Here is a 144,179-nt window from a genome sequence, read left to right on the forward strand (position 1 = left end):
TCCTTTCCTCTCTCCCTCTCTCTTGCTTATGAGCCTGAAAGAATCTTTTAAACCAACAAATAAAAAAGAATATTTATTTTGGAAGAGCCGGGAAGGGGGGGAGGACAAGGCAATTATTTGGGAGGGAAGGGGCAGTGTGGGGTTATGGGAAAGGGGGAGGGGGAGGAGGGAACTTATCAAAAACAAGGCACATTTGCAAGATGCCTTTTTCCACCTTCAGGAGTTTGCAAGCTGTTTTTCCTGGATGAATGAGTGTGTGTTGTGTGTGGGGGGTGTGTGTGTGTGGGGCACGTGTGTTGATACAGCTGTGTGAGTGCAAGCATGTTTTCTGGGGAGGGGAGCTGGGGAGTGGGGGGGTTTTGTAATATCTTTTGTAGAAAGAAAGAGAACACAGATGACATTGAACTGGCAGTGTCTCGGGGGGAATAGCAGGGGTTTGTTTGCTCATTGCAGCTTGGCGAGGTTGGAGGTCGGAGCCCCGGCTTTGACTCCCAGAGACGGAGCTGGGGAGGCAGAGTGTGCAAATATCCAACTGCTGAGGGAAGAGAGGGACCTGGGCATCAGCAATGGGACAGTGCTGCTGTTCACTGCTGGCACCTGATCTCTAGGAGACTAAGCTGATTCGGTCCTGAAAGGAGGGGTTGTTCCTAGTCATTCCCACCCTGCATCTTTCTTACAGGGTTTGGAGAGAAAAGCAGTTGCAGGACTCTAAAAATCCTTCCCCCTCTCTTTTCCTGTTCCTTATGCCAGACAATGGACTCCACACTCCAGCCCACTAAGTGACCATAGCCTAAGTCAAGGTGCAGGACAGGCTGGATGTCATTTAACTTTGTTATGCTTCAGGATGAAAAAAACATGGAAATTATTATTATCCCCTTTCCTAAGAAGCTCAGAAGCAAATGGTTGGGGTGGGAACCTCTGATCTGTACTGCTTCTATCAGGCCTTGCTTTGTGTCTGTTAATACATGCAGAATGTAGAGAAGAGCCAGCCCCCCCGTGCCCTGTCTTGCAGATGATGTGGCTAAGGGTGCAGTAGAGTTCTGTGGAGCATCATCCTGCTGGAAGGGGATGGTCTTCAAAGGCTGGGCAGGGTGAAGGTTGCAATGAAAATGCTGAGCTTGTCAGTGCTAGTGGAAGCCCCTAAGTCTCTAGCAGCTTCCCTCCACAGGCAATCATTAGGAAGGCCCAGAAGGGTAATTTGGCCTTTGAAGAGCAAGGTCAGCTTTTTCCAAAGGAGCCAGTGACTTTCAGGAAAACCACTGAATTACTGGCCACTTTGGCGATGACTGATGATTGATAATCTCCCTTATAATATTAATAAAAGCCATGAAAATAATGTATTCACAAGTGCAAAACTTTAACCCTAGGGTCATTCTGCCATTCCTGGAGTAATGATGGGAACCTTGTTCCTACCTGATAGTTTTTTCCTGAGAGACCCACAGACACTCACCCTGCCCTCTATCCAACCATCCCTTTATTTTCCTGCTAGAGTTCTCCTCCCTTTTCCTTGATTCCCATTGCTTGGGAGAGCAGAGTGATCCTCTGAGACCAGGGAAACTCCTGTTTTTCAGATGACAGATGAATCTAATGCACATCTTTGATTCACTAATTTATGTCTGTACAGCGCTACGAAAATGTGAATCGCTGTAGGCCTGACCTGGTGACACTGAAGTCACGGCAAGTTTTGCCATGGCTTGGATGAAGCAGGATCAGGCCTCACCAGAGTTATAAGTATTATTATTTTTATATCAGTAATGTGTCTTATGCAGAATCCGGAGCATAGAAGTGGAGCATCCATCCTTCCCAATCCCCCCGTCTCTGTCTCCCTCTCCCGTGTTCATGTGTGCACACGTTTGGTCCAGGCCTCCCTGGACTCACCAAGGTTTGAGCACAATTGTTAAATCAGACTTAGATCCTCCACTGCCCTGCAGAACAGTCTCTCACTGCTCTCCACGTTCAGGAGCAATGCTGTTAAAAATGGGGTTTCCCACTCTTACTGCAGTTTGAATATGGAGTCTGTCTAGGAATGAGAGTCTGGGTAGAGACTGGAGCTGGATAACAGGGCTGAGGCTGGATGGGCAGTCCCATCTACCCAAAACAGGGGAATTTAAAGCTTGGCCAATGGAGAAAGTCACGCTTTCTCCATGGGATTCTATTCAGAATTATCTTTTAAATGTTTTAGTGGAAGTCATAAAGTCGTGTTTTATGACATCAGTAGTATAATGTCAGTGGATATATGCATGTTCCCAGATGGAGACTGCCTATCAGTAGGTTCAGTTTTTAAGGGGAGTCTAACCAGATGATTGATGATTAAATGAAATATCTAAACACCTACCCTTTATATATGTGATTACAATGTAAAGGGTGGTCAGAACGATAAAAGTAGGGAAAAAAGAGGCAGTTATAAGAAGCCTATTAAGATTGGAGGGAAAACAAATGGCTGTGTGGTAAGAAATTAGCAAGCTGAGGGAGATGACTCAGGAACTCCAGTAATTTGATGGCTGTAGTAAAATCCTGACAAATGTGTGACAGGAGTTAGGCACCTGAGAGCTCTCTCAGCTGGTCCCAAAGGCTGGCAGGGGCAGCAGCACACAGATGTTGCAGAACCCACTGATGCTCTTTGCTCCTCGGGTGCTGAGCCCCACACGGAGTGGGGTCCTGACCGACCCCATCCAGCCCTGCAGGTACAGCCCAGGGCCTCCAGGAACTGGGGATCAGGCACAGGGGGGCTGTGTTTAATATTTGAGGCTTCAATCAGAGATTGAGCCCAGAATTTCACCGTGACAATCCAAAAGCTTTCCAGGGAAAAAGCACTGCTCAGCCTATTCCTTCACCTGCTGGGACTGGGAGCCAGGCTCCTTTGCTGTTGCCTCGGCTCTCTGTTGGCTGGGTTCTCTTTCTTACCAGGAGTCATCCTAGTTTCTCTCTTTGAATGTTTCTAACTTGGTATTACCAGGTCAGTTTTACTTCATGGAGTCAGCGTGTCCGGACATCTGGACTGTTTGGTCCGACACAATAATCTTTGCCAAAGAGTGTGCAGTCAGGACTTTTCACAGTTCAGGAACTGCCTTATAACTTCTGAGGATGGGGCAGAATGCTGGAGAACAACTGAATGTCCTGTGAGTCAGATGAGTAATAGAAGATGTGTTCTCGTGCTGGGGTGAGGGAGGAATGCTGCAGGCCTTTAGAAATGCCCTCCTCCCAAACGGAGGTGGCACCTCCCTGTCCCCCCTCCACGGCTCTCTGCGTCCACCCCTAAGGAAGGCAACAAGCCCGTGCCTTGTTTTGAGGTCCAGCAATCCAGAAAGGAGATAGTGAAGAAAAACAGGCATTTTAATCATACTCAAGGCTCAGAGGTTTCAAGCCATCACAAGCATGAGTGCTATGGGAAGGGTGGAGGGGATTTCCATGCTGCATCTTGCATGCCCACTGTTGTCCTCCTTTCCTTCAGCAAGGGAGAGCAGTGGGGAAAGGGGGAGGAAGGGGTGTGAGTGCTGTTCCAAAGTGGAGCTGCTCCTGACTTCTGCTGCAGTGGTGCAGAAGGCGATGCTCAGAGCTCGGTTTGTTGGCAGATTGGAGCAGGATTGCTCCTTGCTGGGTCATGGTTTTTTAGCAGAGACTAGCACTTGAACATGAGGGATGCTCCAGGCTGCCTGAGGGAGCTGAGCTGGGGGAGGATGTTGTGCACCAGGTGAAAGAGGAGAAGGAAGAGCAGAAACAGAAATGAAATCTCTCTCAGGATCTACATGGCCAACGCAACTCTACTGCTTCATTTTCTGATACTGTATCGTGCTGTCACTCAGGGACCTTTAGTAACTAGGACCTTGGGACTGTAATTCTATCTGTCCCCCTCCTATCCCCCCTTCACCTTGAGTATTAAGAAATGAAAAGACAACGAGAGAATGTGCAACAAAAAAAGGGAAATAAGAGCCCTGCTAGCAAACCCCTGCTATTCCATGGGTGAAAGTAAAGCTTTGGTTACTAAGGCAAAAGGAAAATGTATACCTTTATATTCATGTCTTCAAGCATAAACCAGCCAGTAGTGTATATAGGATAAGTTCACAGTGCATGAAACAAACAGGACTGTAGGTTTTAACTGGCATCCAACTTTCTTGCATGCACATCTGACACCACGCCAGCAGCTTATGTCTTGCAAATAAGTAGGGAACCTGCCAAGGCTTGGCACTTCCACTGTCCAATGGACAGCACATCCACTTCCCAGAAACAGAGCCAGGAAGGGAACTGATCTGGCCAGTCTGTTTGACCAGATCTGCTCTAGAGGCTCTGGCAGGAGGAGATAAGGGGTGGGGAAGTGAGTTGGTTTTGTTTTCTTTGTTGTGGGGAGGAGGAAGGGGTTTAAATCTCTGAGCTGTTTTCAGACAGAAGAGAAACCTCTGGAGCTGCAGACCAAAGGACAGTGGCTTTAGGGAAGGTAGTTTACTGAAATCCTGGTGAAGAGGATGGGACGAGGAGAAGGTGGTTGCTGGGACAGAGCTGTAGCTTCAGAAGCAGAGCAAACAGGAGAGAGGTGGTGAAAATATACGTGCAATAGGTCTGAAGGGACTAGAGCACTGAAGAGCTCTAGAGAGGGGCATCAGTGAGGCAGGCAGGCTGGGTGCAGCTGCAGGCAGTGCTCCAGGATGCCCAGCCATGGCAGCAGTGCCCGGCGGGCACACCGCGGTCCCTGGAGATGGGGGGGTCAGGAGTGGGGCAAACAGGGGCAGACTCACGGTGCGTGGCCATCAGCACGAGCTCAGGCCCTGGAGGCAGGGACAATCAGTGGCAGCTGGGCAGAGTTGCAGGAGCTGGGCTGGGATGTGCAGGGGAGTGACCGCTGTGCCGGGCTGGGGCACCGGCCGAGCTCTACCCCGGTGTCAGATCAGAGACGAGGAGGCAAGAAATGTCCTGCTGGTTACCAAATGCTTTCTTGGAGATGAGAATGGGCTTACCAAGCAGGGTGGGGTGTCTTTACAGTAGACATGGAGTTTGGGTTGGGGGTGTGAGTTGGGTGAGAGATGTGAAACCGATGTGTTGGAAGCAGGACCTAACGCAGATGCTGGGAGGGAGGGAGGGGGTGGGAGGGTGGGAGGGAGGGGAGCAGAGACTGGGGAGGAGAACATGTATATAGTGTTGGGTTTTATTTTCCATTTTGTTTTGTTCTCTTTTTTTTTCCTTTCTTTTTTTTTAAGAAAAAAAGATGTTTGATTTCTAATGTCTTGATGTAAACCAAATAAAAATGGTTCTGTACATTCAGAAGTAAAGAACAGCTGAAAGGTGACAAGTGTAATAAAGAAGCACTGTCCTTCAGGCTACTATAACCATTTCCCCAGACTTTTCCCACAGGGATTAGAGGGCAAACCCACTGGGATGGTGACCTTAGGGCTGGCTCCCTGATCCACCTCCAAGCGCAGTAAAGAAGAGGTGGGCAGTAGAGGTGGAAGTGATGGTATGTAAGTAACTTTTCAGTGTTTGATCCCACCATCCCTGAGGCCAACAGGAGGAGGCTGTGCATTAGATTCGAATCTCTTGCACACATAGCCTCTTCCCAGAGAGCCAACCTGCATTATGCCTGATTGTATTTTGAGAGGTAGGGAAGGAGGGGAGGGTGATATCAGATATCACTTGGACAAAAGAGGTAATGCAGAGGGAGTAAAGGCAGTACGAGCCTGAACTGCCTTTAGGAAGCTTTTGTTACTGCTGCTGCTTTCCTCCCTGTGTCTTAGTCTAGGGTGAGAACGTGTTAGGAAATGCCCAGCTGCTCAGAAGAGGTACAAAGTGAGTCCTCCATGTGAAAGGAGTTGTCTTGAGATCCTTTGCAGTTCAAGAGAACCTTGCCTGTGGGTTCATGACCCTGTGAAGGATGAGTCTGGAACAGAGTGCAAACAGGGATCTCGTGTTAAGCTCAGTTATCTGTTGGAGTGGTCCTTGTCCTTGCAGAGACAAATTCTTCAGCAGAAGTACAGAAGGTCAGAAGTACAAATGAGTGGTCTCAAGTGTAGGGCACTGAGTTTGAACTGAGGGTCACTTGGTTTCCATGCAGCTTCCAGTTGGCAGAAGTGGGGGATGGGGAATGCCACAGATGATGATGATGGTAGCGGGTCTGAGGCAAATGGGTAACCCTCTGTGTCGCAACCCTGGGCTGGGAGGAGTGTCAGGGGTGACAAGCAAGACGAGAAATTGCCTGTCTTACGTTTAGTGCTTTGGAAAAGCAGAGGACAGCCTTGCCTCCATGGGGCAGAAATGAGGTTTCTGTCCACAGTTCAGCCAGTAAGAGTCATATTGTTTGTGTTATTGCAGCAAGAGTAAAGGGAAAAAAGCAAAACCAAACAACACTCTATGTGGAGGGCAGACCAAAGGGAAGTCTCAGTCCTCTTGGGAAAGGCCATTCTTCAGCAGAAAGGCTTCCTTCCACTGTAGCTGCCACTCCAGCTGGAGTGCCCCAGTGTGGTGCAGCCCTGGCTCAGCCTTTTCTGCTGACAGACAGGCCACAGGAACTGCCCTTGCTCCAAGAATCTGATACTGTCATCATAAACCCTTGGAGACAATGGACCCAAAGCATCCCAAACCTCCAGTCCTCAGCTCCAGGCCATGGGCTGCCTGCTCCCATCTAAGATAGACAGAACTCCCCAGTGTCACAGGCAGAAAGCACCTACTGAGTAACACTGAACGTGTATGGCAAAGGGAGGAGAGGTGACAGACCCATTTGTGATCCAGGGATGCACATTTTATCATTTGCACAGGCTGAGCTTGGCATTTATACTGGCAGGCTTTCCCCCCAAAAAGGATGAGGTAGCATAGTGGTGAGTAACATTATTTTTTTGAGGAGGGTGATAATTTCTCTTCCAGTATGTGCTTTAAACAGTGGATCAGCATTGGTTTGCCTGCTGTAAAGGCTAATGCCTGCAGTTCTCAGTGCTGTGCCAGCACCAGGGTTAATTGTTGTACTTGGTTAGATGCTGAGTCCAGAACCTTGCTGGGCAAGTGGTGGACAGTGTCCAGGCAGAAGGGCCAAAGATCTTTTCCCTGACTTTCCCAGACCTCTGGACATGTCTTGACCACAGTGTGCTTCACTGGATGTGCCATCATGTGGCTTATGCTGCCCAGCTGCACAGATAGTCCTGTTGCTGCTGAGCCTGGTGGGGAAGGTTTGGGGACCAAAAGGCCAGGCCAGCGAGGAAGGAAACTGTGATTCTCTTTGTTGTGATGCTGATGCCTCTTGAGGACCCAGACAAAGGGCAATGACTGGGTTTTCAGCATCAGCAACAGGTTAGCAGAGGCTTTTCTCTCTGTGACTGATCTCACTCTTACCTGCAGAGAAAGGAGCTGGCACTGCCCCTTTGCTGACAGATGCTCTGCCCCACACTGGGACAAACCTGCTTGACCCACTCGGTCCTTGAGGGAATCCTCTTTGATTCCAGCTGTAGGGGATGGGCATTTGGTTGGAGATCATCATCTCCTGGCTGTGCCCAGGGCCCTGGAGCACCAAGCCTTGCTGAGGCAATGGTGGCTCCCAACAGGACCAGAGGGTCTCAGCAGTGAGTGCAGCAGGGGGGGCAGGGAACTCCTCCCTGCAAGGGTGGCTGTTGCACAATATCATGACATGTCAGGTGGGAGGCACACCTTGTGAGAGAGCTGGTGCTGGCATAGCTGGTGATGCTTAACCTCTTTTCTCCAGTGTCCCACAGGACCTGAAGTTCTGGGCACCACTGTGTTGCCCTCCTCGGGCACATCTGGGGACCCACAATGGGTGTTTTGAACCCAGACATGTCTTTTGCTAGTGCAGCTTCCAGGCTTTTCTTAGAGATCTTGTTGCCCTCGTGCCCCGTGAGTTTTGAGGCACTGAGAAGGGAGCTGTGTTCCAGAGGCTCTCCCAGGCACAGACTGGGCAGAAATCCCTGAGTTTCAGCCCCTGCCAAGGCTAGCAAGGTTAGCAAGGGAGTTGGCAACGTCCCCTCTCCTGTTTCAGTTGCACTGAAGCAAGAAGGGGATGGGCAAAGCAGAGATTAAGCCCACGGTGTGTCCCAGTCCAGCAGAGCCCAATCCTTGCTCGAGCCTGAGCACAGGAGCAGCCCTGACGACCGTGCATCTCCTTAAAATCTTGCCTGGATCTGACAGCTTCACTGGGCTGGGGCCAATGTGCTTGGCAGGCCAAAAGGGAAGATTCTGAGTGAACAAACCCCTAGAAAGAATCGGCATTTGTCACAGAGAAGGGTTTCTAGCATCTGGAAAGATGAGTAGCTAGGTGCTAGGGAAGAAAATGGAAAAACTGAGGCTATAGGAGTTACCCAGAAATATCCCATCCACTGGCACCTGCACGTGGCCCTGGTGGCAGGACTGCTGTCTGGTCTGTGGTGTGGGTTGTTTTTTCCTTTTTTCCCATTGCCTGGCATGTCATAATATTGTGTCTTTGTGTGAAACCACATCCCCTTTCAGAAGAGGAAACCTGTTTCTGAAGGGCAAATGCCCTTCCATGGTGTGCTCACCACAGGGATGTTATGCCAAGAGATCTGAGAGTGAGGCTGGGGCATCCTTCCCAGGAAAATCTATTCCATTTATGCCAATGCATCATCCTCTCAAGCTGCACCCATCCATCTTCCTCTCAAAGATGAAGAAGCCGCAGCGTCTTCTCTAACTGGGGACAATTTATGTGGCCTGAAATTCAAACAGCTGAACAACAGTGACAACAGGACAGGAAGATCAATGTCAGTGTCGATGTATTCTGTCGAAGGGACTGCTGTGAACCATCTTCACATGCTCTGAGTGGCTGCGTTGCATCCTGTACAGTGTTGTAAAAAAAAAAAACACCAAAAAAAAAAAAAGGAAAAAAAAATCAAACAAGAAAAAAACCCAAACCAGAACAAACCACCCATTTTTATGATCTTTAATTTTGCATTTTCTGCATGAAATAAGACCTTGATCCTTGTCTTTTTTCACAAAAGCAGATTCTGCTTTAACTAATGTAAAAAGGAAAAAAAAAAAAAGGAAAGAAAAATAATGTTTCTAGCAAAGTGATTTAGATGTAGAAATTTTTGTAAAAAAAAAAAAAGATAAAATTATAAAAAAAAAAAGGGGGGTGGGGGGGAACCAACAAAGAAATAAAATAAAATGACCTAAAGAGCCATCTTTGTCTACTCTAGAGGTGGGAAGGTGTGAGTGGTGGGTGGCACTTGCTGCTGTCAGAGCTGTGCTGTGTCTGTCGGAGCCCTCGGAGCCCACCCCACACTGCAGGAGGCTCCGGGAAGGACCTGCTCACCAGTGACTGCCAGGTGCTTTCAAAAACTGTCCCCTTCACCTTCCTGGAGGGAGAGTGGGCAGGAAGGGTGGGAAGGGGCAAGGAGAGTTGCCTTGGGTTTCTTTTGGGGTTTTGTTTGGGGTATTTTTGTTCCTGCAGTGACAGTTTTTGAAAGGTGATGGTCGAACAAAAGAAAAATAACAACAAACTTGAACATAGTTTACAATTTTGTACAAACATTATAAATACTAACAGCAAATGTTTTTAAAAATGGTCCATACCAGTGCCAAAATAATGTAATGTGTACATTAATTTATTCTCTCTTCTTTTTTTTTTTTTCTTTTTTTTTTTGAAAAAAGGTGTTAAAACACACACAAAAAAATTATTTCTTTTTTTAACAAATGCTGTATGTGGACATAAATGTACTTGAACACTGTTGATTATCAATTCATTAGGAATCTTTCTTGGGCTTTTGGGTTTGTGCTTTTTTTTTTTTTTTTTCTTTCCTATACCCAGAACAAAAGTAACACTTATAAAATACAGCCTTTAAAGGTGAAACAAGCAAGTCCTTCTCTACTGGTCTGAATGTTCAACACCCCCTGCCTTGGGCACCTCTCACTAGGCCAGGTTGCTTTATTACACAGGACCATACTGGGAAACAAGTGATGCACTCAGAGCAGGGTATTGGGCTGTTTAATGATCACAGGCTTTCCCCCACAATCCACCTCTCCAAGTGAGGGGGATGCTGAAGCAGCTGCCAAAATCGGGCGCTGTGTCAACAGTGTAAATGTTCCCTGGTCCGTGTGCCCTCGCCAGCCCCTGGGAAATGCAGGATCAGCCAGAGGACTCAACCTGGAATCCCACCCGTGGACTTCTTCCCCCAGACAGAGCTGTGCACTCACAGCCTGCAGAGAGCCCACATTCCCTTCCAGCAGGCAGCATTGTCACTCCACTTCCCACACCAAAAGGCTGTGTGGGAAGACAGGGCTTTTCCATGCCTGCAGGGTCCGTTTGGCCAGGCTGCTGCAAACACAGTGAAGTTAAAATTCTGGGGGTCAAACAACCCAGCAACAGATTTTGCTGACAAGGATCGTGTCAGGGTCTGCACCAGCTTTGGCTAAGTCTTGTTTAAGTTTTGACATCGTACTAAACACAGTGCAGGAGCCTGGCCTTGCAATAATGAAGGCACAAATTATGATAACAAGGTCTGTAGCTCAGAAAATAGTCTCCAGAGGAGTTCCCAGTTAAAAATATGACTTACATAACCCATTATGGACAGTGGTTTTGTATGATCATCTCAGTTTTAGGACCAAAAATTCACCTCTGTAGCCTGTTTTATATATCACTCTCATCTGTGTTGTGTATTTACAGGGCAGGTCCTCGATCAAGATTTAGAAGAGCTCCCTAAAGCTCATTATGCTGTGTTAAGGAAGGGTGTGATTCCAGCCTCTAGCCTATACTATATGGAAAAAAGATCCACCTGTACTTTCACTCGTGTGACACCAGAAGAGTTCATCTTCAGCACTCACAGCACTCTCTGAGGAGATGCTGTCAGGTAAACTTGCAACACCAATTAGAGAGTGTAAGTCAGTGAAATAAGAAGCAGTAGCAGCAGATCAGGCAGCCACGAGACTGTGTCCCTCCCTCCCCATGTCTGAAATTTCTGCTGCACAAGCCCTGGGGGAAGAGCTCTGTCCATGCACCGCATTTTGGTGGCGTGATGCAGAGTCCTCTGGTTGGAAATGGCCCACCCGCCACGTCCCCGATCCCGTGGGGAGCATCCGTCCTCACCCACCCACCCACATCCTCACGCTGGATATGCCTTCACTCCGTGGGTTTGTTGGTGCATGATGAGTTCATTTTCAGCTGGATTGGAGTCCCTGTTGCCATGGGGAGCCTGGCCCTCCCCGGGGTGCTGTGTGGATCGCAGCAGGAGCTGCTGCCGCCGTCCTTCAAACCCCGACTTTAACGGCGGGTGCTGCAGGTGCAGGTGGAGCTTCTTTTTTAGGGGAGGGTGGAAAGTCAGCACAGTGCTGAGCACCACCAGCAGTGCAGCTGGACTTCAGGCTGTGTCCTGAGCAGCATCTCAGCTCTGCACATGGACACCCCTCACCTGCCCTGCACCTGCTGGCAGGACTGTTCTGCTGAGCACTGGATGAACCAAGAAGGATACAAAAGTAATATTTCATCTTTTTATTCACAGTTGCTGCTCCTTTTCCCAAGGCAAGTTTTGTTGGTTTTTTTTTTCTTTTTTTATTCTAAATTTTGAGCAAAATCTCTTCTGCCATTTTGAAGTCAGATGGGTGAAAATGAGCCAACTTTAAATCAGAGTTGCCAACTGGTTTCATTTAATTTGGTGAATTAATCATGAGCCTAGCTCTGAGTCCTTCTTCAAAAAAAAAAAACAACAACATGTTCTTAGATTCATGGGAATATATCCAGGGCTGTGTTTGCATTTAGAAATGAAAAGTAAGTTTCTGTCATGGAGGCAAGCTCTCATAAATGTGACTGCTGGAGTCTGTTAGCAGAGGATAAATTAAAGGAGTCTGTCATTTAATGTTATTAATCAGGTAATAGGTTTCAAGTCAAAACCAAGACATTGGAGAAATAGAAATGCAAATAAGTCCTGATTATTGAATATTTGTGTCTAACAGCATTTCTGTTCCCAGGCCAGAATCTCCTGAGGCCCCTTTCCCTGTACCATACATATATGTGCCCAGCCCCCAAGCCCCCACAGGAGAATATAACTTTCTCCTCTTGGATTCTCTCAAAACAGTGTTTCTGATCAGCTCTGCTGGACAAAGAAAAAGGTATAGTTAATGCAGTATAAGCAAGGGTAGGACAGAAGTACATGACTGCTCATTTTTACAGTTTTTTGGACAACGTTGCCCAGAGAAGCTGTGGCTGCCCCCTCCCTGGAGGTGTCCAAAGTCAGGTTGGACAGGGCTTGGAACAATCTGGGAAAGTGAAAGGTGTCCTTATCCATGGCAGTGGGGTTGGATCTTTAAGGTCCCTTCCAACACAACCCATTCTGTGATTCTATGATAAAACAGAAGAGGATGTTCAATCATCACCTCACCAATTTAGGTATGTGCATGCACTTGGTCCTACTTGCCACTGTGCAGAGTTCATAGGCAAAGTCTTGCTGAGGGGCTGGAATAGTGAAAAGCATCTTTTTCACAGAACTCAGAGGTGAGTGGACAGTATTTTACAGAGGATCCTTTCCCTGAAAGTGTCTTCAAATCAGCACTTTGTCATCATTCTTTATGGCTGGGAGGGGATTGATGTGTGGATGGGCAAAAGGAAGATGAAACTGCTCACCACTGAGGGAGTCTTTTGCAATTCCCCCTCAAACACATGCCTAGTGCCTTTTGTTAAAGAAGGTCATTCACAGGAAATTCCCTTCCATATGCAGCTCTCCAGAGCTAGCTGGATGTTCCTGCATGGCTTATAAATCACAGAGGCAGCTGTTACCATCAGCATTTTCCTGCTCCCTTGAAGTACGAACAGCCACAGCAGCTGCTGAGTCTGAAGGTAATTTCACAAATTAACCTGAGAGTATCCCACAGTCCCAGGACAGCAACCCCACCTGCTCCATGCATCTTCCTGGAGCTTGCAGCCTCAGCACTTCTGTAAGCTTTCCAGGAGGACAGGAAAGTCTTAGGAGAGGGAAACCTCAGCTGGTTGAGTGTTTCAGCCAGGAGGCAAGTAGGGACGAGAGGATGCACTGTACAAAGGCAGAGCAGAAATAAAATACAGAGCAGAAATAAAAATGGGAGAGGGGGAAGGCTCCTAAGAGTATGAATGAAACACAGAGGGTCATTCACAGTTGTCAGTTATGCTTAGAAAAGAAAGAAATAAGGAGTAAGACTGGAGCTGCAAGAACTTGGTAGCAGTGACAGCTAAGCAGGTCACACAGCCCATAACACTTGACAGGTTGAATCTCTTTGTTTTGTTTAATGTGCTGTTATTTTTTTCAATACCCCAGTGGACTCACACACACCCCCCCAAGTTTGCCCATGGAGATTTTTCCTTGCTCTTTTTTGATTGTCTGGGGTGTAGAAGCTTTGTTGTGAACCCAGCCCCATTTCTCCCCATTTCAGCTGTGGGGGCAGAGCCACGAGATTGTTACTGTGGACGAGTCCCACCTGGGACCCGCTCTTGGGTCTGTGCTCAGCTCTGTCCTGGTTTGCTGCTGGGATTGGCATTGGATTTGTCTCCTCACCTCACATTTTTCTCACAGTTCCTGGGCTGCCAGTTAATCTCACTGCCAGCCCTCTGTGCTTGGGTGCTGTGGGACTGTGACTGCCCATGTCCCAGCCTGTGGAGCAGCTCTGTTCCTCCTGCTTCCCGTCATCCCACAAGATCTGCTGGTGTTTGGGAGAGGACTTGTGGAACAGCTCCTCGCTTCGAAAAGGTAAAATCTGAGACAGACAACAGAGATCTGGTGAAAGCCCTGCCCTCCATGGCTGGGATGCAAGACACCCTGAGCTCTTGGAGAAGGAGTGGGGGGGCAAATTCTCCAAGGGATTTCCTCAGGTGTGCTAAATGTGCTCCATGGTATCCAGTGCTCCAGAGTTCAGGTTTGCACAGAGTGGTTCTTAATACTGAAATTGTTGAACTCTGTTGTCTTGTTGCTTATGAAGTGGTAGAAAATGGGTCTCTGAGAATTGCCATGTGTGGCTCCTGCAGGCACTGCACCTGGGGGGTCAGGGCCAGAAGGGCAGGCAAATGCATTTGCTAATGCAGATGAATGAATGGTGAGCTCCAGTTATTGATTTGGGTTTCTGTCCCTAGAAATCCGCTACCACTATATGGGGTTTGTATTTCCCCTGAAGGCAAACTAATTAAATGATTTATTGCTGTAAATGCATAGCAAGAGGGAAGGAAGGGGGCTGAGGGAGACTGGATAAACCGAGTCTTCTATCTTTGAAAGGTGCCTGATTTCCTTGCCCCAGCCTGGTTCAATGGCGAGTTCTGTCCTCCTGCCTAATCAGAGGCTGAGGGATCAATATGGCCAAGTGTCTGGGTTGCTCCTCAGCCCCTTTGGGCAGAGGAGGGAGTTGAGTCCACATCCTGACTGGAACTGCTGAGTCTATGTGGGGATTTTTCCTCCTGCCCCAGTTCTGTGAGACTACTTAGTTTCTTCATTTCTTTTCTCCCTATGAGGCTAAAAAAAGAATTAAGCCTTCTGTATGAAATATCTGATTCAGTGTAAAGCCATACACTCTGCATCTCCCACCCTTCTGTGAGAATTGCTTCTTCACTTTGACTAACAAAAAATAGTGTGTTTGCGTGAGCACAGCCCTACTTGCAGGAGGAAATGAGAGTTCAGCGTTGCCCACAGTTTTGGGCTTTGATATCCTGTATTAAGCATTGTATTAAACAAAAAGAGTTGGAGCTACCCCTTCTACAGAAAGGGGGATATGTTTGAAGTGCCTGGTTGACTGTGCAAGACCCGAGTGCAGCTGGGAACCTGCAGAGTGTAGAGTGTCAGGGCTGAGGTGTCACTGTGCATCCCTTCTCCTGCTGGGGAGTAAGGACCAGGAACTGCTTCTCCCTTGCTCCTTGGCATGAGCTGAGCTGCAGCAGCCCCAGCTGCAGGACTCCAGAGGGATGTGTGCTGGAGGAGGGCAGAGCCCTCACATCTACTCGTGCTTTTGCTTCCAGGAATTGTTTTTAGGTAAAGAACACTTTTATTAAGAGAACTAATTTACAAAGCAACAATTAGAAAAAACCAAAAACAAAACCAGTCCCTGTGTGAACTCTTACAACAGCAGAAGCACCTCATTGCTCCTGAGCTCTAAAGACCAACTTGACATTTCATTGAAGCTCCTGTGTGGGAGCAGCAGGAACAATGGGGACCAGAGAGGTCACACAAACCTTCACTCCTCTGGTCCTTCAGCAACCAGCTCCTCCTGAGCAGGTTCATGATCAACCCACAGCAATGTTCTGTCGTTAAGCAGTGGGGTCCCAGGCATTGTGCCCCTCAGATTCCACTTCAGGAGGAGTTTCCTATGTAGTGTAACATTAGATTTACACCTCCTGTCTGCTTCTCTGCTGCCTGATTTAATAAATGTGTTACAGGGCTCTGTGCTAGTCTCACACAGTTTCCTTAGCTCTTTTTCTTCCCAGTGTCTGTCCCAGCTTTCTCAGTCAGGATGTTCCAAAAGAATTGCCAGCCTCCCAATTAAAGGTCCACACCTTGATCCTGCTCTTATCCTTAATGTCCCCTGACATCTTGTTGCCCAGGGGAGTTGTGGATGCCACATCCCTGGAAGTGTTCAAGGCTGGGCTGGATGAGACTCTGAGCAACCTGGTCTAGTGCAAGATGTCCCTGCCCATGGTAGGGGGGTTGGAGCTAAAGGAGATTTAAGGTCCCTTTCCAACCCAAGCCATTCCATGATCCTGTGATTCTGCCTTCAGGACCTGATGCAGGGACATTAATGGAAAGAGCCTGACCCACCATGTGCAGCCCTAGCCTTGGGTTCCTCTTCACACAACTCTTTCTGCACTGCTGTGATGTATGTGCAGTTCCCTGCTGCATGTCCTTCCATGCACAGTGTGGCTGTGGTGACGTTAATTCAACTGGTGACAAACGCCATCATTTCTGGTCTCCATCCTGATTTTACCTTGGGTGTCTGTTCCTGGAGGGAGAGCACATCAGGCTCCAATAGAGAGAAATAGAGAGTCCCTGTGTTTCAAGGGGTAGCAGGTGGCACTGTGTCGTGTAGGAGGTGGGGAGAGTGCACTGACCATCTCAGAAGATCCAACACTGAAGCTCCTTTTGGGGAAGGCTGTGGGGAAGCTGCTTCTGGAGAGCCTTGTCTCTTGGTGTAGATAGCCACACACATCTTGATGTGGAGCTCAGTGCCCAGGGTATCTGGATCTGTGGCGTGGTTTGGGTCTGTTGTGCTGGGAGCTGAGGCTGCACCACACATCTTGCTCTCCACAGAGGCTGGAGAGCTCTTCTTGGGTCCGTGTACCTCCTTTCTGATTTAATTTGGTCCTCATTAATTTTCACAGTAAGAGGATGAGAGGCAGAATTGCAACAGAAGACGTTCTGCTAGATAAGAGGAAAAAATGTCCACAGTGAAAGCAGTTAGCCATCAAATCACAGGCCTGGGTAGGCTGTGGGATCTCTCTGCTTGCAATGCTCATTATCTGACTGAACAGACCTGAACTTGTTAAGTTGATTTCAAAGGTGGTCCTGCTTTGGTTGAAGGTTAGACCAGGCACTTGCAGAGCTCCCTCCCACCTGAGTTATTGGGGGATGTTGGGAACTCTGTGCTGGCTTCTTCTCAGCTGCTCCTCACCCCGCACCTCCAGCCTTCAGGATGGGCACCACAATACCCAGGGACATGGTCCAGGCCAGGGGAAAGAGCTCAGGTGTGCAGACACGGCTCTGGAATAGGATTCAGCAGAAGCAAACTGATTTGAGTGGAGGAGAGTAAAAATAAACCACTGCCTTTATCACTGGGCTGTGTCCAGGGGCCGAGGAATTAAACCACAAACACACACAGGCGTTGGGATGGGGAGTTATTTAATCAACTGGAATTAGCTGTGGGGTTTGTCACTTCAGCTTTTTGTGTTTGGAGTGATTACAATTAAAATGCAAAGTTCTGACTGCTTAAGTGCTCTGTGCTAATTGGGAGATCAGTGGGCTGTCTTTTCCCTTTCTCCTCTAATTTCTTTTATGGCTTTGTTTTCAGTGCAGAAGGTGTGGCAAGCCCAGGGATTTGAAGTGAGGGAGAGAGGTGGGAAACTCCAAATCAAAACAGTGTGGGCAATTCCTCCAAAGCTGGGATGAGTGGGAAGCAGGGGTCTTTCCTGCATAGGGAACAAGCCTTTGCAAAGGGATATGATAATCCTGCTTTCCTCTCCCATGGTTACTTTTTAAGCTCTGGTGCAACAGCTCTGAGATTTCAATTGAATGGTCAAGAGTTTGCACGTTTTTGCAGCTAATATGTAGTGAAAGAAGTGTTGCCTTAGAGCAGCCCTTTTCTTCACCAGCAGGTGCTTTTCTAGAGTAAGGTCTGGTCTTTGGAGAGGGTAGATGAAGAGCTATCACAGCAGTCTTTTCATATACCCCCATACAGGCAACAATCAGCCCATGGTTTGCATTCCTGAGGTAGATGTGGGCAGCAATTAGCACAGCCATGCAGCTGCCCCAAATCTGCAAGATGCTTCACCCCAGTGAACAGTGAAAGGGAGCAAAATAAGGTCTCTGACATGCCCAGAGTGGAGATTTCTCCATGCACGAGTTGTGTCTGGGGGAGAGTCTTGCTGATGGTGTGACTGCAGTCGGTGATGGGGCCACTCCACAAGTCCAGCCAGTGAACTCCTGCTCCTGGTGGCAGCTCTGCTTTGGGCCCTGCTCCAGCATCCAGCAGGGAGCAGCTCTGTGGTGGGGCCAGGATTCAGGGGCACTGAGGCACCAGCATCACAAAAAGAATAGCATCGACTGCCATTATGGCCAAATGCTGCTATTCTCACCCAAAATTTCCTTTGTCAGCTCTGCTTCACAGAAAGCTGTGGTCAGCAGTGATGGGGAGCTGAGCAGAATCACTGCTGTCTGCTGAATTCATCTTTTAAGCAGCTGACTGCTCCTTCTGCTTGTTCCTATCCCAGCCTGTTGACAAGGTGACATGTTACCCCTCCCTTTCTGATGGAGAGCTGAGGCCCAGAGGACACCTGCAATCCAGCAAGGTGATGCCAGCACAGCAGGGAGCAGAGCCAGCAAAAGCCTCGATAGTCGTGTCAGGGGGGTTTGCAGAGCACAGCGAGGACCAGCAGAGAGAGAGCCGGGGGTGCAGCAAGTCATGTGAGGGCAAGTGGTCCTAGACAGCCCCTCCTCAGAGAAGGGTTACAGCAATCCTCTGCAGACCCCAGGACAGGCTCTGGAGGAGGGCAGACATTCCCCATCTCCTTACCTGGAAGCAGCTGCAGGACTGAACAAATTAAATAAAAGCCCAGGCTCCCCATCCTGACTCCCCCTTTGCTGGACACACTGCTGGTGCTGCAGGACCGGGGTGGGTGGATGGCAGGGAAGGGTCTGAAAGGGTTGAGAGGAGGTGAATCCCTCCTCAGACACGCAGAGATGAGAGAGAGAAGGGGTGCACTGCCTCCACCACGGCCAGGGCCAGCGGGAGCCCTCTGTCCCTAATGAACCCTCCTCGTGCCCAGCCAAGCACATCAGCAGAGCAGCCCCATCCCCAGGGAAGGGGAGGAGGGGTCCCAGGGGCTCTGCCACGGAGCACCCCGTGATGCAGCTCCTGCTCTCGCTCCAGTGGTCTCCAGAGATGGGCAGCTATGTGTGAAATGTGTTCATCTTTTTGGTTTGGTTTTTTTTTTTTTTCCATTAATTCAGCAAGATTTGCCACGAGAAAAGGGGGGAAGGAGAAAGGAAAACATCTTCTGATCCTACTGGAGGGCGTGGGGAAGTGGAGTTGAGGAGGGAGAGGAGAGAAGGGGTCAGTTGAGGGAGCCTGTAGCTGTTAGAGCAGAGGTACTGTGAATGCACTGGCTGTTGTCTGCGATGGTTTGTCCTCCTCCATGCATGCTTCTTCCCAGCTGGGTCCCTGCCTGTCAGCACAGCCCTGTCCTGCTCACAAGCTGGGGACAGTGGGAACAGTTGCCTCTGAGTCACATCATCACACTCCTGTTACTTCCCTTGCTTGGGGATGGTGGGAAACAAGTGCTTTCATGCCCAGGATGCAAGCTGGTGGGCACTGGTGACAGTATTCCTTTGCCATTTAGCAGCTGTCACCCCGGGGTCTGAAGTGCCCAAGGAAGGGGCTGTGCCACTCCAGGAGGAGGGCAGGCCCAGCACCAAGCCTCTTCCCCTTGGTGGCCAAAACCCAGCTGCAGAGAGTGGCTCTGGCACGTGCACCCTGAGGACTGGTAGCTGGCTTCAGATCTGGAAACCTTGTCCAGCCCCTGTGGGCCCTGAGCCCCTGGGGAGCAGCGTGACACTGGATCCAGCCCAGCTGCTCCCTCACTGCCCCTGCTTCAGGCTTGGGGGAGGCAGGAGGTTTCTGTTCCTAAATAAGCTTCCCAAAGAGCTGGGAATTTGGCTTGAAACAAGAGCCAGGGTTTGAGACCAAGTCCTTGGAGCAGGATTCCCTCACTGAGGTGCCCACGAGCCGCCTCCTGAGCTTTCTGCTGCACTGAAGGTGCGACCCAAGCTGCAGGGTGGGCTGGTGGCCCCCAGATCCTCCTGGGAACAGCTGCCCAGTCCAACAGGCATGAAGCAGCTGCAAGCAGCATCCACACTTCCACTGGGGAGGGTGTCTTAGTTGGAGGTTCCCAGGACCGGCTCCCTTTGGGGGTGCAGCCGTGTTTGGGGTGTTGCTGCCAAACAGCCAGGCAGAGCAAGTGGGAAGAACTGGAGCAAGGAACCACATGTGGGGGAGAGATTACTGTACACACAGCTCTCACTTCCCTCCAGTCTCCAAAGCAGCAGGGAAATATTTAATGGAAATATGCTGGACTAGCAGCAAAGGAATTTTTTTTAACATCTCAATTCGAAGTGCTGTAAAATGAGGTGCTGCTGAGGCAAACTCTAAACTAAAAGACATGAGGGTTTTCAACCTATCTTCCTGAAGGAAAACTCAGAGGCAGAAAGAAGCAAACCATCCTTGCCTGGAAACTCTGTATTTTTCTTTTTAGCCCCTTCAAACACCTAAATGGAAGCACAGAGGGATATGTCAGCAGCATTACCAAGTCACCTGCTTGAGAGGTGCCTTGGGTGGCAAAGGGACTTTCCAGAAGCCACAGGGAGAGTAGGGAACCAGCCCAGTGCTAGGATCACCCTGGGCTCTGTGGGAACTCAGTGTGTGTGCTGTGGGAGGGCAGGAAGGCAGAGCTGGGGTGAGAAGGAGACGCTGGGGTCACTCTTGTGGTCTAGACCAGTGTAACAACTGCGATGTTCTCCTGGATGCAGCCAAGCTCTGGAGCACCCAGTACCTAAATGTGCTTGTAAGGGAAACAGAATATGTCAGCTCCTGAAGACCAATCTGATAAGATGCCAGCTTGCACAAATGCAGAGGGAATTCCATTCAGAGATAACACCTTTTGCAAAGTGGAAGGGACCATTAATGGCTATTTTTCTAAGTGAGCAGAGGAGAAGAGAGAGGGAGCCACTTGCCCCAAAGTGAATATGAAACTGGAACTCCAGTTCCTTCTGACCAGAGCAGGCCAATGGGACTTCCCTTTGTGTGGGCTGGCTCCTTACCTCAAAAGTAATTGGGGCAGCAGGATGGGGTTGGCCTCTTGTATCTCACTGCTGTCCAGTGAAACACGCAGCTTGAACCACCAGCACTCACTTGTGTTTGGAAGGAATTTGGGAGCATCCCTGGGAGCCAAGTGGTGCCTCTCTTGTGAGGCCTTGGACTCTGCTATTCCTGGCACTGAGATGTTTCTGGAGCCAGGAGGGAGAATGGCCACTCCAAGAAAAAGTCAGTTTTCTTCTCCTCCTGACAAACGGATTTGAACTGAACCAGAATTTTGAGCAAAGCTGGTAATAGCTGTGCTATTTTAATCCCTCTGTGTCTCCCTTGCCTCAGCATCAGCAGCGACGTCAAAGGCTGCTCAGGCAGGAAAGACCCTGGGTAGGTCTCTGGGAGCTGGAGCTCGGCAGAGGCACGGGAGGATTGGAATGCACAGCCCTGTCTCTGCTAATTGGCTCTGCTGCCCGGGATGGAGCACCGAGGCCTCCCCAGCCGAGCATGAACAACGCTGGGGAAGCTTCCTCCTGCAAACCTCAAACCCACAGAGGCTCGATAAATAAATAAGGTTCCGTGCTCTGCTCCCAGATGCCACTGCAGAAATCCAGAATAAGTTCAGGGGATGAATTCCAAATAGACCAGTGTCGGGGAGAGCCGGATTTAGCCTGAATGGCAGAGGAGGGAAATGAGATGCTTTTGCTCACTGCACTGAAGCGTAAACATTATTTCCCTGGTGAAGTTTTCTAGTGATCCTCTGAAATATAACAAAAGGAAGCTGTGGCTCCTCAGCAGCGCTCCTTTTTTTAGCTGCCCTTTGCTGTTTGTCCCAGCAGCAACATGAGGGGCATGGCCTGGGGGCTGGGAAAGCCAGGGGTGTCCCAGGTGGGCTGTCTGATGTCAGGGCTGCCTGTCACAGCCAGCTGAAAGCCCTACCACGACCCTGGCCTCAGCCCCTTCTGCCTAAATCTGAACTCCACCTCTGGAGGAAAAATCTCTCCTTTGCCATGAATTAGGGCAGTGCAATCCTTGATCTTTGCAATAAACAAGATCACGGGAAAATTGTACCAAAGAGAGAGATAATGTGGTTTTACTTCTTCTGGCTTCTTTTGCTTGTAACTTGTCTCCTTCCAGTTCCAAGCTGATTTTTGGGAACTCAGTTATCTTTTTCCCACAAAGGCACAGAGGTAATGTGGTTTTACTTCTTAGGACTTCTTTTTCTTGTAACTTGTCTCTCTTCTCCTTCTCCCAAAAACCAACCCTTCCAAGTTGGTTTTTGGGAACTCAGTTATCTTTTCCCACGTCCACCCCAAAATTGTGTAAAAAAACCAAACCAAACATACCAGAAAAAGCCAACTAAATAAAATTAAATGAAAGCCTTCAAAAGCAAACCAAACAAAAACCCAATGCAAAAGAGTTTCTTTGTGACCAAATTGGTGTCAGCATCTGTGGAAATGAAATATTTAGCCGAGGATTCGGTGCTTATCCTTCTGGTGTCAGCTCTAATCCAAGCTGCCGCTCAAGAAAATGAACAAACAAACAAAAAAAAGAGTGTAGCCTTTTCCCTCACGCTGCTGGTTTCAGAGATGTAAATTCAGTGCTCAGAATTCATCGTCATGAGCTGCTCTGCACACACCAGATTGTCCGGGGGAACTCGTGATGTCCCACCATGGCTCCTGCCGCTCATCTGCGCCGTCGCTTCCCTTCCCTCCCTCTCCTTCCCAAATGCCAGTGCTGACACAAACCCCAGGGGAACTCCAGCAGCTCCAGGCCCCGTGGGGCACTGAGGTTTTTGGCTGAGTTGTGTTGTTATTTGCTCTCACTGCTGAGAGGAGGGGGGCTTGGACCTCTCCAGACCCCTGCCAGGCTCCGGGCCACGCTGCCCTGACACAAACTTGATAATCCATCTCGTAAGGACTCTTTAAACTGACCTTTAAACAACCCCTCACGAAATTCTGTTTGGGGATTTGGTTTGGTTTTATTTTTGGAGGCAGTAACAACAAAAACTCAAATAGTATTTTTAGCTTTGGACACCCCAGGAGCCTCAGCAAATCCAAAAATACTCCTGAAAAAAGCTAGACAGCAGGGGGTCTGCTTTACCCATAAATGCCACAAAAATAATAACCCCAGGAGTAACCCTTTTTTTTTTTTTTTAATGCTAAAAGTGAATACATTTTTGCAGGCAAAATAGAAGTTGATGTAATAGGTTTGACCTTTCTTGCCTGGTCTTGCCCAGTGCAGGTGTTTTTTTTGTTAACATACTGATAATCTGGGACCTTCCCCCAGCAGAATTCAACCTTGGTGTGTCTCAGACATGATGTATCCTCTGCCACCAGGCTGTGAGCCAAGCTGGGGGTGCAGAAGAGCCCACCAGCTCCAGGGTTTGTCCAGTTTGGGCAAACCCTCTGTCTCGCTGCTGTTATCCCTGCTGAGGGTGCCTGGCCAGTCCTGCTGGGTTCTGGTGGGGAATCTCCTTCAATCAGCCCTCTGGTTTTCATGCCTCAGGTACTGGTGGTGGGGACCATCTATTCTGACCTCAGCACGGGGCTGCCAGCATCACTAGACCTGGTCAGTGTAGCTTTGTCTTGTGAGAAACTGATGGAACTGCAGTGGTGATGGGAAGCCAAGGGAACAGAATTATAAAATCCTGGAATTGTTAGGGCTGGAAAAAATCACCAAGCCCAGCTGTCAACCCAGAACCACCACTAAACCGTGTCCCCAAGTGCCACATCCACACATTTTTGGTGTACATGTCACCAAGGATGGTGACTCTACCACTGCCCTGGGCATGCTTTAAAACCCTTTCAGCTACAAAATTTTCCCCGACATTCAGTCTAAACCTGCCCTGGCACAACTGAGTCCTGTCATTTATAACCTGGGAGAAGAGACTGACACCCACCTCCCTACAACCTCCTTTCAGGGAGCTGCAGAGACCAGTAATGTGCTTTTCTTGCAGCTGAGGGTCTTGCACTGATTATTTACATTCTGGGGATAGATATTTTGGGGTGTGATATTTCTCTTATTCTCCAGAGTATGGTTGGACTCTTTACCTTGAGGCTGGTCTGGAGAGTGTCTTCACCTCGTTCAAATAGGCCAGTTGTCCTCGCTTGGGAAAATTCATGGGCTCCCTGGAGGGCTGCCAGCTCTCCCCTTGTCCCTCTGTGTCGGTGCTGATGCTGGGAGTCAGCGTGCTGTGTTTGCTCTTAATGACCACAGCAATGTTCCCATCACAGATAGGCCTGCACGTGTTTAAAGCAGCAAAATTAATTTCCCCTGACCCCTCTCCCCAGCCAGAAATGAAAAGTACAGCAAGATTGGAGGGAAGGTGGCACAGCTGGGTGTCCTCCCTGCTCGACTTCAGTGTGGGCAGGGCAGGGGCACGGGGGAAGGTGTACAAGAAGGGGACTGAGAGGCTGCATGACAGTGAGGAAAGGCACCAGAGCAATGGCCATGCAGCATCTCCATAAATCCACAGCAAAAATCTTCCAGTCCCCCCAGCTTGCTGGAGGCACCAGCTAAGGCTGGGCACTGCTCTGCACAGCAGGAAAGGCCTTTTGTCCCCAAACAGGGCTGTGGCACAGCTCAGGGTGCCTGCCCTGCTCCTGCTGTCCCCACCAGGAGCGGGATATCCCAGAGTCATGGGATGGTTTGGGTTGGAAGGGACCTTAAAGACCATCTCTTCCAACCCCCTGCCCTGGCAGGGACACCTTCCCCTAGCCCAGGTAACTGTTGTCACCAAGCTGGGGCTGGACCAGGGGCACTCAGTGGCCCAGCCCAGCAGTGGGGAGGTGCAGGCACAAGCCTCTGGAGCAAGGCACTCTCTCTCTGCTTTACATCTGTGCATTTGGATTTGTTTTGTGGATTATTGGTGCTGCCTTAATGCTTCATGGATCTTCAGGTGGGCAATAAGGCAGAAGTAGACCAGTTCCTTGTAGCAAATGTGCTCTCTGGTCTTCCATCAGCTTTTTCCTCTGCTATTATAAACCAAATTTAGGCTTTCCTGGATTTGAGTGCTTTGCTTTTAACCCACTCACGGCTTTCTTTTTATGTTTGATTCCTACCAGTGGGTAAAACCCACAGAGCAAATGATGGCTGCCCTCCTTCACCTTTCATTACAAGGCTGAAATTTAGCCTTAGTTTACCAAATGCTTTTGAACTAACTCAGGATAACTAAATAACTAACTTTAGGCCACAGGCCTCCAACTTTTTCATTTCCTCTGAGAGCCTAGGTTATAAGGTCCTTTGGGTTTATAAACCATGCCTTACATGCCTTACCTTACATAATCCTTGCAGAAAGCCAGAAAGGGGTTGTGAGTGTCTTGATAAATTGGTTTAAAGCAATCAGAGAGCACTTCTGTAAAACCAAAAGTAGATGTGGGACAGAGAAGGTCTTAATAAATAAACCATTTTCAAAAAATAATTTTAAAAGCCCTATATAAACATGTTCTAGACAAAAAGAACATGTTTTTTCCATAAATTTATGTCAACCCACAGCTTAAAATACACAGCATTTAAACAATCAACAGTGAAATGAAACACCCAAATCAGAAGGACAATGTTTCAGCAGCTCTTTGGTCCATTTTAAAACTCATTTTTTCATTTGAATTGCCATTTCCATTTCGAAATTTTCATCCTCATTTAGGCTGAAGAAATGCATATGAAACATTGAAACCACACCTGAACTGGAGAAAAAAAAAAAAAAAAAAAGAAACCACCAACATTTCCCTCTGCTTACAAATGGCTCATTTCCCAGGCTGTCAGCCACCCACCCAGCTCTTTGCAAAGTCCCTTTGGGCACGAGGAGTCTGCCAGGAGCTCATTTCTGCAGTCCCAGCCCTGCAAAACTCTGCTGCTGTTCCCACCGAGGCTCCATCTCTCAGTGGGATGCCCCAAGAAGTATCTGCCTGTTGGCACTGTCAGCTGCTGGAGGGCAGGAAGGCTGTGCAGAGGGATCTGGACAGGCTGGATCCATGGGCTGAGCCCAGTTGGATGAGGTTCATCCAGGCCAAGTGTCGGGTCCTGCCCCTGGGTCACAACAACCCCCTGCAGCTCCAGGCTGGGGCAGAGGGGCTGGAAAGTGCCCCTGGGGAAAGGAGCTGGGGGTGCTGGGGAACAGCCCCTGAACAGGAGCCAGTGTGTGCCCAGGGGGGCAAGGAGGCCAAGGGCACCTGGGCTGTGCCAGCAACAGAGTGGCAGCAGGACAGGGCAGTGACTGTCCCCTGTGCTGGGCACTGGTGGGGCCCCTCGAATCCTGGGTTCAGTTTTGGGCCCCTCACGACAAGAAAGACATTGAGGGGCTGGAGCAAGTCCAGAGAAGGGCAACAGAGCCTTGAGGAAAGCAAACCATGTTCTCACCACCCCCCCTGCTTTACTTAGAGAGCAGAAGGTGAACCCTCATTATAATGAGCACTGCTCAAAGTGGAAAACAGGCCAGCATAAGCTCTATCCCTGTATTTCTGCTTCCTGTAAACAGCTGACAGCCTGGGCTGTGGAAGATCATGGGCCAGATGAAGCAGCTGAGTGGGTCACTGCTCCCTACAGGGAGAGCAAACCATCTCCAGGTAGCTGCACCAGTTACCTGAACTGGCAGCTGCTTCAAGTGGACAGTGCCAGTGTGGGTGCTCACAGTCTGAGTTAAGAAGTGTTTATTTTGGAGGCGTGGGAGTTAATTGTGATGTTTTCCTCATTAGCTCAGACTAATTCGAAAAAGGAAATTAGGGCATCCTCGTGGCATTTGCCTGTGTCTAATGAAACGCACTTAAAAGCCTGGGTTTAGAGCAATTGTTGATTTTCTTTTTGGAGTTGGTTTAATTATGCTGGTTTAGGAAACAAGGTCTTTACATGTTGGATGTTCCTGTGAAAAAGTTACTCTTTGTCTAGTTATCTCACTAGACTACAAACACTTCACTGAGAATATAGAAGAAAGAACTGGAAAAGACCAAGAGCAGTAATTTAGACCCAAATCCCTCCAGAATTTATGAACGTATTTTTATCATTTATATTGTTAATCTGAATGCACTTGTCCTGTTGGGTGAGGGTGGGCAGGCCCTGGCACAGGGTGCCCAGAGAAGCTGTGGCTGCCCCATCCCTGGAAGTGTCCAAGACCAGGCTGGACGGGGCTTGGAGCAACCTGGGCTGGTGGAAGGTGTCCCTGCCCATGAAAGGATGTTGGAACAAGATGAGCTTTAAGGTCCCTTCCAACCCAAACCATTCTGTGATTCTCTGATTCCATGAAGTCAGCCCAAAACAGCACAGGGGAAAGGCACCCAAGCTGCATTGGGACACTTCAGGGTGATACTCACCTGAGCTTGCCAGGGAGTCCTCAGCTTGGGTGCAGCCCCCAGAGGACACAGGGGCAGGTCCCATGGGTGGTTGTCTCTCCTGGGATTTTGGGGCTCTGGTTTCAGCCCCGCCCAAAGCTCAGAATCAGACAGGCATCCATGAACGTATTGAGTAGCAGGCATGTGAAGACAGCAAGTTAATTCAATTGTATTACAGCTCAGGCAGATTTAGATCTCTACAAAGTCTGGCACTCATTCCTATTTTTCACCTAAAGTGTTCTCTTCAATCTTAAAAATGGCTTTGATGTGCGCTGAGTTCCGGAGAGGCTGTGATCAATTTGTTAGAATGAGTTTATTAAAGAAGAGAATCCTCGGAAGAAGAAATTGGGAACATGGCACCTGTAATTATCTCCATCAATTGAGATGGATTCTGAAAACCTGAGCTTCCTCTCCCCGGCTCTGCTGCAGCTCTGGTATTTCATGGACACGCCGTGTCTCTGAACTGTGCTGGTCGATCTGCTTTTCTCCCCTGAGCCCTGGGAGATTCCTTCCTCTCCCCTCCCCACAGGGCCATGAAGGATCAAAACAAATATGCCAAATTGCTTAAAAATTTTCCTTTTTGCAGTAGACCCGACCTGTGTGCAAGTTTAGGTCAAATTCCACCAAGAGTTTCAGCCAAAAGCCTGCAGGATGTGTTGAAACGTTTTTGTTGAAACACTTTTGTTTTGACATCAAGCTGAAATGTTTTGAAATGGACAATTCTAAAATTTTGAAATGGATGCAAATTTTGTTTATCCTAACATTAAAAACCAGACTAGACAACAAATGACATTTTTCTCTTCCTGTTGAAGAAACCACTTAGGCCTGACTTTGTTTTGACAAAATGGTTGACCCAAATTTCCTCTGATTTCTTTGGGTTCAGCCACTCACATGAAAAATAGTCTGTTCAACCAGCTGTAATTCACACATCTCTTCCACTTTCTTGTCTTCTGCCCTGGCTTTCCTCCTGCATGGTCTGTTTGCCTCCTTCCCCCATCCAGTTTGGTGCCAGCCCTCACCAAACCCCCTCTGTCTGTGAGGCACCCCCTTCTCTCAAGGCTGTTTCCCTTAATTGTTTGGCATAATTCCCTTATTATTCAGCACCACAAATGTATGTACACATAATAGGAATGAATAATGGATGCTAATAATGCATAATTAATTCATGATAAGTGTCTGTTACAAAGTCAGCATCAGAAGTGGGATCACCACAGGGAAATTCCCCATCCCCCTCTCAGGCTCCCAGTAAGGAGAGAGGAAAGGCCTGGGCTCAGTGCCTCCCACACTGGGGATGGGGGGTCTGAGGGAGGAGGAGAGACTGTCGTTGGGCACTCAGAGCAGAGGGAAGGATGAAAACTGCGGTGCCAGGAGCTGGCAGTGCAGTTCCTCCCACACAGACCTGTGTGAAGCTGGGATGGGGATCAGTTCCTCCCCTACCTGCTCCTCATCCTTCCCAGCCTAGGGCAGGACATAAGATCAACACCAGCTGTTGTCCAAACTCCTGCTGCTGTCAGGGAAGACCTGGGCAGAGCCTCCTCCCTCCTGCTTAATCGCATTTGTTCCCCTTGTCACCATCAGGGAGATTGGCACTTGCTCCTGACAGCTTTGATCTTCCCAACTGTGCTGTGGGAAGCCTGGCAGGGCCAGGGTTGCCTGCTGAGGACCATTAAAGCCACTTGTTAATGTACCTCATGTCCACTGCTGCAGCCAGGCTTGCAAGGATCAGGGACCAATAACAGCTTGGAATGTCCTCACAACAGACCAGTGGTGCCAGTGCTGAGCACCCATACAAAGGCTTGGCTGACTTGTTCAGTAGCTTCTCTGCTGTTCACCTTCCCCTGACCCTGCTTCCCACATGTCCCTGTTTCCAGTTTGGCTGATGCCAAAACTTACAAGCCACTGCAATGCTGCTGTTCTCCATTGCTGTTCCTTCTGCTCCTCCTTCGTGTTTGGCTCTGCACCACTCTCCACTTGTCATCACTGACAGTGGAGCAGCTGCTCTCAGCCAAAGCCTTACTTAAGGGGAAAAAAGTTTAAACTGCTCCCAGAGAGACTCTTCTGAAGTTTGGCTGAAAGAAAGTTTCTTCAACCAAGTCTTCAAACACTGCAGTAACCAGGGAGGCCTTGCATGATGCAGAGGGAGAGGCAGAAAGTGCAAGAAAACCCCTGCAAGAGGGATCTGACCCTGAGTTATGCTGAGGACCTTGTCTGTGTGGGACCATCCTTGCCAGTAGGGATGGGAATGGTGAGGGACAGAGCTGGGCTGTGAAGATGCTGGACCCAGGGACAAACACCCCTCCTGTGGAACTGCAAATGCATCTCCTCCTGACCCAACTGAGCATCCAACTGAGCACTTGCATCTTGCAGAGCATGGCTGTTCTCCCTTCCCTCTGCCATGAGACAATGAGCAAGATCTGACTCTTCCTTCCCCAGGTATTCTGGGACACTTATCCTCTCTCCAGACCCCAGGGCTACACTGCCTGGCAGAGCAAGAGCCATTTATCCCCTATCCCTGTGTCTCCTTGCCATGGTGATGTGGAACAGCACCAGCACACAAAAGGTCAGCTTTCCCTTCCAAGCAATTCAAGGCATTTATGCTGTATCAAAAGCAGAAGAAGCTCATGATTCTGCACCACATAAAAACATGGTAAAGCTGCAAAAAATGTGTTTGACAAATCCATCAAGTTACATCAACAGAGAGCCTGGTGTTTCTGGATTTCTCCATGCATGCTATTGAAAGCAGTAGGAGTTTGCCAGAGGCTCTCACCAGAGCTGAGCTGCACCTTGGAAATGCAGTTTTCCACCAGCTAATCTTGTGCTCACAGCCAAACACATGAGCTGTGGGGTCTTATCCCCCCCATCTTTTTGAGGTCAGTACAAGGGCTGTGCAAGGGGCAGTAGAAAGTGTGGTTTGTATTCCCCACCTGCCAGGTGACTTCTTTCTCTAATTTCTAGATTTGCCTGCTGCAAACTGCCAACACATCCTGGTTTTCAGCCTTTGCTGTTTATCCAGTGACAGTCTGAGCATGGAGATAAGTTTTTCTCTTTTCATCCTCCCTTTCCCATCTTGTCTACCCGTGAAATCCATCAGGAGAGGAGAGCCAAGGAAAGGACAACCAATCTGAGTGCCAGCAGTACCCTCACCAGCCAGGGTGCAACCTCACCCCATCAAACAAGCTCTGGGGAGCCTGTGGTCACCACCAGGCAAGGGAAGACATTGCCCATGCACCAGTTCAGTCAGGAGCAGCTGAAGACAAAGCTGGAAACTGTCACAGCTAAACTATAGCTCTTAGACTGAGGGTGACATGGAAGGGGGTCCCAGATGATGCTGATTTAAGCAACTAAAGACTATTAATGAACACAGAGGCCTAAAAAAACCCTCTTTCATTTCCCTTTCTGGTGTAATATGTGTAATCTTTTCTGTATCAGACTGTCTGATCATGACATGCACCAGTCATTCTCCCAAGGGAGATGAATGCTACAAAAAAAGGCACTGCACCCAGGGAAAAGCGAGGATGCTGACAGTGCTCGAGGTGGGGAAACCACACAGGCATTTGGGTGAAGCAAATCCCACCCCTACCCTCAAAACACTCCAGGAACCACTCAGTAAGGGGAAAGCTTGGTGAAAAGTCTGTGAAGGAGGGAAACTGAGGTGTCTGTGTCACCCCTCAAGCAGGAGATGTCCCTTTATGCCAGGGAGAAAGAGACTGGAGCCATCCCTGGTTCCCTGGGTACCACCGTGTCATCATTCCCTTTGCACAAAGGTTACGCCCCCCTCAGCCCTGCAGCTTTGGCAGCACTTTCCTCTGCCAGGGAAGTGAAAGGGTGTACAAAGGCTGGCACCCAGGAGCAGACAGCTCCTCAAAATCTGCCTGGGGAGAGAGAGCCTGCCTGCCTGCAGACAGAGCTGGGCTGCTGCAGCACACGCAGCTTGGCCTGAGACAGAACCTCAGAGTTTATCTTTCCAGCTCCAAGGATAAAGTCAGGAGCTGTTTTCAAGCAAATATTTAGGAAAAGGGTGGCCTATTATGTGGAGCTGGGGGAAAAGGAGGTGTGAAGGCCTGACTGGGCATAAAATTAAGCCTCAATGTGTGCTGATTCTCCTCCCTGCCAGATGTCCAGATCTCTCCTTGGACAAAACTGGTTGTGCAGTCAGTCCTGAACTGGCCTGACTGGAAATCCTCCCCTAGATTTTCCCCTGGAGTCCTTGTCATCCAGGGTAGGTGGGAACAAAACCTGGCCTATAATGCTCACTCAGAGAAACCTGTGGCTATCTGGCCATGGATCATAGCAGGGCATATTTGTATGGGAAGTGTGTGAAAGAGGGTTAGGATCAGAACCTCTTGGTGCTCTTGGCAGGAAAACACATTACTTTTCCTTAAGTAGAGCACTACCTGTGCAGTAGGACCTTTGGTTTGTGTTACCTGCAGAGCACAGAATCATGAAGGTTATAAAAGCCTTTTAAGATCATCTAGTCCAACCATCAACCCAGTACCACCATGTTCCTCAAGTGCCACGTCCACATGTCCCTTGAACACTTCCAGGGAAGGTGACCCCACCTGGCAACCCGTTCCAAATGCTTTACAACCCTTTCTGTGAGGAAATTTTTCCTAATATCCAGTCTAATCCTCCCCTGGCACAACTTGAGGCTATTTCCTCTTGCCCTGAATGCTTTGTAGAGGAGCTCCAAGCTAAATAGGACGTATACTTCTCCCTGACTTCCTGAAATCTTAAATTTGGAGGGGGAATGAGGTGGTATTTGATTGCTCATGGAGTGCCTCATCTCAGAAGAAGTGGTGTTCACATAACAGCAGAGCTGCCCATCACCAGCCCTGCCTGCCACAGCTGTATTGAGTGAGAGCTAAAATGGGCAAAGCCCTCCAGGAGAGGGCTGGGCTGGTGGAGGAGTTTGGAGGGGAGTTTTTGAGGTATGTTTTTTGGAAAGCTTTGAGGTGTGCTGTGCTCTGTTATTGGCCAGGGGCTGGGTGGAGCAGGAGGGTTCAGTGTGAAGACAAAGGCCTGGAGATGTGAATCTGCTGCTAATGATTTGCCTGAGACATTGGGGAGGGGGGTTAATTTTCCCCTCCAGCGCTCAGGATGAGTTGCTGAAGGGGCACAGGGTGGTACAGACTGGTCTGTCAGCAGGGCAGGTGGCAGATGGCTTGCTGCATGCCTGGGAACAGGCTCTGACCCAGCTGGTTCTGAGCTCTGCAGGGTAAGGTCGGGCTCAGAGCTGTGTCCTGTGTGTGCCTGCACCCTCCTCGAGGTGCAGCCTTATGGACCCACAGGGCCTCTTTTTCCAGAGGGAAACTGGATTTCCAGGGTTGTGTGGGGGCAGAGGTGGGAGAGCTGCCTGGCTTTTGTTGTGTTCAATGAGTAGCAGCTCTGCCCAGGCCTGACCTGAGAGTGCCTATGAAACTTGTGGTCTTTTCCCTCCAAGAGTGATCTCTGCTGGTGGCAGTTTGATTGTCTGATGGTCTGTTGACAGTTAATGATTGTCAGAGTTTAAAAAAAAAAAAAAAGAAAAAAAGAAAAAAAAAGTTATTTACCAATTTTCTTTCCTGTGGAGCCGAAAATAATAGCAAAATCAATCTAAACTACCTAACACTGAGAAAACAAATAGATTATCCAGATGACCAAATTAAGCTGCTCACAGAACTCGTGGTGGTTCTGTTCAGTTGCAGCTGTGGGACTCCAAAATAATTACTGCTATCAGCCAAACGTGTGATGGGCTGGCAATTTGTGTGTGGGGGGGTCTGGTTCTTCAGTGGGGGCTGAGAGAAGGGAAGCACAGACAAGCCATGCAGCTGGAAAACATGAAGGGAACTGCTGGCATCATGTAGGTTTAATAGCACTTGGTGTTGGGCTTTTTTAGTGCTCAAAAGAAGTACACAGATAATAGCAGTGAGGTGAGAGCTTCTTTCCAATGGGAAATGCAGAAAGCAAATTCTGTGTGTGTGAATAAAGTTGTCTGGTGACAATGTGGAGAGTCTGTTTTCCCTGGCTGTGAGGGGCAGTGGGGAACCTACAGAAGTACTAGAACAAAAGCATCATCTTTTCAGAAGGAAAGCAAAGGAAAGGTGAGAAAAGGAATCAGGGTTGTTGCAGGGGGGTGTTTTGGTTTTTTTGGGGGTTTTTTTGCTGTCTGTATCACTTGTGAGGCCACTTTTTAGCCATGATGCAGTCAGGGTGCTGACACCATGCTTTTGAATTTTGCTGCCTCTAATGAGGTATTCCTGTTTTATGGTGTTAAAGACCAAGCTGAGGTGCAACAGGAGGTAAGAGGCCTGCAGCAGGGTGGGCAGTGGATTAGGAGAGAGGATTCTAATCACAGAAAAACGTCCCTCTTTCTTTGGAGAGTGACATATCTGGACTAGCTGCAGTATTGGACTGTCATCTGGGAAGGAAGGCTCCCAGAAAGGAGAAGCAAATGTGAAGAGAAGAGAGGAGAGAGGCAGTGCAAGGGCTCTTCTGAGCAGAGAGCTGCAGGCAGGCAAAGAAACAAGGGTGCAGTCCCAAGGGGATACATTTGTGCCTGTGCTGAGCTTGGGGAGATGTGTTTTATAGATGTCAACAGAAAAAAAGCTTTGGAGCACAGGCTGTACCTTCCTACCCAACATGCAGCAGCAATCAGCATTTTGACTTGGATTTGCTCAGGCTTGGGTTTTTTGTTTGGTTTTCTTTGTTTGTTTGATTTTTTGTTTGTTTGATTTTTTGTTTGTTTGATTTTTTGTTTGTTTGATTTTTTGTTTGTTTGATTTTTGTTTGTTTGATTTTTTGTTTGTTTGATTTTTTGTTTGTTTGATTTTTTGTTTGTTTGATTTTTTTGTTTGTTTGATTTTTTGTTTGTTTTGTTTTTTGGTTTTTTGTGTGGTTTTTTTTGCTTTATCCTGCACAAATACTGGGATGACTTCTCGGTGAGGTTGGACCCCCCCTGGTTTGTGTGCTCAGTGCAGGCTGAGGGCCAGGTCCCCATTCCCATCCAGTGCTGGTCACCCATCCCTGGTGTGCAGCAGCAGCCAAGGGTTTTGTGAGCAGCTGGAGGCCCCTGCCAGCCTTTCCCAGCCACTGGGGTCCTTCAAGCTGGCAAAGCAGCTGGGATTGAAGGTGGGAATAGCTGCTAGCCCCATTCCACACCTGGGATCACTGGAGGGCACTGACAACAAATCTTCTTTTGGTAAGAGTAGGATTTAGTAACATCAGTGATTTCTAAAGATGCAGCTTGAGGAGCTGATGCAAATTTGCTGCTTAACTTCAGCTGAGAAAAGGACAGAAGAAGTTTAAACACTCCCCTTGGAAAACAGCAGATCTGAACACCTGGACGCTTCAGAGTGAAGTGGCTTTTTATATTTTTAATTTTTTTTTTTTTCAAGTGGTTAAGAAACTCAAAGAAAAATTGAGTTATCAGATAGGAATGCTACCTTGAGTGAGTGCTGCTACTGTGAACTGCTTGTCCTGATAATGGAAAGCTGTCCAGCCTTTTCCCTTTGTGATGAATGCAGGTGGCTCCTGCTTTAATTTTTATAGCCTTCCCAGTGGAAAGGAAACTGCTTTTGGAAATCATCTGCCCCGTAACAACCAGGCTCCTGCAGTTTGAGACTGGTTTTAACGTTATTCCATGTAATTAATTGGAGCAAGAGGGGCTTCAGCAACCAGTGATGTTCCCTGAAATGTGGAGTACATTTAAAACAGGATTAGCCAACAAGCTGATTTAGGGGATGGAGTTAGACAATGAAATCCTCCCAAATCTGGCTTTGCATATGGAAGAAGAGCTCGAGGAAGCAGGGGCTGAGGGCAGAGCTGCTGCCTGGCTGGCAGCACCGTCTCTCCCTTGGCATCCCAGGCTGACCTGGAGGAAGAGCGTGGGGGAGGACAGGGAGGCACCAGCCTGGCCACCTGAGGGGTGGCTTTTGCCATGAGCAACCAGAGAGGAGGACTCAGTGAGGCCCAAGGGATGAGTGAGCAGATGCAGGAGGGGCTGGGGTGCAGGGGGAAACGTTCCTGGAGGAGGACTTTGAACAGCCATTGTATGTGCAGCATTTGAATGAGGAGTATCCCATCTCTCTGGATGTGCTGTGGCATTCCCCAGGCAGGGAAAATCAAGTTTCCTAGTCCCCAAGACGTCAGACCCCACATCCCTGAGAGCTTGTCACCTCCCCAACGTGACACAGAGATGAAACAGGGCCCTTCCTGGAAAGGAGGCTTTCAGACAGGTGAGGGGGGAAAGTGGTGGCTGCTCAGCCTGGAGAAGAGAAGGTTGTGAAGAGACCTCATGGCAGCCTGCCAGTATCTGAAAGGCCTACAGGGAAGGCAGGGAAGGACCCTTCCTGGAGAACTGTAGGGACAGGATGAGGGGAACAACTTCAAACTGAAGGAGAGGAGTTTAGATGAGATATTGGGAAGAAATCCTTCCCTGTGAGGGTGGGCAGGCCCTGGCACAGGTTGGCCAGAGAAGCTGTGGCTGCCCCATCCCTGGGAGTGTCCAAGGCCAGGTTGGACAGGGCTTGGAGCAACCTGGGCTGGTGGAACGTGTCCCTGCCCATGGCAGGGGGTGGAACAAGATGATACTTAAGGTCCCTTCCAACCCAAGCCATTCCATGATTAACGAAAAAAGTGTGTTTATCCACATGGCAAGATTATAATTCCAGGAGGCTAAAGGGAGGCAGTGCTTGGAATTTGAAATGAGATTTAAAGGAATAATTAAGGGTTCTGCCGCTGAACAATGCCAATGAACTGGCTGGGAATAAATCAGATTTCACTGGAAGGAAGTGACCTGGAAATGTATTATTGCCTGTCCCTCAGCCAAACTTCATCACCATGGGGCGTCATTGAATGGAGAGTGAGGTCACCCTGGTTGGAGCTGAGAAGGGCTCAGCTGGGGAGGGAAACCTTCCAGGCACAGGCTTGGGAGCCTCTAAGGTGGCTTTTGTTCCAGGCCGTGGAAATCTCAGCTCTGAGTAGACCAGCCCTCATTGGTACAATTTTGCCTCTTGAAAATGCACACAAAATCTTTTATTAAAAACCCTGCAGATGAGCTAACAGCTGGGAGAAGCTGGAATATGATTAATGTCTCGTGAATTAGCCCTGGAGGTACTTTATGGAAATAAGATTTACAACACTATTACACGCAGTCCTGAATGTGCTTTACATTTTTAAATGAGGGGAATGAATGTTTCTCTCTGCTCTGCTCCCTTCCCCCTTGGGCCCTTGCAGAGGTACAGAAGGAGGATCCCAGCTGATTTGGGATGGGAGGGTTTGGTGCTGGAGGAGATATTGGGCTGTGCAGTTAATTGAATGATCTTACTGGCCCCAGCACTTTGTCAAGCAAGGCATCAAAATGTGTCCTGACACGTAGGACACGATTACAAGTCATTAACAGAGAAATTAAGAGATGCCAGGATGGAAAGAAGGGATCTATCAGGCTGTTTTGTCCATCCTCCCTGCCAAGGCAGGATTGCTCCTGACAGCGCATGGTCCGGTGCTCCCGACACCTCCCGAGCACTGCGGTGCCTCCAGCAGCCCCACTCATCCCAGTGTTTCAAATGTCCTGCTGAAGATCTTCCTTCCAGACCGCTCAAGCCTTGCTAGAGGGAGATGATAATCCCTGTGGAAGTGGCAGGAGGTGGAGCCCCTGCCTGGGTACGTGAGGAGGATGCTCTGTGGGGACCTTCTTCAAGAGGAAAGTGTCCCCTCAGGGAGCCCTCTGTGGCTGGGACCGTGGTACCCTGGCTTTGGCTCACCACAAGAAATCCAATGGATGACCCTATTTTGGAACAGCAAAACTCTCCCATTATGCAAGTCAGAGAGGCCTTTTCCAACCCTAATGGTTCCAAGTTCACCAAGTCCAACCATCAACCCAGCACCACCACCACGTTCACCACTAAACCGTGTCCTCAGAGCCACAGGCACAGGATTTTTAGAGCACTTCCAGGGGTGGTGGCTCCATCACTTCTCTGGGCAGCCTGTGCCAATGCTTGACAACCCTTTTTATGAAAAATATTTTCCAAATATGTAAAATAAATATCTGAAGAGAAGCTGAGCTCCCGAAGCTGTGTGACTGCCTTGTGCAAGGCAGGCCAAGGGTGCTCTCTCCTAGAGAACACAGGAAAGGTTAGAAATGGGCAGCTGAAGCTCTCAGCCTGGTGGTTCTGCTAAAGAGAGGCCAAAAGATATGTGAAGGAAGGAGAAAAAAAATCCCAGGAATGGAGCATGGGGCATGGCTGAAGAGCAGTGAACTCCACTCTGCCATCACCAGAACTGACCACAGGAGATGAGACCCAACCAGTGCAGGTGACACAGGGTGATAAACCTGGTGCAGAGGGAAGGTGAGATCTCTGGGGGAAGGTGATGAAGCAGGTGCATCCACCTGGTTGCCTCTACTAAAGCACTGGTTTTATTGGTGACTGGAAAGGATAGCTCTGAACTGGCTTTGAGCTCATACTACTTTTCAGGCTGGTTTTTTCGCTCCTAAATCCAGCGATTTTCCATGATTTCCTGGTGTTTTTAAAAGCTCTGTTCAGGTGAGGACTGTTAAGGTTAGCAATGAGCCTTTCTGCTGGAACCCTGGCTCTGTCTCAGGCTGTCTCAGGTGATCTTGGACCCCAAAATAATGCAAAGCCAGGAAAAAACCTGGTTTTTCTCTCTGAACTGCATGTCAGGAAGGCCATCTCTGTCGGGAGCAGTGTGTGAAGCACGGATATCTTTACACACAAGGTGGATGCCTGAGGGAATGTGGAGCAAAGACTTGCCTAAAGCTGCTGTGTGGCTCGTGGCCAGGGCCCTGGAGGGGACTGTGCCACGGGTTGGCTCTGTCCTGTGCCCACACCAGCTGGCCCTGCTGGCAGGTACCACCGTGCAGTGGGCTAGAAAAAGCACAGCTGAAGAGCCCAGCATCTGCAGGGTGTGCTGGTTTGGAGGGAAGGTCACTCTGCTGGGCTTTCAGGGGGCAAGTGGCTTTATTCTGAGCTCAAGGCATAGACAGGGGGGCTGTGATGGTGCTGGGAAACCCCTGCAGCTGCAGTTGGCAGAGATGCTAAAGCCAAGTCGGTATTATTTTAGTTTTTATTACCATCTAGTGGCAGGCCTTGGGAACTGAAGCCTTAAATCAACATTAGCACTACCCCAGAAGACTGCATGATGTAATCTCACAGCCCCTTGCTCTCCCTTTAATCTTCTGCCCTCACCAATTTTGTCTTTCAGTTGGAATTATATTTCCACTAATTTGAGGCTTCCCACATCTCCATGTGAAAAATATACTTGTTTTACAGCCCACATCTCCCTCAGTGTATCACTCTCCTGAAAAGTGTAGCTTTAAGGCAGAAAAAAAAAATTTCCTAGAAGATGAATAACCTATAAATTAATTGGAAACTAATTTTGGGCAGATTGACTCGAGAGAGAGCTGATCAGGCCTCTGAATATGCTGAGCCATGCTCAGCACTGGAGGGCTGCTGAGACAAACCAGGAAGGCTTGGAAGGGTTTTGCCATGTCTGGACTGGTGTTTTGGGATCCCCTGGCAGGGAGGTGGGACCCTGGCAGTGACGAGCAGGAGTTTCAGAGGACACAGGAATGTTCCTCCTCTGACTTACTGAAGGCTCTGTAGTGGTTTAAGTGGAAAGCACTGGATCTACAATTAGGAAAACTAATATTAAAGTGTAAACTGTACTGAGCTTTGGGTTTTTTTAATTTGATTGCCAGTCTAGGAATGTATCTAAGAATTTCTAAGGTCAAAGTCTTCTCTGTCTATTTTTTTTTTTAAGATAAACTAAACCCCAAAAGAAACCCTTCTGGCTTGAAATAGTTCTGTCCTCAAATACCATATGCCTTTGGACATATCACCTGCAGGCTTGCTATGCTGTCACCAACATGAAGTTCATAAATCTTTAATCTGAAATTGAAATCTTCCAAGAATCCCTATCTGAAACAACATGAAAGTCACCAGGCAAGAGACCTGCACTTCTACCACCCAAATAAATAATGCTGGAGCTGCATTTTTATGAACTCTGCATGATCTTCTGTGGCTCACTGCAGTGCTCCTGAAGAAATTATTCTAGGCAGAGGGGCTGTGTTCTTGCTGCTTGTCCCACAGGGATGGAAAGGAGTGGTTGTGACTGTATTTTCAAAATAATTATAAACCCGTTCTTTAATGATTTGGCATCAAAGATAAGATTATTTTCCAATGACTGTATAGATATCATTTGGTTTATATGCAAGAGGGCCTTCTGGGCCCCCAGTATCATACAGCTGATAATGTCACAGCTGGCCCAGCTGTCCACCAAAAAAAAAATGCTGATTGGTGCAATGTAGTTTGATTTATCTGTTAGATTATTTTGTTGGTGGTTAATTGCTTCATAGCAGCTAGAAACAAGTAACTGTGCAATAGGTGGCTTTCTTAAAAGAAAAAAATATCCTGTGTTAGATACCAACCCCACCTGAAGTTTGGGAAAAGTAAGGAGGTGAATGAAGGGTGGCTGAGACTGGAATGGGAGTTGGGGGTGTGACAGAGTCCTTGCACATCTGAGAGGCATTTAGTAAAGGAAATGGAGGAAGACTTCTGTCCTGCATAATTTGGGATCTGTGAGCCTTTATGTTCAGTCTTCCTGCTTTACAAAATTCACCATTTCGTGGTTTCTTTCTAAATATTTAAGCACAGCTGCCATTTCTGAAATGGGGAAATAGAAGGAAGTGAATGGAGACGAAAAATACTGTTGGTTTGGAAGGGAGAAGTTTTTTCCTGTTTTGCTCCTCCCCTTAAGTTTGTGTCTTTCTGTTCCCCAGGATCTGACACTGCAAAGGAAGGTTTTATCAACTGCCAGAGCAGTGGGTGATCCCTGGATGTGCTCACAAACACCTCAAGAAGTGGATGCACGTGAGTTGTGTCACTGTACATTCCTGCCTTGTGGTAAATAACTAGGAAGAAAGAACAGCAAATGCTTCTGGCTTAAATGTCCTTCTCCACTGACCTGCTAGCTAGATTCTTGTTGCTGTTTGGGCTCTGTGATGTTTCTGATTCACTGGCTGAGGCAGAGATGTTCTTTGACTGAAGAGATGCTCTGGAAGTGGAGTACAAGTCCCCCTGTCTGTCCCTGCTTCTCAACCTTTGACTTTTTTAGGTCAAACAAAACCTTTTATCTACTTGGTGCCTTAAGTCCTTCATGATGATAGGTATAAAATATGTTTGAAGAGCTTTCCTGCATTACAATAAGGTATTGTGTATTTTCATCACATTTTCGTGCCTCTCATCCTGCCAGAAGGTTAAGGCAATAAATACCCTGTAGGAGATTCCAGCTCTCTCCTAATGATCTTTAACTTCTTGAAACGATTTTGTGAACCTTAGCCTACATTAACTCTATTTATGGCTCAGCAACCATGAGCAAGTTATAGCTGATAGATGAGGCAAAAGCTAAAAAGGGAAGTTTTCTGACATCACACCGGATTTATAAAAAGTCCTGTGCATTTATTCTGGGAACTCAGCTGCCAGGTTGGTTGGCACTATGTGGGGTGTCACTGAGGCTCCAGGAGCAGTCGTAACAGTGTGTGGAGGGTTCAGACAGGCAGGGTTCAGTTCTGCCTCTGATGTCACATTTCCTGCACGAAAACACACCTGAAAAGTGGGAGGAAGAAAAGTTCAACCCAAAAGTCTGTGTTGAGGGAGGTCATTCCCAGCTGGCTTTGCAGTTTGCCACTGGCAGATCCGCCACAGCTTGAAGCAGCTTCTCCATCACAGAATTATTAAAGTCAGAAGAGACCTCTAAGATCACCAAGTTCAAGTGTCCAACCAGAATAGCCACCACGAAACCACCTTCTCAAGTGCCACATCCACATGTTTTATGAACACTGCCAGGAGTGGTGACTTCACCACTCTCCTGGGCAACCTGTTCCAATGCCTGACAAGCCTTTCCAGGAGGAAATTTTTCCTGATCTCCACCTCTGATCTACGTTCTGGCCTCGCAGGTCAGCCTGGCTCTGCTGCCCAGCAGCGCTGGTTGATGGTGGTGAGGCACAAAGAAGTGTAAGGAAACTGTGGACACCTCTTTTTGAATTCCTCTGGCAGCAGGACTGGACAGGGGGGTCACTTGGCTGGGGTGGTGCTGGAGGTGTGGGTTTAGCACAGAGGGAGCGAAGAAAAAAAGGCAAAATTGGCTTTTAAAAATGACACACGAAAAACAGTAACCAAAAGGTGCTTTCAACAGCTGACAGGCTGCAAACAAGATGAGGAGAAAAACACCTCCCTGCTGCCCAGTGCTGTGCAGAAATGAAGGACACGAGTGTTTCAGGGCTTGCAGAAGCTTCAGATCCTCACAGCTTGCTGGTTACACTAATGTTTTGCCTTGCCTGACCTACCTCCTCGGGGCAGCAATAAAAATAACCAGCTTTAGTCCACTACTTGGCTGCTAATTGTCCACTTGTAGATCTTAGTCCCAGCTGGGCCTTGCTTCTGCCCAAAGGCAGTTGTGCTCAGTAAAGTGGCTGTTCCCATTTGCAGGCAGCCTCACAATAGGAGCAGGTGGCTGCCATTTTTCCATGCAAGAAAGCTCTTTGGAGAAAAGGAAAAGGGGCAAATGAGGAGAGGGGAGGGGAGGAAAAAAATCCAAACAAAAACAAACAACACCAAGCATCTAAGAGAGGAAAGCCTCTGCACTGCTCTCTGCTTAAAATGGAGAGAGACCAAAAGTGTGCAGAAATTAAAAGAGAAGCAATATTTGAGGACAGAGGGAGAAGTGAAATGCTGCTTCTATCATTTCTCTGCTCACCACTGCATCCAGGCTGCCCTCCCTGTTTTCCATTTCCATCAGTATGCAGCATCTAAGTATTTCCCAGTGAAGATGCACCCGCTCCACAGCTAATTTTAGCCTCCTGATTATGACTTCCTTCAGTGAGTTACCTTGTCTTGACAGCTTACAAGGAGTATGTATTTTCCCTGGGGTGCTGCAGACCAGAGGTGGAAACCTGCAGCGAAGCACAAAGAGAGAAAATGGCAAGAAATCACTTCTGGGCTGCAGCTTCAGAGCTCTCCTTCCCCGAGCAGGTGAAAAAGGAAACTTCTGAAGTGCCTGTCGCACCCTCTCACTGCTAACAGGCGTCACCTGGACTGGGGACAGCACAGAGCTTGTCTCTGGAAAGAAACAATAGAGGAAAAGTGCCACAGAATCTGCTTGTTCAACAGCACTGCTTAGCAGAAGCCAGATTTTTTTGTATCAAAGGAAATTCTGCTATTTTTGAATCGTTTATTCATGCAGAAAGGTTGACAATGAAGCCTTTGAAATTTCTTGCCTTGTGACAACTTGGGAGGGAACCTATCAGTCTATCAAAAGACTTTATATTATTGTGCTGAATCCCAGCACCTCTTCTGTTACACTCTCCAGCATCTACTCCAGCCCCTCATCTCTGTGCCCACAGCGTGTGTACACATGAGCAGGAGAGAGAGAGTGCTTGGCCACTGACTCTTGACCTGTTTTCCACTCCAAGCACCTGGAGCCACCAGATCAAACTGGCAGGAGCAGTTTGGAGGCAAGCAAAAGGCCCTGGTCCTTCACTCAGCCAGCAGCTGAGCTGCAGATCTGCCTGCAAAGGGATATCACAGATGGCAAAGGTTTGCCTGGGATCAGGGGGAAGGTGGTCAGCCAATGAAAGACATCCCTGCCAGGGCTGCTAAAGACAGAGGAATTGCATCTGCCTCAGAAGCCCAGGAGCTGAAGTGGTTTTAAGGTACTAGAGAGAATTAGTAACTCACAGTCTTGCTTTTACCTTCCTTCCATTTGCTTTCATCTTCTGTTAGAAGTGATGTAAGAACTGATAGACAGGGCCTCTCCAACTTGGAATTTTATGCTCTCTTACATTTTTTATTCTATGCAAGCTTTTTTAACTCTTAAGAAGTGTTTCTATTTGGAAAGTAAAAGGCAAATTCTTACAAAATGCTTAAATGATATGTCAGAGTATTAGTAAATGGTTTTCATTCATCTTCTGGAATAAAATGTCAGGTTTGCATGTTGACATTGTTCCATATTTTCACAAGATCTTTTGCCCTCAGGCATACATCATTTTTGAATACAATCAGTCTTAGGTTGGGAATTTTCCAGAACAGTGTTTAACAACATTGAAAAAGGTGTAAAAAAACCCTTGGATGCAGATAAGGTATGAATGAGTTGTAAGAGCAAGTTGTTCTGCTGTGCAGGTCATCTCATTCCAAAATAACTCCAAAAAGTGCACTTCCCAGCAGTTTCTGGGCTGGGAGGCTCAGTGCTCAGGCTGTCATAGTAGGGACTTTTCCTTTTAGTTATGAATATCTTGTGACTCTGGTTGCCTGAGGCTGTAGTGGCTTCCCCCATCTTCTAAGGGCTGAAACTGTGGCTGATGCTTGGCTGTTCCTGCTGTGGATTTCCCAGCTGGACAGTGTGGTTCAGCCTGGTCATCATCTCTGGGCAGGTGTGCTCAGCACCACTGCCTGTGGTGCTCCCAGAGAGCTCCTGTTCCTGAGCAAGAAGGGACACTGAGGGCTCCAGTTTACAAACTTGGATGTGTACTGAGCAGATGAGGGTCTCTGTGCAAACTTTGCAGTGATTCCTCCTCCACAGAGAGCTGTGCTTTACAAGGAGTCCAAAAATTCATGCAGAAGTCAGGAACTGGCTGGAGAACACATGAAGGAGTGGGAAAAGAGATTGAAAACCTCTGGGATTTGGTTGCTCTCTACATCACAGTAGATTATGCCATAATTATTCCTGCAGATTCATCTGTAGATATCCAAGCAGGAAGTTTCTTCTTTACTCTTTTAATTCAGATGAGGAAAGGGTGGATTTTCTCTTTGCTTGGATTCAGTGGCAGTTGCAGAGAGGAGCCAGTGCCAGACCTTTGCTCCAGGTCATGCCTTGATAAACAGCCTCCTCACTTCTAGGGAGCCATCAGCAACCTCCTGCCTGGGCTGGGCTGAGCTATGAAATTCTTCAGGAGGACAATTTCACTGTGCTGGCACCCAGGGCAGGAGCACAGGGCAATGACAGACCCTTCAGACCTTCCCTCCTCGGGACATCCAGAGCAGCTTGATGTGGAACAGATTGAGGCAGCACAGCCAGCAGTCACTTTATTTGAGAGCTGGAGCGTTCCTGGAACAGCCTTTCTGCTGGAAACAACACTAGGTATCATCTCTGCCCCTCTGGCCATACCCAATGGCTGGTTGTTTGCACAGAAAGAAATGTTTCCTTGATTCATTAGTTTTTTCTCAGGTTTTTTTTTTGTTTTTTCCCAGCTCAGATCTGCTGAAGGCAGTGACAAGTTTCCATCCTTCAAAAAAACTCAGTCTGAAGTGAAAACAATGAGACTCAGGGATCAGTAATTGTATTAATATTTGCCTGGCAGATTAGCTCTGAAGAGCTGATAATTCACAGGCTCTTTGTTCACCCTGGTTTAGTGCCCATGGATTCTCTCTCTCTGAAAGTGTCTTGCTGCAGCATTTCTGTCTTTTGAGGTCAGTGTGATGAGCTGCGTGGGTGTCTTTAGACATGAATCACATGCAAAAGGCTGATTCTCTTTTTCTTTTCTTCTTTTTTTTTTTTCCCTGACATACTAGGCAAGTCTGGGGAAAAAAAAATAAAAAAGGGAAAAAGAACCTTCCAAATTCCTAGACTTCTTTTTCAACTGAAAAACAACATGAAGGTTTATAGTCATGGTTTATCCTCATTCACTTCTTTCTCTCACCCACTGTGGGTCTGTGCATCACGAGGGTGCCGTGGTTTGGGCAGACATGCCCCACGTGGCAGGTTAAGGTCAAGTGCCTGTAGCATGTTCTACCTCAACAGGTCCTTTAGCCAAGGATGAAATCCATCCTGCAGCACCTTCCTGAAAGCAGCTGAGTTTAGGAACAGTCAAACAACCTGAAGTCAGACCCCTGACAGGTTGCCATTTCTGCCAACTTCTGTTCCATTTTTCAAAGTGCATGGTCTAATCCAGAGTAATAAAGCATCCCATGCATGCTCTATGACCGTGCTTTATTAGGAGTGAAAAAACCAATCTTAACTGGAGACAATTTGATATGAACCAACCTATCCTTGACTTGAACCTGCTTGAGCCCTTAACTGAGATCAGGGCTAACACTCTGGGAGTGAACTGCTGGGCAAAGCTAAAGAGGGAATGAGGAGCCACTTCCCAGCCAAGAACAATCTCTCTGGGGCAGATAAACCCTCTGGCTCTTCTGGAAAACCACGTCCATGTTCATCAGATGAGCTCCTAGACTGGTGCTTCAAGGCAAAAGGAACAGCTGCTGGGAACCAGGGTGAGTTCCTACAAAAACAAAACAACAAAACATGCAAATAGAACTGCAAAGTCCTCAGATATCTGCACTTCTCTGTTTCAGCTTCCTGTGCTGCTGAGCAGCTCTACAGAGGAGAGAAGACAAGAAAAATCTCTGCAAGAAGAAAAGATCAGCAGCAAAGAACACATGGAACTGGTTTGTCGAGGTTTTCAGACCTGCCTGACTTGTGCTTTGGCCCTGAGCTTTGGTTCTTCACTTCCATCTGCAGCCTCAGGTAGGAAGGGAATTGCTGGCAATGCCCTGAGGAATATCTCTGCTTTTTTTGGTGCTCTCAACTCCCATGGCTGGGTGACTTACCAACGCTGCTGAAGCTTAGTAATGCTTGTGTTTGGAACACAGATCCCCACTAGGCTGCCCAGAAGGAGTTTGAGTCTCTGGAAGGGGTTTGGTTTATTTTTTTTTTTTTGGTCCAGGATACTTTTTGAAAGCCTCAAACCACTCTGCTGAGTAACTGTGAAGAAAGCAGAGGGGATGCACACACTCCCCTTACATATTTGACTTTGCAGATGCCCATCTGCTCTTTGGCTCTGGGGACAGGGCATGTTCAGTAGCACCAAGGCAGCATTTGGGGACGGGCAGGTTTGCTTGGCTATTTTTACCACCCTCCTTAAGGATGTGCTGTTGGATCTGAAGGCCAGTGTCTCTTCCCCATTGATGAGCTGTCAGTCTCAGGGCTTGGGGCACTGCTTGGATAAACCTCCCCTGTCATGTTAGCTGCTCTTAGAGCTGACAACCTGGGGGTGCTTTCAAAATTGATGTCATGAAATGTAATGCATCGACACAGGGCATCAAATGTGCTGCTGCAGGGCAGGGGCATCTCCTGGCCCTCGTGGAGGGAGGTGTTCAGAAGCAAAGCAGTCACTGGTGTTGGCAGAGCTCGAGTGGGAGGTGAGGAACTTTCAGCTATGTGTGTCTACTTGGTTCCCCATTAGAGACAGAGGGTGTTTAGGGGACACAGGGTCGTGCAGCAGAGAGGAAAGGTGGAATTGGAGACTCACAGGACACAAATGGCATCTTGGATGATGGTCCTGGTGGCTGTACCTTCTGCCTTCCCAAATGGAAGTGGGCTCAGCCCCCCAGAAGCAGAGGATACAGCCACTGATGGCACTTTTCACAGAGCAGGGCAAGGGCTCTACCTGCCTTCCACTGAGCAGCTGAATTACAACGTGCTTTGTGATGTGTGGGCTGCTGGGGAGCTCAGAGTGAATCCTTAGCTCTGCTCTGTGTCCTTCAGCAAGTCACAGGAGGGGATTATTGTGTCTTATTTTGAGTAGCTGAATTACTGTGTGCTGTTGACTCCACAAGGATGCTGATGGTGGACAACAGCACTGGCTTTCTGGCCTCAGGGACCTGAACTTCTGCACAGATACTCAAAGGTTCTCAGTTTAAATCAAAACAGTACAGCATTTGGGATTTTGTAGTGGGTACAATGACTATTGTGGGAATGGAAAACAAGGTACTCGAAAAAGAGCTATCATCAGGTATCAAATTCTCATTTGAAATGCATGAATCTTCAGGCAAATAACTTTTTTATTAAAGGAACACTGTCAAGCATCATTCTGGTGCTATATTTAGCTTTTAAATTAAGTGTGCTCCGAGATCTTCATTTGCTGAGTGATCTGAGCCCTTTGTCTGCAGCACAGTGGCAGTAAGAGCTCTACCAAGACCTCCACCATGTGTGGACTGATGTCTGTGAGATGCTGGGGAGGGGCTCTGGAGCTGCAGTGCCCTTGGAGTGAAATGTTCAGCTGCTTTGAAGCGAATTCATGGTCTGCAGCCTCTCTGTCCTTCACATTCCCAAGTGGAGAAGTTATGAAGCAGTTTTTAGTGCTGGTATGTGTAAATACTGAAATGTTTGGGCTTAGAAACTTACCTATGGTTCTTTGTGGGGCTTAGAGCACTCTGTCTTCCTTCCTGCTTCAGGAAAGGGGGGCTGTCAGGAAAATGGACCTACTCAGTCTACTGGGGGAGAAAAACATCCTAGAGGTGAGATGATTACAAAGTGTGTGGAGGACATGCATCTTGTTTATCTGTTGCAGTTGTAGCTGTCAGGCAGGGGAATGAGGAGCTTTTTCAGGCAGTTCTACAGTGATTGCTGTGCACTCAGAGCAGGTCTGTGCTGTGCAGACCTGAGTGGATGTAGAGGGGTGACACTGAGGTGAAAGCCTCTTGGCACAAGGGGACACGTAGCCAGATGTGGATGGATCACTGCACAGCTGTGCTGCTCCATGCCCTGCTCAGCCTTGTCAGCAGGACAGCTTTTCCAGAGTGGGGTTAAAAAAAAAGAGACACCTGTTTCTGAAACTGGAGGGGATAAAGTTGTGAATTGTCTGTGTGCTGTAGGTCTGGGGTATAACCCAGGCTCACAGCTGCTCTCCACTAGCCAGGAGGTGTTGTGTCACCTTGTTCAGGCTGCAGCAAAGCAGGGCATGAGGTTTTCCAGCCAAAGGAACGAACAGGACCAACTCCCAGCCCGCAGAGGGGACACCAGCCCAGCATCCCCCCGGCAGCCACACGATGGCAGAAGAACCAAAGATCACAGCAAAGCACTTTGAAAATCGCTGCAAGTGGGGAAGGCACCTGCCTCTGGCACCTGCCTCTGGCTCTGCTGCTCTTACCTCTGACGAGGGCTGACCCAGACTCCACCAGGCACCAGCACTCCTGCAGAGCAGCTGGAGCAGGCAGGGAGTCTCCAGACTCAGACTAAAATGGGCTACAGAGCCCATGGGCAGGTGTGGAAGGGATGCCACAGGTGAGGTTGTGCAGAGCCATAAAGGCCTGTTAGGGGCCTCTGGGCTCTGACAGTCACTGATTAAATTGGTCTGCAAGACCACATGCTGCAGAAAGGGCTCTGACTCACAGGCAGATCATTTTTAAACACGTAATTTTTTTTGCCGTTTACCATTTAAAAAAGGACATTAATACCCTCAATTGGTGCAAATTAAGATTTTTCTACTGACTAATAGTGGTGATTAGCTGCTCTCTACCTGCTGAAATGATCCAATAAAGGCTAAGGTTACAAAATATCAGAACTGCATTTTGGTATTCTTTTTAGATCATGCAGTTTTGAATGATGTCAGTATTACAGACATCTGAGACTGTGCTTCCTGCCCCCCCAAAAAATAAAATAAAATATTAAATAAAACTTTCTTCAAGTTTGAAAAATCAAAACCGAAGAGGACTCTTGTGTAATTAATTCCAGTTCCTAGGCAGTCTGTGGCAATCCCATGGGTGCTGCTCCTCTTGTAGCACCACGGACACCATCGACAGCTGAGGAAGGGCTTTATCTGACCTGCAGGCTCGAGAGGAGCAGCTGAAAAAAAATCTGGAAAGGGGGGGGGTAAATTAAAATGTTACAGGTAGCTCCTGCCTGCTCCTGGAGCATCCAAATCAGTGTGATGCTCAACAGGGCTTGTTCAGTGTGGTACCTGCTCCCAAAGCCATCACTCAGGGTGGTACCTGCTCCCAAAGCCATCACTCAGTGTGGTACCTGCTCCCAAACACCCAGCCCGGTGCAGGAGCTGCTCCCCACACTCCCAGCTCCCCTGGTCCCCTCTGCAGGCGTCGCTGCCTCCCTGCAGGTCGGAGCTGCTCCCTGGGTGTCCCTGGAACCAGGCTCTGGGCAGAGCCCTGCACCGCTGAGCTGTTCCCGCGGGAGCCACAAAGCCCATCCAGCTCGCAGCTGGGAGGAAGAAAGGCAGGATTAGCCCTGGGCACTGGACACCTTCGAGCCTCTTGCCGAGCCAAGTGGGAAGGGTAACTTGAGGCGTTTTGTGCTCTGAAAAGCCTGGGGGCTTTGGCAAGTGCAGCCGCTCGCTCAGCTGTGCAGCCTCCTGTAAACTGAAATGCCCTCTTAATGCTGCTGAAAGGAGAAAATAATGATTGCACTGGAGAATAAATGAAAACCGAGGCTAAACATGAGATCATTGTGCTGACATTAGCAGTTATCACCCTCAACACTGCTGCGGGCACTCGGCCTCAGGAAAAGGTGATCCCTCAAAGCAGAAACCTTTAGCTGACTTTGTCAGGTGTAATTAATTGCCTTGGATGAACCCCATCACAGACAGCAAACAACAACAACAACAACAAAAAGGAGGAGAAATTTGGGTTCCTTTGGTGAGGGAGAGGCAACTCATATGTAAAACTTGTCAAGGGAGATCACGTGCAGTTTTGTACAAGTACATCCAGCTGATTTTGTAGCACTTCCTCAACTGTCACAGAAGTTTGGGTGCTGAGGGCTCTGATGGGCAGCATTAGGATCATCCAGTCTGACCTCCTGCATACACAGTTCACAGAATTCTTCCCAGAAGTTGTACAAAATATATCCTGGAGATGAATTCCAAATAACAATGCTCTATAAACTCACCCAAGCAAGACCTTTCAATGTACAATCCTGTAATTATTAAGACATTGCACCTTCACTGGGGATAGCAAATTTCTGCTTCTAGCTGGTCTATGTGTATTTATAAACTCCTTTCCAGATCTTCTGTTTTATAAGTAACTCAATAGTCATACTACCTCTCTACTGGTTTTTTTAGTAACCTAAAAAAAAAGGCAGCTTCTCAAATTTAACCTACCTGGACCAGAAAATGGAACTGAAGCTGCAAAGTCTCTACATTTGAAAATATTGAAGATGGCAACACTGGGCCAAATTCACCACTGAGACAAGCATCATGATTCTTGTGAAGAAGATGTGCTTCCATCAAACCCAAGGCTGGCCCTTATCCACTCTTCAGGATTTAAACTGCTGTGCAGACCAATAGGGCAGTGCTCAGTAATGTGTCCTTTTCAAACATGCACTTCTCATTAAGTAACTTTTTTTTAGACAAAGAACTTTTCACGGGAGGATGAGAGGATCTGCCTGATGAAATATTGACTCTCCCAACTCATTTTAGATTCTCAAGCATCATTCACCAGCTCTGAATTGACTAATGGCCATCACAGCAAATGGATTTCCACCTTAATCTTTAGTTCTTGTCTGAATGATATTAATACACATTGTTTATCACTAATGAGCTCTAGAATATGATGTTAACAGAAGCAATTAAGGCCCAGAATAACTATCTGCAACACTGTGCTGGGGCTGAATGCATGGGTAATGAATCACTTCCCTAGCTCAGCTCCAGTTTCCTCACTGCAAATCGTATGTCAGATCATAGTGAGCTCATCTTGGTGTCCATGCTGTGTTCCAATACACTGAATAATGCACTCATCTGGTCTTTACAGAGTCTTGAAGGAGAACTGAGTAAACCAGAAGCATCAGACAACAGGATCATTTCCCTCATACTGTAAGAAATTGCTGAGACAAGTCAGAACCAGTGTGAATTTACTTTTGTCAAGTATTTTGGCAGGAGGCTCAAAATCTGCCTGAAGATGCTCTGCCAGTTTAACCTGAGAAACCCTGAACAGCCCTGAACCCATTTCTGGTCATATGCTCAGCTTCTGGCTTCTCTGCAGCAGAGCTGGCATCCTACATCTGTGAGATTTTCCTTAAACAAGACCAAAACAAACAGTTTGGACACCTCTTTAGGCTCACCTACCTACCTGTCTTGGACTGTGCTGTGCTGCTGTTTCTCTGGCTCTGGCTGGTGTGTTTAAAACACCCATGTGAAATGAAAGTTGAATCTACCTCTTCAGGCAGCAAAGTGGAACACACTGAACTGCTGCAGGTGAACCAGAGGATTTTTACCTGTCTTCACCTACAGATGTTATCACCACACCTACAAGCAGGCCTTGCACTGTGCTGTCACTTTGCTTACTTGTTTTAAATATATATATTTTTATATTTATATATATATATGGGAATTGAAACAAGTTTATTTCATGCAAATTTTGACATCACTAAAGGCAAGGTTATTAAGGAACTTCTGGGGTTTACAAGGCTTCTTGGTTTACTCATTTGAAGGCTATGTAATTCCACTGAAAGAGACTGGAATGGAAGACCTGTGCTCTGAGTGTTGGGAGAAAAACAAGAGTAGCAGGCAGTTACTCACCACTTGTCACAGCACGTGCATGGATGAGCTTCCTCTGCTCCATATCCAACCTCCTTGTGCAGCTTCCTGGCATGCAAGGCTCCATGGCTGCCCTCTGGATCCTTCAAAGCAGACTCAACACTGCAGGGAGAAACAGGACATGACACCTTCACAGTTCAGGTACAGAAAGCGGCAGAAGGTGAACCAGTGTCACTTTTATCACTGTGCATTAAGCAGGTGTTCTTTATCACCTCCATTACCACTACCACTCATTTCTTTTGAGGCAGAAATGTCCTCCTGTACAGTCACAAAGACACATCCCCATCTCCTCTGTAAATAGGAAAGAAGAGGAAAACTTTCATTTTTGCATAGAGGCCAACTGAGACATCAAGTAACAAAGGTTCATTCGAGGTCTACAAAAAACCTGGGACGTTGTTACAGGCCAGACCTTCCCTGGCTGATGCCCAGGATCAAGTGGGCAGTCAGTTCCTCTCAGGACCACCAGCAGCACAGCCCTGCAGGACAGTCCTTCAGTGCCTGGGCACCCACCTGCCCCTGTGCCAGACAGACCCAGGTCATTCCCAAAGGAGACACCCCCAGGGCTCATTTGCCCATTAAGATGTTGGGAAGAGAGTTTAAGCTCCTTTCCAGATCCCTGGGCAGGAGCAGCTGCTGCCTCTGTGTTTGCTGACACCTTAGAAATGCTGCCATCCATCTGCAAACACCCACTTTCTCAAGATGCCAGGAACCGAGCACCGAAAACCCCTCGCCAGCCCTTGCCCCGGCCGGCCAACCCTTGCCAAGGGGGATGGGAGGCTCCACTCTGAAGCAGAGACACCCCCAAAAAGAGTCAAACCCCGCGTGGCCGTGGATTCCCCTCGGTCCCCCGGGGCACCCAGCCCATCTGCCCCTTTGTGCGGGCGGTCCCGGGGTGGCCGTGGGTGCCGTGGGAGGCACCTGCGGCTCTCACAATGGGCTGTGGGTGCTCGGGGGAGAGACAGATTGATGTATTGTGTGTGGGGGAGGAGGGCTGTCACTGGAATCCATGTGAACCCGGGCTCTCGGGGCAGGGCAGATTGACAGCTTTTGTAGGTCGCAGCTCCCTTTCAAAGCTCTGCTTTATAGACAGTAGGTTAGGGGGCCCGGGCTTTCACTCCCATAATTCGAACAGGGCAATCAGCAGCATTGAGAATTTCTTCTCCCTCTCTCTCTCTCTCTCTCTGCCTCCCCCCTTTTTTTTTTTTTTTCTTTCCACCCCCTTGTTATGCATTAAATGATTTCAGTGGAGGAATGTGCAGCATTAATTAGAATTGGTTAGCAGATACCGAGGGGAAAAGTTTCTTCGCAACAAACTAAAGGAGGTGTCAGTGCCACAAAGACGGTTTTGTTTTCGCTCTCCCCCAGCATTATCAGTGCAATATGTAAGGTAGCGATTCTTTTCATTTAAATTAAGTGGAAAGCTACTAAATCTTGTTTTATTCTCAAAAAAAAAAAAAAAAAAAAAAAAAAAAAAGGAAAAGGTCCTTAACACTTATCTTTTAACTTCTTTTATTTTGCAAGGTTAGTGTTTACTTTTGCTTTCAGTCCTGCCCATTAACCGGCCTGCAAAGATGTGTATCCAGTTTGGTGTATCATTTAGCTCTTACAATTATCAGCCAGCACAACTCATATATAAGGATTGTCTGCTGATTAAAGCAACAACTTTACCATTTAAAATAAAAGGCGCTGTTCTAGAAGGACACATTGAAATTCAGAAGTGTGGCTGCCTGTTCTCTGCAGGGATTTCCTCGTTTCTTTCAACTTCCTAAATAGAAGTTAAGCTAAAAGATGGCCTTGAGCATATAAAGTAAGAGCTTAGAAGAAACGCTCATTAATTTATTTATATATGCTTTCTATGTCATTCCTTAAAAACTTTTCCCATTGACAATGTGCAAACAAATATTAGCCCTGATGCTGTTCAAATATTTTCTTCCATCAAATGGACTCAACTAGTTCACAAAAAAATTATTTAAAAAATAGAAGTTTTAAAAAAAAAAAAAAAAGCTGAAATTATTGCCACCATTTAACAACAGACACAATCCTAAGTGCTGCACTAAGGGTAATATCACATTCCTTGTTTTCTGTTAAGGGTTTAAAAATTACCAAATTATCACCACCATAAAGCCTCATCTCCTAAGACATGTAAAGCCAACTGCTGTCTGTAAAAGTGAATTACTGCTCTGCAGATTCCCTTGCCACAAATTGCCCCGAAATGTAAAGACATTTACACTTTGCCCACAAGTCAGCAAATGCTGCTTGGGTTCTTTTAACCAGGAAAAGTACAATTCCTGCTTGTTCCCCTTGAGGGAGTGCTGGGAAGTGCAGCCACAGGCAGAGTGGCCTGAGCAGGACAGGGCAGGTATTCCTTTTCCTACAGGGCAGGTACCAGATGACATTTCATCTGACACACACACACAATCTGACCTATGCATTATAAAGTCAAAACCACAGCTTGAAAAGTAAGCTTTGCTATTCAGTATCTAGATCTTAACAAGCTTGATTGTATCTTCATCTTACTGGTAAATCAGGAGTTGCTGGTGGGAGACATGATGTTAGGGGTTTTTTTTTAACAGTTTTTAACGTGGCATTGCCACAGCAACTTGAAGAGCTGCGTAAGGATGAGCTAAACAGAGCCTGTGCAGAGGAAGAGAGGAGCATAGGATCTACCATGCACAGGATGCAGGGTGTTTTAAGTAGAAATTCAGCAATATAAAAAGCCAGCTAAAGTGTGTCACCTTCTGGCTGGAGACTCTTCCCCACTGTGGAAGGAAGGAAGAAGCCTCCAAAACTCCTGACATTGTCTTACAAGGAAAAATCTCTAGGATATGAAGAGTTATTTTCCACAGTGCAAAGGGCACCTGCCTAGAACTGCCAGGTCAGCTCCAGCAGCTGGGGGTTTCAGCTCTGGGGGCTCTGTCGGCAATAACTGGTTAATTAATCAGGATTAATGCAGAGGAGCCCAGGCAGACAAGCTGTTTGCTGCCTCAGCCACTGAGCAGCACTGCTCCGGGGAGCTGAGGTCACTGCAAGGATGGGCTTTGAAGGAATGCCCAGCCCGGGGTCAGCTGAGGCAGCCCAAAGCCTTCCCGGACTGCTCAGCAGGAGCAGCTCCCTCCAGAGGGGCAGCACCACTGAGTGGGTCTCTCTCACCAAGTTTTCCTGTGTCTCCTTCACCCTGGCCCAAGGGCCATCTCCTCTTTTCCCCCTCTTTTTTTCCCCCCCTGACCGCAGCACCTCTCTCACTCAGAGTTATGCATCCCTCATGCATGTAAATGAGAGGGGTCCAATTACACGCGAGGGAGAAAGGGTTTAATGAATCGTGAAAAAGCAAGGGTTGCTTAGAAAAAAGCTCAGTCCCAGCGCCCCCTCATTCCCCCACTTGGAAACGTGGGCTTCTCATTTTTGAGAGGGATGAGAGAATGCAGGAGAGTGAAGGAGAGAAACCCACAGCTGAATGAATGCCACGGTTGTTTGTGTTTGCTGCAGCCTGCACCTGAAACCCGTGATGCACACTTGTGCAGGAAAATAGTTAAGCTCAGAGGTTATGTCTCTCCACACAGCATGAACAAAATCAACACATGATTGCAGATAACTCTCTGTTCAAGTTCTCCCACGTGGAGACGTTCCTCTTCTTGCCCTCCTTTCCTCTGTGTGTGTGTAAGCTCTTACAAGTGTTTAAAGCACAAAGAACAGGCAGAAGCTGGTTGTTATTTGTGAGGTCCCATAAAACACAGCCACAGGTTACACAGTCCAAGCTGTGTCACCAACCTCCACACCTGGCTGGCCCTGGAAGTGGTTGGTTATCACTGGCTGTCCCTGGTGAATGTGAATAGGATGAGCACTTCAAGGCAAACCACTCTAAAGCAATATTCTTAACACCAAGTATGATTTCATATGATTACATTTAAAACAGACATTACAGCAATTCGGTTTGTAAATAACCTTAAATATTCCTTCACATGTCTTTTCCTTCTGCTGTTTTTTCTTTCTTTTTTTTTTTTTTCCCTTCACTATGATTAATTATTAGTCACTAACTGTTGCTAAAATGACTTCAACATCTAAAATCACAGCAAGAAAATCTCCCAGTGCCCTCACTGGGAATAACACAGCACTGTGGTGCCAAGCTGTGAACAGAAACAGACATAAACACTTGAGTCTGAAGATGTTTTCCATACCAATGAGGGCATCACAAGTACTGAGCAATTACATCTCCAGCCGAAAACGCAGCAGAGTTATTGTCTGCTCAGAATCTTTAAAATCTGGCCTCAACCTTTCCTTCTTTATTTGGGCATAGAAATACCTGTGACATTGCACGTGGAAGTGGTTTGTTAGTAAGTAGGATGCAGCTAGGAAGAAGAATGGCTTCCACAACAGCAGCACTGGGACAACTCCCTGTGAGCCCAAATTTACCCAGGAGTGTCAGCAGCTTCTGGAGTTACACCAAGCCTGCCCCAATTTTTTGCTAACTTCACCTAGAACTCTGCAAGCAAAATGCATGACTTCCAGCAGTTATCAATCAATGAATATTTCTCATTAGAAGTACGTGGGAATAAAAAGAAAGACTAGTGCCTTGGTGTTGCACATCCTTAGTCCTGGATTATTGGCCAGACACACAGATGAGGGGTAGAAATCCCTGATCTGACCGAAAGCAAATGAAGATTTAGAGGAAGTCAGATGGAAAAACCAAATTGCTACTTCTGGAGATAACAAAGCATATTTTTCCAGTTCATTTCCAATTAATTTCATCCAAAGATGGTACAGAAAGTATCTTAAAGAGCACACATGTTGTAGACAAAATTTTCATATAAATCACTTGCCCTTTACCTTTGTCTGGCCCACAGAATGACTCAGCCAGATAAATTAAACCTTGCTCAGAAACTAACCTTTAGAGAAGCACAGATGGAAAAAATACCATCTGAGTTAGAAAACAGTATCATATATAAGTGTGTTAAGGGAAAGACATTCTGGAGCTGGTAATTGTGATGTATTTCATCAGTGAGGTTGGACAAACAAAACATTTGCAGCTACAAATTTCACCAACAGGCAGTTAACATGTTAATAGCATGTTTTGGTGAAGGACCAAACACCACCTGGGCTTGAAGGATATTTTTTTTACATTTGTTTTCCAATTAGCATTTTGTTTGAGGTTATTTCAGGGCAATGCCTTCTTAGTGCATTTTGGGGCTATCTTCTTTTTCTTGTAATTCAGTGCAGAAGAATAGTTCTTTAATACAGCATAAAAGTCAAAGAGAAATACCAGTACAAAATCTGAACTTGCTCATGAGATATCTTTTTTCATGTTCTTACCTAACCAAAAATAGTTAAAAAACCAAAACCACGTAAATTCTCCTTTCCCACATCCATGGGAGACACCAATACCAGAAGGACCATTTTCTGCATCAAATCACACACCTGAAACTTTTCTTTCCCACCAGTTTCTTCCATGTGACTGTTTCTCTGGTGCTTTTACCACTTTACTTTTCCTCCCCAGCCCATGCATGGCAGATATTTGGGGTGGTGGCACTTCTCATGGGTCATCAATTCAACCTCCACCTCCTGGAGAATGGGGTGGTACTTTTCTAAGGTCTCTCCTCAGCAGTGGGGTGGGAGGAGATCCAGAGGGTTTTCTTCCTGCTGAAGAGCACACAAACATTTTCCTGCTGCTCCCAGACTCTCCAATCCAGCCCTTTTTTCCCTATTTATGAGCTACCTCAGTGAACACACACTCCTTGCCTCGTTCTTCAAACCTCCTGCTCGTTTCTACACAACTGCCAGCAAGGAGAGCAAGGTGAACCACAGGGGGTGGCACAGGGCACACACACCAACAAGGGAAATAGCAAAGATCTGCCTGTTCTGGTCCACCAGCTCTGGCACATCTGCTTTTAAGGTTTAACTGCATTTGAGTTATGTTTTCATGAATCAGTTCTGATTTTCACAAGCCAGGGTTTGGCTGTTTGCACAAAAAGCCTTTGCTTTTCTTTCAACAGAAAACACACTAAAATACACTTTCAGGTTGTTGTAGTCTTTTTTTTTTTTTAATGGGTAAAGATTAGGTAATTAAGGAAATCATGCACCATGCCATGTGGAGGCCTCCTAACAAATACAACCTTGGTGGCCATGACCCTGGCCAGAGGAGGAAGGCTGTGATGTCACCTCATCCCCAAGTCCCAGTTTCACGGGTAGTATCTCTGAAAGGAATTGTCTAAAGGAGATTGTTCCTTATGAAAAGTTCACATGATGGAGTCTGAAGGGCTTGTTTCACTTGGAGCCCAGCGGGACAGAGCTGTTTGGAAAGAAGCATTCAGTGTGTTCTGTTTTGCTGAAAGCTGTCACAGTGAACAAGTACTTAGCAAACAGCATGAACAAGGATATGAACTAGAAAACTAGCAGGGCCCTGACAACATTGTAATAGTGGGCCTGTCTGCTCAGAGCCTGCACGCTGATGCATGGGGGCACGAGGAGGAAAACAGAAGATTTCTGTGGCTTGAATTCTTTTAAAGGTGACAGTTTTATCATCGCTGCAAACTTGTTTGTATTGTCCTGCTCACTTCTGGCCCCAGTGGGAGAGGGCAGCATCCTGGCAAGAAGAGGAGCAGGGCAGAGGCACAGCACACAGCCCAAGGGTGAACTGATTGATGTAAAAGCAGTCAGTTCTTGTCCTGTTGTCCTGCTTTGTAATGTCTTCACTTCTGTTATGATGGGCTGCCTGTTTAAGCTGTCCCTCCCCTCATATCTGATCCATGTTCATCAGTGAACAAAAGCTCCCTGAATCCCAGTCCAGAGCTGGAAGGGAACCTGCCATTCCACACCTTTGAAAAGAAGCCACTTTCACTCAAGCACCTATTTGATGACACCATGTAGGCACAGACCAGCACCAGTTAAAGACCCCACTCTCTCTACCCCCTCAGACTGTTGAAGGCTGCACAACACTGGAAGACATCAAGTGGGTAGGAAATAAGAATAGGATAAACAAGTATCCTCCTTCTGGTTTTACATACTGCCTCCACATCCTTGTTTCTCCAGCAAGCCTCAAAAACACACTAACCACACCTTTTCCCCATCATTATGACAGTTCTCAAGCTTATGACAAGCAGACTTTCAAAAGTAAATAAATAACTTTTTGTTTATCACCTCCAACATGTGCATTTTCCTAGACAGAGAAAGCCCCACATTGGTGTCCTTTGCTACAGGGGACTAACAGTGCCTTCTCCAGGTTGTCTTCTACTAAGCAATTTACACAAAATCCCCTTTCCCTCATTCCTTTTGCAAGGATAGAAGACTTGGAACGTTTAGGTGAACAGCCCAGCACAGCACCCACCTCTTTGCTTATGGACCTCAACAGGCTCAGTATGAAAACGACTTTTCTAACCTACAGGATGTCCTGTGGATTTTATCTGATCCTGGGATGTGTTCCTGAACCTGTCATCCATTCCCTTCATACTCTCTGCCCTATCTAAAAAGCTCTGCTCATGGTTTGTGGAAGGAGCACAAGGGGAGGAAGATGGGATGAAGAAGCACCTGCTCCTACATTCACTGTTGAGATGGATCAGAGCCACTGTTCCAGTCCTGACTCTCTGACTGCACTTCCCTTCTCCAATCATAGCCAGTAACAGTATCATTGCTGCTGCTTTTAATTTGGATCCTAAAGGATAAGGCAAATTGCTTTAAAATAATTATAAAGATTATTTTCTCTGTCCTCCTGTCTCCACACAGCCCATGCACTGTATACAGCAATCTTGGCATCTGAGGAATATCAATCTTTAATCTAAGGCTTCCAAACCCTTTAGCATGAAAGGCAGGAGTGGTTTTTTTTAGTAATCCATGTGGTTTCTGGTTAAGTTCTCCACTAAGTCCCTCCACAACACTGACAGATGGCCAGCTTTAGGATGAGCTGTGTTCCAGGGAAATCCAGAGTTGTGACCATCAAAGTGACAGGTCTGGGCTGACTTTGTCTGGATCTGAGGAACTTGTTTCATCACTTTTTTGATATGCAAATGCATTATCCTCTGGTTTGCATGTAAACTGGGTATCAGGTGTTTTCTCAGACTCAGAAACACCTTGTGGGACTGAACTTACTTCAACACACAAAGCTAGTCTCTCTCTCTGATAACCACATCCCTCAGATCCTGGGAATTGTATTACAAGTTTCTTATCACTGCAAGTATAACAGAGTTTTTTCAGCAAAGCAAGTGTCTTTTGCAAGGAGACCAATTATGATAAGACTTTTCTCCCACTGGTTTTTTTCAGCTACTCCCTGAACCAGATTGCATGTATTCATTACAAAAAAAAAGTGATCTTCCTCTCCTTTTTTTTTTTTACTCTTTTCAGCCCAAATCTCCCTTCATTTCAAGTGCACCACAGAGCAGAAGTTTGAAAGAGAGAGGACTAGGCTTTTTCAAAAATGCCACCATTATTTAGGGACCTGTGTCATAAACATTTTTAACAAGAGAGCTTGGATTAGCCAGGAAAATCCCGTCTGTAGTGAGAAAACATTCACATTATACCCTCACCACAGGACAGAGAGTGAACACCAATGGAGAGGTGACCTCCAGGTAGAAACAGGGACATTTCCAGCTGGCAGAGCTGGCTACAGAAATGCCACCACTGCACACTGATTGTGGCCAGCTGCAGGAGGGCAGGATGCAGTTGTGTGTCACACCTCTGTCCCTCCACCTCTATAAAACATCTGCTGTCATTTTTACGACTTACATCTTAGTCTTCTGTCTCTACATTTGCAAAACTACTTTGCCCCAATGGCACTGTTCCCTGCAGCATCTGCAGCACCACAGACAGGATAGGATGGCAGACACAGATCTGCTGCTAAAATTATTGCTGTCCCATCTGCCTGCCTAGAAAATAGCACCCAGCAGCAGGATTTTGTGTCCTCGCATACCACGGGTAAAAGACATTCTTTCTTCCGTTCCCCTCCCCGCAGATTGCCCGTATTCCTTGTGTTTGAGCTGTTTTCTTCCCAGGCTTGCCTATCTTTAACCCATGCACTGTTGGAAACTAAAACACAGAGCCCCTTTCATGCAGGGAGGGATGTGTTCCTGCCAGGTCCCAGTGTTCTCGGGAATTTGCCAGATCCCTCAATAATCTGATCCTCTGCCTTTTGGCTCCGATGCTCAGAGCTGGCTCTTGGGTCTGAGTTCTCCCAAAACAGGATCTCCATCCACTCCTGTGTCGTGCTTTCCCTATTGCCTGGTAACCATGTGGAAGGTCCATCCCCTTCAGCATTCCCTGCCCCAGCAGAGCAGCCTCCCCAAGAACACACAGGCACGGGCAGGAAAGAGGGGTTTCTCTTTGCAGCCTCCCATTCAAGCTTTATGGTTCTCAGAGCACTTCAGTAAATGCACTGGGTTTGATTCCCACAGCACAAAACACCCTTCAAAGGGCTGCATGGAAAAAGTCCATCACACTGCAGTAGTGCCAGCCTGAGAGAGAGGGGAGGTGTCCCCTGTTCAGCTGTGACACCACTGCACAGACCCAGGGGCTGGAGGATGTCTCTGCTCCAGACACTGCCCCTCTGAACAACTTCCCTCACAAGCTCTTGTTCCCTCTTCTACCCAAAATGAACAGATTTCGCAGGAAAGGAATGTAATTTTAAAAGTCCTGAGTTAATCAAATGCTTTAAAAACACAGTGCCTGTGATACAATGGATCAACTTTGTCCTGGGTGTCAGCCCATTCACTCCACCAGGCTTGCACTAGGGATGAATTTGCTCTGGTGCCTTTGTCAATAAAATTCTAGATTAAAAGAGACCCTATACAGAGCTGGTCCCAGAGGTAATTGCTAGTTAATCAGCCAATTAACTGACCCAATGAGTAGGAAAAGGGAAAGGGGGAGCAAGGGGGAAAACAAACCAGTCAAGGTACGGTGGAACGTAATTCTTTAGGAGTTAACGTTAGAAACCTTTTTAAAGGGATTGCAGCCTACCTTGACTCATTCCCCTTCTTCTTTCCTTTTTCTCTGCTTCCCAATTTGTAATTGTTGGTTCCCCTAATTGGCTGATTAACTACTTACTACGGACAGGGCTGGAGGTATGTGGGATCCCGTTAGGCACGGAACTCACTGCGGCCAGCGAAGCAGGGCTGAATGCAGCACAGCATCTGGATGGGCTGCTGTTTTCTTACCCAGCCTGATGGCTTAGAGTCAAGTAGCATTTCATTTGAGAAGATCCTTTTTTTTTAAAACTAGCTTCTGTTTTATTTATGCAGTCCTACAAAGAAAGGGAAGGAGTTTTTTTAAGGCTCTGTTGTGCAAACGGAATGATTTTTAGCAGTGGAGTTTGTACCCCTCAATCTAACCCATTTACTATTCACTGATACACTATCAACACCATCAGGATATTTCAATGGATGAGCTGGTACAGCTGCTTGATGTTTCAATAATAAGTAATGACAATAGAATTAACCTCTGTTTTCCTTTGATAGTGTTGCCAGGCTGCTTTCTACCAGCAGCAGTGCTGGGAGATGAGTCCTGAAATGGTGAAAAAGGGCAAGCTGACAAAGTTACCCTCATTTCCACTCCTTGGATTTCTGTGGGGCAAAAGAGCAGAGCTCACCCTTGCATTTGCTGGCTTCACATAAGATTTATAGCAGGTCAAAAGGGAGGTACCAGTCAGTTCTGGTACATCCTGAAACCACCCAGTCAAGGAGGAATCCCAAGCTGCTCTCTGAAGCTCCAAAGGGGAGTTTTGCTGCTTGTTCAACATGAAGCAAATCTTACAGCAACACTTTCACACACCTTTTCCAGCGTCTCTGTAGACAGAGATGGAGCTGCTGCACGTAAAACAGTGACAGTCACAGCTGCACAGGGCCCCAGGTTTGACCTCCCTGAAACAATACCTGTCAGAGCACATGGCTGCACACACACAGGTTATTCTCTGAAGCTGCTGGAGTGTTTTGCTCACTCATCCTCCTGTGTAGGTGGTAAATAATACTTTTTTTTCTCTCCTCTTTTCGTGGGCAGCAGGATCCCTGTATAAAGCAGCAAATGCTCCAACTGCAATTGTCCAGGGAGGTGGGCACAGAACGGGGTTCTCCTGGCATAGCCTCTGTGGCATAAACCTCTTCTTCAAGTTCCACTTTCCTCCTTTGCCTTCAGAAGAGAGCTTGGGATTTTAATTCTATTTAATGTTTGTGATGATTTTGTCCTCCTGCCCCTCTTTTCTCCCTCAGCAAAAGGGCAGGCTGAGCCCGGGCAGCCCATCCTCAACTGCATGTAAATCACAATCTGATTAGGCAGTGATATATTCATCTCTCACTCCTGTATAAAAGTTATTCAAGTATTTTGACAAAATAAGTGCTGTTTACTTTATACATTTTCTGCTAATTCTAAAGATTTCTGCAAACCTAAAGGATCTCATGGAATTTACAGGCTTGTGGCTTTGCTATTGAAAGTATAAAAGCATGCTAAATTAAGTTGATTTGCCTGTGAAAGAAATACGTCCATTATTCATGTCAGGGCCCTGTCACATCAAATTGAGGGAGTGAAGAAAACCCTTTTTTATCAACGTTTAGAAGCAAGGAAAAAACCAACCATTCAGGGACTGAATTTCAATTGGGAGAAAGTCAGTCTGAAAGCAAGGTTAAAAAAAAAAATAAAAAAAAAAAAGCTGGGGACACATCTAATGTTGGAAATCAGCAAAGGGTGGGTTGATTTAACTTTGGCTGGAATCTTTTAAACAGAAAACCAGGATGAAACTCAAAGTAGCAAGTAGTACACACAGTCTCGATGTCTCTCATGTGTAAACTTGTCAGAACTAGTTAAGCTAATTCAGATTTAAAACTTTTCAGATCCCGTTCTCCTTGGGTGCTTCAAAACAATGATAAAAACTGTTAAACCAAGCACTGCATTTGTGGTCAACTAATATATTTATCCACTGGTTGTTACATGATTTAATTCTTGTTAGCAGACAACATGTGAGGGGTTTAAAGTTTGATTAGCTGAGAGATCATCGAAAAAAGATTGGTCTAGATACAGCTGTTCTTTGGCTGTGCATATCTGCAACAGGGGGGCTGAGAGGATCAAAAATAGTCAGGATTGTTTCCTGTCCACTATAACACACACACATATATATATATACACACACTACTTCACGTAGCCAGAAAACCTTCACTGATTTTTTTATGGTAGGCACAGACAAAATAAATGGCACAAGCCATCTTTGAAATAAAAAATTGATTTGCAGTCTGCTAAACTATTCAAATACAGGCAGATTGAAATGAGAAACTGTAAGGGGAATTTTATCCACTGAAATTCTTCTCACTGTCTGAAGATAATTTCTCGTGTGTCTTGCTTACTTAGCAGACAAAAAGCTTACAGTTCCTTCTCCCTACAGTTGGTTTTTATAAGCTTAAAACCAGCATGTTAAGTGGTATTTCACAGTCTTCTGCTTAAAGCCTAATTGGTTTAGACTGGACACCTCAGAGATATTCTTTAAAAGAAGCCCAGTTTTTATGTTGCTGACATTATTGGACTGCACAAAGGGTAATTCAGCAGCTTGTTTTCCTTACATCATGTTTCTGGGTACCAGGCCTACACATCATTTCTGCATGAAATTTGTTTTCTTACCTTTTGTTTTCCCTCAGCCTCGGAGCCCTTGGGTTAACATGTTTTCTACTTTAAAGCTCTTTATGTGAAAGACACTTTACCACCTCATCCAGGCACCCTCTCCAGCTTCCCAACTTCAAAGCCTCAAGCTGGGAAAGCAAATCTGAGTCCCAAATGCCGGACTCTGCGGCCTCCATAGGACCCTCCACTAAAGTTAAGTTCTTGTCTTTAATTGAAAATTGCAGCCAGTGTAAATAGGAGATAGTTTGCAGCAAGCTGGTCACAAAGGGAATTACCTCGTGGAGTGGCTGCATTGGGGTAAACAGAGGGGATGAGAAAAAAGAGAAAGAAAAAGAGAAAGGGGAAAAAAACCAGGAGTAAAAGAGAGAGGCATTGTGCTGTGGAGGTAGCATCAAGACAAGGATTAATGGCTGGAGGAATTGTATTTGCTGTGCTTTCAGCAACCTTACAATCTCCCAAAAGTAAGTGTTACTAATAAGCAGGCCAGTAAAGAAAGGTCAGTGTATCAAGGGAAATGGAAAAATCAGGCTCTGAAAATAACAGAAACTTTTTATTTGGTACAAAACCAAGCAGAGTGTTGCTGGTCTGTTTATTTTTAGCACTTACATTTGGGTCAGCTAGTGATGTTTGCTATTTTAAAGGGTTGGCTGGTGAAAGGAAGTGATGTACACCATGAATGCCATTTTTCTGCCAACTTCAGTTACTTCCATGCATCCACAGCTTATTTATTTCACACCCACTCTTGGGAGTTGGGGTGAGTTGGGTTTTTGGCTCGTTGGACCCCCTGAACTGGCTCAGTGAACGCTCAACAAGCACCAGTGTTGGTAGAGGGCAGTGACTGAGGGGAAATGAGATATTTTTCAGCAGCACCTACAGCTTTAGTAGCTCTGATGCATTTTGGAGCTGCACCCTGAGACTTACTAAATTTAGGCTCAGTTCCTGGTTCCTTCAGGAACTCCCTGAATCAACCTGGATATGTCACTTGATACTTCCTGGCCTTTTTTCTATAACCCTGAGCACAGTATGAACACTCTTCATGGGGATCCATTCAGCAACTGAGAGACATGTTCATGTTAAAATTATTGCTATGAAAATTATTGCTTAGGCAAACATGCTGACATCTTTTCTGCCTTGAATAGCTCACTTATGCCATGTCTCATCACTCCATAACAATGGAAAAGGTCCAGCTATGGAAACTGGGTATTTTGAAAAGTAACAGGATGGATATTAGCAGGCAATAAAACTGATCCATTGCTATCAGTGCACCTACTGCTGGGGGTTTTCTTTCTGTTTGTTTCAGTTGTTTTTGTTTGTTTTTTTTTTTAATTCATAGCTCATCATCTTCAAAATGCAGTTTTGAATGGAAGCCAGCAGAGGCAGAGCCTAAAAATCTAGTGGAAGTATAATTGAGTCTGTTCATACATAATGCAGAAGTACAGGAAACTGTGATGGGATTCAGAAAAACGTTCTCCACAGTGGTTTTCATGTTACCTAACCTATTTTTAATAAAATATAGAATCTGTGAATTTAAGAGCACTGCTGACACAAAACAGAATCACACCATTATGAAGCTGGAAATCGCATATTTGTTTCTATTCACTTTTCAGTGGCTTACAAGTTGCATTAATTCAAAACTCTCATGGAAGTTTCTACAGCATGAATCCATTGGATTCATCTGTGAGAAACAGAACCGATTAAAAATCCAAAATATATCCTAATTTTCCAAATAAACTCACTTAAAAATCTCATTATTTTTGAGAGTTCTAAAAATTGCTCACTTAGCCAAGAATTCTTGAAGTCCTCTTTCAGCTTTTCCTCTTCAACTGAATATTTGCACGCTTTTTAGCTTCTTGGTTTTAATAGTAGTATTTTCAGGGGAAATAATTTAATTGTGCATGGTATGAGACTCTCTCAGTGTGCACACAAAAACAAATGCCATGCCTTTTAAACTCGGATCAAAATGAAGTCAGAGAAAGAAAGCCTTTAGCTTAAAGACACTGCCCATTATTATTCTGCTTACAGTACACACTTGGGAAGTTTTCCTGTCCATAACTCACTGTCTCTCCAGTGCTCTGCACCTCTGAAAGATGTGCAAGTTCATCTCAGCATTTATCTGCTCTGCTCTCCTCTGGAGTTCAACTGTTTTTCCGCCTGATGGTTTGAATGAATTGAAGATTCTGAACCCATCCATCAGATTTGGAAATGATCCCTGAATTGATGAGAGCGTTTAACAGCTAATTGAACATTTCTGGTGTGAACTTTCATTGTTTCAAAAAAGTGCAAAAATCCCTCACCCAGGAACGTGGACAAGGCAAAGAGGATCCAGGACATGTTCTTGCCTCACAAATATTTTCATCCCAGCAGCCTCAAACACTGCTCTGCCTGGGTGAGACACATGGTGTGGCTTCCTGTTGTGTGGATAAAATTACAGGCAAGTACAGGCACATTCTGCAGCCAGAGAGGCTTTCCAAAAGGACCTGATGATGCCAGTGAGTATTTAGTTGGGTTCTAATCTTAATGGAATCTCTGTACCCTGGTGTCTCAGTTGACATTGAAAATTCACACCTGAAAATGAGGAAACAATAATCTGGGGGTTTTTTTCTCGTGCCTTGATAGCCACAAAAAAAAATCTTCCAGAATTTCCTCTCCATTATAGCTCCTCAACTAAAGAGAAATTATTTTTCTCCATTCTAAAACTCCACCAAATTGCTTTATTGTACTTCACTTTTCTCCTTTTCAGTGACTTTTTTGGATTTCTTTAAGAATATGACTTGAATTTCTGTGATGAACCAAGCTGGGAACTGCTCCAGCTGAAAGAGGGTCCTTTCCTTATCTTTGCTGGGCTATTTCTCAGCCAGTCTCACTGATGGTGTGTTTTACAAGTGCCACAGCCAGAGAGGAGGTGGAAACCAGCAGCAGGGACGAGGGGTTGCTTTTTCTGTGAGAGTCACCCCATGAAGGATCGGGGGACAGGCACACCCTCAGAGACAGAGCCACGCTTCTCACAGCCCTCACCTGCTCCCAGAGCTTGCAAACACCACTTACAACAGATACACCACAGGAATGCCGCTAGCAATCTGAAATTCATCCACATGCAAATCCCACCGTTCCCATCCTGCGGAGTCCCTGCCGTTACACCCAGAGATCCAGCGATGTCAATTAATATCCTGGTGCAATGGGCACAGGGAAGTGCACAACAGCTCACCAGGAAAAAAAACCAACACACTGCCCCAGGGAAATTAGAACCCATTCAGTGTGGCATATTCCTGCCTGTGCTCAGAGCACCCCTTGGACAGTGCCGGGATAATTTCCGATACCTTCCCAGGGACAACGGACCTGTGGAAATACACGGGGATGGTTTGGAGGGGACGGCATTTTTCTGTGAGATAGAAACACAGCCGGTGTGCTCACTGCACTGCAGCCAGCTCCTTCTGGCTAGCTGTGTTTCTCTCTAGGTGTCAGGTGCTGTATAAAGTACATAAAAGCCGTTATTCTCTGGTTTTTTTCCCAGTTTTCCATCCCCTTACTGCGCCCTCTGCTGCCCGAGCTCGGCCTGGCAGGAGCTGCTTCATGCCCTCCAAGCTTATCCCTGAGTTTGGAAATTCCTGGGAATTCCCACCAGCCCTCAACACGCCAGGCCTTTAGACTGGAGCTGTGTCTTTTGGAGCACCAACAGCGAGTACGGCGGGCAAGTCACAAGGAAGGAGCAAAAGCAGAGAGGGCAAATCCATCAGTTGGAGGAGAGAAAGGGAAGGACGGGTGGGAGGGAGTTTCTAATCAATGACAGGCCAACAAAAACTGACTGGAGTGATGCAGCTGCAAAGAAAAAGGCAAAGGAGCCCAGGCCCCAGCTGGGGAGGGCTGTTTGCTGGACTGACACAGCCACACAGGACAGCACCGAAACCTCAGCAGATATAACCACGCTTTGGCTCTGTAAGAAACTGAGATCCAAACTAAATCCAGTGCAATGAAATAAAACAATAACAATATTAATAATAAAGGGCTTTTTGCAAAGAGATTAAAAGACCTTCCTGCAGATTGCAACTGGTTTGGGGTACAAGTTGCTCTTTAAAGAGGTACCCATGGGTAAAATAAGGGAGGACACAGCTAAAAGCTTCAGCTAAAAGACAGTCTGACACAAAACCAAATTAACTGCTTGTGAAGAGTCATGGGGCACAAGGACCTCACACTCTGTCCCTACAGAAGCCCCTTCATTACTGTGATAATTTGTTCTTTCTCTTTTTCTGACTCTGGGAGTTTTGCCTCCTCTCTGCCCCGTGGCACAGCTGAATAAAGAGCCACCTTACCCAGAGCAGCCTCTGGGCACAAGGATGTTTGACATCTGTCAGGGTGAGGAGCAGTTAAACCCAGGTATTGTGTTTGTGGCAAAGGCTGAGGCCATAAGACTTTGCCTGTGATCGTATGCAACGACAACAATGTTTTCCAGCAGGTTTAAAGCCACAGAGTGCACCAGAGATCCTGAAAGCAGGGCATGGTGCCACCCAGCACTGGTGATCACTGGGGAGTTAGGAGTGCCAAATGTCATGGGGACAACGCTTCTAACACAGCATTGCTGGGTAGGGACACAGGTATCACCAGCTTCAAGTTTCATCTCAACTTGTAATGAAAAAAAAAAGCAAAAAAAGCAGCAATTCCTCTCCATTTCACAAATAATAACAAACAAGATGATGCTTCACTTAAGGCATTGACAGCATTGACATTCAAATAAAAGGAATCCCAGCATGAGGTTGGCTTAAAATTACCTCTTTTGAGGATTGCTTACAGAAATGATCAAGTTTGTATTCTTTTTTGCATCCTACTCTTTAAAATACCAGTATGTATTTTGGTCACAGGATCCAGCTTCTCTTCACAGCTGTGACTTATTTTTTACAATCTCCATATTATAGAAACACAAGGTTCTTGGAAAACACCCTGATTTCATAAGCCAGCTGACTCCTTCAAATTAACAGGAATCCTTCCCCAAATTAAAACTCAGTGCTTTATACTGTACTGGAACTGGATACAGTTTGTGAGCTAGAAAAACACGCAGTAAGAAAAAAATCAATGCCATAATTAAAATTGTATTTTCATATCCAGACAGAGCAAGGTTGGACGCTTTTAACTCCAGCTGCCTGGTAAACACATCCCTGACACTGCTCCTTCCACCACCTACAGCAAGATACTGATGGATGGTCACGACTCAGGGGGTGTGGGAATAAAGGGCTCAGATGCAGCAGCTCCTGTAATGACGTGGCTTCAGGGGCTGCAAATATTGGCCCAAGCCCCCTGGTGCTTTAACAGGCTGCTAAAGGTACCGATTACACCACGGAAAACTTGAGACACCCTTGAGATTCATATCAGTTTATGTGCCAGATATTGGCATTATCCAGCGTGACCTCGGGAAAGGCAGCCCAATGCAATGGTATGTTCAGCTCTGCTGGATCTCCATAGAGGGGGCCTGGAATGCACTGGGGAACAATACCCAGGACTGCACAGAGCAAAGACTGAAGGGCAGCAGAGTTTGATAACCACATTAAAGCACTACCAACATCTGTTCAAGCCAAAGACAACACTATCTCCAGGAATTAACCTTCTGAACCACTTAATCATTAACCTCAGCAGAGAGAAAGTTAGACAACAAGAGCCTATTTGTCAGCAGCCCCTCAGAGGGATGCAGTGAGCAATATTTTACTGAGAACAGCGTGAGAAGGGCTTGCCCAGCTTTATAAATTTTAAACACAGAATATATTTGTGTGGGAAACAAGGAGACAATGGATGTAAATAAACAGCTGATCCTACCTTGAAGCCTTCGTTCATTCATGCTGTTTAAAGTGGCTCGGCTGGTTTGTCCTGCATTGTGTAACAGCATTTCCTCCCAACAAGCAGAGATGCTTCAGTTCTTACCCAGAAATACTCCTGGCTGTGGAAAGATTCAAGAATGGATAGAATATTACAATTTTAAACTTGCACCCATAGCCACAAGTTTTCTACAGATTAATAAATCAGGGAGTATTGCTTTGCTTTGTTTAATATTTATTTGTCTATACATCCTGTTTCCCTTGTGAGCTCACCCATTAATTTATCCTGCTGTCATGTGGCCAAATGCCTTCCCTCCACATGGGGACAGTTGTTGGATATCTTGTTTCTTTTGTGTTTGATTTTGTTTTCCAGGGGAGAGGCTTTGGTTTCTTCAACCTGCAGTGCCCTGGGTTTGCAGCACAACTGCACTGTGGTGGATTGAGGCTGACAGTTTGTTTCTCTGAACCTCAGAGCAATCATTAACCCAGGGGGTGTAAAACACTGCCACATAAGACTGATGCTGTTTAACACCCCCTTTGCACCAGCCACAGTGGCCACACGAGGTGTAGGACAATGCACAGTCAGGGCCCATATGTCTGCTCAGATATTGCCACAGCTGGAGGGGGCAAAAAGAAAACATCACCACCAAAAAAGGTTGTGAAGATGATTGACCGAAGGGCTGGGAACAGAAATCTGCTCTAATCCAAGAGTTGTGTAAAAACAAAACTAAAGTTGGGCTATGCTAGGAAAGGTCCAAGTTCTCAACCCATAATGAAAGGAAAAAAATAACCACAATTTGATTGCAGTACATTGTTCAGGTGACACTGTCCCCAGCTGTCCATGAGGGGCTCCTGTCTGCTACTACTAAAACTGCCTTACTTAAAAGAGAATCATGATATCTCTGTTGGGGGAAAAAAGGGATGGTCTAACACCAAGGGACGAAGAAGGAAGATCTCAACCATCTGCTACTATCCTGGTTTAGTTTTCTGTTGGCCAGTAAGTTGAATTGGCTCAGCACAGAGCCTCATGTATGTCACAGCCAGGCCAAGGGCAGCATCACACAACCAGGGGAAGAGACTTAATCTTTCACACAGCAGCAAGACCTAAAATCATCTCAGACCACAGACCACTTCACCTTTATGCATTTGATACAAAGCAGACTGGGAACTTCAGCAAAAAAGGAATAATAATGCTTAGTTTTTCAATAAATGGTGCAATATTTGCACTCTTGATAGAAAAGTCATAGTTGGATTGGCATAGAAACTGAATTATTCACTCAGATTCATAAAGTGTGAACTCCACCTAGTCCAGAGGCTCCATCCCTGTCTGTCTTCCCTTACCTGTGCCTGTCCAAACACAAGGCACAGACACTACAGTCCAACAGGAACCTATAAGTTACATTAGGTATGAATTATATCCCCCAGCTCACATGACCTTAACGCTTTCAGTGTGATTAGTGGTGTGCTGACAAAAAAATAATCATTACCTATGTTTAAATCAGTAAAAGGTAAGCAGTGTTGTCTCCCCAAAGATGGTCTCATTCACCAACACACTGGGAAGATGCTCCTCTGGTCAAGACATCTCAAAGAAATGTTCCCCAGACAATTAATTTCTCCAACAGGATGATTCATCATAGTCTGTACTCCCACAGATTGATTTCTTGGGGTTTATCATGGTAATTTGATCCTTGCTGCTGTCTCCTGGTGCTCTTCAGAGGCTGAGCTGCATAACTGGTTTTTAAACTACTGTTTGCTGAGAAGACTAAATTGGAGCAGCAGACAAGGCACTCTCCTTTCACTTGGGTCGCTGAGCTCATTAACGTGGATAATTAATTGGAGCTTTGTGGCCCTCCCTTTGTACATCGACAACAAGCAAGTCACAGTAGCTGCAGTGCCCCCCCTCACCTGAGCACTCTTGCACAGACACCTGCTGCTCATAATTAAGATCCATTGCCCAAATTTACATATCCTGATTTGTATCACTCAGCTCCCAGAGACAAAGGGAAGCATTTACAGCGGGGAAGTGGCAGCTCAGGGGATGCTTCTCGAGTGCTGCTTGCCTGGGCAGCTGCTTGTGCTGAAGGGCCCTGCCACGAACCACCAGCGTGTTTCCATTTAAAAAGTGTGTGTTTGGGTTGGATTTAAAGAAAAGCACATGGTGATTTCCCCCTTAGGGGGATAATAGTCTTTTCATTAGATAACAAGTGTCCAAAGATGCCCTAAACTTCAGGGCAGGCTTTGTTAAGGCACAGGGCTCAGCAGTGAACCTGGGGAGTGCCCCCTTTCCCTCCCCTCTCTGAACAGGTTGGTGGAGCGTGTGCATCTGGTTTGGGAAGAGCAAACTCTCCCACAGCAAGCAGGGAAGGCTCTGGAAGATTCTTGACTCACCTGTGGAGAGGAGGCTGACCCTTGCAGAGAGGCACAGGAGAGAGAGCTGCTGTGACCCAGCTGACAGTCTCTGAAAACAGAGTCAAACCCAGCAGATATTCCTCTGCAGAGCAAGGGTTCCTGCAGCTCCCTCAGATACTTCAGGGAGAGGCACCTTTCCACCTTTATTGCATCAGCCATCACCTGTTCCTCAGCTTTGTGGATGATGTAAACCTCTGGAATGAATCTGCTGCTCATAGCTCGAGTTGCTCCTCACTGCATTTTCCCTCCAGGTTTATCAAGTTGCTGTGATGCTCCAGGGCAAGATCCAGCCTTCATCAGGTTTAAATCAGCCATCCAGATGATTCAAATTGTTCTAAATCTGATTTAGCCACGTACCAAAGGGGGCTAACCCAGAACAGCTACCAGGGTAGAACTTGGGTGGTGGTGGGATGTGGATTTACAACTTGCTTCAGCTCATTTCCAAACCTGGCATTCACACTCCAGTGTGTTTTCACCTCATATCCAAGGAAAGGAATAAAAATAAAACTATGAATGAGAAACACAGCAGAGTGAATACAGAGGCTGATGGGCTGACCCCAGTACAAATATCAATGTCTAATATTAACAGAGGGGTGTGCAGCAAGTCCAAGACAGAGGAGTCTTGAGAAGCTCAGAGGGTGTCTCAGATTCTTCCCTTTCGGAGTTATTTTTTCCTTTCACTTTTTCCTTGATTAAAAAAACAATCAGCTGGATGTAAGAGGAGCTTTTCTACTTCTTGAACTTCAAAAGAGAGAGTGCTTCTATTATTGGAGCTGGAGTGATAAGGTAGATGCACCTGAGGTCTGATCTGGCCTGGCAGTTCCTCTTTTCAGGGGCAAAAACAACTGTCCAGATTGTGGCATCTGGAGAGCAAAGTTACACAGCAAGTAAAAAGTATCTAAAACTAAAGTTGCCTAAAATCATGACTGTACCTGAAAGTAATAAGGTGATGGATATTTGACTGCTTACACTTCAGGGAAAACAGAAAAGAAACTAATTTCTGATGGAATTAACAGCTACTTAACTTCATTAAAAAAATTAAGACACTTCAGAACTAGACATGAAAATGGTCCATTACTCCTTATCTGTGACATAACTTCAGAATACATCCCTAGGAGTACCTGTTCAGCAGCCTGTGGCAAATGGAAAAGACAAAGAAAAACATTGCACTGGGAGTCATTAATTGAATTAATTAACCTAGTGACATTGTCATAAGAAGAATTTATCTGGCAACCAGCAGGAGCAGATCTCCAATCATTTCACTGTGGCTCCTTCCCCAGATTAACACTCACACGAGCCCCTGGCAGCTGGCTGTTAACACTGCAAATTATCAGAAATTAATTAGCCAAATGCTGTGCACCCATGTGGATATTTTTGTTTTTAAGTAAAGATTATGAAGCCAATAGCTCATCTGATGATTTATTGAGAGAAAACACCATTGTTTAAACAAATAGGTTGCAGTATGGCTTTCTAATGGGAGAAAGAAAAAAGAAAGAGGGGGGAGAACTTAGAGCTAAACCACAGTAACAAAAGCCAAACACTTGTAAACAGGAATTAAACAACCCTCTCTGAAAAAAGGGATATATACAAATTAATTCAGAAAGGTCTATTATATTTTGAGAATAAATATAATTCCATTTGCATACTTCACAGAATAATTAAGGTTTCTGCTTCAATCTATTAAGCTGGGATTCCAACATTCAGAAGCACTTCTGCAAGACAGCTTTGTTCACCCAGATAGTAATGACTGTATCACACAGGAAAAACCAAAATTTAAGGAAACTGAAAGAGCAACATGAAGCTTAAGCTTATTTTTTTCTGCAACCTCTTGTCAGAGTAGCAGCCAAAATAACCACAGCACTTTGGAAAGATTCCTTTTGATACTGCAATGCTTCTCAGGAGTAGTCAAGGACTTGTCTAAAGCAAGTCTTGATCTCCACGTGATTTAAAGAAAAGCAAACCAGATTCATTCTCACTGGTGGGTCTCAACTGTCTTCTTCAAAAACTCTTTTACTTCCACCTGCCAGTGTTTTATTGGTATGTTTTCTATTTAAATGGACTCAGAGAACTCCAAGAAGAAGTTTTTAAACCTGCAAAACTGACCCTTAGCAATCAACTGGGAATTGTGATGCAACCATACTCAACAACCTCCATAAGCCATGTTTTTGGAAGAGTGGGGTGTGTGGAATAGAGAGAATAACAAACTCAACCACAGATTCACCTGGACACGGAGCAGCTGTGAGGGGAAAAGAGGGGCAGGGGGGAAAGAAAGGTTAGAGTGGTGATTGACCTTCCTCGAGGATGTGGGGGAACCCAGAGGGTCAGATGGGATGCTGCTGACACTCCACACTGAGCCTCTGAGAGGGTGAGCGTGGGTTTGAAACAACACCTTGGGAGAGACCCCCAGGGAAACACGACTGGCCAGGTTATCATTCCAGGCTAATGTGATGTTCTTCCTGTGGGAGCTGCAGGCTCACAGGCTCAGGTTTCCAGTCCCTGGGGGAGGATGAGGCTGAGAGGGTCTCTCTGAGGACAAGGCAGGGCCTCCTCTCACAGCAGCTGTGGCTGCAGAGCCATCCAAACACAGCCAGGGATGATCCAGGGCAAGGGAAACAAGAGGTGATGCTCTGTCCTCTCTCTCAGTGAAAGCAAAATTGTCCTGAGACTGAGGAGCACTGACCTTGCCTGGGCCAGGATCCCCCTCCAGCCTCCTGGTCACAGGCAGGGAATCACGGAATCGTTCAGGTGGGAAAAGACCTCTCAGATCACCAAGTCCAACCATCAGTCCTGCTCTACCCCCATGTTCACACTGAATTGTGTCCTTACCTGCCACAGTCACACATTTTCTGAACACTTCCAAGGATGGCAACTCCACAACTTCCCTGGGCAATCTGTTCCAGCGCTTGACAACAATTTCCATGAAGAAATTTTTCCCAATACCCAGTCTAAACCTCCCCTGGCACAACTTGAGGCCATTTCCTCTCACCCTGCCAGCTGTTAGGTGGAAGAAAGGACTGACACCCACGGGTGAGGCATGTCACCAGCCCAACACACTCACTTATGCTTGGTTGTAAATAGAAAATTATATATATATGGGAAACTGGAGGTTTCCAAAGTTACATTCTGCATGGGAACAAAGCTCCCATCCCAGAATCTCCTCTAAAGCAGAATGCTCTGTGCCAGTGCCTACCAGAAATAGGGATGTCCAGGGCCAAGGCAGGCAGCTGTCAATTTTCCTCATTCCTTGTTCGCTCAGATGGACTCCCGTGCCAGGTATGGAGCAGGCAGCTGAGAAGCCTTGCCTGGAAAACACAGAACACCCAGCAAACTGAAGTTCTCAGGCATCACAACCACCTTCAGTGCTACCAAAGCAGTGCTAAAATACTGTAATTTTCTGGTGTATTCCCATGCCCCTGCTAGGGGCTGTACAGTTGTTTGTTAACATCTGTACTGCTCTAATTTTAAACAGCTGCTTCTCTTTCTGTGCTTGCCAGGGGTCTTGGGGGATAAATGCTGCAGAAGGAGAATAAAAGCCAGCTCCTTGAAAGCTGATACCTCAGCTAGGCTCAATTTCTTGCTTCTTGAGAAGCCACTTTATCACAGCGTGAATCTTGCTGTTGCATGGCACGAAACGTCAGCTCAGGGGCTTACAATTAAACTCCTAAATCCACATTTGGGCAGCAACACAAGGAAATACCTTGATTTTTTTAAAGTCTTGATTTGTCATTGCCTTGCTGTAGAAACCTGAATCTTTAAATTGTTGTATCTATACATCATACCTTTATATTTTCCTACTTATTAGCTGTTGCCTGCTTAACTGAGGAAGAATGAGGTGGTAAGAAAAGGCTGCAAGGAATAAGATGGCTGAATAGAAAAACAGATGCTAGAACATGAGAGCTTAATTAGGAGATAATTTTTTTAAGACCTGAAAGTCCTTCAGATAATTTTTTTTCTATTATGCCTTGTGGTGTTTGAATTCTCACAGACCTCTTGCAAGCATTTATCCCACAGGGCTGTCAGAATGTCCAAACTACATCACTCTCACAAGTCAAATTTTAAAGAGTGGTATGAATTAACATTAAAAAAAAAAAAGGAAATAAAAGAGAACACCATTGTAAAAACAAGCTGCAGCTGAACTCTTGTTGGACATCTCCAATTATAAGGCACTTGAGTAAAGTAAGTAGTAGTAGAGAAATGAAAAATATGCTCACTGAAAGATTTGTATCAGGATTTACAATGGGTTTTTTTTCCCTTGTGCAGAGATGCTCAGGCAAAGAAGGAGAGGAAGAGGCTGTGTTTCATCCTGACAATAACTCCAGAAGCCCTGTGAAAATTTGGTGTATCGTGGCCTGAGCATGACACTAAGCCAGAAGAGAACAATGTGGTGTAAGAGCAGTCCTTTTCCTGAGGTCCATGAAACTCAGGGGTTTATATTTTTCAGTATTCTTGTGGCAGAACTGCACCTTCAAAGAGAAGGAATCTTCAGCATACATGATGTGCTGCCATATAGTGACACAGGGCTCTGATTTCTCTTGAGGATCTTGTGTAAAGCCCGTGTGTGCTTGTTCCTAAATCACAACTGGGCTCATGCTTTGTGCAAAGAGTGTTGTGTCCCCTCAGCTTCTCCTCTCCAAAGAGAAATAACATTCCTAATGCTGCTGTGCAAGAAGTGCAAACCCCACTTCCCCTGTAAGTTTTATTATTGTGCCCACATGACAACAGCTTGTGTTTTTTCTACATCAGAAAACCTTTTCATGTCTTTTTCCCTCCCCCTACCCATCACATGCTCTTCAGCCCCGTGTAAAACAAAACCTGGGGAAACGCAGCAGCTTTAAACCAGAATTTTCAGAAAAATACGGTTTTTGTTTCCTTGCACTTTTCCTGGGTGACTTGTCAAGTCAAATAGTGTCAGTCACATCTGATTAGGTGACTTCATGACTCCCAGACATAAAGCTACATGACTGCTGCACCTCGTGCAGCGCACTGAGAGATGACTCACCCGCCGGGAAACTTAAAACGATGCACTCCCCAAAAAGCTTAACCCTTCGTGCTCAGAGTCCAGAGCCACCTCCACCACAGTGGCAGGACAGAGGGTGACCACTGATTTCGAGGTGTAAAGAAGCAGTAGGACTTTACAGCAAGGGATCTTATTTATTGAAAGGTCTGAAGAGCCTGGTGCTGAGGCTTTGACTCGGTATTAACGCACCAACCTGCATAAATATCCCACCACCCCTTGTAAAAACTGCTTTCAGGGAAATACTTACTTTTTAAAATCAAATCTGGAATATTTCTCTCCGAATTCACAGGGAATTGTGCCTTTGTCTCATTTCTCCAGCCTCCCAGTCTGCAGAATGATGTACAAGTTGCATTTTCTGTTGAAGGGTTGTTAGCAATGGTCCCATCCATCTGCAGCCACTGGGGCTCTGTGGCTGAAACACCACACAGTTCACAGAGGAACAACTGACAAGCCCTCATGGTTTCACCAAAGCATTTTTTTTTTATGCCTAAATGAGGTGTTTTAGTAAAATATTAATTGGATGATGAGATATTTGGGGGCAGGTCACATTCATTGCCACCTGTGGTTAGTTCCCCCTTTTATTTATGACTCAGCAATGAGGCAGAGATGCTCTGAGAGGTTTTTTTTCAGGACAAACATTTCTCATGAGGTTTTGAAAGTAATGTACTACTTATTTTCTTTGGGAAAAGAGACACACAAGGCAAGATGCACATGGTATTATTCCTCACAGATTTCTGTTTTCCTTAATAAAGCCTACTCTTGATGTTTACTTAAACATAATCTAACAGCACAGAAATAATTGTGCTGCATTATAGTAATCTAAGTGTTTCATCTGGAAACAGTAACACATTTCAGCATTAGCTATTACCATATCATAAAGTAATATTATTTTCTTGCTTTGCTTCTAGATGACTAGATCTAAAAAAAACCCAAAACAAAACAAAAAAAACCCAACCCCCAAAAAACCACCAGAAACAAAACCAAAAACAAACTAAAAAAAAAAAAAAAAAAACCAAACAAAAAAACCCCACCCCACACTATTTATCTGTACAATCTTCATTTTAGCTATTTCATCTATTTAAAAATAATCCATTGCTTTGAGTGCAATCCCTAAGGGTCTGTTCTCTGCTGATGCTCATTTCTATCGATGACTTAGGGAAAAAACAAGCATAAAAACATTACTAATAAAGAACACACACTGGGGGAATGTTGACTAAAAGGCAGGAAAGGCAGGAAAATATTTGTGGTGAAATGCTCCAAGAGCTCAACCTATTTAGCTCCTTTCAAAGAAGACCACCTGACTTGGTCACAGCCCCTAGACAGTGCAAAACCAAGAGAAATCTGGCAGCTGATGTCTCTGCATCTGACACAGAAGATGCAGTGGATGAGTTTTGAACCTTGGTAAATTCACACTCTCTGCAAAGCTCAGATTTCACTTCAAAGTTGGGCTCATAGAAGAGTAATTGCAGAGAATCTGTAATTTTTCTTCTTTACTGTGCATGGATGGTTCTTTAAAGATGATCTTCTAGCTGATTCACAAATACTGACCAAGGATTCAGAGGGGACCCCACTGCCTGGGTTATTCAGGAATTATTAGATGACCACAGTCACTCCCATTGACCTTCCAATCCATGGCATCAGCTGAAGAATTAGGCCCTCAGTCTGGAAGGTAAAGCTCACATTCAAGAAACATGGACACCAGAAACCACTCCAAGAACCATAATTAGTCCCCATGATCAAGAGCTCCAGTTTGTCCCTTACAGCCATGAGTTGGCAAAAGATCACAGAGTCAACTGTGTTGGAAAAGACCTCTGGGATTCCTGAGTCCAACCTGTGCCCAATCACCACGTTGTCAACTAGACCAGAGCACTGATTGCCACATCCAACCATTTCCTGAACACCTCCAGGGATGGGGACTCCACCACCTCCCTGGGCAGCCCCTTCCCACGTGGAATCACCCTTTCTGTGAGGAAATTCATCCTGATGTCCAAGAAATCCTAAGAAAACCCTGAGAAAAAGAACTGACAGAGTGTTTTCACCTCCACAGGAGCTGCACTAAGGGCTCAAGAGCAATTGTGCCCCGTGGGAAGGGGAAAACTGGAATAAGGGAATCTTCTGAGCCTTGTGGTGCTGATTAGCTGCACTCAGCAGGGAGGAAGGACTGAGGGACCACTGCCTATCACCCCCAGTCAAGGCTGCCACGTGCCCTGGTGCAGAAGAGACCAGGAGCATGTGACACCCCACTGAAGAAAGGGGAAGATTTATAAATCTATTTCCTGAAAAGAAGTTGCATCTGGTTGTTCAAATCCAACCCAGTGTTTTACTAATGCTGAATTTATTTGGCTCTGCTGGGAGGCCAGGATTGAAAGCTCAGCCAGTGGTAGCTTTTACTGGTATTTATTCTGCTATTCTAATGTGAAAGGATGCTGAGAGTTACCCCAGCATCATTAGGAAAAACTGTTACAGTCTCACAGGATTTAAAAGGAATCACTGGCTGATCAACTGCTCATTATCCCACTGCATCATTCTCTTATTTACTTGTCTTCTTAAACCAGGAATAGGAAGGCTGAGATGCTCTGAGCAGCCAGACCCCTCTGCAACTGCAACCTGAGAGCAAAAGGACACTCCATGATAAATTCCCACCTGCATCAAACACTCTTATCTTCTTCCCATTTCTGGTGCCCTCTCCCACTCACCTGGAACTGAACACTTCCCCTTTGTTTTATCTTATCTTGGAAACAAGGAAATGCCACGAGTTACATGTCAATATGACCTCTGTGAACTAGGAAAAAGCTGTCTAATGCAATGCCTTGTGGCTCCATTAAACCAATTAAAGATGCAGCTTGAATTCTAGCACTGCTGGGAAAAGAAAATATGCTTTAGGCTGTAAGTTTAAAAAATGTAAGGAGACAGGGGGTAAAGATTTGCTCTTCTGCTCAGAGATCCTTTGTAAGCTGAGCTTACATAGGAGCTTCCCACAATTAGCTTTAAACTCTTTTTTTCCCATTTATTGAATGTTCTTACTTTGTAAATATTTCGTGGATTAAATTGAAAACGTTATCATTTTAGGCAAGCTGAAGGTTAACTGGGTAAACAGGGAGTGACCTCTAAGAAAGTGATTAGGAATTTTCTTTCCATTGTTTTGGAATCAATGAAACAATAAGCAAGATGAAACATTTGTATTTAGATTTCCTTTGCTTTGTCAGTGTACAGATTCCTTACTCCATGAAAAACTGGGGACTAGATTTTACCTAGGGGTTTTTTCTTATACTGTCATATCAGACTATACTTTTTGTCCAGAAAAAGTTAAGATGCATTAAATAAACACTCTTTGAGGGCAGAGCAGATGGTTCCATTCTAGACTTGGCTTCCCACACTGACTGTACTGCGGTGCACAGCAGAGCAGGTCTGAGGTGCAGGAGCAAAGCAGGATGCTGCTTCTCTGCAAGGACATCTGAAATGGCTGTGCAGCCCCTGGACTGTGCAGAAAAAGTTATGAGAGAGCCATCTTGAAAGCTCTGCTCCCCTGCAGTTGGTTCTTAGCTGTGAGTGGCATCAGCACCAGAGCCAGGAGTGACCACGTCTAAGAAGCACTAAGCATCCAGATGAGCCTCCTAATTTAGGTCCCTGTTCACCAGAAGGGACCCAAGTTTCCTAATGCTGTGGAGGGAGAAAAAGTCACTTGTCAATATAACATTAAACTAAGCAAAGTCAGACAGACCTTAAAAACATCCCATGGCCTTTGGAGAATGGAGGAAAATCATTAGCAAAAAAATGCATAATGTAACAGAGGTATTCACAGTTTACCTGAAGCTGGTTTGTGTTTTTTTCATTTCCACACCACTGGGGAGGTCAAGAAGCCACTTCCCTGTGGGCCTGTCTGACTGCAGAGAGGATCTGCAGTCACTGCTCAGCCACATCTGGAGATACTTGATCTTGCAAGAAAAGAACTGGTGAATTTGATGAATGCTTTGCTGAGATGAAGCCTGAAGACCTGCCCTCAGGTGTGGCAACAAGAGGCATCTGCAGATGTCCCCCAGATACTGCTCCATTAGATGGCATTAAAGCAGAATTACATTTCACCAGCTTCATTCTCAGTCCAGGGGAACAGTAACACATTTACTACCCTGAATGCAGAGGGACAGCACCAGCAAATTCCCTGCCAGTGTAATGGAACTCTCTTCCAAGAGTGGAAGATAGTTTTGATTCTACAGCCAGGAAGGAAATAATTTCTCCATGAAAGACAGCTGAGGTGGAGATCATCTGCTAGAAAATTAACTCACATCAACCCACCATGAGCTGTAATCACTGCTCCTGGTCCTGGACACCACCCCCAGATGAATCACACGATCATAGAATCCCCTGAGGTGGAAGGGACCCACAAGGACCATCAAAGTCCAGCTGGCACCAAACGGTGCCAATTTAAAATGGAAGGGCTGGAGCTTGTTACACGAGCAGTTTGGAAGCATCTGCCATCCCAGCTCTGTGTGTGTGAGCAGGGGCTGTCCCAGTGCACCTCTGCCTGGTTTGCATCCCATCTTAATGCTATTTACTCACAGTCTTGCTGTGAATCTTATCAGCTCTGCTGGCCTGGTGGGTAGCTCTGATCAGCTCCTCAGGGTGACCAGGATGGATATAAAAGAGGTGGAATAGTAAGAAAATGCTGTGTACTACACAACAACAAACCCAACAGACACTCCAGCAGCAAAGGACTGCTTTTTGGCATTGCACCTGGCTGGGACATTTTCTCTGAACAACAACGAGCCAATAAATCACAATAACAGTGGGAAGAGAAGTGTTTAACTTCTACCTAAACCACTGAGCCTTATCTGTCAGCAGATAAGCAGGACCCAGATTAAGGAGATCACCAACTTTAGAGACAGGTAGCATGGAGAGGAGGAGCAAAAGATGTCATGTTTCCTCTGCCCCTGGATCAACACAGCAGCAAGGGCAGAGAAGCAACAAATTTGAGACAAACTTTTTTGCTGAATGAAAAGGATCCTCAGCTCAGATTCTCAATCAAATGCTTCACTCCTTACAGTTTCACCAGCTGTGTACAAAAAAACTCACATGGAAGACAAAAACACTCTGGGCAAGAAGGAATGAGCACTTTAAAAGCCTTTCTGTATTCTCTCACTATTTGAAGTTAAAATTAAACTGAGTTTTTTTAGGGTACAGAGAAGCACAAGAAGTAGCTCTGAGTAATTGCTATTTCCACCCTCCTAAACAAAACACATGGATTACCTTTTCTAAAACTGTATTCTATAAAGCATTATTGGTCTGAGAAAATAGCTAAATGTTTCTGTAACATCAGTGGAAACAAAGCAAGACTGTAATTAGTCTGTATTAAAACTTTTCATGTATTCAAAAACATCTTTTGAAATGGGAGAATACATATCAGCCTCTATTTTAATAGGAAATTTTAGGGGAATATTAAATGCATTTAGCTGCTCTGCAGAATGGGTAATTTAAAAAACATTTACTCTGAAAGAGGATGCAGGTAATTCCTTCCTGCCAAAAAATATTTGCCAGATACAAGAGCCAGTGGCAAAATGCTGGTAATGCCTCGTCCAACCCACGTGAGCCTGCAGAGCAGCTCCTGCCCTTTGGTGCCCTGCAACCTCACAAAATGCATGTAATAACATCCTTAAACTCCTGTTTCCCCTGAAGATCAGAGCTTTGCACTGTGAACTCTTAATGTAAGATGCTGCTCCCTTTATCCCCTTCTGCTTCTGAACCACGGTACTCATCATGTGCTGGGTGTGATATTCAAGATCACACCCACCAAAGTCTTTGTTTTTGGAAATAATTAACATATGCTTTTAGCTCTCAGTGCTCTGTGACAGGCCATGTAAAAGAGGTAGAGGCCAATCTGAAGAGTATGAAGTTATTTAAAAGACATTATTTGCAATTATGAAAAAAAAAAAGATAACTCCCCACACACACATTTTATGTCAAACTCAATTAATAATGAATTTCCAAAATCCTGTATTTATAGAATAAAGCTTACAACAGACTACTGTTACCTTTGTATCTGGAAAGATTTGGGGATTTTTACTTGATGACACTTTCCTTCTGAAGCAGTGTTTTGATGTCTGCTGCTGTGGGCAATTTTTATCATCATGGCCCTGTAAATACACACATATAAAATATTTAAACCATCAGAAACATTCTGTTTAGAAATACTGCATTTGTGTGCATCAGCTTCTCATCCAGGAATAGCCTCATTAGAAGCAGTGCTTTGTAATGTAATTATTTCTTTCAGTGTTTTCTACAGAGAGGGACAACCTTACCTGTACTGCGAGTCCCAAACATCCTCTGACTAATGGTACCAGGCTCCTGAGATATTCCTGTTTCTCAGAACTTGGAACACCTTGGCTGTTCAAAGACAGTCCAACAATTTATACAGATTGTTCAGTTAGTAGATGTACAAATCCTTCATCTGCAGATGGAGCACACTTGCCTATATTTGGGTGTATTCCCTCATTACATTCTCTCCTGGGGTTCTTTGTGTTTAAGGAAAAGGGAGAAGCACCTAACCTGGGACATGTTGCTTAGAAGATTAGCTCATGGACAGGACAGCAGGATGGTCTGTGCCTGCAGAATGGAAACTGAGCTGAGCTGACAGCCACCCCCTTCTACAGCTCATGAATTTTGATGAGCCCAGACTTTGGGGTTAGTTGTGCAAAAGTGTTCAGTAAAACTGCACCAAAGCTTCCTCTGCATCCCTTATAAATTCCTGGCATTTATTTCCCTGAAGAAAGGAGATGCTTAAACGGAATCTTTTTGGTCAAGACTTCATCTTAATTGCTGCCTGTGCAAATAATTCAACTTAATCTTTTAGGATTCTATTAATGAAGAGCTATGAGCAGAAACAAACACCCTTCCTGTGTTTCATGGGGTAGTTTAAGAGAATGCTTTCTGGTTCACCCCATGCAAAACTTCACTGAAATCAGGGAAAGGAATGAAAGATAGGGCATTTTGAGGTTTTTTGTTGTTCAAAAGAGATCTCTGAAGCAAATGTAATATGAAGTTCCAGTAAGTGACAAACTTTGGCTGATGTCACTCACCCTTTTTCCTCTCTTGGCTTAGTCAGGATTCTGTAACCCCACACCGTGAGTGTCTCACCCAACATTTTCACAGATGTGGTGATTCCTGAGAGCAGTATTTGTAAGGACCAGTTCAAACCAGACTACAGAGATATCAGGAAATCACCCGGCACAATTCCTGTGTTTTGGGAAGCCTCTGATTTGCAGTGGGAGATCTGCAAACTCCTAAGAGGGCCCTTGCCCAGTGAGGTTAACCCTCCTCACATTTTGAGAGCAAAGTCTGCCTTGATCCACTATTCTAAAAATAAAAGACAATAGTTGCCTATACCCACAGTCCTGGGTCCAAATGTGAATGAATGAAACCACTTTTAAAATCACTGAATTCTCATTACAATCAGCAGGAGGATCTGGCTTCCTTGAACATTAGAAAACCTGGGTATTTATTCATTTATCAGACCCAGACTTAGGGACCTGGTTTGAAGTGATTATATTTTGTCACACCTTGCAATACAGCTGATTGAGGAATCCAACTACACTTAAGATTCCTTGATTTTAAAACGATGTAGCACAATCTTTTTATTCTCTTCCAGTTCTTCTATTGCTCTCATCACAGTATCAGACTGGAAACCAATGAGGAGCCTGATTTCCTGTATCTACCCAGATGAAAAACACTGTAATAATCTGAAAATACCCCAGGCAAACTAATGCTTTCATTTTGCCCTGCTTTAGGAGTGCCTTTTGGCTATTGATGGTGATATTCAATATCAAATTATTAAGTCTTATTTTACAAAGTGTAGCCCTTTCCAGACACACACACTGTGTGCTGAAATGCAATCATTACACCAGTGCTGAAGCACCTGCTTTTTGACAGAAAAAATCATGAAAGCAGCTCATGAGGCCAAGTATCTTAGTGTTTGCAATGCCATCCAACCTGCAGAAATAAGGACAACAAACCAACTCATTACACCTGTGGGGAATCTGGGCTCACAATGAGACCTACACTGATAAATGCATGTCCTGTCTGACAAGCCACTTTTTTTCAGGTGAAACTTCTCAACATATTGTTATTCACATTGGGAACATGCTCTTGTATGGTCCCAGCAGAGAAGATGCTGAGTCATAAATAGAATTTCTGATGGCTAAAATAATAGTCATAAATATGTGGCAACAAAGCCAAGTAACAGCATCCTACTAACCTGGCCTAGAGGAAGACATCAGCATCTTACTGAATAATAATCACTAGGCAATGTGTGTTCATCTCTGCTTTAAACCTTTCATCATTTAAAATAATTAATCACCCCACTTTGCTCATGTTCAAACATTGCTTCACTTCCTTATTTCGGCCACTTCCCAAAGCTACAAAGAAACCCTCCTGCCCGAGGATGTGTCATGCACCACAACTGGCATTTAGGAGCGAATCCTACTTCCCTTGGGAAGGGCAGAGCCTGTGATATCAGGGATATCACACCAGTGTATCTTCAAGGAGGGTTTGGCCCACAGAAAGGGAACAGGTAACTTTAAATAAAATAAATAAATAAATATTAAGTAAATAAATAAATAAGATTAAATAAATAAATAAATAAAGCCTTTAAAAAATAATCTACTAATCTAAAAAAACCCAGATCTACTCATCTAGGGAAAATATTTTTGTTCACATTCGCCGAGCTCGCTCCCATTTACGTTTCACTTGTCCTGAATCAGTAAATGGATTAGGAGGGCAGTCAATCACCAGGGAGGAACAGCAAAGTTTGTGCAGACTATTTCTAGCTTTGCAAGCCCCATCAGGAGGAAGCTGTGGGCCAAAAAGCACCGTGGCCCGGCACACAAGCCTGGCTTGCAGACACATCTTCAGCAGGGCTGTTTCTCTCCCCGGGCTTTGGCGGGGGGGAAAATCAATATCTTGTTTTCAGATGTGTAAATGTGGTCGCCCCTCCAAAGTGCCCCGGTCAGTTTACCACACGTTCAGCAGCTGCTTCTTTCCAGGCTATCCCACGATTCCCAGCCTATGAGGATTGACAAGGCAATGATAAACTAATGTGCCCCCTCAGCTCTGTGCGCAGCCCATTGTTCGGGCAGCTGAGACCCTCTGCTTCTATTTGCTTTCTCCCACATACATTATTCAACAGCCCAGGAAAAGGCCAAGAACCTCTTTCATTCAGGAATTCTGTATTAAAATAATCAATTTGGAGCTGAAGCGGGGAGAGGAGGCTTGCTACAGGCGAGGCCTGGTAAATGAGCCACCAGCCTCTGCCATTTGCATTGGAGTCGTGCTATCATCAGGCAATATATTATTGTATTTCTTATCCATAAAGGGAAGAAGAAACCTCAGAATACTTTTCCTTCTTTCTCTGCAAGATCACTAATTATAGCAACACCTTCCTCGTGCCCTATTTTGGCACTCTTTCCAATATAAGCACCTCATTTATAATCTACATAATAGCCTACATAGGCTATGACTTGATTTAGAAAGGGAAGGAGATTTATAGTTCCACAACAAACAGAGAAGCTTGATGTTAAAATTAACTTATGACGCTCTTTTTAAAATGTCTCAACAGACAATCCAAACTCTGTTATTCTGTGCAAATGTTTTTCTGGCATTAGAACATATTTGATTTTTCCAGAAAATGCCCAACACTGTTTTGAGTCGTAAACCACATGACTTTCAAGTGCAGTATTTCTCCTTAGAGCACTACCAGAAAGGGAACATAGGAATAAAAATGGGACAAGTCATCACTGTTGCACCTCATGGGGTTTTTTCTATAATATATTTAGGGAAAATAAGACCCCCACCTTCAGAAAAAGTCAAGTAGGTCACTTCTACAGCCAAAGACCAGCAACCTCCTGCAAAAAAATCCTGCAAAGAGGCATTGCTTTTTATGGTACTGATTTGGTCTATTCATGGGGGTCAGTTCTGCTCACTCACCAATTAAACTCTCCTACTCCACTGCTGAGTTCCCAGTTTAACTTTTCCTCTCACACTTCTGGAGGCATCCACGTTATTGGCAGCAGCACTTTTAAGTTGTTCACACTTGGCACCTTGAGGTCAATAATACAAAAGGAACACTGATGTCAACAGGTAAGAAAGGATGAAACACCCAGGTCCATCCAGGGCTGTGGGAGTCGATGGCTGTGAATGGTGCTGACCACTGACCCCTCCTGTGTTCATGTTTTCCCCACAGTTTGTGCCCAGTATCTTGGCTGTAAAGCCAAACAAAGTATAAAAATTTCAGAAGTCCAAACTTGCATCTAGAAATAAAGGTATTATTTGCCTCATTCTGGTATCAGACAGAGGATTTTTTTCTGCCAGTCTGTTCTGATGCTGGCACTGAATCTACATTCAGAGATCGCTATTCCGACAGGAAAAATCCAACCAATGTTTGATGTCGGAAACACACAACCTAAAGTGAAAAAGGCTGGCTAAATGTGCTGGGATTTGTGCTCATGAGTCACTTCCAGAGCTCAAAACGCTCAGTGAGTGAATAAAACATTCCAGAAAGTGCCGTGTACAGCATGAGGCATCCGGCTTCAATAAGCAGATGATTTTTTGCCAGCTGATGAGCAGGGCCACAGAACTATTCAAACTTTTGTTTGGCACTCGGGAGAGTTTAGTTTCATAACTCTGCAGGAGATGTGCATGAGGCTCACCTAGAGATGTGCCAGTAAAGCATTTCATTGTGCCCAGATTTTCCATGGTCTGGGCTTGCCCAACCCTCCTGTTTTCACTGTGCAAAGCAGAATCAACCCCTCCCGTTGGCATGAGTGGTTCTGAGGACAGGAACTCGCTGGTGGGACAGTGGTCAGGTGCTGTCTGCTCAGTGGGGAGTGGGAGAGGAGCACAAACTGCTCACCTGGTGGAGCTGAGAGCACCTGGTAAGGAGAGAGAAGAACCAAGGCAGAGCAAGATAAAGGATGTCTCAGTCCCCTGGAGAGCCACGGTTTTGATGGGAAGGAATCTTGGGAGCAGAAGCAGGAAGATTTTTGGCAGACTGACCAAACCTTTGCAGGTGAAGCCTTGACCTGCTCCAGGGAGGTGCCAGGTCTAGGTTAGGACATAGTTTAGGCAACTTGTACAGTGTAAATTTACCTCTCAAGACGCTCATTTTTGCAAAGTGTACCCCTAAAGGAAGGCTAATATTCAACTTTACCACGACTTTTCTGTCCACGTGTTTTTTTATACTTACAAATATCTCATTTCATCACTACAAGAGCCTCAGTCCTGGAAATGTCAAACTTTGTTACAAAGCTCCACTTCTGAACCTAATCATCCACCACCACTAAATCTCTAAAACTGATACAGATTACCTAAAACATAGAAGCAACCCCAAAGCGTTTCTAACATAAACAGCAAACTTGGTCCACAGATGTGTATGTAGTTTCTAATAAGAGCTGGCATGCAATTATTCCATACTGAATTTGCACTCTAGAAAGCCTCCAAATTAAACCAAGCAGGGTAATAACATAACTGGGGGCAGAAAAAAAATGTGAGGAAGTGAGATTGTCTTTCTTGCACAACCAACTCAGTGTTTAAGAGAGTGAGATATAACATGCCAAAATCTTTTGGCCACTGTAAAACAAACTCCATTTTTCATTCTCTTCTAATGAACTGATTCCAAATGCACATTGCTACCAAAAAAAAAAAAAAAATAGGGTAATCCACACAGGCAAATTGCACAATTCTTTTTTGTAGCTGTGTTTACCTTTCATAAGTGTCTCACTAAGCTAAATGCTTTAGCAACTGTGGGCAGCTTCAGTTCCTCATTTAGATCTTTGATGCAATTCTTCTCCAGTATTCAGCACGTGAATTTATTCTGCAATCTGCACTCAATGCCTGCAGTAAGCCCAACTTGTACAAAGACAAAATGCTGTCAACATTTATCTGCTGCTTTACACATGCCTGGAGCGGAGCAAAGGGACAGTGGCAAGCATTTCTATTCCTGAAGTCAAAACAAGCTGCATTCACTTGACACAGCGCAGGATAAAAGGCAGAGTACAGAGATGAAAAAGCAAAGAGGAAAGGAAAGAGTAAGGGAAGGATAAGAATATGAAGTGGGGAAAAAAAGGGGAGGGGAGGAACCTACTCTCAAGGGAAAGAAGGATAAAATCAAATACATGATGATAGAGAGAAAGAAATCAAAATCTTAAAAATAAAGTTAGACCTGTGACATGCTGGGTTCTCCCAGGAACAAGCAGAGCTCCCTATCACTGCTCAGAGGAGCCCAGGGGTCTCAAGAAGGCAGGTCTGACCACTGCCAACCTGGGTGACAGCAAACACCCCCACAACACCACCAGCACCAGCAGGAATTCACACCGAGCCCAGCGAGGGTCTCAGCTCCACTCTGAATATCTAAGCAATTGTCTGCAAATGGGCAGGCACAAACCTACACAGAGAAATTTCCTTCTCAAACCTCTCAAAACTCACCAAATTGCAGAGAAAATGCCCAGATATCTCTGCAGTGTAATGAAAAAATATTATCCTGGAACAGTTTTAGCAGGGAGAACATCACAGAATGCGTAATATGACGGATAAGCCATATGGGCCCAGTGTAATTATGGCTAGTTCAAAGCACACTTTTCCCTTGGAAATCAATACATCTATACTTAAAATCCTAATGGGGATGTCCTTTTGTTTTTCTGGGAAAACAAACTTTGTAACCTGTTATTTCTAAAATCTCATCACTCCAAATTCCAAGATTTTTACTTTTTACTCTGTAAGCGGTGGCAAAGATTTTGGAATCACATTTTTTCTGTTCGGAAATATTTCAATTTTTTTTATTCCTGCTCTACTTCCTCCTCCCTTAACGGAGAGATTTTTAAGTAAGAAAGAAAGAAAAGCATCAACCCTGCTCGCTGTGCCTGCAGATGAGTTGAATGGCTCATTAAACCCCGCAGAGCAATCCCCAGGAGGTGCCAAATCCAGCAGCGCCGGGACTGGCCGATGCCCAGCACTTTGTTAGGAAGATCCTTGCCAGCGTTGACATGAGCTGCATTGTAATATCCCAATCCCAGCCCTGCTCCTGGAGCTGCTCCAGAGGAGCCTCTCGCTGGGAATGGAGGGCGCTGGGTGAGATCCATCCTCAGGGCTGGGTGGCACATGGGGATTTATTTCAGGTGGAAGCACGTGGATGGCAGGGCTGGGTGGTGCAGCAGTGCCAGTGCACCCATCAGGCAGAAGGGAGAGGTGCCCACGCTGCTGCCCCCACATTCCCCGTGGGCACAGAGCGAGCTCCCGTTATCCCCAGTGGGAGGGGGATGGGGGGAACGTCCCTGGTGTCTCGACGTGTCCTCTGTGCTAATCTGGGAGCTGGACCAAATCCCAGTGCTTGGGTCACTTGTGCACAGGGTTCTCATTGTGAAAAGGGGGGGAAATGGCAGCCTCTCGGTTGGGCTTTGAAACTATGCATTTTTTAAAACTTGTGTATGCATAAGCCTCTTATTTAATGAATGACTCCCTTTGTATTTACATGTTCCACCATCCACAGAACAAATAGGGTTTAGTGGTTTGAGAATGAAAACTTCTCGTCCTCAAGGGAGTGGGGGAAAAATAGTTGCAGCTATTTTATGGAAGTGGTAAAAAAAAATCAATTAGGCTCTTAGTTTCAGGCCTTACCTGGTCTTCCTGGCGTTCTGTGGACATAAATATATTCTTTCTTAAGTTACATATTCCACAGCCTTGATAGAAAAAAAAATCTGATATAAATGTAACTGAAACATATTGGTTTCAATGCAGCTGAATTCAGAGCAAAAAGTGGTCTGAAAAGAAGTTATTTTAGGCTTCTCCAGCTCATTATCCTGAATTACAAGGGTCTAACCAGACCTGAAGGCTTCTTAATCTTATACCTTTTTTAGTCCTCCCTTTAAATTCAGCTGACAGACTGAATATGTGAAATAAAAAATAAATATAAAATATATAGCAGAAATAATTTCAAAGGATTTAGCAGCCAAGATAGGAATGCACAGAAAGCAGCATTTTAAGTTGTCTTGATTTCCAAAAGAAAATAGTTATAAATTAGTTCTAGGGCACTCTGACTCATTTATAAGAGTGGTTCAAGAAACTCTTCAATATTAATTAGTAGCCTGTGAATTCAGCCTATGCAATTATGATGAGACAGTTCTTTGGGCATGAAAGAGCCAACTTATCATATTTTTGAATTCACCATCTATAAGCTTGAATATTTTTGTATTTCCATATTTCTCAAGTAGCACTTAATTTAATCTTATCCCCATTTCTTTCAATAAACCATTGTTGCGTCTCTTAAGCAGCACAGCTTCCTCCTCTAACTCATCTCCCCGTGAAATTGGTTTAATGAAGCAGAAAGGTATGAAGCATTAACAACACTGGAATTCATGTGGTAGCACTTCATTTTTCAGAGGCACTCACATTTCCTACCTAATTTATAAAATCAGCACACAAATGATTTTTATCACAGCCATTACATCAGTATAAATTACTGCCTTTTCTATAACACGGCAGTTAGTCAAACTGTTGAAATTATATCTATTAGTCACAGAGAGGAGGAGGGAGAAAGAAAAACCTGTAGGGAAGATTTAGTGTAAAATAAGGACTGATAGCAGCCTTATTGAAACACTAATATTAATTTACCAAATGAGCCCAAAGTGCAGCTATTTTGCAAAGGGAAATTAAAAATACACAAAGTAAAGCAAATGGGTCAATTTGTAAGGAGCCAAAATGGAAACTCGGCAAACAAACCAGGCTGCATCAGGGGCAGCCAGAAATGCAAGCAGGAAGAAGTTCCTCACATCCAAGAAGGTAGCACATGCCTCACTTCCAGTCATAGCCCCACATTCTTCCCACATTTCTCACTCCCCTCATTGCTCTGGAGTTCACTACTGTTCTGCTTCTGTGCACGGTGGCTCCTCCAAAATCATCATTATCCTCCTGACTTCCTCCACATGCACCTTTACCTACAGGTATCCCAGCTGTTCCTCTCCAGGGCAGTGGGAATCAGCCCCTACCACTCATGCTGCCACACAGAAAAAATACAATTATTTTTATTGGGAAAATCTTTCTGTTCTCTGCTTTCCCAGTGAGTGCAATCTGCTTTTCCAGGACCTGCATCCCAATTTGCAAAGTTCAGCCTGTAAAAAAAACAACTGTTCACTCTGCAGATGCTGTTCCCCAAGCAGGACTCCTTCCAGAGCTGTTCTGTAAATTCACAGTTCCCTGCCTTGTCAGATCTCCCCTCCAGACCTGTCAGCGTGAAACAGCCCCTGATAGGGGCACACGAAAGGCCACCAGGAAATACTCTTTCAGATTCACAAAGATGCTCCAGAAAAATCTACCCTTCCTCTAACTTTTATTCTCCACTCTCCCTTTCCCAATTATTTCCCCTTGAGGTGCTTCCTGCCTTGGATGGGATGGGAAGCGCTGAGAGGCAGGGACCACGCCTTCTGATTTGTCCTCTCACAGCAGCAAACACAAAAGGACACAAGGCTTGAGGACACTGCTCGATGCCATTGTCACCAGGGGCAGTAAGTGTTAAAATCAGCTTAAGGAAAAAATCAGAATCTGAACCGATTAGATTGTCATTGCAACAGCCAAAAACTTGTGAGGGTCCAGCTGCCTTCCCTCGGTGTATTTTGCTTTGTTTTTTTTGATCTCCTTGTGCCTGCAGTTTTTATTAATTAGCCTTTCCCTCTACATCATAACATCAGGGACTTTTTGCCCGGCTTTCTGGGATACTGGTGTAGAAGTGTCTACTGATGGCACCTTGTGGCTAATCCAGAGAAGTGCTTGGAAATAGGAACGAGCACTGAAACAAGCCAGGAAAATATCGAGAAAAGGCTCTGACAGAGGAGCATATCCCTCCTCCCACAGTGACTGCTGAAAAATAATGGTGCAACACGGTGCAGCTCTGCAAACACCCCTGGGCAGGGCAGGGCACAGCCCCTGCTGCTCCCCCTGTGCCCCCCAGTCCCTCGCAGAGTCCAGGGATGCAAACTGGAGACTTGGCCTGAAACCTCACCCCAGCAGGAGGCAGGGGAAGGGGGCAGGGCCTGAGCTTTGCCCGAGGTGAAGTGAACCGGCAAATCCAACTAATCCAGTGTGTGAGGGAGGAAAAAAAGGACCCAGGTTTGATCTGCTGCCAAAAGCCCCCAAGGACAACACCAGATTTGTTGGGTGCCCTCCTTCTCTGCAGAAGAGAAAGTCAACCTGAACCCAGGGACAGGTTTCTGGTCTGCACTGGTCAGCAGCAACACTGACCTCCATGAGAGCCCTTTCTGCATTTTTTTCCCATCCCTAAAAGTGTTGGATGGGGCTCTGAGCAACCTGGTCTAGTGCAAGGTATCCCTGCCCATGGCAGGAGGTTGGAACTACATGGACTTTAAGGTCCCTTCCAACCCAAACCATTCTGTGATTCTATGATTTCCAGAGGCACTGCAGCACCTGCTGTCATGGGCTGGGATGTAACTGCTCTGGGAAGTTGATGGTATGGGAAAGACCCCAAATACCCGCTGATCCCTGTTTCATAATGGAGGCAATTAGCCCCTGTCTCTCTAAATTCTCCCCTAAAAGCCCAGGAGTGTGTGGCAGGTCCTAAATGGCCCCAGACCAGCAAGTCACCTGCTAGTTTGCAGTCATGGGTCCATGCTGACCAGTTCAGGCATAAACCCTGATCAGGACAGCCATCCAGCCAGAGCTGAGCATGTCCCAGCACTGGTATTAATGAAATCATGTTCCCACACACAGAAGTAGCTGACAGGATTCCCACAATGTGATGAGTAACAATGGTGGGATTAAGAGACAACAAAGGGCACAGACGTAACCTACAGATAAAGGATGTTTGGCATCAAGCAGCATCACATGAGATACATCCTAGGTAGAGAGCAGCAAACCATCAGCCTGTGCTGAGGTACAGACAGATGGGGTACAGGCAGCCAAAGGTCTCCTCAGAAATGCTGTGACCACACGAAGAAAGCATGATGTTGTCCCAAGCATTAAGAAATAACAAAGCAGGTTTAAAACAGGGCTGCCTGTCGTTTCATGTGGTTTCTCAGCTGGGGTTCAGGCCATCCATTTCTCTCCAACCTATCCAAGTATCCATCCTGCATGTATTTTTAGGTCCCACTCTGGTTTATGTTATCGTAAATATGTCATCAGCATAATTCCCAGATGTTTTGTGGTTCTTTTAGAAGCTGATTCCATTTAAGTGTTAGTAAGAAGCACACATATTGCTTGGAAAGAAAAACAGGAGTCCAGGATCACCCAACAGATCAGATCCAGAGACAGGAACACATAATTCTGAGATTTAAACACGAGTTCTCACTCCAGAGGAACATGTCCCTGATGGAAGAAGGGATGTCCTTTTGAAGTGTGAAGGCCTGCATCATGCTACAGCTGCACCTATGAAATCCCAAAAGGGTAAGAAAAAAAAGTGCAATTCATCTTTGCCAGGTAGACTTACAGATTCTCAGCATACCAGCATCTGCAGAGCCAACTGAGTGACAGGCAAGATGTCAAATAAACAGCTCCTACATGCCTTATATAAACATCCAAGGCAGAAATTACCCTCACTGTCCATCCAGGGGTAGGTGCATCCCTATTAAAAGACAAATGAGCCTCTCAACAACCAGTAGCATTTCTAAGCAGTAATACAAACATGCTGTGACATGAAAAACAAAATGACAGACTAAGAGAGGAGATTCAGCAGTCTGGTGTAAATTAATTTGGTTTTCCTAGAAAAACCTTTCTTCCCTTTCTTATAAAGCCACCTTCTGCCACAAAATTACTCTTGCAACTCCAATGTTCTTTCTGTACTATCTCTACTTAATCCCCAAAGGAAATTAGCACCAACAGATGAAGAATAAAAGCCTCACATCAAGGACAACTTTTACCTGGAAGGTAAGAGTGAGAGATTCAATGAAGACCACAAAAGACTTCACTATTCCATATTACCTGAAAGATGATCAGATACCACTGTGATAAGCAGCCTTACAAAAACTTGGGAAAGGCTGATGGTTGAAATTGCAATAATTTTTTTTTTCTCCCAAAGTAGATGTTTTACTGCCTTTTTTTGAAATAGTAAAGCCAAAGGCCCATCTTTACCTTTCTGAGTAAATAACTTCCTTTCCCTGGGGTGTTCATCATCAGTTTGACCTTAAAATGCATGGCAGTGTTCTTAGCAATATTCAATCAATGGCAGGATTAAAGGTGAAATCAGTTACACAGAGGAAGCCTACTGCTGTTTCACCAGTGTGGTGGCTCTAATCTCCCTCTGAGAGACTAAAGATCATAACTGATTTACTTCTCTTCCCTGGGGAACAATTTTCTGTAGCCTGAAGCAATCAGGAAACAGACTGAATTGGCTTTAATACCCATCTGCCCCGGGGGTGGGGGGAGACTGTGAAAAGCTACCAGGTTGTTTCTTCTTCGGACTTGTAATTAAATAAACTATGACAAATTTGACAGGCAGGATTTCTAGCACTGCCAGTTGTCTTAAGGCTTCCTACTCCGTGGGTAACTGGTATCTGGCAGCTCTTCCCAAGTAGCACTGGAGACTATTTAAACATGAAAATCAGTGATATTCACCCCATTCCATGATTTAACCTATTGGCAACGTGCCTCTAATTTTCACACCTATCCAGATTGTTAGACATGTTTAGGTACAAGCAAATGGACTTTACATTGATTTTTTTTTGTTTGTTTGTGCTTTGGGGATTTTTTTGTTTGTTTTGTTTTGTTTTTTACCTTGACTGGCATCTTTCTCTTAGTTCCAGAATGCTAGACTTGTAAATGAGATGGTGTTGATATAAGGGAGAAACAAATCTTAGAAGTGGTACATAAAAAGATTTTTTTATATCAGAGAAGGAAAATCTGGGACCAGGAAAGCATTTTCATCTAGATTGATATAAAAGAACATATCACTAACACCTTAGTCAATAAACCTTTGTTACTACTCCTTTTCAAAACAGTGCCAGAGGCAAAGATGACAAACTTCTCTGAAAAACCTCCTGCAATTCAAAACATTTTCCAGAGTTGTCATAACATAATAATAATGACATATTATAAATAAACCCGAGGCTTTTATTTTAAAGACCTGCAGAAAGCATAGAAGAGATAACAGGATTGCTGTGAGCACAGTAATTTCAAATATGCTGATCTCTACCTTTCTCATCCCTATACCCCAGCGAGAGACATGTTTAAATACCCCACAGGGAAGGGAACAAATGATTTTTCAGTTTACAGTGCTAGAAACAGAGACTTTTTTTGCTTGTCCACATGAGCTCAGCTGAGACAATTCACAGTCACAGACAATTCTGGTTTTTCCATAAGTATTTAGCTAATTTTAGGCTTATTCAGATACTACAGGATGACTTTGGGTTAGAAGGGAACTTAAAATCATCTCCATCCACTCCCCTGCCATGGGCAGGGACACCTTCCACTAGCCCAGGGTGCTCCAAGTCCTGTCCAACCTGGCCTTGGACACTTCCAGGGATGGGGATCCCCAACCTCTCCAGGCAACCTGAGCACCCAGGGGTGACAGAAATGCTGCTGCACCTGCAGTGTTCCCAGAGCACAGCACCAACCCCCAGCAGTGCTCTGCTCACCCCTGCTCCACACATGGAAACACAGACATGAAAATGCAGCAGAGGTTTGCCCAAAACACGCCCTGATCTTTCTGCCCAGCTTGAGGTAACTCAGGGACAACCTCCCAGCTGTTTGTCTGCAAACCTGGTTACGACACACTGGAAGAATAACCCAAACCAAGCTGAACCACACTTGCAAAAACCAGCATTCCTGAAGAGTTTGCATGTGGAAACATTTCAATCCTTTGTAGATCTGATGATGAGGAGCTGAATTGTACTTCTCAATATCAGAGGAAAATAAAGGAGAATTAACACCACCTCTCTGGTCCACACTGCCTGCTGCATCCAGGCACTAAATCAGGAAATATAGAGGAGATGACTGTGGTGATCATCAGCCTAAAACAGATTCACAGACTTTAAACAGTCACCTATTACACCCACCCAAGTCTACTCAAAGGTCTGAAGTCAGAATTGCTCTCTGTGAAGGTGCAGGGACTGCTAGTCCTAAATACCTTTCCCAAAAAAGAAAAAAAATCAGTCAAAATGCAATTACAGACTCTTAACAGCAACTTACACAGCGATCTGAAATTTTGTGCTGCCACACGGGACAGATTCTGCAAAAGAATCTTTTGTACTTCTCTGGTGCCTGAAAAGCTGTGGAGGCATCAGAGGGGCACCACTTCTGAGCCTGTAATTAGCTCCCAGGGCTATTATGCTGAATTCTACCCATCAAAGCAAAAAAAAAAGGAGCTTAAATAAAACAAACAGCAAACAGGAACTGAAAGAGAAGCTCAACACATAAAGCCAGCCATCTGAAGGATTTTTGCTTTGCCAAATTGATAGCAGGGAGAACTGGTGAATATATTTCCATGTTCAACTCTGTATTTAGTTTTTACACTGTTCTTCAAGAACAAATTATGACTTAGAACATGGTAAGTGTTTAAATTTGGTATATCAGACATTATTCTTTGGTTAAAAGAACATACATGTTTAGCTACAAGCACCTAAGACAGGTGAGTCATTTTCCTAAGAGCTAAACATTTACCTGTGTGTGATTAAAATGGATACAAAGACCCAACAGTGGTTGCTAAAAAATCTGCTTCTTGCTGAGATCACTGATAGAGAAAATTATGCTGCAGACAAAATCTACTCAGTCAGTTTTATTCTGAGATTTGAAGGACTCCATTATATTCCAAGACTTACAGTTAGTTTTTAAAAAGTGAGTGTTGATATATTTTTTTAAAAAAGTAATTTTTAAAAAACGTCCCATTCCCCCTATTTCTGTTCTGCACCTGCTTTTTATTGCAATAGCCACGGGCTGTAATGAGACAGCAGTGTGACTTCAAGCACTGATACAAAGGAAGCTCTGTCTGAGCCAGTTACTCATCCACATGACATGATAGCTCCCATTTCCTCCTCAGTCTTGCTTTCCCAGACCAGTGACAGAAACCACATTGCAGGACTGTCAAGATCCTAAAACCTGATTGCTAAATGCCAATTACATTGATTAGGTTTCCAAAAAAAAAAAACCCAAAAAATAAAAGAGTGAGGGATGTGAACAAAAGATTTTCCATAGATCTGCTCTAAAAACGTTGTTAATTCTCTTCAGGTAGGAAATCCGTCACTGACAATAAACTTCCCTGTTACTTTTAAACAGTGGTCTGAAATTCATATTTCTCTTCAAAGAATTATCTATAAATATGGATATAAAGATATCAAGATTTCTTCAAAATTTCCAAGGAAAAAACAGCAATACCATCTGAATGAGGAATTTCAAATCAGTCTGAAACTCATACAGAACAGGAGGCAGCCAATGAGAAGGTTGTTGGGCCTCTGCAGTTCACAGGAGCAGGAGATGCTCAGCATTCAGAAAGGCCAAACACAAGCTTTTGTCATGGAATCACAGAATATCCAGAGCTGGAAGGGACCACAAGGATCATCAAAACCCACCTCACAAGATGTGAAAAATATCACCACAATAACTTTTAAACAGGTGTTCAGCTTTGTCGGGAAGTTGTGGAGAACAAGCTCCTAAACTGCAACTCTGAACTGTGGAAAAAATGTTCCATTTTTCCATCTTTAAAATGCTGAAGCCACCGTGCAGTCCCTGCATGCATATCTCTGTATTTAAATGGTTAAGGTCACAAAAAACTCAGCTCTTTTTTTTCCAGTTCCCCCCACCTTTGGCAGATAAAACGGGGAGATAAGAAAGTTGTGGTGTTCTTTTGACCTTCTGCCAAAGGTAAGGACCACCTGTCGATCTGAATTTCCCTTGCAAATCTGCTGGAGCTGCACTACTGAAACTGCACTGCTGGTGCCTGCTTTATCTCTGATTAGCCATCATTTGGGACAACTGTTCAACTGATGGAGCAAATGACTGCACTGAGCTGGCATTTCCTACCTCCCCAGCTCACTTACTGTTTAGAATAATATCTCAGTGCAGCTGAAATGCACTTTTATTTCTCCTCCCTCATCCAATCTCAGAAGAATAGGAAAAAAACTTTATACAAAGGTTTATTTTATCTCATTGGAGAAGGATACAGTACACTCTGATGAACAAAACTAGGATTAAAGTCGTCTCAAAGAGGTGTTTGTGCCTCAGGATGCACCAACGATGCTCAGAAAGGATGTTTCTCTCCAAAAGCCACAATGCTGCCCAAGAATACAGTTTTAGTCTGGTGGCAGGATTTCTCAGGGGTTTCCTGAAGAGCTGCCAAATGCAGCCCTAATGTGCTGTTGTCTGTATTAAATATCAGCTGGCATTCCCCAGTTTTCCCTAGGGATGGCTGGCTGCATTTTCTGTGGAAGACACAGCAATCCAGGAGTCCTGGCTGCCACTCCTTGCTCCCTGAGATCTGGTCACTGGGGTCAGGTTACTGCAGTGATTACAGGCATTGCTTGTCATCTCCTCTCTCCTCCTCTCTATCTCCTTCTTTCATTAGAATATAGCAATTTAAAATAGATCTGATCTTTTGTTTACTGTGGTGTCCAACCCTCACTGTGTGAGAGTGCCTGGGCAGGTCTGGCTATTCTGCTGCTGTCACTGAGATCAGCTTTACCTTTCTGCCATAAACTCCATTCCCTGTCCATCCTCTTTGCAGGTGGCCCCAGATAACAAGCACTGGGAAAGCACACTGAAAGCCTGGGGTACTTCAGATTAATTATTTGGTCCTATTTGGTTGGTACAGGCAAGTTGAAAAGTGTGGGAAGGTGTGCAGAGAAGCACTTCTGTTCTGCTCCAGAAGGAACAATTCAGCCCTGCCTTGAACTCAGTGAAGATGACTCACAGCAGAACTTCCAAGACTTCTGTAAAACTAAAATACAATCTTAAATAAAAAGACATCAGCAAGCAAAGTAGGATCTGGAAATAAAACCTCTGTATTTATCTGCCTGCACTCATTTAAGCAGTAAAACAGCAAATAGCAGCAATGCATCCTCTCTGTTGTTTTGTGGGTTTTTTCCCAGGGGATGAAATAAGACTCAAATGTGCAGGATTTTGTTCTGTATTTTAGCTTTGTTGAGTGAACTCAGACCAGGGTGATGCTTTTGATCTGTCTGTCCCTGTTCTCTCTTCCTTGTGTGCACCCAGAACCCACCAGCCCAGAGAGCTGAACAGGTCCCTGCTGGGCTCCTTGCTGAAGAAAAGCAGAAACCAAAGCAATGTTTCATTTCTCCTTGATTGAAAAGTCATCTTCAAATTGTAAGAACTAATTGGATGTGCCAAAAAGAGACCAAAAGAGCCAAAGCAGCTATTCCTTCACCCACACAGGCTCTTTCCCAGGTAGTTCAAGGCACTTGGATCAACATTTTGTGCCAAGAACTTTGGGAGTAGCTGGCAAGGACTGATCCAAGGGGTCACAAGCCCAGATACCACGTTACTCCCATTTCTACCCTGTGCAGATGGGATATTCACCCGCCATCGTGCAGATCTATGGGCCAGAGTGCTAAAAATTGCTCAGATATTATTTAATAAAATTGGCTTCAACCTGTGCTGGTGTTTAATAGACACATTAATTTAGCAAAGGTTCCTTCCATTGGTTCTCCTCAATTATTAGAAATTTTCTCATCATATTAAAATATGCAGATTATTTTGTTTGCCATATTTGTCGTATTCAAATCCTTTCCTCTAGACTTTCATTCATTTGGATTAAAATAAAATATTTTCTTTTTAAAACATGATATATCACACAAATTAACTATGGGGAAAGCTTTGAGGAGGGAAAAAAGCATTTCTGATTCTTTGGAATCACATGAACTGCATTTTGGTTAGTATGGCCTTGCCAGTCACCTTTTCTTCCATCTGTTCTATCAATAAAGTAAATCTGTTCAAAACCACAAGTCCTTCAAGTTCAAACCACAAATCTGTCAGACCTAAGTCCCAATGGTTGCAAATACACATTTGACTGAGAAGCCAATGAAGAACATCCTCTTTCAAAAAATGTCCTTGTACACTTAAAAAAGAAAAAGAAGTATAGTTTACAGATTTCTGATTTGTGAATTAAATAGGAGCTAGGAGCAATTTAAATAGAATCTCCATGGAAACTTGTGTTTCCCAAGATAAGCCTTTGAGAGAAAAGAGCAGTGATGGTTTAAGAAGAGAAAATGATCCTGACAGATATAACCTCCTGTAAAAATTCTGCAAGACAAAATGAATGGAACATTCCACTTAGAAGGATCAAGCAAGCAAGTTATTCTCTGCAAATATTTTGCCAGAAGTGAAATATTCTTAAAATAGGCTGCACCAGCAGTTTGTACACACCATGGGGAAGAAAACTGCCTCCTCTTCCTTTGGGAAAATTTACTCTGTCCCCAAAAGTCTACTCCTTCTTCAGCACCACAGCAAGATGATAATGTGGCTTTCAAATATCTTATTGGAAATAAATATTTACTTATTTAGAAGGGCGGTTCTTTGATCTATGTCTGCATAACCTTGTTTCATTTCTAGATTTTATTGTAACATAAGGTGATCTTTCTGAAACACAATATTAAGAAAGAAATTAAAAGTGTGAACAAGTGCCAGAGAATTCCCCAAACCTTTGGTGACTGTTCCACATCAGACACTGTCCATATTGTGAAATATTCTGGAATTATGAAAAGTAAGTTGATTCCCTCTGAGGCTGCAGAGATAGACCATATTTTCCATCTGTTGAAGCAGAGCCAGACAGAATCTCAGCAACTGGCCATGAGTCTGAAGTGACTCATAAAATAAAAGGAGCTACTTCTACCTTCTTAAAGAAAGAGAGAATTTTAACCTGTACCACATTTTTCCTTGATTTCAATAGTTAAAACTTACTTGGCTCTGTTCTCACAGCTGATCCCAGATGATGGTGGATTTCTCTCATCTTTTTCTTCACTCAAGATTCAAAAGCCATTGACCTCGGGGCTACATTTCACAATTGCCACTGTTGGGATGAGGATTTCCAACACAGTATCTGTGAATGAAACGTGATGTCTTAATTATTACAGCCCTTTACTATAAACCAGAAATAACCAGTGCAATTCTCACTCAGTTACCTGATACTCCTCAGTAATTTTAGACCATTTGGAAATATCCTCTTCCATTCCATCCAACAAGATTGAAACAAGTAATGGTGGGCACCAAGTCTTGCCAAATTATACCAGAATAAAAGCAAGAGTCTTTTCTTGCCTGGTAATTTCTAAGAGTGTTAGAGACTTGCTAGCAAGACAGGAGGTACAACAGGGATTCTGAAAGCAAATTCTTGGGGGTTGAATGTGTTGCTTTGCCACAGTCTACAGGTTTGAATATTGCTTTAGAGGATGGTTTCCTTACAAAGGAAGTATTTTGATTTATGGATGTAGCATCATTTGTGGATTCAGAGGCTACTGGATTCAGTATCTTAAACTTGGGTTGCTCTTGAGATACTCCTTAGGTACTTTTATTGCTGTATTCCAGTTGCCTTCAAATGCTTTAGGAACACCTATAAACTGAATTAATGCCACCAGTCACCATTTTTTTCTTTGATACAAGGAATATCTGGGGCAAATTTTATTTTTTTTCTCGTTGTGCCCATATGTATATGAGCAAAAGAGAGAGCCCGGGAAGAAAAGCTCAGGAAAAGCCATTCACACATGACAGAAGTCCCACCTGTCCTGCTCACACAGCCCTGAAATCCCCCACAGAGCTTTTCCTATCACCTCACATTTTACCACGGCATCTTTGCAAGAGGGCTGTCCTGGGGGGAACGATCCAGCCACTGCTGCAAAGGACTCTGAGGGCTAAGGCAGAGACCTTGAACTGCACTTTGCCGAGTGAGTGCTCGGAGCAGAACCTCGGGCTGATGATGGTTGCTAAGCGCAGGGAGCTGATAGCCCTCTTTTGTGCCGGGAGTTTTCAGGATGTGTGGCCTCGCTGAACGGTCGGGAGGTCAGGAATGCATAGGTCACCCTGGTCAGACCCAGGCCCAATTCAATGGGCACCTCTGCTGGCAGATGGAGAGGGGAAATTTGCTGTCATGGTTGTAGGCATCTGTAGCAGCGAGGGGTTCAAAGGGAGCAGAGGGCTGCGTATAATCCTACCCCAGCCCCACGCCTCCCCACCTTAACCTCGAAACATTTACCTCTCCAAAGGCTGCAGCAGACGGATGTCTTGACTAAGTACAACCTCAGCCCTGCAAAATTAGGTTTGATGTAAGGTCAGCCAAGAAATCTTGTTGTGGGTGGGTGACATAGAGGAAGGCAACAAATGCATCCAGTTAGTGAGTTGCTGGCTCTTTGTCCTTACTTGTTTCACCAGATCTCCCACTCCTTTCACACTTCAGAGAAGTGTGACTGTGCAGAAGACAGCCACAGAAGATGGCTGAGCCAAGCCACAGACCCGCTGGTGCTGTATCCCAACATCCCTGCTCCTATTGTCTGTCACAGGCAGTCCCCATCATCTGTGCTCCTTACAATGCTCCTGTTCAGAGAACAGTTCAGTTCAGTAAACTGCTACCTTTTGATGCATTATTTTTGTGCCAAAGGCAGCCCCCACAGGGTCAGTAAATGGCAGCACTGCAGAGCCACAAGCACAGCAGGGTATAAGGACCAAGACCTCCTCTTACATCGGGGATGAGAGTTTAAACTGTACTTGCACCCTCTTGAAATGCTTAGGGCAGGAACTCTGAGCATCAGGGAGCTGTCTGAGCTCAGAAGGGCTTCCCTTGCTCAGCCTAAGAAATGAGGACTGACCCACTTCAGGATGTTTCCTTTCCGCTCGCACAGCTCTGGGAAATAGGACAGACGAACACAGGGATCAATAATAGTCAAGTGCTACAGTGAGTCCATTAGGATCAGCCCATCCATCAGGGTTTCAAGAGCTCTTTCCATGCCTGGCTGTAGCCTGAGGCTTGGCTGAGGAATGTGGCATCCACCCCAGCTCCTGACTGTGTGTTCGGGAGAGACGGCTCTTGGCAAAAGTTTCCAAGGCCTTTTCTTCCCAGCACTAGTTTTCACTCCTTGAGACTGGGATGTTGCAGTACTTTAGGATCAGTGTCTTACAGCAAAGCATAGTCCAAAAATACCAAAAAAGCAGCTCAGCACTGTAGTCCTTCTGCCCTTTGTAGCAAACGAAGTACATAGGGGGTTCCTGCAGCACATGAAGTAACATTTTCTGTGGGGGGCAACTGCTGAGTTCAGCACATGAGGACTCCAGCTATGATCTGCTCAATCTCATTAAGATTTTGAAGGCTCACCTATGGGAAACCTCTGAATACATCAGAAAGGAGCCCTGTAGGAAATCATCATCTGCACGAATGCAAAGTCTCACAAGGTGATGGATTACTCCACCATTTCATCCAACGTGACTTTTGTGAGCAGCTCTGGTGGCTTTGGGTGTGACAGAATCAGACAGTTTCTTTCCTTTAGGGCTACATTTCCTTGGCAGTTTGGGGAGTCATTCAATTCATTCATTAATAAGTGCACACACTTATTTGGGGACAGGGTGTGAACTACTTTGCCTGCACTGCTGTTCCCAGCTGAATGTGAATAACTACAGGTTTATTCTCTCACAGACTGGGACCTTTTGCATGGGCAGTGGTCGTAAAGAATACAAGGTAATGAGGAATCTGTTCTACTACTGGGTGAGTTATTTCATTGATCTTCACTATTAAAGATGTGCAGTGCTGCTCATGAGCATTTCTCACTTCAAGACTTAGGTCTGACCTACTCCAAAGCAATGGGCAGACAGGGAAATATCACAGAGAATGGGGTTTTTTGGTTTGTTTTAGAGGGAAATGATACCAGATATAGAATCTATAATGTTGTAGTTGTAATAAGCTTTACAGTTGAAAAAAAAAAATTTAAACCTAAGCACACACATTTTTAATGCTAACTATTAGGGCAAGCAAAATAATTGCACCAGCGTTACCAAAACTTCTACAAATTACAAGTGACCAGTTTTCTTCTTGCTCAGTATGCTGAAACACAGCAGGACAACAGCAGGAAAGAAAGGCAGGCACACATGTGCTGTCTTCTAGAAGGCTGTTCCCAGGGAAATCCACGGAGTTAGTGATTCTTACAAAGTCAGAGTTCAGAATAAAGTAGGAAGACTATGCTCTTCAGAACAACAATCTGTATTGGTGCAAATCATAAGATGGGGGTGCGTGGGGGTGAAAGATAAATAGGTTAATCTGTTGTAAACTGATTTTGACCCTGAAGGTGATCACAGGTACACAGCATTACGGCACTTTAAACTGTTTTATGCAGAGCTTAAAAAAGACCCAGCGACAAACAAAGCTTTTTTTGTGTTTGCTAAACAAAGCATGAAAGAATAGTGACAAAAGTAGGAGGAGCCGAGTTTGTCAGGACAAAGCCGGGAGGAGGAGCCCTCATGCAATGGAAATGCAGTTCAGTGGTCCTGGATTGATATGCTCATCCTTTAAACCCCCAGGGCTGGGAGATCACAGGGCCTGAAAGTCCATCAAAGAGCACTTCTCTGCATTGATCCAGTCTGGAGCGGAAGGCTGGTGGGGGTCTGCTGTTCTGTATAAGGCTGCCCCCGAAGATAATCAGCTTTTCTTCTTGAAAATTGGGGGAATCCCAAACATCAATAAAGTGCTGTTTCAAGCAAAACATCGGTCTAAACCTACAGAAGCCTGAGTGTATGTGTGTCTGTTTTGTGGCGTGGTGTTTTTTAAAGAAAATAAGAAAAAAAAATAAAAAAAAAATAAAAAAGAAAGGGAAACCCCGAACACGTAGGGCGGTAAATATTTTACCTTGAAAGTGTACTCTCAATGCACGAGCTGTTCTTTCCAACTTGTCAACAGCAGAATCTCCAGCAGGGGTCTTTAAAGCAGCCAGACAAACTTGCCTGGATATGGGGATGCTCGAGCAGCTCAGCAGCACCCGACCTAAAAAAGAAAATTTAAAAAGAAAAGTTTAAAATTCACGACTCCTTTTACTCCCCCAGAGCCCCGTTAGGTTCCCGTGCGCTGCAGGCAGTTACAGGTCGGTTTAAAACACCTTGGGTCTGACAAAAGGGAAATTGGGAGCCCGGGGAATGTTTAGCACTGACAGCACCGTGACACTCACATTATCTCCAGCTTCCAGGTGATCGGGCTGGGGAGCCCCTGATCGACCTCTCACAGCTCTGGCTGTGCTTGGCTCAAATTATGGCCAGAACAGCCACGTGTGAAAGGGCTGGAGGTGCAGAGAGCAGAGGTGGGAGGGAAATCAGGCAACCCAGCACTCTGTGGTGTAACTAGAGACTGAAAGTCATTAATCAACCGTTCTTTTGACACTGGAAACTGTTGGGATATTTTATTTGTTCAAGGGGAGCCGTGTTGAACAAACACAGGATGATACAAGCGTTTCCATCACAGCGTGTGCAATGTGACTTGATAAAATTTAGGAATATTTTAATGTCATCAAACAGCTGCATTTGACTACAGAGAAATCAAATGGCTGAACAAATCCCTGTACCCTGAAGATCCTGATAATTACAAAACAATCTATAATATCCTGTTGTTTGAGACTATTTCAGGTGATCACAACTGTTGCAGAGAAATAGGATTAGAATTCCCTCTGAGCATTACCTGCCTGTGAGCACAAGAGAGAGGAGGAAGAACAGCAACCCAATTGCTGGTGAATAGACTATTTCATGATTTTTGAAACGAGAAAGGGTGGCAAAGGATGTGATTTCTTCCAAAACACTCAGCCTTGCTGTAGGGGTGGTGTTATTAGCAGGCCACCAGTCTCAGGGCTTTGGAAATCAGACACACAAAGTACATTGCTGAGCACATTTCAACCAGATTCTGTGTGAGATGACAAATCCCTGGTGTGTTAGAGTTCAAAAAATAAACAGTAGAGATCAGAGCTCTCTTTTACCCTCAAAATACAGTTGTTGACCATTTCCCTTTCACTTTCCTCCCCTCCCGTCTCCCCAAAAAATCACACTACTGAGAATTAGAGAAGTAAGAGTTTCTCTTTCTCTCATACACACACAGCCTTGTTCTTAAATGCTTTTTAAGAATATTTTTGTTGTTGAAGATAGTCTTATTCTACACAGGTAGAGAGTGGATTAGCCAACATTATTAATTATTATTACCTCAGTATCTACAGCCTTCAGAAAGTTTACAGATCTAATCAGTATAAAGAGGTCTCCCTAAAGCACAGGCACATACCTACAGAGCCAGTGAGGCTGGGTGGATTGAAGACACACAAGAGGAAGGCAAACATCAGCAATTCCTGGAGCTTCCCTCTCATTTTCTTCCAGCAACTTTAGAGCCATCGGTTTAGGACAGGTAAACCCCGGGGATGGTTGTCCAGCTTGGCATGGGGAGGGCATTGCATATCTGAAAGACAATAGCAGACCACTGGGATAAACTGAGCTTGCAGAGGGTGAGAAAAGGTAGGGGGTCAACTGCTTACGGGGGAGGATCTGGAAAGGAGTGGTGAAAGTCTTTAGAACACCCAGAATTCTGACTTCCTGATAATCAGTGCAGAAAATCAAAGCAAGATGTTGCAGGGTGAAGACACTGCCAGGAACTACCCCCCAAAAGTTTAAAACGAAAAGAAAAGCTGAAGAAAATGCAGAAAAAACCCCAATGAGTAATGCAAAGGATGTGCCATGTCCAACACAGCCAGCTCAGTTTTGAAATGAGCTCGGTGTGAATTAATGTGCATATAGGCAGAGGTACTTCAAGGTGTCAGGAGGCAGCAAGAAATGTAGAGATATCTGATAGTCTCACACAGAAAGAAATTTTCTTGATGGGAGAAAACCAAATCAAGACACTTGCAGCCATAATAGGAACATGAAAAATGGCCACAACTGATGTAGTTGCTTCAGCTTTCATTAGACAGTTATCAGGGCTGAGGATTTATTTGGAGCAGCAGACAGCATGGCAGGCAGCAGGTTACCCTTTGGTTTAGCACAGCACTGGAGTTGGGATTGCTGCAGCATGACAGCAGATTTCCCTTCTTGTCTCGGGCTGTGAAGGGAACACGCTGCATCTGTAGTTGGAGAAAACCCCTCAGTACAGGTGATGCCTCCCCGAGTGTCTTTGGCTCCTTGGGTTGGTGCCCCACCGTTTGCAGAGCAAAACAAGTGCTCACTTGTGTTTATCACTCCTGACAAACAGTTCCTTAAAGTCTCCCTGCTCCTTGCAGCAATGCTCTGGAAAGAGGAGCAGGAACCAAAGTGTTTGCAGTCTTGGGAGGTTTCTTTCAGCGCTTTTCCCGTTTGCTGCTTCACTGTGGTGGGAAGTTGGGACTGGGGGTTTTGGTTCCCCTCTGTGAAGCTCACAGCTTTGCAGAGCAGGCCCAGCAGGCTCAGACTTCAGCAGTATTGGGCTTTTGATCAGGCTGCTGTCATCAATCTCCACATTTTCTGTGAGGCAGCAATGCCCAGCTGTGGGCAGCACCACGAGGAAGATGTGAGGATATCAAGAATTATAAGACAGTGGCTATAGGGAAGAGAAAACAGAAGGGATGCAATCACTGTCCCATTTAAGTGCAAGTAAAAGTGCAAGTACCACGTATTTTAATGAAGAAATTTTAAGTAGCCAAATCAGAAGTGCCATGCCCACAACCGGACAGAAATGGGTCTACTACTAATCTTTTAATGACACTGGAATATTAACTTATAACTGAGAGCAGCCCCAAATGTGCAAGTTTACCCCTTGGCTAACCCAGCATCCCATCTGCTCTGCAGCAGTTTAGGTATTCATGAAGCCCGCCGTGTGAAGCACTTTTCATTTTTGCCATGCTTGGTAAATTAGCCAGCCAAGGCAGCGAGTAGACAATACCAGCAGATTCCAGCTGGATGGCTGGCTGTGATTTGCTGCATCTTGCAGTGTTTTGATCATTTGGGCTGAGGGTGGGTCGCACACAAGCCGGTCCCCGGCAAGGTGGGGTTTAATCAGCCTGCTGTAAAACACAGCGTGTATGCAAACAGCCCCCAGGATTAAGGCTCGGCTTGCCTGGTCCGGGGACTCGGTGCAGCCAACCTGAATAATCAGAAAGGGAGGAACAAAAGTTGTGAATCCCCTCAGAGCGCTGCTTCATTAGGATCTCCTGACAAAAAAAAGGGAAAATGGGGCTCATCTGATCAGCCAGATTTTATGGCATCTGATTAGACCACCATTTTCTCAGCAGGTCCCCTTTCTTTAAACTGTTGACTATGGATGGCCTGCTGAATAGGATGAACTTTGGACCGCTAAATTGCAGCATTATGGTTATTTAGTGTAATTTATGAAAAAGAGAGGAGTCATGATCACCTACTTCATATTGCTAATGATATCTCCATTTATCGGAACAGCTATGAGTTTGGATCATCATTTTTGCCTCACAGCCACAGAACACCGTCCAATTAGATACCAAAAAATTATTTCTGCGAGTGGGGCTGCATGAATACTAAATTAGGATTTAATAGTCCTTACATAATCATTTATTACTGTTGACTGTTTGCTGCCTTTCATTAAGGCCCACATCACCACAGCGTGTTTACTTCAAAGTTTCCTATTCATTTTCTGTATTTTCTATTTGCGTTTTACTGTGACTAATCTAAGAAGAAAGACAAAGGGAAAAAAAATCCAAACTTGATTTTTCTGTTCTGCAATGTTTCATCTAAACAGCAATTAAACCCATAACAAATTAGAAAGATGCTATGAGAATTAAATTACAGTGATTTCAGTGTGAAAGTGCCCTTACCCTGGATGAAAAGAGATAGATTTCCAATTACAGAAATTATCACTTTGTCTTTTTTTTTCCCCCCAACAAATAAGACTGCCAAACACTTTCCATAGAGGCAAATTTCTAAATTGCTGATTATTACAGGTAATGATCTATTCACTGTGTCAGCTTCCCAGCCTTCCTTAGAAGCTGGAGTTATGCAAGTTAACAATGAGCTATCAGGGAGGGGAGGAACAAGCAGTAGGTGATGCTACCAGGCATCAATCCACCCAGATCCTTAGGCTGCAAGAAGCTTGGGCAGACTAAGCACAGTGCCCTGGGCAGGCCAGAGGGGATCAGGGGCTTCAGAAGAGCATCCTGGGCATGAAGTGTGGAATTCCCTGTCCCAGCTCAGCCTGGAGCAGGGCTGCCCAGAGCTGAATTCTGGAGCCAGCCTCAGGAAAGGCATTTTTCTTGCCACTGGTTAATAAATGACCACGGGGCCTGAACATCCAGGATCATGTTCAGCACACAGAGCTGGGGGAGAGGGAAATGGGGGCATTTGGAGCGATGGTGTTTTTGCCTTCCCAAGCCACCATCACAAAGGATGGAGCTCTACCTTCCTGGGCACCTGCCTGCCCGTGGGGAGCAATGGATGAATTCCTGGTTTTGCTCTGCTTGCAAACACAGCTTTTGCTTTTTTTACTAAACCGTCTTTTTCTCAACCCATGAGCTGTTCCACTGTCACTCTCCTGATTCTCTCCCCATCCCACCCAGGGACAGCTGCCAGGGCCTGAGTTGTCAGCCAGTGTTCAACCACAACACTGGCAATGAGTTTTTCAGGAGCCAGGCTAAATGAAAGCGTGATTGTTCCTGGATAACTTCTACTGCTCCAGGAATCACAACAGTATCACCAAACAAACCATGGAGACAGAAACATAAACAGCAACTTCCCTGCAGTTCTTCCCTCTGCACATGCACTGACTATTTCCCACACAAAACACACAGAAAGAAGGGGTTCCAGTGCTCAGAAATGATCCTTGGCCCTGAAATAGATTTTGAGTTGTATCATTTCTAAGGTATTAGCAATACACGATTGTCATTTAAAAAAGCAGGTTTTCAAAATGGCTCAGATACGTTTCAGTAAGACTTCTTTTCTCCCCTGTGGAAAAATGCAATGTGTATTCTAACAATTATTACACCTTTATTCTGTGCATCAACTCTGTTTCTCAATGTCTGAACTGACAGCATGTCTGGTCACATGAGTCCAGTTGACAAATTTGGCTAAGGGTAACGCTTTAGGACAAAATTATGAAAAAAATGACAAATTAGCAATGGCACCTAATCAATAAATGACACAATATGGAACCCATGAAGCTGATAATGCAACCCCACAATTCTCTCATTTCATACAATAAATTACTAGAGCTTAACATGTGCCCGATGATGTCTCATTTCCAGTCGGTTTTCCCCCAACCAATAATAAATTTATCTGTAATTATATAGATTATAGTTCTGAAATGATCAGCAACACACAAATTTCAGAACCTTGCTACCCTATTAACCCTAAAGTAGCCATGGACAACTGGCCTACTCAGTGCTGCTGCCTTAAGATACCCTCTAATGCAATAGAGTGTGCTTCAGAAAGAGTTCCTGGGTAGAATATTATCACTACAGGAAACAGAGTGATAAATCAGTCTATCTTTGCTAAAGGAACTTCCCAACTTCCCCACTTCGTCCACAAACCACTGTCACTTTGGGAAGAACTCTTCAAGATTTAACTTTCTTTCAAATAAATTTTCTGTCATTGCAGCCAAATGTTATGTTAAAGTACCTTGGTAATAATACCATGAGGTCTGAAATGACTTACCTTTATTCTTACAACTAGCTTTTGGTGACTTATCTAACCTCTGCAGGCTGACATTTCCCATGATGTGATTTGCACAAAATAATAATAACAAAAAAAAAAGTCCTTGAAGAATCCTGAAGAAAATCTTGCTTTATGATTTTGAAATTATCAGGAAGCAAGCTGAGTTAATCACAGCAGAAAAATTACATCCAGGCACCCCCTTTCTGCTATTTTCTGATCACACAGAGCAAATCTAGATCTGAGGAGCTCATTTTGGCCGTGTCCATCACACACTGAGGGAAATGTGCTTTGTCAAAGTGCTTGTCTGGGGAGGTGCTAAAGCAGCTCTGGTGGGTTGGCAGCAACTGGAGGGCTCTCAAATAAATTTCTTAGACTTTTATTTTTAAAAAGCAGTTTGCAAAAGATCAAACAGCAACAGTGAAAACATCCAGCAACCAGCAGGAATTGCCTGCACTGTGCAGACCAGTTCAAAGTCAGGTATGGAATAAATCTCATCTGCACCCAACCTTTTTCCCCTGTACCTGCTGGCTCAGAGGGACAGATGAGCCAGACATTTTAAAGCTACAAAAGGCTAGGTTGGATGAGGGTCTGAGTAACCTGGTCAAGCAGAAGGTGTCCCTGCTGGTGGTTGGAACTACACAGTCTTTAAGGTCTCTTCTAACCCAAACCATTCCCTGATTCTGTGAAAATGGAATTTATAAGAACTCAAGCAACATATATCATTCATTATTCCCAAGAAATGAGAGGAAGTTGTCTCTGACACATAAGCTCCCAAGCCTTCCAGAAAGCAGACAGCCTCCTCTGAAGGAGGAGGATCTTTGGAAGAAGAATGAAGGAATAAAGTTTTCAACTCACCCAGTAATTCAGAGCTGCCCATCACTGTATTTTCTTGTGACACTGGGGGGGAATCAGCACAGACTTTTGCATGACAGTGCAGCCAGTTGAATGAAAACAACAGGAGCAGAGTCCTATATTGCAAACATACATAATGTTTGTTTTGGTGAGCAATTTAGACTTTTACTGTTTTGGATACAGTAGCAATGAATACAAGTCTTTATTTTCCAATGTATTTGACATTGGAGAGAGGAAACCTTATATTTGAGGGAAAGAGAAAGCATATTTCACCATGGGAAAAGGAAAATCTTAAGAAAATAAATATTTAGAAGTTATTTATTTAAAAGATATTTAAACCCTACGAGATTTTGAAAACAGAGCAGTCTGCTAAAAAATAACGCCTTAATATCCTGATAAAGTAAAATAATGATGTTAACTCACATAGCCAAGACTGTTTGCAGCAAGGACTGTGCTTAACCCCAATACTGAAAAGCCTTCTACTTTTACCTTCCTCTGCTGTTGAGTGTATCCACATTTCAAAGCAACAGAAAAAGGCACAGACCATAGACTGGTGACTAAAAGATTCTCCTCTGCTTCTCTTGAAAAACTGTCCAAACACACATTGATATATTTTTAACCACATCCCCTAAACACACAGTTATGACTCCGAACGTGCCCTTGAAGCAGAAAGGATCTCAGCTGCCCCAGCCACACCTACAGGCTTTAAACCTTGCTTTAAACCCCTGCTACACCAGAACAGTTCCTGCCACATTCCTTGCTCACAACCACTCTCTTGGAACTCACAAGAGTTAATCCAGCTGAAAAAGAAAAAATCATTCTGGGAGAAAAATATTACTTTACAGAACCTCTGGCTGCAGCTCTGACTGAGCATGGCACTGTACCCCAAAGTCTCCAAGCACTGAGCACTGCCGTGGCATGAACATTAAGCCTATAAAATAGCAGATATAATTAACAAAATGCCAGCTTGAGGGTGTTTGGCAGGAAGATGTCATTCCTTCATGCTTGGACTCATACCGCCCAACGTGTGCAACGAGCTCCAAGTTAAGTAGCCATGGTATATTTTGGGTCAATTTACACACATCTCTGCACAAGACCTAAAAAAAAAAAATAAAAAAATAAAGAAAAATAAAAATCAAACTTCTTTCAATTTTACGGTCACCTGGGGGGGGGAAGGAATTAAGTGCCTTCCATTTGCAAAAATGCCAGTTCTGTATGTGCATCCAAACTCCGTGGAAAATCTTTGTCCTTGGCAGATTTATGTAAAACCTGTGCCCGAAGTCACCATGAGAAATGAGGTGTTACAAATAACACAGTGGTAGCGCTGCTAATACTCTGCAGGGTGTTTCCACCTTTCCCAGATGCTCCTCTTCCAGCAATCCCAGACGTTATTCTGCAAAGTTAGGTGTTTGTGTAGGTATGGCTGGGAGAAGAGAGATTTTAAGTATGATTACAGGTCCTTGGAAGATCTGACCTCTCAAAGAAGTTATTTTCCAGCCCTCTGGAGTAGGCTATCTCCAGCCCAGCGTGCAGAACAATGGGAGTGCAGAACATACCCCTAATCTACATTCATCGCAGTGAAATGTGTCTCCATCACCTCCTGTCGCCTTAATGAAGGGTTAATTTTAAAATCTAATTGGGAGCGAAAAGTCCTGGTGAGACTGAGCGGTGTGACTGGAAGTCGACCTGCACAGGGACAAAATAGCTGCTAAAAGTGATGGGCTAAATCCTCACCTCCTGATTGTGCTCGATGACCTAGAGCTCCGCCCAAGTGATGCAGTGTCACCTGCACAGCGTCTTCAGCGCAGGAACACTTGATAAAGGCCAGCTTTGCTACAGAACGTCCAAGATCAGGAAATTAAGGCACAAATTGGGAGAGCAGGGGAGGGAAGCCAAATGTTACCTGCATCGGATGTAATGACCGGTCCTCTAGAAACAGATAAAAGAACTTGTAATTATCCTCCCCCAGGAAACAACCTAAATATACTGCTGGATCTCAGTCGGGACAACCAAACCGAGCAAAACATTGACCCCACGTTTTTCCAGGTTAAAATTTTCAGTTTATCTTAGGGGAAAAAAAAAAAAAAAAAGGCGCTCTTTTTTCCACTTTTTATATTATTTTGCAGACACTGAATCCTTTGCTCACCTCTCTGGCAAAGTGCTGTGCCATAACCAGAGTCAGGAGCCTTTGCTTCTAGACAATCCTATAATCCTTTTCCACATCAGTTTTAGAAACATTGTACCTTCATTTTTTTTTTTTTACTGTTTGTATTAATCTAATGACCTGACCACTTTTGGCATTCAGATCATGTTTGAGATGTTTGGTTTTGTTTTCCTTGTGTCTCTGTGCGATTTCGTTTTTAAATTACAGTACAACATCACTATGTTAAGATGCTGTCCCTGCTCCAAGGAAGTGCAGGTGAGGTCAGTGGGGGGAATCATTGCTGAGCAGCACTTTGAAGAAGTCCAAACTATCATAAGAGGTCTTCTGATGCAGCTCAGAGCAAAGTTAATTAACCTTGATCAGCCATAATACAACCCTCAGCATCTCTGTTTTCTACATACCCAGTCATATCTTTACTCATCCTGGGCAGAGGATGACTTCGAATACCTCTTTTCCAGAGGAAAAGGGCCAAGGGAAAGTTGTTTCAGGGTTACCTGGATATTGTCTGCTCATCCTCGGGACAGATGAAAGCAAACAGCCGGTGCTCCACCCCTGGGTGGAAGGGAGCAGAGGAATGCAGTCCCCTCCCAGCAGCCACACCGGGATGGGCCTCCACCTCCTCCCTCCTTTCAATGGGACTTCACAGCTCGGGGTGCCACCAGCACCACCTCCCTTCTGCCGATCACCTCTGATAACGATGACAACACCGAGCACGTAAGGCGATTGCTTTAGGGCTCAGTAATGGGTTTGTCACACTTGGAGGTCACAGGTTTGACACCTCGCCCGGCGTTGATGGTGTCCCCTGTGCCTCCTCAGCAGGAGAGGTCTGGTCTCCAGCCTGTGGGCTTTTGGGGGAAGCCTTGGACTCCTGCTGGAATTGTTCAAGCAGGGCAGCTTTTAAACGTGGGATCATTCTCGGTACCTCTGAGCTTTCCCAAACACGCTTCTGCATGGCAGGAAAAAAAAAACAAACACAAAAACCAAAAACAAACAAATAAACAAACACAAAAAAACCAACCAGAAACAATTATCTGCTTGCTTATTAGTAGTTCCTGGAACTCGGCTGCTTGCCAGTGCAACCCTCAGGGCACCGGGTGGGAAAGGGGCTACCCCAGCACGGCGGGCGCAGCCACGAGCAAGGCAGACACTGAGTCCAAGCGTCATAATTTTTCAGGCAGGCTGAAATCACTCCCTTTCCCTCTGAAATGCCACTCTACTGAGCGCAGCAGCTCAGCCTGAGCTGCCTGGGCAATGCGGGTGGGTGGAGAGCTGGGAGGGGTGAACTGGTGCGCTGCCCGCAGCTATGGGTCCCCTTGTCAATCCCTTCACCTAAACAGCCATCAGCAGCCGCTGGCCCCCATCCATTCAGATCCCGCCTGGAAATCCTCCCGAGCCGGAACATTTAGGTCCAGATGATGACAAAGCCCGATTTGCACCTCTGCATATCAGGGTGGGACTTTAGCACCTTCCTCCAAAGCCCTTACAACCCACGGAGCACGGGAGGCACAAACCAGCAGAGCTCTCTGCTGTGGCTGCCCCGAGGCTGCCCTGGACACACGGATGGGGCAGATAAGGCACCGATCCCGCAGGTCTGCACCGGTCCTCAGGAATCTTCACAAGCGCCTTGGGCTCCTCCAGCCTGGGTCTCCCGGTCCGAAAAACGGGAATTCCAAAACCAGCTGCCCCCACAGTGTTCCTTGAAAAGCACTCCACCACACCCACAGTTCGAGAGCACCGAGGTTCGTGTCCAGGAATTTTGTGCTCTCTGTGCTCTGTGCTCTCAATTCCAGCAGGAATTGGCTGCGCTGTGCAGAGCGGTTCAAAGTCAGGTATTGAACAAATCACATCTGCACACAACCCTATTTTCAGCACCAGGCACGAACGTTCACATGCTCTGCTCGGCGAGTTTTAAAGAGTTGCATTCTGTGCTCCTCATTCAGGGACTGGAAAAGGTGCTTTAAATCCCCAGTGCCCTGGTGCACAATTCCCGCTGGATTCAGCGGTGGAAGCCCCAGAGACGCTGCACTCGAATGCTGTGTAAATATTCCGGGCTGGGAGCAATAACAGGGCTAATGGGGCGTTATGCTAATAAGTCAACCTGTGAATTGCCGCAGTTCAGCTTTAGGCACCAGGTAATCTCGGGCAGAGGGGCAGGAAAGGCAGCTGAATAATTCAGCATGTGAAGCTGTGAAGAGGGTGTTCCCTTGCTGCACTGAGGGTTAGAAGTTTGATCTATAGCTTGGCATCGCAAAGAATCACAGCCTGTACCAAATATTTGTTAAATTAGTTGCAATTATTCATCCCTTAAACTGTCACAGCATAATAACGCCTTCTATCTTTTTCATTAAAATACTTAAAATTCACTTTCTGCAGAAGTGCCACTGCTTAGAGGAAGAAAAAAATACAAACCCACCTTTAATGATTTTTCTGAGCCAAATGGGGTTTATTTATTGTACAGCATCCTTCCTAACCTCTTTTCTAACACTTAGCACTTCGATGGATATCAGTGCTGGTGTCTAATAAGTAGGCCACTGGTTGTAGTGGGTAGTCTGGGTGCTGAGTCTGGAAGCTAAGAAATAACTGTTCCCATTCAGCCCTGAGGTTCACTTTTAAATTACATAAATCAGCTCAAGGATGCCTCAATCAGCTGTTCAGCTCTCAAGAGGGAAAAAAGGATACATAACACTGGTAGAAAGAGAAAACAAGTTAAATTGCTGGGTTTCATGGCAAAAAACCCAATCCAAACCAAAAAACACCAGCTTTTCTAATCCATTAAATATGATTAATAAAATGCAGTTTATCAGAAGCTGTTAAGCTAAAGGGGCAACCTTAAGTTATCTTAGGGGCAACTAAGTTATCTTCTGTGCATAAAGTCACCCTCCCTTTAAGCATTCAGGCTCTAATATTTTGGCTTTATCACCTGTAAATCAATGCAAAAGCTGCCTGTTTCTAATCATCAGGGATCTCTTATCGTTACCCAGGTATGCTGTAAGACTGCTGGGACCCTGGGCACCAGAGTACAGGTACTTGTGGCTGAACTCACCGAGGTCTGCCCAGTGATTTGAGGTCATTCCTGGTTGGAATGTGATGTGGGAAGGCAAAGCCTGTTAAGATCTGAATGCAGATGCAGGATGCCAGCCCATGCATGGGACTGCTGGGGCACTCTGGCATCCCCGAGGGTGATGCAGTGATAATCACAGCCTCCTACATTTGCTCTCACTCTGTGTGAGTTGCCATTTTCCCTCAGAAATGTTGGAAATTCACCTAAGGGCGAACTGCAGTGAACTCCTGAGTTGTCTTGGGGCGACTTCATCCTCCAGCTGTGCTTTCCCCAGTGCTGTGCCATGAACCAGGCCATGCAGAAACTGTTACAGGACTGCAGAGCTCTCTGAAAAGAGTCATTTAAAACCAACCTGCTGAGAGTCACCTTTATTTCCAGATTTCACAGCACTGTATTCCCTGCAGTTACTTTTCCCCTTGCAACTACAGACAACCACCTCACACGTTTAGGTTTTTTCCAGTCCTTCCTTCGGCTGAGGCATCACTGACCTTTTTCTGGCCCGTGGGATCAGGACACGAGTGAGGGAGGGTGGTGCTGTGCACCCCTGACTCAGAGGAGCCTTTTTTCATGGCAAACCTTGCACCATTTGGGTTTTCTCAGGTGAACCAGCACACCTTCTCACTCCACAGACAGGAGGAAAGCCTGAGTGACACCGGACCTGCCAAGCAGTTGTGAAAAATCTCTCACAGAGAGCTTTCAGGCTGATCCTGAAGGTCCTAAAGTGCTCTTTTCAGGAAAGATTTTGGATACACTAAGGCTGGCTGCAAATACCATAAAGAGCAAAGCTCTTTCTCACCTCTCTCCACTCACTGAGGCACTGACAAGGTTTCTTTAGCTGAGTAACTGCCATAATCACTTTTTACCTCCTCCAAATACAAATCAGCAACAATTCTTACAGGATGAGCTTTACTGCTCTGGAAAGAAAAGAAAAACAACTATTGAAAAAAACCCTCACACTGCTAATTTTTTTTTTTTTCAATTTAAATTTTCAGTAACAACACATTTTAAGGCATCCTTCCCCCCACCTTCTTTCCTGAAACTACCTGCAACTTTAATTCTCACATGCAAAAGGCACTTTTGGTGGTTTTGCAGAGGTCTCAGGGACTATTTTGCAGCTGTAATCCTGCCACACTGGGGAGAAACCTGCACCAGATTTCGATTTCAGCCACACCTTTGCAAAACTAGTTATTCCACGCTAAAATGTATAAGAGAGGTGGAAATCTTAACCATCAGTGCTGGAAGCCACAACTCTGTGGCAGGTGATCACCTCTGGGCAGGCTCCCGTGTAAAGCTCCCTCGCTAAAGACACGCGTGGTAAAATGTCCCTTCAGTCACACCACGCGGGTTGGGAACAAACCTGGAGCACAGTATACAAGAGCTGTATTCCCCAGCGGTGCCCGGCAGTGCAGCAGCTGAGCTTTTGCAGGCACATCAGCGCTGCGTTAGCAGCTCCAGGGGCAGCAGGGCCGGGATGCAGAGATAAGCACCGAGCCCGCATTCCTCCCACGCCCAGGGCGGATCAAGAGGGGGCAGCCGGCTCCCCAGAGCAGTTAGGTCCGAAACTCCTCAAACAGCCTTGCCAAATGATTAAATCAGTGTTTAAGACCTTTTCGGGACGGAGGCTGAGTATGTGCTTGACTGTTTATGCCTCTGCATTGTGTTTGTGTCTGTTCCTGATGGTCCATTTGGGAACGGGCTTGCAGAAATATCTGGTGCCAGCTGACTCCAGGCGGTCCCCAAAACAGACAGAGAGAACAAATCCAGTGCCCTGCGCTCACAAAGGCCCAGTTCACTATATTTTAAAGTCACTTTGTGTACTTCAAGCTTTAACAATGATGCAAACAAGCAGCCAGACATTAGTATGATATTTTGTCTGTTTGCATAAGGATTTCGAATTGTGAGCTGTTCATTCCGAACGCACAAGGGAGAGCCACAGAACTTAACCAGGACGTTTTGTGGTATGGATGCTGTAGGGAAGGGTCACATAGAATGAAAAGGCTGAATAAATCCCATGGCCAATTACATGGTCACTGAATCATGAAAAGGCCGGGCTCCTGGAATTTTGCAGCTGCTGGTAGATTCAACGGATGCAGCAAACCAGCAGCAAACTCAGCTACAAGTTACCCCACCACAGGATTGATCTGAAACAAAATAAACTTGCATGAAATCCCCATCATGTGGAGATTTTCAAGGGGACACTGACAGACCTTAAGTGCCACTGCCTTTCCTTGTCTTTAGGATTCATCTGCTGAAAAACACGTGAAACGCCTTTTGTGTTTAATGAAAAGCATTCACACTTTAAAGAGATTATACTTTTAGTGGAATTGAGCCCAAAATGTAAGTGTGGTTATTTGTTGGGAGCAGGAAGAGCATCTTGAAATTAAGATGCATACTGGGGAAAAATACTGGGGAAAAATAGGCAACAACAACTACATGACTGTTTACTTTCCTTCTACCAGGGTGACAAAGCCCGTGTGACACAGGGAGATTGCCAGCCCTCTATCAGAAATAGCCCGAGGAATCTGAAAATTGAATATTTTAAGCAAGTATGGAGAGACTGAGGAGCTGACTTCTTAACTCCCTCCACGAGTCACCACACAGCCCCTCACACATCCACCTCTTTGTGTATTTCCTGAGAATGCCCTCTGGATTATCTTCAGTAATTTTTTTTAGCTGAGCTCTCAATTTTCCCCAGCTGCTCCCTGTGAGGGACAGGGTGGTGCAGACAGGAATGCTACATCCATGTGGGAAGACTGCATCAAGCTCCTGCTCACCTCCCCTTCCCCTGATCTAGTTTTCCTTAATTAAAAGCACCCCCCTTCCTGTACAGCTGTACATGGCCTCTGCCACAGCCAGGACATTCGAGGGATTCTTTCATGACAACTCATCAGTGGATTGTGCAATCTGTCATCTTCTCCACCTGCCAGCCAGGACAGGAATTCCCAGATTCCAAGGATCTCAGGTGTGCATGGAAGTTTCTGCATCACCTAAATTTCCTTGATAAAAGTTTCCAGGCCTGTTGGCTCTGAAGATACCTCAACAATACAATCCCAAGTAGCTCTGCAATACTCAGCCATCAGAATTGTCAGCACCAGCTCAGGGCTGTCTCCCCTTTCCCTCCTACCCCAGGAGCCTCCAGATGTTGAAGGCACTTAAAGCCACTGAAACAGAAATGTTGTCAAACGTTTAACAGCTGATCCTACCAACAAATATTCCAACCTGAAGGTGACTTCACTGCACCAAGGCAATGAGAACTCCCTCAGACACATGTCTCAGGTGAAAATGTTGCTATTTTCAGTTTAGGACTAGTCACATTTTACCAGAGAACTACTACAAAATCCCCTCTTCACATTAAGTTTAACAATAAATATGAATAATGCCACGAAATAAAGTGGGAATATGGCAGCACCATCTGTGAAATAACATGCAGACCTGGCAGTATATGTTTGCTTTCTGTAGTACTTGACCCAACAACCATTAAACCAGTTTTTATGTCCTATACTTTAGGAAAAGTTATTGCAGGGATACAAGGGAATGTAGGGGGAATTCACTGAGTGTACACTGGCCAGGATACAATCCTGGTTATACTTGGATACTGTTATATATTTCTGTACTTTAAGGTCAGAAGGGACCATTCTGATCCTTTACCTAAACCCCTGAGGCACAGCCAAGATTATTAAATTTTACCCAGCAGTTCCTGAAGAGGAGAGAATTATTCTGTCCTATGCATAAGTGAACTCTACTGAGCTAACAGCTTGTTATTCATACTCTAAGGCAAGCAGCACCTACCACAATTTGAGTGATGAAATAAATAATAATGCAGCCAACCAGAATAGAAGATAAACTAGAAAAATCCTCATCGAAATTCAGCAGATCTGGGCTAGCTCCCTCCCAGAGCTCCCCCGTCCTCCCCTCCACACAGATTTTAGGGACAAATGCCAGTAAATCTCTATTGTTCCTGTTCATTCATTAGCCACAACTGCTTTTTCTGTTGTGCTCACACTTCAAGGTAAGGATAAGTAAGATTCTGACCACATTGTGCATGGCGAAAAAGAAACGATGAGACACACAAAAAAAAGATGTGTTTTAAATACAAAATAACATTGCATCGTTTCCTTCACAGTTTTAAATAATCCTCAGAAGTGAAACATATATGTTTCAAGGTGATAAACTCCTTCCACCCTGTTATCTTTGGGCATTCCTCTTCCACCTTTATTAGTTGCATCATTCTATTTTTCTTTTTTTTTAACATCTAACCTCCCTGCCCAGCCTTCACTAAAGGGACTCAGAAAAAAACCCTCTCGGTACTCTTTGCCACAATGCCATTTCCCATATGCCTGCTCCTCGTGTCTGCAGCAAGAGAATATTTGTGTTTAAATCATGAAAGCCCACTTTTAAGCTGGCACCCTGTCCCTGGTGCTCCCTTGCACGTGCACCACTGCAGATCGTGAAACCTTCTAAGGCTTCAAAGGGAAGGAGAGGGTTTCAGTTTAGCTGGAACAATGCGTTTCACAGAGCCCCAGCTTTCACTCACCTCCCATGCTGGGGGGTTACTGTTTGCTTTCCCACACTTCCCTTCGGGCTGCCGGTCTTTGGAGCTGGAATTGAGACAGGCACAAGCGATGGTTAAACCTGCTTGGATATCTGAATGGGTGTGATCACCAAAATCACACCTACTGCTTTAGAAGCTGTTCCTCTGAAAAGCTCACAGCCTAAGGCATGTCAAAATAAAAGGTGCTCAGGGGTTTTTTTTGCACCAAAATTGATGTAGTTTATTAAAGTCACCTGCTCCCCCTTTGCAGGTATTTCTGTTTCTCATTAAGTAGGAAGGGTAAAAACAAATGCTCTCCCTCACACCTGAGCTGCTTGGCCCTCTGCTTATAACCCTGGCTTCTTTTATGACCTTCTTGTCTCCCTGATGGTGAAGGTCTGTCCCACTTGCCTTTTGCCTCCCCAGTCCTTCTATGGGCAAGTCGAGGTAGAAACCTTAATGCCCACAACTGGAGGTTGTGTTTATTAGGAAGTGTTCAAGAAATTCTCTCATGGGCTGATAACAGTCTTGACCATCACAGTTTGGGAACTCACCAAGGACGCAACATTTATGGACTGCTCCTCATCCAGGGACCACAGATCAAAGTAGACAATCTAGTGCTGTCACCACAAAGCACTTTTGAGACAATTAATATGTCCTTACTTCAGCATCAAGTTGTCCTCCTCCTTTGGGCTTCTATCTGGATACAGAAACTCTGGCATCACTTACCAGTGCCTTGCCCATCAGCAGATACAGATAAAAGCACACTTGCTACTCACCTACCTGCTTTGCACCGAAGACAAAGCAGGTCAAGCACCAAATACCTGCCAGTGCCTTCCCAACACCACTCCTGGACAGTATTTTCCATCAGTCCCCTTCCTCCCCTTGCAGTCCGAGCTGAGCCAGGTACAGATGTGCTCAGCACCCAACTCCAGCAGTGCCATGGTGTCAGCAACATCTTCATATCTTGCCAGCAAATCCCTAGTGGTACCAATAGGCTTTTGGTGTGAAGCTGTTAGGAGCTATAATTTGAGAGAAGCACCTCAGTGTATGAAGAAATGAACTTTTTGTGTGTATCAGAGCATACACTGGGCTCTTGCATTGGGCTCTTGCATTGGGCTGGCATCCTGATAGCCCAGTGGAAAAGTTTTAATCCCAAAATAAGAGTAGGACTGGATGGTGAGTGCTCCCCTAGATGTGGAGGGCTACATCCACAGCCAGCTTCTGAATCTTGGCAGGGCCGAGGAGGGAGATGGAGCCAAGCAGAAACAGCACACAGGCATCGGGCACAGGACTGCAAAATCTCATCTAATGCTTGCTCAGTGCCATTGAAATCTGCTTAGGCTGGCCTAAATTCTAGTCCTCTCTTTTTGAAAAGAAAGTGATTGTGGGAAAAGTTTCATGCAACAGGAAATGCAAAGGATGAGCCAGATTTTGGCAGCTCGATGCTCCTCCCTGTAGCTCACAAGCCTCATCCTGTCCCTAACTGGCCTGTCAGTCCTTGAAAAACAAAATAACTGCAGGGCACAGATGGACAGCCCTCTGCTAGAGGCCAAAACAATCGTGTTTCCTACTCCAGGACCTCCAGGAGATCTCTCAATGCCACCACAGTCCAAACTCTTCCATAATCTCTTTGTTGTACTGCTGCCTCAACAAAAAACACCAAAAGAATCCTTACTTCTTTTAACAATTAATCCAAAGTTATTGGTCCCTGCTTACACAGGACTTTCAAATCAAAACATTTGTTCTTGGCTAGTATCATTCCCCTTTGACACAAGTACAGTCTGAAATCTAGGGAGAAAAGCAGAAGAGTTACTGGAAAAGGAAAATGGAAAATAGTGGTCTCCTTATTTGGGGTATAGCTTAAAAAAAGAAAAATTTGCTATGACATGGCATACTCTGCACAAAATCAGCCAAGTCAGGACAATTGCTCTTGGGACAGAGAACAACCAGGGCTAATCCTCTCTGCAGCCACTCACACAGACCTGCTGAATGCCTGGAAAACTACCTTGATTCAGACGTTTGCCAGTTTGTATATTCAGCTCCTTTACTTCCTTTTACTTTAGGGCCATGACATTAATTCAGTTACTATCCCAGCTCTGGTATGCTCATAAAAAATTCACACCTGTTTCATAGATGTTCACCTGTTCAACAGACTGAGTTTCAAAGGAAAGGAACTTTTTGCCTATTAACAAGAGTATAACTTGCTTTTTCACAGGAATTCCTACTGTGACACTTGCTGTTTACAGACTGTCAAATAAAAACACTGCCCAGTGAATCTAAAGGGGGAAAAGAAGGGGAGGGAGGGAAAAAAAAAAAAAAAGAGAGAGACAAAAGAATTATTTGGATTAAAATATCTTTTCTTAACCTTATGGAAGAGGAGCTGTTCTGACTTAGCAGCACAGCACAATGAAAATGAAATCAATGCCAAGTGTCTTATCCTGAACTCTGAATGGGCAAAGTTCCCACTGACTTTCAAGATTCCTTCCCCTGCAAATGGCACTCAAGAACAGTTACATGCACCTAAGGCACGTCCACCACTATGTTCTGTCTCTCCCCTTTGTGTCAAGTAGATGTATAGAATTTTTGAAATCAGCACAGCAAGCTGTGAATGATGCATGAAATGAATAAGCTGAGTCTAGTACAAAGGGGAAATCCTGAAGGCTTGGTGCAATCACTGCTATACTATTTCCTATGGCCTGCATAGAAAAGATGCATAATATTCTTCACAGAGACAAAGCAAAAAAAAAAAAAAAGCTCCCTGAGGCCAGAAGTCTCAATCAGAAACCCTAGAAGAGATAAATGACAGAGGGCTGGCAAGTTTTTAAAATTGCTTAATTTCCCTCTCATCCCTGAGCCCTTCCTGCTCCGGCTCTGGTGCTGTGCACGTGGAGCACGCACGGAGCAGTTCTGAGCACTGCCCTGCCTGCCGAGGTTTGGGTTCAGCCTGGCCCAGGCAGGGGGGTGTGATTCACACCTCACCCCATCGGCAGAGGTGAGTTTGTGCCAATCCACCAGCACGGGACGGCCAAAGCACGGGAAGGAGGGCAGGGATTCCCAGATGGGCCGAGCGAAGCGCTCTGGGATGGACACGTGTGAGACCCCAGATCTGCTTCCTGGGGATGGGAGTCAGAGACTTCACTCACATCAGCACAAGCACTTTTAAACCAGGCCAAGATTGATCTTTATTAGTTTTGGTGTGTTACTGAATAAAATTAACCTGGCATAAATGTTATAACTGAACTTAGTGACAACAGTAAAGATGAGCATCCTGAGTGAAACATTGTGGTACACACTATTTTTTTTTTTAAGGTATAAATACAGCTCTTTATGGATCTGCTACGAACCACACCCCCACCCCACACCCTTCAATTCTCTCACTATCTCCTCTGCTGCCCTGAGTAGGTATAGATATTTTAGACACGGGGAAACTGAGGTATAAAGTGGATAAAGGCCTTCAGAGGACGTCTTTGAAAGAAGCAAATCTAAAATCCTATTTACTAGACTAGTAACACAAAGCAACTGGCTGTGAGTGGTAGTCACAGCAAAGAATAATTAATTCCTCATCCGAGGACGTTTTTGGTGAAATAAAGCCACTGTGTTGTAATTATTGCTGTGTCCAGTGGCATCAGTGAAAAGTTGTGATGAAGAAGCACGTGGAAACTATCCTGGAAAACTTAATCTACATTAACCACTAAATTACCCCATGCAAACAGATCTGCAGTGACAGTTCTCCACACTACCCCTGGGAAATCTTAAAGGAAATTGATTCAAAGTTCGTCTCTTTATCATTTCAATGTTTTGTTGGAATTTACTGCTAAAATTTACCACAGAAATCATCTGAAGCAACAGCATTTAACATTTAACAGTGATTTAACTGGGCACAACTACAACAAACCTAGGATCAAGGTCTGTGTAAGTAGAAAGGAAGTCATAATCAAGCTTCTCACTGTTGCAGGCACAGAGAACAGCAGCAACATTCCAGCCCTGAACATCACCTAACTTCAGCTCTTCAGCTGTACTCATTCCGAAGAAATCACTCTTTCTATTAACACTGGAAGATAAGTTTGATAAGTTCCTACTTTCCAGTGTTCCTGAAAAGTATCTTTCTTAGTCTCATATTTGACGTGGGAAAGCACTGATTTATAAACGAAGTGTTTATGCTAATGGTTTTCCCGAATTTAGTCTTCCAACTCTTCTTATAGCAAAAAAATGTTAGAAATTCAGAAACATGTGGTTTAAAAAAATATTCTTAAAATACCCACAATCAGATTCCTCTGAAACTTATTAGACTTTACTCCCCAACCAGACTGCCTCAAAAATTTAAAATATTTTCACTTGCCAATTTTAGTTGCAATAAATTAACTCTGCAGCTCTTTGACATAGGAAGGAACAGTGAAAATGTGACTCCATGGGCTGTTTTTTGGACAAACTAACAGTAGCACCGAGTGTGATCTTCAACTCTTCCATTCTGTTAAAACAGAAGCCTAACTATGGTCATTACACTTAAATGCTGACATTATTAACCTCTTCACAGCCAATGCTCTGTCGTTCTAAGGATAATGGATGCACTTGTGTCCGTTCTAGATGTTATGGAATAAGGCTGCAGGTTTTTTAACTGTGCAAACCGTTGCTAATGATTTTCCACACACAACAAACCAGCACTTCGTTTACAGCCCGGTTTTACCAAGTGCTGGGGATTTCTGGAGCAAAAGAATCCTGTGCAGACCCATCTTCCACACAGCCAGCCTGTCTCCTACACAACTGTTGGCAACTTCACCTGGTCTCCCTGTGAGTGTTAAGGGCTCCATTCTGATCCCTCCCACACAAGCAGGAGTAGGAAATCCCACATGGGCATTGCTCAAAAGGCGTTTGGATTTAACGCAGGCAGGAGGGATGTCCAGGGCCAGATAACCTGAAAATTTAAAAACTGAGCTCAGTTTTTAAATTAATTCCCTTCATTAATTCTAAAGGGAACCTATTGCTGCGTTTGGTCATGAGGGAAATTTCCTGAGTCCAAGCAAAGGATGCAAAAGTGCTCTTTAAAAAGAAAAAAAAAAAAAGTTGTCTTTCAAGCAGTGTCTCCCTCCATGCTGTTGGCTCTCTGATGAAAATACACTCATGTTCAGGGAGAAGAGGTTGTATCTGTACTTGTATTTAAAGTACAAGGCTGGATTCTGTTCTTTTTGCCCTCCAATGGGTCTGTCCCTGCTCCAGTGTGTGTGTCTGTTTACAACCCTTTCCAAAAGTTCTGACCACAACTTGTGAACTTCAGGGTAAAGTTTAGCCCCAGAAATGTGAAAACTGCACTAAGGATTTTACCTGGACATCTCAAAACCAGTAGCTCAGGAAATGCAGCCACAAGCTCAAACCACCGACAGGAGATTCCAGAGAGAACAAGGTAGTTTATATATAGGAACAGTCCCTCAGGGACTGGCTCACACACTGTCCCCTCAGGCCCTGACTTAAGGCAAACAAGGATAATTGAACTTACAAATACTGCAAACTTTTGAAGAACAGTGTTTCTCCCCTTTCATGGTGGAGAATGCACTCAGCTCACACGTAAAGAACATTTACTTATAATGATGCAGCTGCAGTTCAACTCTGAAGGTATCAGTCACAGTTCCAGTGCTGGCACCTTCTCACCTGTTCAGGAGCCCTCAATTTTGTCGGACCTGCCCTGCACATCTGTCTGGGAAGGCTGAGGGAAACTCGTTTCAGGGAACAGGATCTTCACACTTCCCTGCTCAGAGCTCCCCTGGCAATGCCAGTTCTGGAGAGCACCAGGGAACAGTTCGACTCCCAGATGAGATGGAATAGGACCTGCTGCTGCCCTGCCTGCCTGTGTCCATTACCACACCATTCTGAAACCTCCAGGTTATGGGGCTGCTTCTCCTCACAGAGCTGTATAAGTCACATCACTCACTACTAACAGAGCTCCAGTAACAATCCTGCTCCTACCTGAAGGGCAGCAGCGCAAGGAGGAGAAAGCAGCGCCGCAGGTTTGCCGGATTTCACCAGAAATGTTGTGGAAGGAGTTGAGCTGGGGGTGTGGAACACGCTGGGTTCTCCTTTGCAAAGTGATTCCCCCCAGCCCGTGGTGAGGGGAACGCGTGGGGCCAGGGCCTTACCCCACGGCCCCGGGGCTGCTCTGTGCGGGGGCAGCGTGAGCGGCCCGGGGTCTCCCCCCGGTTTGGGACCAGCAGCATCTGCTCCCGGCACTCCCCCTTCCCCGGGGGGCCAGGAGCCAGGTACCCCACCAGGGAAGGAGACTCTCGGTGTGGTTTGCAAAACGCTCTCGCCTCTTGTAAGAGTCAGAAGAAAGCCCCGGCCGAGCCGGGTGCGTCCCGGAGGAGAAGGCAGGAGCCGGTGCCGGAGCATCCCCGCAGCAGGTCCGGGAGGCAGCGCGGGGCCCCGGCCGGGAGGGAAGCAGCGGGGAAGGGAACGCTGATCCCACTGCCCCCGGCACGTCTCGGGCAGCCGAGGGGCTCAAAGTCCCCCCGATACCGCTGTTCGTACGGGACGGCAGAGCAGGCCCCTGTAACCAAACCCATCACTACCAGCGCCCTCCCGTTCCTTTTCCTCTTGTACCGAGGAAAGAGCGGAGGGTCAGCTGGAGCAACCGGGGATGCGCTGCGGAATCCCGGCCGCTCTGGATTCTGAGAGGTCCCCAGGCTTGGCGAGCTCAGACCCGGTCCGGGGGCCTCCCGAGGAGCTGAGGACACGAGTGGGGCCCGGCCGGAACGCGGCTTGGCCCCCAGAGCAGAGGGAGCGCGAAGGGATGCTCAGCTCCGCCGGCCGCCCCGGGGCCCCGCGGGGGCTGCTCCGCAGCGCCCACGGAAACACAGCATGGAAAACGCGGATCCCTTGGAAAAAAAAGGGGGGCGGGGGAAGAAAAGTTGTCCAGACTAAAGGCACTCCTCAAACATATTGAAAAGATTCAATTATTTATTTCCTGTGGGGATTCCTGTAACCATTCATTTTTAATGGAGTCTAATTAAGAGTTCCCCAACGGGTTTTACTTTTGTAAATATTTCAGATGAGCTCGGGTTTCCAGGCAAATCCTCCACACGCACAAAAAAAAACATAACAAAAAACAAAACCCAACAAAACATACACAAGAAAACTCACCAAACAAACCAAAACAATTTAAAAAAAAAAAAAAACAAAAACGAAGCGGAGACGTAATCCCTTTCTCTCCCTGTCGGCCTAGAGAAACCAGCCGGGCGGAGAGGCAACAAGTGGCCGCGCCTCGCAGAGCGGCATCTCGGGCAGTCCCATTTTCCTTCAGAAGAACACAAACTCGAAGGATCGCACTCTGCCCTCTCCCACCCTCCAAAATATAAAGGACGGCTCGGCGGCCGCAGGAACTCAGCCGAAAAGCGACGGCAGCTCCTGGAGCGGGCGCTGGGACCGCGGCTGGTGCGGGGAGCCTCGGGGGGAGCTCCGGGAAGGAGCCCCGCACTGCCCCGCTCCGCGCTCCCGCAGCCGCGGGGGGACCGCCCGCACAAACCGCGCGGAGACCGCCGACGTGCCTGATATAAAATTTATTGATCTCTCTTCGTTTGGAAGAAGGAAGCAAAACGAGGACTAGGAACAGGGAAGGGGATTTCGATGACTTATTTTCTTGGAAGGAATCCGGTAACAAAACTAAAACGTTTCTTCATCCGATATGTCAAAACATGGTTCACAGTAAAATTCACAAACCGATTTACATAAGTTTACAGTTTAAGAAAAACCAAGACACACAACTTACTATAAATAAAAGAAATGCGTTTGCGACCCGCACAGCTCTGCTCTCTCCCACCTCCCCTCTTTTTTTTCTTTTTTTTTTTTTTTTTTAGGAATAAAACCCCAAATTTAAAAAGTCATGAAAGCTACAAATTGTGGATAGAAACCAAGAGAGGGTCGGTGACAAAACACTTAATAAAACCACAACGATTATGTGAATAACCGAGTTTAAAAACAAAAGCCCGCGGTTTTTGTTTTTTTATGTCATTGCAACACTAGAAATCAAACTGGAAGATGCAAGAACTTTTAAAAACTTTCAAGCGAATAAAACAGTGCGCAACCTAGCCGAAACCAGGAATGAAGATGCCGTGGTTTGAAAACTTCACAGCGGCTTTTAGGAGGCAGGAGTTGTGCTCTATCAAAATAACAGCTTGCTCAAATATTCTTTCCTGTACCAAAAAAAAAAAAAAAAAAAAAAAAAAGACACAACTAACGGATTTCCTTTTAAAATTTCTCCAAAGTTAGTATTAAGTCTGCTAAGCCGAGCAACACTGCCGTACGTCCCGGTGTAGTCAGGGAGCGGTGGTGGGGTTAGGGATTAAGACGGGGAGCCGTCCGGAGCAGTCAAGTTTATATGTGAGTTAGTGGTACGGTACCATTCACGCCAGTCCCGGCACTCTGGTAGTGCTGGTGGACGCTGTGTAACCTGCTGCCCTGCAGGGCGGAAGGGTCTGTGGCATCCCCCCCGGGGGGCAGGTACATGCTGATCATATCCCGCAGGTCTCCCAGGCAGGCCCTCTGCGAGTGGGAAGTGATGGCCGGAGGCGGCGAGCTGGGCTCGGATTTCACCACGGAGCCCATGGAGCCCAGGCTCATGGCCGAGGAGGGCTGCTGGCCGTAGGCGGCGGGGGACATGCTGTAGGTGGAGGCGGCGTTCATGTAGGTCTGGGCCGTGGACATCATGGGGCTGTACTGCAGGCCCGTCATGTCGTAGCGGTGCATCTGCTGCAGCTGCGGGCTGTTCATGCCCGGGTGCTGGCTGTAGCCCAGCTGGTCTTGCATCAGTGAGTAAGCTCCGTTGGTCCAGCCGTTCATGTGGGCATAAGTGTCAATCCTCTGCCCCACCCCGACGGGGCTGCTCACCGCGTTGCCCCCCCCCGGGGCCAGCAGGTTGCCGGGCAGCGAGTACTTGTCCTTCTTCAGCAAGGTCTTGGTCTTCCTCCGGGGCCGGTATTTGTAATCCGGATACTCCTTCATGTGCACGGCCCGCAGCCGCTTGGCCTCGTCGATGAAGGGCCGCTTCTCGGCGTCGCTCAGCAGCTTCCAGTCGGCCCCGAGCCGCTTGCTGATCTCCGAGTTGTGCATCTTGGGGTTCTCCTGGGCCATCTTCCGCCGCTGCCCGCGGGACCACACCATGAAGGCGTTCATGGGGCGCTTCACCCGGTCCTGGTCCGAGCCCGCTCCCGCTCCGTTGCCGCCTCCGCCGCCTTTGCCGTTGCTTCCCGGAGCGGGGTTGCCCCCGGTGCTGCCCGGCGTGGGCTGTGGTGCCTTGATCTCGGTCTCCAGCATGCTGTACATGGCCGGGGCCGGCAAAAGGTGCGCCAGGGCGGCGGGCAGGCGGGCACCGAGCGGGGAGAGGAAGTTAGGAAAAAAACCAAACAAAACAAAACGAACCAAACAGAAAGAAAAAACCTGCCTGGGCGGCTGCTGCGGGAGGAGCAGGAAGTTTTTCTGCCTGGCAGAGGCGCCGCTCCCCGAGGTGCCGGTGGTGTCGCGGCGGCAGCGCGGAGCGGCTCCCGCGGGCAGCGCCGGGCGATGCGCTCACGGATCCCGGGGGTCCGTGATTGACGGGCTATAAATGAGGGGGCGGCGGCCAATCAGAGAGCGGTTCCCGACAGCCCCACGCCGGGAACTGACCGGCCAGGAGGGGGGTGGGGGGATCCCGGGCTCGGGGATGCCGGGGATGCGGGAGCCGGGCCCCTCCCGCCGCGGCCCCCGGGCCCTGCACCTGCCCCCGGCTCTGAGCGACGGGACGGGGCAGAGGGGCCGGTGGGGCTCCCGCAGCTGCGGGCAGTGCCGCGGGGGAAGGAGCGGGACCGGGGCTGCCCCGCGGGAGGAGGAGCGGGGCGGAGCGCTGCGCTCAAGCGGGAGCCGCGCGTTCGCCGGGCACAAAGAGGTTCGGGGCTCCCGGCGGATGCACAGCCCTGTGCCGAGCCCAGGGAAGCTGCCTGGAGACGGAGCGAGCCCGCGCTGCACGGACGTCTCCCCCCGGAGCGAGGTGAAGGGGCGGGGGACGGACGAGCTAAACTCTTCCACTTCTGAGCCCTCGCCTGAGATAGAAGCCACGTTGCCCTGCCGGGACCGGGCACGGCCGCCGAGCACTCCTCCCCGGTGGGAGAGGGGCAGCCCCGAGAGGAGGCGGTGCGGGGCAAGGGGCCGGGCTCTCCCGGCCATCCCCACCTACACCCACCCCTTTGCCACTGGAGCTTTTCCACTCGACTGCCCTAAAGAAGGGGGAGGGAAGTGGGTGGAGGGGACGGCGCTTGCAAATCCCCCAAGTTTCATGGCAACAGAAAGTTCCCTCCGTGTGAAAGAAAACTTTGGCGGCGGATATGCGAGTGGAGCGGCGCCCACTGGAGCTGTCAATCACGGGCTTCCCTGTCCGTCCCTCCCCTCCATTTACCCCTCCCTCCCTTCCTTGCCCAGAGGCAGGGACAGGCGCACCTGCACGGACGGAGCCGGCGGCTCCTTGAGAGCGCAGAGGATGCCGGCCGCCTCGCCCCGCCGCGGGGGGACGGGGGAAAGAGGGGCGCGCTGCCCCGTCCTACCACAGCCTCCACTCCAGCTCCGTCGGGGGAAGCCGGGCGGTTCTCCAGGCCGCGCTAGGGGAGGCAAAGCGAGCCACAGTCTGCTGGGAGCGCCCTGGTGCCGGGGGAAGTGGGGCAGCACCGCCCGTGTAGCTCTGAGCAAACTGCCCCGGGGGCGTGTGGGGCGCAGGGAAGGGTCTGTGGTCTTGAGGTCGGGACGTGTCTGAGCATCACGTCCCGTCCTGGGCGACCCGGATTGGAGAGATGCTGCCCGGACTGGAGGGATGCTGCCGGAGCGGCTTCCCGGGCTTGGCAGGCATTGGTGTCGCCCCAAAGAGAAGATCGCGATAGCGGGGGGACTCGGAGATCGGGACCGGGGGGAAGGACACCTCCAGGGCAGGGCTGCCGGCTGAACCCGGAGGCACAGCCGAAGCTGGTGCCGCCAGCCCTGAGCCCGGGGGGCGCCGGGGAGGGGGCTCCGGGCCGGGGCGGTTCGGCAAGGGAACCGATCTCCGAGTTCTGCATCTTGGGGGGCTGCTCCCCTCGGGCCGGGGAACCTGACGAGCATCGGAGGTACTCTGGAAACACCACCGTGTCGTGGAGGGGGGTTTGCTTGAGCGGACCTAAGCACTTCTTGGGACTTTGCGGTTGAAGGTCTCACTCGTTGTGCACGGATTTCTTTTTTGACAAAATCACCCCACTTGCGACCGGCTATGGTGTAATCAGCGTTTTGTCTTTCTTGTTTGGTTTGCTGCTGGTGTATTCTCGAGTGAAGTAAGCCAAAATTTGGCAAACCGAGGGGACAGGGTGACAGCGAAAGGGTTGTTCCAGGCGGGAGTAGTTCTCTTGTAACTTTTGCAACATACTGGAAAAGCTTCAGGCGATTGTAACTAACCTCAAACCCCTCCAAATATTTTGACCGCTTCATTCGAGGTTTAAGACCTGCCAGGCTGGGCAGGAAAGAGGACTGATGTATATCCTGACAGCTATTTATTACTTTATATGAACCTTCGTTGGAGGGACTAAACAGACTGGTTTGCAACAAAAAATGTGGCTGTAACAGGGAATTAGAGGACCTGCTGAAAGCCTCCTGAATGCTGTTTCCTTCGATGTTTAAATAAATATTAAACGTTAAGTTTCAGATTCCTACTTTGTGTTTCGTGTTTGCTCTGCCTGAATCTCAAACTATAGATTTTTTCCCCAAAGAGCAAGCTATTTAAGGCTTTCGACATCCATATTTCAAAGCAAGACAACATTTCTCTTGAAACATTACTAATCACCTTGCAGATGAACTGAACTTGACTGAATAAAAATGTAAGTATATAACTGGTGGACTTCCACACTTCACAGGTCCCTGTAATGCTCCCGCTGCAGTTGGCTTCCCCCGCCGCACATGTTCTGAGGAATACTCCATAATCTGTCTGATTTCTAATCCCAGAAGAAGGGATGAGCAGGAACCCGCTGCTCGAACCCCTCGGTGTTAGCGATGCGTGCGCGGAGGAAACTCTCGGTGGGATTTCTTGAGCGATTTCGGACCCGAGAGTAGAGTCAGAAGCCAGCTTCTCTCCGGGCTTTACTTCGGAGCCGTGTTATCCCCTCCCGGGCACGGCGCTGGCCGGGGCTGTCGCCTCTCGCAGGTCCCCACCAGCGGCACAGACGGGGCGGCTCCGTCCCCGCTCTGCACGGCGGCACCTGCGGCCGCTGTCGCCCTGGGGGACGAGGGGCTCCTTCTCCTTGCCCTTAAAACCCCAGCTCGCCAGCGAGGCGAGCCCTGCTGTGCCAACCTCTGAGCTGGCACAGAGTTACCTGCAAAGTGCTTTAGAAGATTCCACCCTCCCCTTGGCAGCGAACTCCAGCCTCCACCTGCTCCCCGGGCAAGGGGACGGAGCCTGCCGAACTGTCGGGACGTAAGGAAGGGGCAGAAGGCAGGACAGGATTCAGCGCAATAAGCGGGGCGAGGGGAAACCTGATGCCTGGAGCCATTTTCCTAAATTCCCTACCCAGCGGATGCCAGTGTGTGCCTGGTGGGGGTTGGAGAACACTAGAGGTTGTGTAAATGCAGTTGTCAAAGGCTGAGAAGCCCTTTTCTTGTTATTATTTATTTATTTGGGTTAGCAGAGAGGGTGAGGAAAGATGAGGAGTTTACAGCACAATCCAGCTTGAACGCGAGAGAAACCCCACGCTCGAAAAGGGCCATTTGGAAGGGTCCTTCTGCTTTTTACTCAGTCAGCGCTTAAAAAGCAGCAGCCATTAACAGATGTTAATTGCAGCTCCAGAAGAGCTTTGGGAAGTTTTGGTACAGCGTCAGGGAGGATCACTGGCTTTTAATGAATAACGCTATGCACGAAATCGGCCCCGTTTAACCCTGTTATTAAAACATCCTCCTGGTCCCCAGCCTAATTCCCGACCAAGATCAGCGAGGACTTGTCCTCGAAACTTGTCCAGACAAGGGAACTGGGCGCCCCTTTCGTTTGGACCCTGCTGACCCTCGCTAGGATGATCCTCCGAAAATGCCCAGCCTTCTATCGATGCTCAAGTTAAAAGTTCGCGTGATCCAGACTTGAATCTGTGTCCTCTCCCAGAATTTTCCAGCCTGGTAATGTGGCTGCTAAATGGATCATTTCAGGCTGGTTCTACAGCCGAGATCGTTAGGATATATATTTCTTTTTTTTAATTACCCGTTTAACTGTCACGTCAAAAAAACCCCAGCCCAGCTCTAGATTTCCTGCGAGGCTCCTGCCTCCCTCTCTGCGGGGCTGACGTGGCTGGACCGACCTCCCAGCCCGGCAAGAGGGAGAACAAATCATTAGTTCCGACAAACGAGCTCCAACTCCTTTCTCTGACTTCTCCAGTACCTCACCTCTTGGATATCGCAGCTGCACTAGCGCCTGCAGTTGTCCCTGCTGCTCACGGGTCCGGGAAAGCAGGAGTTACTTGTGATGACATCATTAAAAATCGCAACATTTAAGAACAAAAATCTTAAGTGCGTGGGTAAACCCGGCCAACGTCTTTTGGGTACAGACCGATCCCTTTGAACTGAGCCTCCCAGTGCGTTCAGGAGGCAGCGGTGAATGTTGTTTTTAATCACTTCTCCCCCCTCCCCTTCCCCAGCTGAACTTTTATTTGGCTTCTGACAACAATAGCGGGCTGCAAACAGACCTCTCGGAGCGCCCGCTGAATAGACCCTTTTCGAGCCCGGATTGTTTCCACCGGCACAAAAACCCGACCAGTAGCTCCGTTTCTTAATTGGGTTGTTCCTGGCCCTCGTTCATTCAGGTGTTCGCAAGGAATTTGTTTATTAGTCTTTGACAAACAGCTCCTCCTGGCAATCGCCTCACGGAGTTGGCTTCAGCGGGAGCGGAGGGATGCGGAGAGGGGGGGTGCGGTTTGCTAATAAGGACTCTCTCCATCTCCAAGTTACCAATTAAGAGTTGCAGAGGGGACCACCAGCACAGGACGACTCACCAGGGCTCGCTGAGGAGCCCCAAGGAAACGATAGATTTAGTTCGTGTGTTTTCAGGCAAAAACACCCAGTAAAAAATGAGTACGAAAAGTGATGCTAAAGAGACCACCACCGCTGCCCCCTGCACCGGCTGCTGCAGGGCAATCTGCAGGGCTGGCCCCGCGCTCGGTGGCACCGGGGTGGAACCAGCGCCCCGAGCCGCGGGGACGATGCGGGAGAGCCCCGAGTGCTGCGGGCACCGCCTGCGCTCCCCCCGCGCGTCCCGGGGGGCTCCGGGCGCTCCAGCCCCTTCCCCAGGGCCGGGAATCCGCCCGACCCCTCCCCGTACTTGTTGCTGAGCTTTAGCCGAGACGTCGCCGCTCTCCTTCTTAAATAAATAATTAAAAAACCCTCAATAAACAAACAAACAAAAAAAGCCAAACCAAAAACCCCACCAACTCAGAGCATCTCTGTTCTGCCCGTTCAAAACTTGGCGAATCTTTCCCCCAGTGTTTTCTACACAGATCCAGTAGCCCACCTTATTTACTGGTTATGATGACCAGGCTCCTGTTTAGGTGTTAGTTTATAAATCAGACAGTAATTGTAAAACTCTGACTTGCTAATTAGCTGCAAATAAACTGTTCATTAAGGGCAAATTAAAATCAAAACACACCTTATTGCTACTCTCTGACACACAATTTTGAAGGCACATATTGTTTCAAACTACAGCCTGTATCACTGGCACAGCAAATTGAGATCCTGAAAGGTTTCTCTCCAGGATAAATAATTAAAATATATTCTACTTTAATTGACATTATAGAGGACACAAATGAGATTTTCCTTTTAGAAAGAAATAGCAGTTTCTAAATAAAGCTTTGCAGGCTGCAGAATGGAGGTTTCAACCAAATGAATAGTCATTACTACCTTTTCAATGATGTGGGCCTTTTGATCAGAAAAGAAATTAGCTCTAAAGGACAGACAATAGGAAGCCTGCCCTGCAATAGGAAGAAAATTAGATGGCTAAGGCTCTTAACAACACCTATTTCTATAAACCACAGAGCTTCTTGCTTTTCAATTACAGCTGTTCATTTCATATAAGGAAAGTGGAAAAACACAGGGGGGAATATAAACTCTGTTGCACCCAAAAGAAGCCCGAGTTAGGGTAGGCAGCCAGTCTTCCCATTTCCCCTTTGTTTTTATTATAATCAGTTAACCAATATCACATATTTTATGATGCTCAGATTATCCAGCATAGCATTCCCTAGGTCAATCAAGACAGACTGTATTCAGTAAAGGAACCACTAAAACACAAACTTCGAGGTAAGTGGCTGGATGCTTCCACTGCACATCAAATAATATATTTGGCACATGAATCTCATACTTGTGTGCATTCTTCAGGGGAAATAAAACAAGACTGAAGAACCTGAGGGAAAAAGAATGATGAATAACACTCTTATCTTTTGGTTATAGTAAAGAACTAACTCTAGATCTTCTGAATTGAACTTCATGTACTTTTTTTTACTCTCAGGACTGAGAGATTATTTCAGACGTGTTCTCCCCACACCACTTTTAACCCATACATCTCAGGTATTTTAGAAATCACACTCCTGCTCTTAAAAGTGGGAAACTAACTTATTGTGTGATAACTTCAAAATATGGGTTCCCTTTCAAGTTATTTCATTTGAACGTTATTTGTGAACATTGTTATTTCTCCTATATCAAAATAATAGAAGTTTTCTCCCTGACCATACTTTTATAAGTAGGTGTAACAGGAAGATGATAATTTGCTATTAGCCAATCGATATACTGTAATTGAAATAAACTTTCAGTGATAATTTAAACCATATAATAACCACAGAGCTGATAGCAAACAAGTCCTGTTCCCATATTGAGTCAGCTGGACTATAGGATGTCTTTAATAAATTTACTGAAAATCAAAAAGATTCCTTTTATTTTTTCATTCTATCTATCTATCTATCTATCTATCTATCTATCTATCTATCTATCTATCTATCTATCTATCTCTATCTTTCACATTTTCTTCTTTTTCACTTCCTCTTCCTTTTCCATTCTCTTTCTCCTTCTTTCCCAGATGTACTATTTGTTTGGAAATCAGGCTACATGATTAATTCAAAGGGGTGATCAAGTATATATTAATTTGTTTTCCTTTGATAAGGTGTCTTATAATTATCCTTTTCACCCTTAAACAAGTAAGTGTTCAATAAAAATTACTTTCCCTGTTCAGAAAACTAAACCTTTTTTGTTTTCTACCTAGAAGTGATTTTAATACGAAAGGCAAATGACAGCTTGTTATTCAGTGTCTGTATCCTCCTTCACTCCTGCTTTTCCCTGTGATATGTAAATAGAAACAGTAAGATATAGTTTAATCTGCTAAGAATGACTTCCTAAAACTGGAGTCACTAATGTCTGTATTTGAAATAATCTCCCTGCTTGAGAGCAGGAAGAAGATTATGATGAATGCAAGTCCCTGCCTCAGTTTTTACTGGAACAAAACCTCCATTTGTGTTGTAAGATCTTAATTACAGTGTCATTTTGTTTTGAAATTATTTTGGCTGAGCGAAGTTACCCAAACGAGCTAGTGGGAAAAACTTCCCTCCAAGCAAATAGGCAGCTCCAGTGTCCTTCAGACTTTGTGATTTACAACACAGAACCCACACAAAGATCTGCATCACTGAGGAGACCAAGAACTCAGGAAAACCTGGTACTGGTGCTCCAGTTCTCAGTGCAGATCTCACAGTCATGTTTTACTTCTGGTAGTGTCCTCAGTCCCTGGAAACAAGCTGAGGGTAAAGAACTGTCTGAAGGAGAGCAAGGGACCCTAAACTGACCTTGACTCTCAGAATCTGAAAATCTCACCTAAAATTGTAAGTAATTAACAATTATTTACAGAGCAACATGATTTGGGAGCAAAGCTCTGTGAAATATAGAGAAGTAGGGAACCTGAAGAGCTTTGAAAATTGCAGTTTGAGTGGGACTGTGCTGGAGGGGTTGGACATGATTGTCACTACAAGACATAGGGGATCTTGCTGCTGGTGCACACATCATGGCTTTCACCCAAAGAATCCAACCAAAACTCCTGGGTTAAGAAGCCTTTTTGATTGCATTGGGTTCCCTTCTCCAGACCCATCAGGAACACGTGCAGGGAAATGGTGCTCCTTGCTCTGTAGAACAGGGAGGAAGTGTTTCCAGGAAGATTAAACAGGGGTTCTAAACACGTGTGAGGGTTACAGGATGTTCATGATGTTAGAAAAGAGAGAAGAACCCACCAAACACAACCTTAATCTGGCAGAATAAAACAAAAGGCTACTCAGTGAGTGTAGTATGGAGAGGGAGAGGGGCTTTGGTTTGCAGTGCTGAGGCTTCTGCCTGAAGAATCCTGGGAGGAAGTGAGGAGGAGAATGCTGTGAGTGCAGGAGGAGCTGCAGGGGGAAAAGGCTTCAGAAAGAACCATTCAGTGGCTGAGAAGGGAAGCCAGAGAAGGAAGACCATGCAGTTTGTGGTTTGTTTCCCTCTTGCTACCTTTCCCTGTCTTGTCAGCTGCCCCTGTCCTCCTGGCCCACCCCATTCCCACTTCTGCAGAGCAGCCCATCAATGTAAGGCTCAGGTTCTCTTTGAAAAGGATTCCACAAACCCTTGGGAAACAGTGTAATCTCACAAAACTCTCATTCTCTACTTTGATTTGATTTGAAGACCTGACAAACAAGGCACATCTGAACAATGTCCAGTGAAGGGTTAGGTTTAGCATTCAGAACTGGATTGTACTCTGTTCAATCCATAGATTGTCTGGTCCTATTTATTTCTTAGGGGATATTTGGATTGGAGCTGCAAAATAATTGTAGGTCGTTAAGAAAAGAGGTGGTATATAATATATTTTACATAATTTTAGTCAGTTCTAATGCAGATGATTCCTGTATCTGGTTTCCAGTTTTTATACACAAAGTCCACGAAAACTCAAGCCTGCACTATTTGCTCAGCAATGGCTCCCAGTAAAGCTGATGGAAAATTACTGGGAGGTAGTTTTGCCCTGTGTTGCACTGGAAAAACACACTGTTCTTACCAAGTATTGCTACCCCTCATTGCAGCTCAGCTGCACCAAGAATGGCAGCACTCTCCCACAAAGCATTGCAACATTCATGTACAGTCCTTAAATAAAAATTGAGGGCCTTGTTCTTCTGTTATCCAGACTCCATCAAATAACGGGAACTGCAGGTTCTGTTTTGATGCTATAAAATAGCTCTTCCTATCATGATATTTGAATATAATACAATAATCCTTACAGTTTTTACTTAGCAGAATTCCACGGGAGGTGAGGGAGGAATGGCCAGGGTTGTATGTGCATATGGGCTGTTAGGAGGTGTGAATGGCCAGCCAGGTAGCTGCCTGTTTGCATCTGTGATCACGGTAAACAGACACACAAATTAAGCCCATCCTGCATATTCATTAGGTAGCCGGGGCAGTTTGAAGTTTTTAGTGCCAGACCTATAAAGTCCGATTGTAACACGCCTAAAGTCAAATTAAATTCGAAACTGGCAGGGGTTGGTGTAAACACAACTATCGCTTGGTTGCCAAAATGAAAATCAGATTTCTTTATTACTGAAATCGAGGTATAGCTCACTGACACCTTGGGTACCGTTGAGCTATGATGGACATCTGCAAAGTTTGATATCAAGAAAGTTGAAATATTCTGCTTGATGGAGGATTTAACCTTGTTTGTTAAGCAAATTACCTTCTTTTTGCCTCGTTCTTGAAGGGAAAAGAATCTGTTTTAGAGTATTTCTCATGAAGTCAAAATCAATTGTACAAGAACAATTATGTTTGGGGGAGCTCATCCTTCTGACAAACAAGATTTTTGAGTACTAATTGAGATCAAAAAGCAAAGAGTAACCAACCTGAAACCTGGCAAGGCTCGCATGTGTTATGTAGATAAAGACTAAGAGATGTAAATGAAGTTAAAATGCCAGAAGTGCCTTGAGGGAGTTTGACAAACAGCTTCCATGAACTTCAGGCAATGTGGGGAGGTAGCAAGCTCAGGATATTTTATTGAAGAAGCAGATTACATAAAGGAACTCAAGAAAATTGGAATTATACTCACTCCATTCTGAAAAAGGGAATAAAAATGCCACTTGAATTCTTACTGCTTTTCAATAAGTTACTGCTTCTAAATTAATTTCACTCTTGAACTGAACATTTATTTTTTTTTATGTTCTGTGTTTTTTTTAGCTAACACAGCTCAGGTATTCTGAGAGTTAAATTTAACTAAGTTACTGCATGACAAAATATGTTTTTGTTGCAGGTGTCACATTATCAGTAGTTTGATAAGCAGTCATCTCTACTTTTATCATTTAGTTGGCTGCTCAGATTATCTGGAGGAAGGAACATCCCTTTCTCTCTGCTTACATGGCCTGTAGTATATTCCTGTTGCTCTGTCATGTGTGAATTTAGCACTCCTGGTCTTACAGCAACTGTTTTCTTGAAAATACTCACACATCTTTAGTTCTGCTACCAGGATACCAAGTGCCAGACTAAGAGCATTCTGATATGAGTGTCAGTCCAATGACACATATGACTGATGCTGAGTTAATTTACAGTTATCTCTCAACCCTGAAATCAAAACAGAAATGGGAATCTCTTTCCTCTTTGAACTGGATCCACTAAATTCACTAAGATTATTTACCAAAACTCCAGTGGGATTTTAGTCAGGCTTTTTAGACAGGAGCCTAGATATCCAGAATAAATGGTGAATTTTCAAGTGGGGGATCTGCAGGCTTGGTTTTTGGGCAGATTGAGCCCAGGCAGTGCAGGTCTGTGAGTCTCTTTCCCAAGTGAACCCTGCAGGGACATGGAGAGCATCACTTGTCTCCCAGCTCTGCTCCTGGGCCTGGCTCTAGCACAGACTCAAGCTCTGGAAAGCTGAACACAAGTTATCTTACTGAAGGATCAGCCTTTATATCTGTTATTATGTGCTGATTGAACCAAAATTGTCTTTAAGAAAAAAAAAAAAAATCACAACTCTCCTTAACAGTCCTCAAGCTGTAAATGAAGCCTAACAGCAAAATCTGATCACAAAAGGACAAAAGTTGAACTTCATTTTCCTCAGGAGTTACTTACAGTCATTTTAAAGTCAGTTCTCTACCTAAAGCCACTGGTTATCTATATGAAAAGAGTAACTAAATTGTAGGTGTTTCTTTATTCCAGCATAAATTGACATGTTCTAACAAGACAGTTTGTTTGCTTTTATTGCTCAAGAGCCCCAAAGCCTTTGCTGTCTTCTTCTCCACTTGTCTTAAATGTTTGATTAAGCACTGTGAGAATTGTCAGTATTGATAAACTTCTTTCCAGTACATTAAGCACTCTAATCCTTTACATTCCTACTCTATCTCTATTGCCAGGTCAGTCAACTTCCTTGGCACTTGATTTTAGGCCAATATTTGCATTAGAAATGGTCTGTAAATAAAAATTACTGCAGTAGCAGGGAAAAACTGTTTTTCTGCATCTGAAGACTTCTGACACAAACAGCTGGTTTTTCTATAATCTCAGGAATTAAACAGCTGTCCAGTGAGGTAATTAAAAGGGGTAATTAAACTCTGCTCTTTTCCTCCCAGTTTTCTAAAAATCTTGATTTTGATGAGTGACAATGCTATTTATCTTTCCTTCACGGGATTGAACCAAGCAGGAGGGTTTGGGTGTCTGTCCTGTATTTTGGATTAGACTGCATGTTTGTTGTTACAGTTTCCATAGAAAGAGATTCCAACTGGGCAGTTCAGAACTCAGGATGAACTCTGTGGATTTTTTGGCACTGTCAGGGACAGCATTTTGGTTTTGTTTTTTACTGTACTCCTTTCTTCATCCAGCTCTCAGATCGACATTCCTGTGCCAAACACAGAATGTGTCAAAATCTGCTTTTTCAGTGCTGAGGATTTCAAATTTAGAATGCAATGTTGCACGATGCAATGTTGATTATGTTCCTCTTCATTTGGGTTTTGTTTCTTTGAATTTCCCTCCCGTGAGTTCTGGGGATGGAAGCACACTTCAGGCCAGCAGGGACATGCTGTAAATGATGTACATTTGTTCCATATTTTGTGGAAGTAAAACTTCTGTAAACCCAAACAGATCAGTTGGATGCCAGAATTATTTGGGAAACACATTCACACGACCTTAACAAGTCTTGACCCTGTCCCAGCTGGTCCAGCACTGTGCCACTCCCAAATGGAATCACTTGTGGGTGGCTTGTGCAAATTCTCACCAAAGAGTGCCCAAGTTCAGGACAGTAATGGGACATTTCCCTCTTTAAAAAGATGATTTGGGAATGCAACACGAAACACAGACCAAATAACCGTGGTTATCCAGGGCCAAAGTGTACATCCCACGTCCTGACCCTGTCATCTTCCCTAGGCTTTGTTTCCAGGCATAGCAATGGGTACTTTTCTTGAGTAAAGGCAAGGAGGATCGGGCTCCCCAGTGCAATTTTATATGAAAATGAAGTGAATGAGATACTTCTATTAGGCTCATTTAAAATAAAATAGGAGGGCTGCCTTTTTGTCTGCACTGCTAATAAGAAAAGTATGCCAGAATAGAAGGTAATTGTAACAAGGTATGTCCCCATTTTTCTCAATTTTGCCCGGTTTTCTTTGATATGATTATGGATGTCATACATAAATGGTATTTTTTCAGGGTGGATTTATTAATTCTGGAGATGTACATTCTTCTAGCACGTATATAAGGATTGACCATTTATACATAGGGGAAGAGAAAGGGTAGAAGACCTACAGAAAACAGAGAGTGTAGTAAAGAACATTGTGTCTGCAGCATTCTCCATAAATAACAGGAATCACACAGAATTGCCAGAGATTATTTTAATGGCTCGACCCTTATGCTGTTATGGTAATTACAGGGAGAGTTTTAAACTCCTCCACCAGGGAAATTCTGCATGAAAGTGGCGATATTTTGTAATTAATTTCAACTGTTACTCAAAATTCTTCATCAGAACTTCTGGGATTAATTAGCTGCAGCACTTTATTTTCCTTCTGGAGAACCATAAACAGTGCTTTAAAAAAAAAAACAGCAGAAAACATGCAGTATATCTAAAATTGATGCAACTCCTTTTGATT

The 144,179-nt window shown here is 45.8% G+C and overlaps 1 protein-coding gene and 1 long non-coding RNA gene across 2 annotated transcripts; both read right to left on the minus strand.

Annotated features, from left to right (window-relative positions):
• Positions 1-24,743: 24,743 nt before the first annotated feature.
• Positions 24,744-77,283, minus strand: LOC126637354 (uncharacterized). The gene is made up of 5 exons (XR_007628311.1): positions 77,138-77,283; positions 75,064-75,175; positions 69,466-69,586; positions 51,073-51,192; positions 24,744-24,811 (listed from the first exon to the last, which is right to left on the minus strand). It is a non-coding gene; the product is annotated as an uncharacterized LOC126637354 (long non-coding RNA).
• Positions 77,284-129,027: 51,744 nt separating this feature from the next.
• On the minus strand, positions 129,028-131,616 carry LOC126637473 (transcription factor SOX-3-like). The gene has a single exon (XM_050310779.1). It carries the CDS (start codon positions 131,377-131,379, stop codon positions 130,432-130,434), a length of 948 nt encoding a protein of 315 aa, XP_050166736.1. The 5' UTR covers positions 131,380-131,616; the 3' UTR covers positions 129,028-130,431.
• Between the last annotated feature and the right edge of the window lie 12,563 nt (positions 131,617-144,179).

This window comes from Myiozetetes cayanensis, unplaced genomic scaffold, assembly GCF_022539395.1.
Source record: "Myiozetetes cayanensis isolate MyiCay16 unplaced genomic scaffold, myiCay2020 scf15, whole genome shotgun sequence".
Lineage (NCBI taxonomy): Eukaryota > Metazoa > Chordata > Aves > Passeriformes > Tyrannidae > Myiozetetes > Myiozetetes cayanensis.

Bases quoted from the DNA above. Each gene is read 5' to 3' on its own strand.
- LOC126637473 (XM_050310779.1), bottom strand. From the start codon at position 131,379: ATGTACAGCATGCTGGAGACCGAGATCAAGGCACCACAGCCCACGCCG.